This window comes from Impatiens glandulifera, chromosome 8 (genome assembly GCF_907164915.1).
Source record: "Impatiens glandulifera chromosome 8, dImpGla2.1, whole genome shotgun sequence".
NCBI classification, from domain to species: Eukaryota; Viridiplantae; Streptophyta; class Magnoliopsida; order Ericales; family Balsaminaceae; genus Impatiens; species Impatiens glandulifera.
In genome coordinates this window covers 1,646,170-1,787,797 of record NC_061869.1, presented here as the reverse complement: position 1 = coordinate 1,787,797, position 141,628 = coordinate 1,646,170, and the positions used below count along the sequence as shown (strand labels likewise).

Sequence of the window (141,628 nt, the reverse complement as noted above, 5' to 3'; positions counted from 1 at the left end):
ACAATTGACAATAATTTTCGATCGCGACAAATATAAATATAATTTATTTTGCCGAAAAGAAGGTTAAAAGAGACGAGTTTACATTCCTCCGACGATACTGTGCAGTCAACGAATAACTCATCCTCGTTCATGCACTTCCATTGCGCTAAAAGCCCCCAGCCATAATAAAACAATCCAGAAGGATCAATAAAATTGAAACCATCTTCGACAAAAGTGTATTGCTTTGTCCACGACTCCTTGACACCATATTCAGTCATTATCCACATATCCTGACAAAAGTCTCTATCACTATCACGATTTTCTGCAATCAAGGCTAGAGATCTCCCAAGAACAAATAGGTCATCTAAACACAAATGTTTAAAGTCCTGAAATGTAAATTCTGAAGGAAGTGGAAGGAGTCCAAACTTTTCTAATCTTGCATCTAATGTGACAACAGAATCGCCATCAACATACACGTAAAAAATTCCATTGAATAACAAGCACTTATCACAAAAGTATTGTTTTGGCCTGTTGAGAATTGTCTTGATTTCACTCCATCTACCCTCAGCAGAATCATATTTCTCAATCACATAAGTATTGCATTCAAAACCATGATTTAGATTAACAACTCCGAAAACTTTGTAATGTTTTATTGTTCCGGGCTGCTGATTGGACTCGAACCACATACCCAAAATAACATAATCATCATCATCTAGGTACGGATTCGATCGAAGGAAAGGTAACCTTTGAGATTCTCTAGTGTAAGGGTTATACAAAACGACACCAACGTAAGTTCCCAGACATATAATGCCATCATAAACATTTGCGAAGCTAATATGATCATCGCTAATTCCATCCTGGGTGGATAACAACTCCAATGATGACTTCAATGATGGTGAAGTGAGGATGTCAAAATTTTCCACTTTGTCAACTGTTGTGATTAGCTCATTGCCCATTTTCTTTAGGGTAAGAAACGATAGTAAGACATGAGCAGGGTCATCATATGAGTCATACTCTGAAGCATTTTCAACGTATTCAAGGACAATGAAAGAGGAAACACCATCCTTTGCTAATCTCTCTTGTCCACATGACTGGTGTTTATAATAGAATGAAAAGAAATCAGAACTTCGTAGCATAAAGTTCCATTTCTTGCAGACTGATCTCGATAGCAGAACATATTTGATTGGCAACCTCGATAGGATATTGCTAAGCAAATCTTCAGGAAATAAAGAAATGTCTGCCATTTGAAACCTAAACCAATCAAGAAGCAAACTTGAGTTAAAAGTAAAGTCATAATCATCTTCATCAAATCTAAAGTTAAACATAAAAGCATCTGCTGTTGCCTATATCTCATTCATTTTCTTCAGTAAATGTATTTTTCTCTTCTATTATCTGAATTAAGATCAACTAACAATTCATCTATAACCAACCATACACAAATCAATCAAGAATTAAGGTATGAATATTAAGAATAAGATGCATACCAATCTGGAGTCTTGATAAAGAATCAAAGACAGATATAATATATATTAGTTTAAGAAGTATCACTATAGAAATTCAAGCAAATCAGAAATAAAAGTAAATTAGTTTGAAACCTTGGATCATTCATATAGATAGATAGATAGATTAAGGAACATCATGATTTTAGTTTATTAACAGATTGGGGGAATGATTCTTCAAAACAAAAACTAAGTTTGACAGAATTCAGATCCCCTATGAAAGAAATCAGTTCAAATGTGGCGATCATAAACACAATCATAATTGTAAAATTGAAAACGCGTAATGGGTTCAGGGTTTACACTCCAGATAATAATCCGAATCAAAAGAAAGAGATGCTGTACAGGAAGGAAGTGATGAGAGTAATGGCCAAGCGGCCAGGATGATGATGAGAGAGAAAACTTGATTATTCTTACAGATTATTTTATATTTTTATAAGGATGTAGACACTAAAAAGGGAAATTCGAGTAAAGGGTTATTTCCAAACTTTACCATGACATAAATCATTTTTTTAAATTTAACTTTTTGCCTGGAAAAATAATATTTTGCCTTTAAATTAAAAAAAATAAAAAAAATTCAGTTTCTTCCCTCTCTCTCCTCTTCTCTTTTCATATTTCCAAACGCTCCCTTTTCAAACCGCCTCTTCATCTTCCCACAAAACCCCTCTCCCCCGACGACGATCCAAGCCCCGATGACTATACGGCCCCCGACGATGATCCAAGCCCCCGACGACGGAAAAAAACAGGCAAATATGTGAGTTTTTCCCGTTTTCTGTCGTTTACCTTCCATGCATTTTGAATCGTTTAAGTTTAGGAAGAATGAATTAGAGTTTTAGTGTTTAGAGTTTAGGTTTATGTTTAGGTTTATGGACTGACTGAATCGTTTTGGGTTTAAAATGCATCTGTCGAAGGCGTTGCAGGCGAATGCGCATTCGTCTGCGACAGATGCGCATTCGCCTGCAACGCTTTCGACAGATTAATTTTAAACCCAAAACGATTCAGTCAAAGTCATATCTCAATCACTAAACTTAGAACAAGTCTATATCTCTTACCTGAGACTAATATAGAATCAATTGAAAATAAAAATATGAAATTTACTAGTGAAGTGAAGATATTGCAAGTTGAACTTCATCTCTTGTTGGAACAGAAGCAAGAATTGAATCATCAAAATACCCACGTGCTCTTTCGTCTTCAATTCCATCAATATACTCCCAATCGAAGTCATCACTGTAAGTCGGAGAAGCAGGCCAGTTGGGTAAGGTGAAGTAGCAGAAATCGGGATAGTGAAGAAAGTAAGAGATGAAGAAGAACTGGGTGAGGTAAAAGAAAGGATGTTTGAAGCGGTGGTGGGTCTGTAAGTGGGTCTGTTAGCAGAAGTATTGGCTGGGCTCGGATAGTCGTCGGGGCTTGGATCGTCGTCGGGGAGAGGAGAAGAAGAAGAAGAGTGGGGTTTGGGGGAGAGTGAGGCTTGGCCGTTTAGGAAATATGAAAAGAGGAGAGGGAAAAGAAGCTAAAATTTTTTTATTTTTTTAATTTGAAGGCAAAAGAGTCTTTTTCTATGGACAAAAAGTTATATTTAAAAATATTATTTGACCTATGTTAAATTTGGACGAGGGTTATTTCGTCAAATTTCCCCACTAAAAATAGTAGCTAATGTTAAAATAATTAAATTATGAGCTATTCAAATAAAATATTAATAAAAATAGACAAATTAATTAAACCAAATCAAATAAATTAATTAAGATTTTTTTTTCTCTCCTATATTTGTCGCATACTTACTTAATAGTATTCCTGGCCTTATTTTTCAATTACTTTTAGTTACTCTATCATTTCTCTTAATCAAATGCCCACAGGTAATGGACCAATTTATTTAATTAATTAAATTCATATAGACGAAGTTCCAAGTCCAAGCCATGTCCAGGCCAAACCCAAGCTCAAGCCCAAACCCAAGCTCAAGCCCAAGCCCAAGTCACAAAACACGAAAGAAAAAAAGTCTGAACTCCCTGTCATTATTTTTTTTTTAAAGTCCATTCAATAAATGATCAAAAAGAATCCATAGATTGAAATTTTTTGAGATGACAACCGGACTCTGTTGGATACTGACCCATTCTTGACCCGACGGATATCCAGACTGGAATATTTTGTTTCGTTTCGTGAAAGATTTAGTACAATTTTAACTTTTATAGTTTTATTTAATTATATATATCTTCTGTCTTTTAAAGAAAATTGAGATGTAAATGAAAAAAAATTAGTTTGAGATTGGTTATTGTTTGAATAGGCTGGTTATTTTGTTCCAATAATGAGAATGAAGATAGCAATTGTGATCAAAATTATATATAATTGAGCAGTGATAAAAATTGTTGCACATTTATTTATAACCCAGCTAACCAAATGGGATAAACTATTTTTTGCCCTAGAAAAAAACAAAAACACAAAAATACAAAATAAATCTACAAGAATACAACACCTGAAAATAAAAATAAGTTGAATTGTTCGGATATGTTATAATAAGAAATAAAAATATTGAAATAAAGAGTTAAAATCATATAAATCATATAAATCACTTGAATGAAAAAAAGGACTCCATATAAGGTACAATCGACAATATCTTCTGATCGCGACGAATATTAATTTCAGTTAATTTGCCCGAAGGTTGAGGGAGATGAGTTTACTATCCCACTCCAAAAATATTTCAATGAATAACTCATCCTCATCCATGCACTTCCATTGCGTTAATACCCTCCATCCAAAAAACAACGATCTATAATCATCATACAAGTCGGGTAACTTGAAATCCTCTTCGAGAAAAGTGTATTGCTTTGTCCACGACTCTTTGACCCCATATTCAGTCATTATCCATATATCCTTATAAAAATCTCTATCACGATTTGCAAACAGGGCTACAGATCTCCCAAGAACAAATAAGTCCTTTAGACAGAAAAATTGAAAATCCCGAGCCGTAAATTCTGAAGGAAGTGGAAGGAGTCCAAACTTTTCTAATCTTGCATCCAACGTGACCACAGAATCGCCATCATCGTACAAGTGAAAAAATCCATTGAATAACAAGCACTTGTCAAAATTGTATTGATATTGCCTTTCGCGAATTGTCTTGATTTCACTCCAACAACCCTCAGCGAAATCATATTTCTCAATCACATACGTATGCACAAAATTTTAAATTAATTCTATAAATTCTATTAATACTCATCCTCATCCATTAATACCCTCTATCCAAAATAACGCGAATTAAAATGATCATACAAGTCAGGTAACTTGAAATCCTCTTCGAAAAGAGTGTATTGTTTTTGTCCACGACTCTTTGAGACCATATTCAGTCATCATCCATATATCCTTGGATTGTTCGGATCAATTAATAAGAAATAAAAATATTGAAATAAAGAGTTAAAATCATATAAATCACTTGAATGGAAAAAATGACTCCATATAAGTACAATTGATAGTTAATTTGCCCAAAGGAAGGTTAAGAGAAGGACAATTGACAGTTAATTTGCCCAAAGAAAGGTTGAGAGATGAGTTTACTATCTCACTCCGAAAATATATGAATGAATAACGCATCCTCATCCATACACTTCCATTGCATTAATACCTTACATTGCATTAATACCCTCCATCCAAAATAACGCGAATTAAAATGATCATACAAGTCAGGTAACTTGAAATCCTCTTCGAAAAGAGTATTGTTTTGTTCACGACTCTTTGAGACCATATTCAGTCATCATCCATATATCCTTATAAAATTTTCTATCACGATTTTCTACAAACAGGGCTACAGATCTCCCAAGAACAAATAAGCACTTAACTTCCATTTACAAAAAAAAACATACTTAAGCACATAACCTTTCACACAGTGACTTAAACATCCAAACAACATCTACTTATTTTTTTTTTTCATTCAAGATTTATATGTTTTAACATATAAATCACTTGAATGAAAAAAAAGACTCGACATAAGGTACAATTGACAATAAATTCCGATCGCGACAAATATAAATATCATTTATTTCACCCGAAAAAAGGTTAAAAGAGACGACTACAGATTCCTCCCGTGATACTTGGCAGTTAACGAATAACTCATCTTCGTCCATGCACTTCCATTGCGCTAAAAGCCCCCCCAGCCATAAAAACACGTTCCAGAAGGATCAAAAAAATTGAAACCATCTTCGAGAAAAGTGTATTGCTTTGTCCAAGACTCCTTGACACCATATTCAGTCATTATCCATATATCCTGACAAAAGTTTCTATCACTATCACGATTTTCTGCAATCAGGGCTAGAGATCTCCCAAGAACAAATAGGTCATCTAAACACAAATGTTTAAAGTCCTGAAATGTAAATTCTGAAATGTAAATTCTGAAGGAAGTGGAAGGAGTCCAAACTTTTCTAATCTTGCATCCAACGTGACCACAGAATCGCCATCATCGTACAAGTGAAACAATCCATTGAATAACAAGCACTTTTCACGAAAGTATTGTTTTGGCCTGTTGCGAATTGTCTTGATTTCACTCCAACTACCCTCAGCAGAATCATATTTCTCAATCACATAAGTATTGCATCCAAAACCATGATTTAGATTAACAAGTCCGAAAACTTTGTAATGATTTATGGTTCCTGGCTGGTGCTGATTGGACTCGAACCACATACCCAAAATAATATGATCAACATTATCTAGGTATGGAGTAGATCCTACTGGAAAAGGTAAGCTTTGAGATTCTCTAGTGTAAGGGTTATACAAAACGACACCAACATAAGTTCCCAGACATATAATGCCATCATAAACATTTGCGAAGCAAACATGATCACCGTGAATTCGATCCCGGGTGGATAACGACTCCAATGATGGTGAAGTGAGGATGTCAAATTTTTCCACTTTGTCAACTGTTGTTGTGATTAGCTCATTGCCCATTTTCTTTAGGGTAAGAAACGATAGTAAGACATGAGCAGGGTCATACTCTGAAGCATTTTTGACGTATTCAAGGACAATGAAAGAGGAAATACCATCCTTTGCTAATCTCTCTTGTATAGATGACTGGTGTTTATAATAGAAAGAAAAGAAATCAGGACTTCGTAGCATAGAGTTCCATTTCTTGCAGACTGATCTGGATCGCAGAACATATTTGATTGGCAACCTCGATAGGATATTGCTAAACAAATCTCCAGGAAATAAAGAAATGTCTGCCATTTGAAACCTAAACCAATCAATGAAGCAAGCTTTGAGTTAAAAGTAAAGTCATAATCATCTTCATCAAATCTAAAGTTAAACATAAAGCATCTGCTGTTGGCTATATCTCATTCATTTTCTTCCGTAAATGTATTTTTCTCTTCTATTATCTGAACTAACAATTCATCTATAACCAACCATACACAAATGAATCAAGAATTAAGGTATGAATTTTAAGAATAAGATGCATACCAATCTGGAGTCTTGATAAAGAATCAAAGACAGATATAATATAAGTTAGTTTAACAAGTATCACTATGGAAATTCAAGCAAATCAGAAATAAAAGTAAATTAGTCTGAAACCAGCTTGGATCATTCATATAGATAGATAGATCAAGGAACATCATGAATTCATATAGATAGATAGATCAAGGAACATCATGATTTTAGTTTATTAACAGATTGGGGGAATGATTCTTCAAAACAAAAACTAAGTTTGACAGGATCCAGATCCCCTATGAAAGAAATCCGTTCATATGTGGCGATCATAAACACAATAGTAATTGTAAAATTGAAAGCGACAATGATTATGATGATGAGAGAGAAAACTCGATTATTCTTTATATATATATATATTCTATTAATTAAATGCTCGCAAGTTTGGGCCAAATATTTAATTATTAAATCTATAAGTCCAATACCAAGCCCAAGGCAAGGAAGAAAAGAAATTGAACTCCCTATCATTATTTTTTTTTTTAAAGTACATTCAATAAATGATCAAAATGAGTCCATAGATTGAAATTTTTTGAGATGACAATCGGACTCCGTTGGATATTCAGACTGGAAAATAAAATTTTTATTTTGTTTCGTGAGAGACTCTTAGTACAATTTTTTTAACTTTTATAGTTTTATTTAAATATATATATATATATATATATATTTTGTCTTTTTAAAAAAATTGTTTGAATCAGTTAATAAGAAATAAAAATATTAAAATAAAGAGTTAAAATCATATAAAAAAGGACTCAATATAAGGTATAATTGACAATATCTTCCGATCGCGACGAATATTAAGGTTGAGGGAGATGAGTTTACTATCCCACTCCAAAAATATCTCAATGAATAACTCATCCTCGTCCATGCACTTCCATTGCGTTAATACCATCCATCCAAAAAACCAAGTTACTTTTATATCACTTAATTTTTAATTTATCATTATAATTTTTATTAATATTATATATAACTTATTATTATATAATATATTAAATATATTTTATTTAGTTTTAATATTATTACTATATTTAATTATTTTTAATATATATATTTTTAAATAGTTTAATATTTTAATTTAAAATATTTATTTATTTTTATAATGATAATTTTATTAATTATTAATTTATATATTTACTTATATTATAAATAATAATTTTATTTTATTATAATTATTAATAATATTTAAATTAAATAAACATAATTATCGTTTATATTATACTTAATTTTTTATATGTTAATAAAATTTACATTAATTATTAAATAATATTATAATAATTTATAATAATAAACAATATTATTTATAAAATATAAAATAATAATTAAAAAATTTAATTAATATTTATACAACTTATACTACATTCTTATACTATATACCAAACACAAAATTATAAACCATGTATAACTTATATAATTTCTTATAATTTATATTAAATATTAATAACCTATACAATTTATATTACCCTATATTATTTATATCTCGTTATAATTTATACATCTATACAATTTATACCCTATATAATTTGTAACACTTTTTTTTCTTTTTTTTATAAGACAACTCAACGTTCACTTCCATGTTAAAAATTAGGCCTCGTTTATTTGTTATATATAATTTTCCACTTTATTCCATCATTAATAATAAATTATATTTTAATATTCTATTTGAGCTCATTTGATATGAGTTTTTATTGGAATTATTTTTAAATTTTATCTAAATTTTTAATTTTTTTTATCACATTATTATCGTTTAACTATCAAATTATTTATTTTATCAATTAAAATATTAATGTTACGGTTAATACGTGAATAAAAAAAATTGTATTATAGTTAGTCGTTGCCGTATGTATTACGAGAAGGTTAAATCAGAAATTCACTTACTTTTTTATTGCCTTGACGAGGGTGACTAATATCTAAATTCTTGTAAAGTATCACTGAGATTCATTGGGTGATTTTTAAGTTTTTGGGTAGTAATTGTTATTGTATTTATAACAGGGCGATATCATTACAGACAAAATTCCTAATTATGATTTTTCTATCAGTATAATCTTTTGTTTCTTTTTCAGCCATATCGAATGTAGTTGATGAAGTGAAGTGATAATAACATTGACATATATGTTTGCCTCATTGTACAATTAAAAAAGAGACTATTTCGGTTTCAAGATCCTCACTAAATTTTCCTGATCTCCTCTTTCAATTATCTATGATTTTGATTGACTATTGTTAGGTATTGATTAAGGCTCGAATTTGAGTAATATTGACATAGAATGAGTAATTCTGATTATTTAAAAATAATTTATTATAAATTTTACAACATTTTAAAAATTGCAATTAATATGAATGGCCCATGAAGACTGAATGACGGACATAGCCAACTAATTATGCGGAATTGAAACTTTTTATTTTATTTAGAAGAGTAATTATATATATATATATATATATATTTATATATATATATATATATATATATATATTTATATATATATATGTATATATATTTTTATTTTTTCACAATTAACCTTGATATTTTAAACAATATATTTAAATTATTCTAATGACTTTAATTATATATGTATGTCTTATATAACGTGAAATACATATTTCAGTTAAAAAATTATTCAATTACAAGACTAGAAAAGTTTATATCATTTCATTAATTCATTTCTTTTTTAAAAATTACAGAAAATTTATTAAAAACAATTAAATACAAATTATATACTGTTTATCATAACTTATTAAAACAAAACATACTTAAACATCAAAAGAAATTATCCCAAGGCTATAAATGTAAACAAAAAAACATACTTAAAACACTTATCCTTTCACAATACTGTGACTTAAACACACAAAAATAACATTTACTTCTTTTTTTGGTTCAAGATTTATATGTTTTATATAATCTTACTTTCTATTTTATTATTTCAAAAAATAATAAAATAAAAGGTTAAGATCATATAAAAACATATAAATCACTTAAATGAAAAAAAGGACTCCATATAAGGTACAATTGTCAATATTCTCGGACTATGACAAGTATAAGTATCTAGTTAATTTGCCCGAAAGAAGGTTAAAAGAGACGACTTTACATTCGTTTAGCGATACTGTGCAGTCAATGAATCATTTCACTATGGCTTGATTCTAGGTTTTTCTCTGTAATGAAATGTGAGTAAAGAATTAATAAAGCAAAATAATATGTCGATATTATTGATCAAAGGGCATTAAATATAGCCATGACTTATTCAACATAGAAAATAACTAACTAATAATTAAAAACTTATCAAACAGGCGTTCCATCCGCTTCCCGGCTATCCTCTCTTCTCGCCGGCCACGGTAGAGCGGGAAATGCCCTTGCAGGCGACAAAGTCACCACCACCCCTGCAGGCGACAGAGCCACCACCACGGAGGATAGTGCAGGTGGTAGCATATTATTATTATTAATATATTTTCTTCTGAAATACTTATATTAGATCATTTTGATTGCAGATGCTAAGGATGAAAATAATCCAATTTTTTTGGAGGCCAAAAAAAGCTTGAAGTACTCATATGTGGTTCTGATAAATATTGTGCTCGGGCTATATTTCGTCTAGCATAAGAAGTTTAATAATTCCGAATTAAATATGTTTGATGTTGTTTTTGGCTGCACTAATTTATATTTTCTGATGTTGATATTTAGTTTATTTTTTAAAGGCATGTATTAAATAAATAAATAAATAAATAAATAGGGAAATCTGTTTGATGTTGATGTTGGGTAACACTTTTTAATAAAAAGTGTTAGCCACATCAAATAGAGTTTCCTATTTATTTATTTAATATATGTCTTTAAAAAATAAACTAAACATAAAAAAAATATAGATTAGTGCAGCCAAAAACAAGATTAAACATATCTAATTCAGAATTATTAAACTTCTTACGCTAGACGAAATATAGCTCGAGCAAAATCTTTATTAGAACTACATACGAGTACTTCAAGCTTTTTTTGGCCTACAATAAAATTGGATTATTTTCATCTTCAATAATCAAAATGATCCAACATAAATTTTTCAGAAGAAAATATATAAATAATAATAATATACTACCACCTGCACTATCCTCCGTAGTGGTGGCTCTATCGCCTGCAGGGGTGGTGGTGGCTCTGTCGCCTGCAGAGGCATTTCCCGTTTTGCCGTGGCCTGCGAGAATAGAGGATAGCCGGGAAGCAGATGTAACGAATGTTCAATAAGTCTTTAATTATTAGTTAGTTATTTTTTATGTTGAATAAGTCATGACTTTATTTAAAGACTTTGTCATTTAGATAATTCTTTTTTTATGAACTTAGTGTTGAGCATGACTGACCAAATCTTATTCCCTTAAATTTAGGATAGACTAACTAGATAGTTGATTAATTTTAGGCTTAGTTTGATTTATTTTTTAGGCTTAGTTTGATTTATTTTTGTTGAGTTGGGTATATTTAATGACTTTTGATCAATAATATCGACATATTATTTTGTTTTATTAATTCTTTACTCACATTTCATTCCAGAAGAGAAAAACCTAGAATCAAGTCATAGAGAAAATGAGTGAAGAAAGGAAAGATTTATCTAAGATTGATTCCAGCGTTCAACGGGGGGTCAGTACTATGAACACTGGAGTGAAATAATTCTAAGGTCAAAGGGATTGTGGAACCTGGTTGAAGAAGGTGTTGGACAAGCAGATGGAGCAGATGCTTTCGATCGACAACAACAGACAAGGTTAGAAGAAGCAAAAACAAAGGATTACAACCTGTTTTTGGCTTTAGATAGGGCAGGGCTACTTTTGAGCAGGTGTTGGACTGGACAGAAGCTCATCAAAGGCTATTTGGAAATCCCTTAAGATCACTCTTCAATACATTGAGAAATGAGTTAGAGATTCTGGAAATGAAAACTGGTGAAACCATTAAAAAGTATTTCTCTAAGGTCATGAGAATTGCTAATAAAATGTAAGAACGCTAACAGATAAATTCACCAGATAAATTCACCTAGAACAATTACAAAGCTCTCTACAAGTTCATGAACAGAAATTCCTAAAGAGAAGAAGAACAAGTTCTACGAGCAGATGTGAGCAGTAGAGGTATTTAAACACTTATCCTTTCTATTTCATTTACTTCCTTTTTTTGGTTCAAGATTTATATGTTTTATATAATCTTACTTTCTATTTCATTATTTCAAAAAATAATAAAATAAAAGGTTAAGATCATATAAAAACATATAAATCACTTAAATGAAAAAAAGGACTCCATATAAGGTACAATTGTCAATATTCTTGGACTGTGACAAGTATAAATATCAGTTAATTTGCCCGAAAGAAGGTTAAAAGAGACGACTTTACATTCGTCTAGCGATACTGTGCGGTCAATGAATAACTCGTCCTCGTCCATGCACTTCCATTGCGCTAAAAGCCTCCAGCCATTATATAACAGTCCAGACGGATCAAGAAAATTGAAACTGTATTGCTTTGTCCACGACTCCTTGACACCATATTCAGTCATCATCCATATATTGTTACAAAAGCTATTATCAGGATTTTCTAAAAACAAGGCTAGAGATCTCCCCAAAACAAATAGGCCCTTTAAACAGAGATGTTTAAATATAAATCCTGAAGGAAGTGGAAGGAGTCCTAACTTTTCTAATCTTGCATCCAATGTGACCACAGAATCACCATCAACATACAAGTGAATGATTCCATTGAATAACAAGCGCATGTAAGAACTGGATTGATATTGCCTTTTGCGAATTGTTATGATTTCACTCCAACAACCCTCAGCAGAATCATATTTCTCAATCACAGAAGTATTGCGCACATTAGGATCTTCATGTCGATTGAAATTGACAACTCTGAAAACTTTGTAATGATTTATGGTTCCGGGTTGCTGATTGGACTCGAACCACATACCCAAATGAAGATAATAATAATCATCATGTATGTACGGAGTAGATCGAGGAGTAGATCGAGGAGATCGAAGGAAAGGTAACCTTTGAGATTCTCTAGTGCAAGGGTTATACAAAACGACACCAACATAATTTCCCAGACATATAATGCCATCATAAACCTTTGCGAAGTTAATATGATCAGCGTGAATTCGATCCTGGGTGGATAACAACTCCAATGATGCTGAAGTGAGGATGTCAATTTTTTCCACTTTGTCAACTGTTGTGATTAGCTCATTGTCCATTTTCTTTACGGTAAGAAACGATAGTAAGACATGAGCAGGGTCATCATATGAGTCATACTCTGAAGCATTTTCAATGTATTCAAGGACAATGAAAGAGGAAACACCATCCTTTGCTAGTCTCTCTTGTTCACATGACTGGTGTTTATAATAGAGAGAAAAGAAATTAGGACTTCTTAGCATAAAGTTCCAATTCTTACAGACTGATCTCGATCGCATAACATATTTGACTGGCAACCTCGATAGGATATTGCTTAACAAGTCTTCAGGAAATAAAGAAATGTGTGCCATCTGAAACCTAAACCAATCAATGAAACAAACTTGAGTTAAAAGTAAAGTCATAATTATCTTTATCAACTCTAACTTAAATATAAAAGCATTTTCTGTTGCCTATATCTCATTCATTTTCTTCAGTAAAAGCAACATAAATGTATTTTTCTCTTCTATTATCTGAACTAACATCAACTATACACAAATAAAAAATTAAGGTATAAATTTTAAGAATGGAGTCTTGATAAAGAATCAAAGACAGATATAATATAAGTTAGCTTAAGAAGTTCAACAACAACAACGACAACAGAGCATACGGATTGACATTTCCTCTCCTACTGAAAAGCGACGGCACCAAATTCGGCAAATCAGAGGAGGGTGCAATATGGCTATCTCCATCCATGCTATCTCCATACAAATTCTATCAGCATTTCTACACCGTTCCTGATACAGACGTGATTAGATTCATGAAAACCTTAACATTCTTAAGCTTGGAGGAGATAGCAGAGATGGAGATTGAAATGGGTAAGACGGATTACTTAGTGAATTCGATCCAAAAGAGGCTAGCAGAGGAAGTGACTCGATTTGTTCATGGAGAAGAAGGATTGGAACAGGCAATGAAAGCAACTGAAGTGATGAGACCTGGTTCTGGTACTAAACTTGATTGGAAAACAATTGAACAGATTGCAGGGGATGTTCCTTCTTGTACACTTTGTCATGATAAGGTGATGAATCTGTCTTTAATGGAGCTTTCAGTGACGACTGGATTGATGGAAAGTAAATCTGCAGCTCGACGGCTGTTGAAACAAGGTGGGTTATATCTTAACAATTGTAGAATAGATGATGAGGGGAAGAAGATTGAGTTTGATGATATTGTTGATGGTAAAATTCTACTCCTTTCTGCTGGTAAGAAGAACAAAGTTCTTGTAAGAGTATCTTAAAAACTCATCTTATGAAATTGTTGTATGAACCCTAATTATCACTATAGAAGTTCAAGCAAATCAGAAATAAAAGTAAATTAGTCTGAAACCTTGGCATTGATAGATCTAAGCCAAGGATCATTCATATAGATAGATCAAGGAACATGATTTGGGTAATGGTTCTTCAAAAGAAAAACAATGTTTGAGAGAATCCAGACAACTACAAAGAATCAAAAACATACAAATTAACACACATGTATTACCTCAAAAGCTGTTTAGAATAACTACTACTACTAGTACACTGCATTTCTAAACTTACCAAGAGGAGACTATGATGAGAGAGAAAGTTTGTATGGAGGTGGAAGAAGAAAACCCTATATCATGCAATCTCTAATGGACACGCAAATTCCATTTTTCTGGATCCAATTCTTAAACGCAAAATGCGTGTTGTTTTACTACAAGCATATGTGCGTGGCATAACTTTAAATATTTATAATACAAATTGATTCTTCAACTTATTATTTTATTTTTAAAATAAAAAATTATAATATTTTTTAAATATATAATTAAATCATTAAATTTTATTATAGTTGAAATTTTATCTAATTTATTTTATAATTGTATTATACTTGAAGTGATATCTTCATATTTTTTTATTAATAATTTTTGTTTTAATATAATATGTTTGTTTATTTAAATGTATTATTGATTTATTTTTGTTGAGTATGAATTGTTGATATATAACTAATTTTATTAAATGAATAAGAAAAGATTGAATTTAAATATGTAAAGTTAATTTAAATATGAATATTTTAAAAATATATTTTTTAAATTAAAAATGAGTTTTTAAGTTAGAGATGAATTAGTGTTTAAGAGAGTTTATATATATTATCAAATTAATTACATTATAAGAATAAGATTTCTAAACTAGTACTAAACACTATTTTTAAGTTGAAAAATAAACAAGCTTTTCACTAACTAGTTGTTTCATTATTAATTGTTAAATTTAAGGAGTTGTCTCTACATTTGGATAAACTTCAAGGGCCTCTTTTCTGATTCTATTCTAAACTTAACAATTACATTTTCTAAGAAGGTTGGAAATAAGTTAATTCTGGAGCAGGATTTAAGTTTATTGGGACTTGATTTAAAGCTTAGAAAAATGAGATTTTGACTAAATAATTACTTATTTAAATATTTAAATAATATGGTTTAGTTTAGTTATTAGATTAAAATGATTTAAAGAGTGTTAATATTATTTTTATTTTTTTAGAAAAAAAATATTTTATTTAATAAATTGATTACTTTGATATGGAAGGATACATGAAATGATCCCGAATTATTTAAATAATCTTTATCAAACAAGACTTAAGAATTTTTTTTATTAACCAATAAAATAAATCTAAAATAAAATAAGGTTCAATTGATATTTAAGTATAAAACTTAAATCATTTATATCAAATGAGACTCAAACGTTGAATTATATTCATACGAGGCTTCATTTATCACAATTTTAATCATTTAAAACTTTTTACAAATAAGCACCCGTTTTCTTATTTTAATATTGTATTTTCCTTTTATGAATTAATTTACCATATTTGTAAATACAAAATAGCAATTCTCTTATTTTTGTTTTTTCAATTATTTCAAACGTTACATATTTTTTAATTTATTCAAACCGTATTCGACAATTTTGAATGTGTATATCTCGAAAAATATTCAATTTAAAACACAAGTACGTTCAAATTGGTAGACCATACACAAAATTATGTCGTTATAAAGTTATTTGAAAATAAACAAAAAAAAATAATATCTATTCAAATTTTCTCAAATCTTTCCTTACCTTACACATTTTTTTAGACACCAAAATCAATTTCGACAAATTAAAATACGTAAATATTAAAAATAATATCTAACTTTTAAAAATACGTCCCAAACGTTTCTAAATATCATTTCATTTAAAAGCGTGATAAATTAAATTAGATAAATAAAAATAATACGTTAAAATAATATGACAAAACATTTTGTCAAAAAAAGTTTTAAATGGTTAAAATTTTGATAGTTCGAATATCATACGACATAAATCAAAATTTGATGCTCATTTGGTGAAAACGATCAAATTTCGAGCTTCAAATCAAAATTGACATGTTGAACATAATTTTGATCACAAATTTATCAATTTTTTTTTATTAATATATAATAATATACATGTATTTAAAATTAATTATAGGATGATATATGGTGTAGGTACATAGAAGCACGCATTGATTATTGATAACAAGTCGATTTCATTGCAGACAAATTTCCTAATTCCCTTCTAATGTGCATTTTCACCCCACAAGAGGCCACACCTAATTAATTATGAAGTTAATTTGATGCCAATCTACTGCATGTTGCTAGTTAGCTGTTTCAAATGACCCCTAAACACATGTGGTTGATGGAGTAGTCCGACTCTTCTACTTCCTATTTCGGCTACGGGTTAAAAAAAAGATATATACGGAACCCAAATATAATTTCGGGTTCAGCCTGAAGCGCAAAGGAGTGAAACTTTCTTAGCTTCACTCCGTTTTGACATCACCAACCTGAGAAGCGCAACACAAATAAGTGAAGCGTGACTCCGTTTTAAACCACATTTACATAAGTCTTACAATGTAAAACGAAGTGAAGGAAGCGTTATTATGTTAACATTGATTCACTTTATTCCGTTTATAAATTTATTTGTGATATATTTAAATTAATTTGTATTAATTATTTTAAAATTTATATAATTATATAATAATTTATATTATAAATTTATTTGTGATATATTTACATATTTAAAAATTTATTTGTGAGATATTTAAATTAATTTATATTAATTATGTTTTAAATTAAATAGTAAAAGTGAAACAAGTGCTACTAAATGAAAATATATACATGTGATTTTCATATAAAATTAATAACACATTAATGTAATCTTATTGTAGAAGCATTTATACCTTTCATGTAAATTGTACTAAATAATACAAAATAAAATGTATTAATTATTTTAAATTATATAATTATATATAAATATATATGACAACATATTTATAAATTTATTTGTGATATATTTAAATTAATTTGTATAAATGATTTTATATAAATAAATAATTAACACGAGTGTGTAAAAACACGATATGACACACATGAAAACAGACATCAACATGATTGTGTCGCCACGATAACCAGATCTAGTCGAAATAACACGAAACATGAATTTAAAAATGAGTTAGCACGACACGAATAAACTCGTGTACACGAATAATACGACACGAAAGAGCCCGTTGACCATAATATTTTTAATGGTCAAAACACGATACGACACAAATAAGATTGAGACACGAAACGACACGATATGATTGATAGTCTAACACGACATGCCCGAGTTGAATACGAACGTTTATGCACGACGCTTAACAGGTGTTATTCCTATTTCCAGATGTTTTAATTTTTAATCTATTCCATAAATAATAACCTATTTATAGATGGATTAATTTTTACTCTATTCCATAAATAAAATCTTATTAATTGATATGCATAGTATTTGTCTTACAATGAAATTAATTATTTGAAAAAGGATGGACATATTTATTTGCTTCCAAAGTCAAGAAAAGTTTGGATTTATCATTATTTATGCGTTCACATTTCCACTTAAATAATGTGTAGTTTATTATAGTATTTATTTTTAATATAATGAAGTATTATTATATTAAAAGAGTCTGATGTAGAACAAAAATCGATACTCATCAAAAGGAAAAAGACCAAGAAAAAACAAAACAACATGATGAAAAAAAGAGAGAAAGCCCTCAAGTTGTTATCATAAGCTCCCATACCATGTAAAAAACTAAAAGAAAATTTTGTCACAATCACAATCCTAATGGTAAATCGACATAGTTAAAATTGAAAGTGATTTATTTTTCCTTTGTATAAGATCAAAGTCTAGAGTGTAGTAGCTTTTTGCTTTGTTTTGTATCAAATTAATTTTTATCATAATTTTTGTTAAACATAAAATATGTGGATTTTTCAGTCTTCATAATTCGGATCATGATAACAGATAAGCCCAATATCAGAAATATGTTAACGGACATAATATGTCATATTTATAGAATACCACAGGGTAATAACATCATAAGGTAAATCAGATATGATTATTCTCAGTCATATCACATTTTAATTATTCGAATACAAATATAATTTTATATCGAATATTTCAACAATGTGACTTTTTCCTAATTGTAGAAACGTTTCTGTTTACTCAATGTAGATAAGAATTCTTCCTCCAAGTGCAAAAGGGAGACTGATATTTTGAAAGTTCATGCCCGCATTGTAAGATGTCAAATTTGGTTGATTTATCTACTTATGCTAAAAACTTGCCGGGTATGTTATTATCTTCCTAATCGTACATAGTCTTTTGAAGTTCCATTTCTGTGTATCAACTCTTTTGCATGCTTCTATTTCTTTGAATCAGGCTGGTTCAGATCAAAATTGGCTCAACTTTTGCAAGAGGTTGCTCTAGTGGCTGTTAGGAAAAGGGACATAATGCCATTCTTCAATCCGATATGGATGATGTTGTTGACCGACTTACAATGGGACCCAGAAAAGTCAGAATTGAGCTAGGACATCAGGGACAATGTCGTAGAGCCACAACCGAAGTGGGAACTGCGTTGATCGCTCACTTGTTAAGGCAATTGGAGAATGCTAAAGTTGAAAGCTGTGACCGTATCTCAGTTAACCCTCGTGGCCAGGCATGTCCACACTTTGTTTTTGTCAAACATATGGGATGTGGATCCAAATGCCAAACTCAGTTAAAACATATTAAAAAATTGAGTGTTTGGTTCGGATCTAGATTTGAGCTTGTTACGGGTTATTTGTGTCTTTTCAGAAGAAAAAAAACCCATCAAATCACTTGACTAAAATACAAAAAGACACTTTAAGGATATTTTAGCAATTTAACCCAAATAGCAATTTAACCCAAATAAACCCCGAAAGCACTTTTTTCATCAAAAAAAAAAAAAAGTTTTTATTTCATAATCTTCCAATAACCCAAAAAAACCATCATTCACAAATGGTGTTTGTGGATGTGCAGACGCTATCCCAAGTTGTTTTCAGCAGACTAGACGATGAAGCTTATTTGATTGAGTGACAGCCACAATTGCTTCACCGCCTTCAGCTATGAACTTTTTTGTCTTTACGTGCTTGCGTTTTTTTTTATTCTCATATTGATTGCGTTTTCAACATTTGAAGATATTACTTTGTGGAAGAGAGGCTGAAGAAATAATTTTTGAACGTGATACATCAAGAGCATCGGTTGATTACCTTGCAGCTCGCACGTAAAATTAATAATGTAAGCCTTCAAAATTAGTTATTATAAAAAAATCTTATTAATCAGAATTGTAAGTTATAGCCCCATAAAAGCACCAAAAAGCCACTGAATTTTACCTTCATTTGTAGTTTCAAATTCTAATCCCCTGTTTCTCAAACAGATGGAATTTGGAGAATCCGATGGTGATACATGGAGAACCGACCAACCTGAGTCAACGTCCCTGCAAACATGCTAATAAGTCTTTCTTCGGGCATAACTACCATCGTTCTGTATTTTCACACGATATTTTAACTTTCTAAGCATTCTCCCAGTTTTTTCTGAGTATTTTCATTTGTTCATCAATGAACTTTTCGCATGCATTTCGCCGGAATCATACCTCTTATTGTCGCAAGCTGATCTTCATTGTGCATGCTTTAACTTCCTCCTCAGAACAGATATGCCCTGCAACCATTGGAATAGGGTTCTCCACCTGAACAATAATATTATCCAGGTTCGGTAGGCATGATCGGTAACTGTTTTCACAGTCATACAGTCACACATATTAACCGTGCAAATGTGTTCCTATGTGTAGTCCGAGTGGGCGGTACTCTCTATTATGCTCAGTGAATGCAGAATCCAAAGAGCAAAACCAATGGTGGAGTAGGTCTGGATTAAAAAATTATAATACAGAATCATAAAATCAATGAGAATTTGAAACCATATTTGAAAAATAAAAGTTATCTCAATCTATAGAAAATTGGTTATATTTTCATTTGGTTTAGACATGGTAGCATAGATGAAGAATTCCTTCCTACATGGGAAATCAATCAACCCTAATTTTAATTTCGCCTCAAGTGTCATTTTGATCTATCTATGCCAACTTAGATAATTTACACCTGTGAAAGATTTTGCATAAGGAACAGATCTTTGCATTTCTTTCTAATCTTGTCTTGATACTACTACTCCTGCTTGTCATGATGGCACAAACTAAGACCTAGTTTGATTTAGTGAACACGTTATGTGGCTGAATATAACGGTTTATCAAACTAAGCCTGATATCATGGTTGTGGGTTGTCCTGCTATCATTCTCTAGAAAATAAACCCTCTTAGCAGAAGAACAAAGAAAACTAAGCCTAATTATACCCCATTTTCAACCACATTATAAATTGTGGGGCATCTAATTATACCCCATTTTCAACCACATTATAATGCTGGTGAAGTTGGAAAGTGAGGTTGTGTTTTGGCTTATTCGTCGTGACAAAGAAAGGAAGGCACGACAATGATCGTTGAATGATACTAATGACTGCCTGCATATTAAGCAAAACTTAAATACATGAGAAATAACAATCCATTAAGGTCAGGGCAGAGCATCATCATCATCTAGTAGTTTGAACAGCAGGCAATTCTTGAAAGTCCAAACCATAGGGATCAGGAGATATCTAATAATACAAAATTCTAATATTTTATATCAACACTACTGCAAAGACAAGATCAACTAATCCTCAACTAGATTGACACTCTAATACCAAATCACCAGTTTTCTTAAGCAAGAAAGCTACAACCTTTTAATTCCAACATTTTCAAATTATTAGTCCCCATAAAAAAATCCATATTCTTTTGTATATATTGGGAGCCAGGGGTCACATGGATTGCTTAGCACTTATATTTGTTAACATATATATATGATATTGAGACTTCATCTCATACACTTTCTTCCATCACATAACGTAAAACTGTCACGAGTAATACAAGGATAATAGACTAGAAAGTTGTGGATGAAGCAATGTACCTGTCACACTGTTAGAAAACATATATATGGGATTTTAAGGCTACCAAAACAAACCAAGTAAACTGGCTGGGTATATACAACATATATTTTACTATGCACTTCAATTGTTATTTAAATAGCTAAAAAAAATCATATAATTGTAATTTTAAAAAATGAGTGACAGTAAATTTCAAGATATTTTGTTTGGAAGCATCAAAATAATATTTTACAAAACCAAATTCAAAACTCATTTGTCTAGAAACGGGATAAAAAAGAGTTAAAACATATATTCTAAGTTTTCAAGTGAAACTGGAAATTGAAAATTACAAAAGATTCCAGTTGGAATAGTAGCAAACATAAACCAATCCATCCACAAAAACTAACAAAAACATTCAAACTCCAGAAACACCAATCCACAAATACTAACAAAATATTCAATCCAAAAATACAGACCCTAAAACAGCGGCCGCGAAATTGTTTGTATAAAACCTTCTACGAAGAATGATAAGCCCAAGAAACATCTTGGCCATCACTTTGTACATCTAAATGGTCAAAAGACTTTGTACATTTAGTTTGCACATTCCATGAAAAATGGATCATCAAGGAGAATTTGGTCAATTGCGACACAACCCTAAAAATTTAATATTATTAATCAAGTTTATTAGTTATAAGAATAGAAAAATCACATTATAATATAAATTATAAAGTTTGTAAACATGAACCTTCAAATTATATCATTTTAATGGATTATTAAGATATTATATTTTTCTTAACATTTTAAAATATAAATAATATCGACATTTTAATAAAAAAAAAAAAAAAAAAGTTGTCAATTTAGAATTTAAGAAAAAAAAGAGTTAATGTTGCTTTGAAGTTGAAATGATTGATGTGCAATCTTAACTGAGAATTGGTCAATGAAATCCATAAACTGTCCAATGTTTCTCTTTGAGGAAGAAATGTACACAACTACTTGATAGGTAAAGTGTTTGTTTTATTACCAGTATAACAAAATTCATCCCTAGCTAGCTAATTTCATGGAGTGGGTCTTATTAATCAAGCTAGGAAATTCAATGTTCGTAGCGATTTTTGGTTAATAAACTTAGAAGAAAAAAAAAATCTTGACAGTTGATTGAAAAACGTTTATTAATTGAAAGAAATTAATCATAAAAGGATATATATTAGGCATAACTTAATTGTTTTAGATATAAGATTTACCAATTTCTGAGGTAAAAAAAAACTAGTATACATGCCATAATTAATTATAATTAAATAAACTTAAAAGACACTAATCTCTGTCTCAGAAATAATCTCACCCGCAACCACTCCAGCCATCTGCATAAAATTAACCAATAAACAAATAATTTTTATACGTTTTAATTATATACTTACAAAAGAGGAAAACATACTTGATAGAAGTCTAAAAGAGGAATGCTCGGGAAGAGTTCTTTAATAGGCTTCAAAATTTCAACCTGAGCTTCTATACATTTTTCAGTAAAGCTTTCTTCTTCTTATGTTCAAAATCATAGATACCAGTATTGTACTTGTTCTCCATGTAATGAACAATTGAAAGAAATTTTTTTTTTATGTTCTATACATTGTTCATTACAGATGGTATTGTACTTGTACTGGTATCTATGATTTTAAAATTCATTACCTTAGAAAAATACTCTTGCCTTTGATGAGTTTTAAAATTCAGTACAACACCTGCTTAAAACCATATATTAAATAAATAAATAGAGAAATCTGTTTGATGTTGATGTTGGGCTAACACTTTTTATTTGAAAAAAAATATTAGTCTAACATGAAACAGAGTTCCCTATTTATTTAATATATGCCTACTTTTGAGCAGGTATTGGAGACTAGACAGAAGCTCATCAAAAATTATTTAGGAATCCCTTAAGATCACTCTTCAATACTTTAAGAATCGAGTTAGAGATTCTGAAAATGAAAAATGGTGAAACAGTATTTCTCTAAAGTCATGAGTATTACTAATAGAATGTAAGAACGCTAACAGATAAATTCACCAGATAAATTTACCTAGAACAATTACAAGTTAATGAACAGAAATTTTTAAAGAGAAGAAGAACAAATCCTACGAGCAGATGTGGGCAGCAGAGGTAGAGGTCGACATATTATTTTGCTTTAGTAATTCTTTACTCACAACATACTTTTAATGATGGATCTGTCGCTTGCGGGGCACCACGGTCACCACCATATCTAGTACCAGCACCACCACTATACTTAGTAATTCGGTAAAATCGGCAAAGCTGACTGTTAAATGATAACATCATGTAGAGAAAGAGAAGAGGGAGAGAAATCGGGTGTTAAATGATCAATCAATCTTCTATCACAGTTTTCGGTAAAATCGGCAAAGTTACTGTAGCAGCTTATTACGCAGACGCCGAATCAAACGTGCCCCTAATTTAATGGCCTCTTCTATCACAGTTTTCGCTTTTTGCAACTAGTTATCCTTGCATAACGAGGTTACGCTTATATTGAGTGCTTTTGGTGTTGATAGTTCCTTAAAGACTTTCTAAACCTGAAAGTTATCATATCGTCTTATCAAAATATAACCTAAATTATAGACTATACATACTTCTCGTTAGATCAAGATATAACCTAAATTATAGACTATCTAAATTCTAATCTAGGGCTAGAACCTAGATTTCAGAAAGGAAAACATATAAGTATCTGGCGGTTGGGAGAGTGGGCGTTGACCGATCGTCGACGGACTTGACGCGTGGAGGGTGGAGGCTAGTTGTCTTCGTCTCTACTGGGATGGAAATTCATGAAAGTCGAGATATGAAGGGATAATTGAGATCTAGGGTATATACACGCACACCCCTCCAGTTCTCTAGATATGCAAGGATAGAAAAAATAATGGTTGTTTTATTGTTTAAATTTTAATAAAATTATTTAAATAGATCTCTTTATTTAATAAATTGTAAACGGAAAGTATGGCGGTTAAGAATAAAATAATAAATTATCATAATCTAATACAATCTTAACTATATATTAATGAAACTTTTTTTTTTTTCAATCAACATATTGTTTATTATCTAACCATCTTCTCCCTCTTTATCTTTATCGACTATTATCTAACCATCTTCTCCCTCTTTATCTTTATCGACCTCTATCAACTTTACTTCTGACCAACAACAAATTTGCATCGGTCGAATGAGATTAGAACCGCGATTCTTTATTTTTCATAATGTACACTTAACTATTACACCATTTAAAATTGTTAATTTTTTTTTTATATTTATGTGCAATAATAAAATATTATATATATAATTTAAAATATTATATAAGTTTAGTTTTTTTAAATGTTTGAAGTTGTATTGTCAAAAATATCATATGTTAATCAAATTTGTAGTTGAATTTAAAATATAAATTATTATTAGTCTAGTTTGTTAAAATGTTGAATTTATATTTTGAAAGTTGCAAGTTCGAAACTTTTCTATATTATATTTTTAATTTAATATTTCAAACTTATGAGCGGGCGGGTCAACTCACGAATCGACACTCAAATATCAATTAATCTAACATACATATCCAAATTAATCACAGTTCACGACATAACACCATCCCTCCACTGAGTTCATCCGAGTGGATGAAATTAAGTATCTAGAGTCTTTTGTGGATTATTACTAAGATTTATTAGGCGATGTCCGAGTCTTTGTATAGTTGAGAAATTTAGATTAATGCGACTAATTTGACAGACTCTACTTATATTTTGGTGGACTATCTAGTTTGAGAGAAATCGTCGAAACTTTCACTGCAAACGAGCAACCTCTCCCAATTGCATTTCCAAAACACTTTCATCCCATCCTCAGAGAGAGATTTTCTCTAGCTCTAGTTTCAGAGGGGAAGTTCAGATTTTTGAACATCCATTTAATATTAAGCAAACTATAATAGTAAATTGACCGTCGACTTCCATTCCATGTATATAACATTATTGAAACATATTAATTGCAATATTAAGCACAGAACCATTGAGATTGTAGAGTATTATAACCTTTAATAAAATAACCTAGGCGTGAAAGGCTCCTGTCCAGAGTCCTTTGTGCTAAAAAAAAGAGTAAAAATAAGATAAAGGGGTGGATCAATAAAAGGAGAAATCAAAATTGAAGTTGTCCAATAGATTGGTAAGCGTACCTCCAAAACTTCTTAGTAAGATCTCTATTTTTACCTGCATGCAAAGGAAGACGACGGGAGTTAGAGCAAATATTCAGTACAAAGATTAGATATCGAACGAAATATAGAGAAAGGTTTAGGGTTTAAAGTTTGAAGATGAACGAAATAAGAACATAAATCGGTTAGTAGGATGAACAATAAGATGAGCAAATGATATTAGAATAGATTTTAGTCGTCGATCTGTATATGTGTTCGTTTAGGGTTCCGCCGTCGCCGGTGACCGTCGAGAGAGAGAGAACGCGGAGTAGAGAGAGAAGAGAGAGAAAGAAAAATAACGAAATGAAAAAAAAAATAGAGTATTTATATAAAATCCTATTATCGCGAAGGGGATATTTTCGTCAAAAATAAAAAATAAAGTGACATGTTAAGGCAACAACTGTCATGTTATTTTTTATTTTTTACGAAAATATCCCTTCGCGAAACGTGATAATAGAATTTTATATAAATATTCTAATTTTTACAACTAAATAAAAATAAAAAGTTAAGTGACATGTTAAGGCAACAACTTGTGGTTACTATCTTTTTTTTCTACGTGAAATGTGAATGCAAACTTTTGTTAAATAAGACATTGCTTCCATTTTTGTTAGAACATGATGGTTCTAAAAAATATATAACGTCGTAAATATTTATAAAACAAATAAGGGATCTTTCAAAGTTTTCAATCCAAAAGAAAAAACTCTTGATAAGTATCTTTAATATTGAAATGTATGTAAAGTGAGATTGAGGGGTTTGGAGGATAACAAAATAGATTGTGTGAGTTTAAGTTTAAACTCTCACTATCACGTGCATTGTGAGACCACTGTAATATTGAAATGTATGTAAAGTGAGATTGAGGGGTTTGGAGGATAACAAAATAGATTGTGTGAGTTTAAGCTTAAACTCTCACTATCACGTGCATTGTGAGACCACTGTAATGCGAGTATTATTTCGGAAAGGTAATATTTGAAAACTCATACAAATTACAAGGTAGATGAATATAATCTTCACCTTCATTTGATCAACTTTATAGACCCAAAATAGATTTCAAATGCTAGTATCAAATGTTACATAAATGTAACTTCCTATTATGAATATTTATAATTTAACATATTGTGTGATACTTTTAGACTCTTTGTAGCACATGTGGTGTGAGATCAGTGTAGACCTGGACAACGGGTTTGTTAAATAAGACATTGCTTCCATTTTTGTTAGAACATGATGGTTCTGAAAAATATATAACGTCGTAAATATTTATAAAACAAATAAGGGATCTTTCAAAGTTTTCAATCCAAAAGAAAAAACTCTTGATAAGTATCTTTAATATTGAAATGTATGTAAAGTGAGATTGAGGGGTTTGGAGGATAACAAAATAGATTGTGTGAGTTTAAGCTTAAACTCTCACTATCACGTGCATTGTGAGACCACTGTAATGTGAGTATTATTCCGGAAAGGTAATATTTGAAAACTCATACAAATTACAAGGTAGATGAATATAATCTTCACCTTCATTTGATCAACTTTATAGACCCAAAATAGATTTCAAATGCTAGTATCAAATGTTACATAAATGTAACTTCCTATTATGAATATTTATAATTTAACATATTGTGTGATGCTTTTAGACTCTTTGTAGCACATGTGGTGTGAGATCAGTGTAGACCTGGACAACGGTTTGAGTCAACACGATATTACACAATATAAACACGAGTTAGTCCGGTCACGATACGAGCGAATTGACCACAAAAAAATGACTCTTTTGCTATCCCATACTTCATACCATCTTAAGAAGAAGAAGTTATAAGCTTAGGGGCTATCCTAAAACTTTGGTTAGAAAAACATTATTCTAGACTGTATTGAAGAGTAAGCTTCCATGAAAATGAGATCATTCTTGTTTTGATGATGAGTATAGGCTTGTTGTACTTGGGCCCTTTTGTGGGCTTCAATCGAAATAGGCCCGACTTTTTATTTGTAGGACTTTCTTTATGATGTGTAAGCTTGTGTAGGAAAGATCTAACTTCTAAGTATCTTTAATATTTATGAATTAAAATAAATAAAATAAGAGATTGTTGAGTACTTTTAATATTGAAATGTGTGAGATCCCGACAGTAATTCATACTAATATTCTATCATTAAATTATTTGGAAACTGCTTAGACTCTTGATAAATTAAACTTCATATTTATTACTTTAATAATAATAATAATATTATTATTATTATTGTAGTGCAATCATCATTTCTTCAAACATTGTACATATATATAACATTCCCTTAGTAACTTGGTAACTTCTTTTATAGAAAGAAACAAATAAAACTTAAAGAATTTAAATGTTATATATTTGTACTAGCGACTTAAATAATTAATCATGATAAACTTTATAGAAAGAAATGAGATTTCAAATACTAATATCAAATATTAACTAAGTGTAACTTTCTATTATAAATATTTATACTAGTCGATTAATTTTCTTATAAGTTTAACATATGGTGTGATGCTTAAACTTCTCGTAACACATGTGGCATGAGATCATTATAGAACTAGACAACAGATTAAGTAAATACGATTCAACACGAAAATCAGATCTCATTCGGGTCGTGAATTTGACACAACATAAACACGAGTAATCACAATAATAGTACAAGCGAGTTGACAATATTTGAGAGATTGTTGTGTCCCTTAAATATTTATAAATTTAAAAAAATAAATAAGAGATTTTAAGTACCTTTAATATTTATAAATTAAATAAGATATTATCTTTAATCTTGTAAGGTAAGAGAGACTCGGTAATAATTTATAAATAAAAATAAATAAATTATAAATTTATAAGTTTCGATAAATCTTTACATTTCAAAAATATATTTTTTTTTTTCAAAAATCACAAAGAATGGCACAATGTATAGTTGATAATAACAGTTTCTTTAAATCCATATTACTTACTTTATTGCGAAGGATTGAACTATTTTTTTAAAGATTTCCTTAATTTATGTATATATTTTAATTTTGTTAAAATTATGATTAATATCTATTTGTTAACTTGTGGGCTAGAATGTTTTTTTGAATGGGCCATAATATTTAGGGCCGGCCCTCCTTCTAAGTCCACGGTCTCTCCTCATTCTCTTTCTTTTATGTTTCTTTCATTCATTTTCTTTTTAGGCCTTAAGTTTTTCCCTTTGTTTAGGATATGCCTTCATCTTTTCCTTGGCTTGATTTTAACCATGAAGTCCAAAATCCTTGTTTGATTGTGAGCTGCAAAATAGAAATAGATAAAGGTTAGTTTGAAATTCAATTTTACTTTTTGGAATTGATATTTTAGAAAACATAATTTTAAACAATTTCATAGGACACCCATAATCAATTACTATTGTAATTATGTACCAATACTCCATATAAAAATATTTTAAAAATTAATTTATCAACCAGAGATTTGAGAAATCGTAAATTATGAGGTTAAATGAGTGTCTGTAACATCGAAATATTAATTAAGAATTTACTAAATATTAAACCATCTTCCGACTTAAATAATTAAAATTTTAGTTTGATCCATACAAATAAATGATGTCAAAATTGCTATTAAAATATGTTCAATATCACAACCGCTCAAACTCATTATATGAAATATGAATATTGAAATAATTCATATTAGTTTTGTTGGTTGAAAATTACTTCATATAGTTTGATTTAGAAAAATAAAAATAAAAATATGTCAATTAATATATTATTTTAATATTAATTTAAATATGACTGAATGTTATTTGACATGACTTAATTATATACATATTTATTCATTTAATGATGTGTTTAGTTCATATCTTATTCCAGCTTCAACATAGATTTTTTATTTTTTAATATTATTGAGTGTTATTCTCATCTACGTTTCTTATAAAATATCCAATTTCACTATACCTTAATAATAAAAGTCAAAACTAAATGATAATTTATTTCTTTTTCCTTTCTTCTTTTAAAAAAATGAGTTCAAATCAAATGATGATATAATTTATTACAAGTATACATATTACAACTAAAAAAACATTAAACTCAACCACAACAATAATTAAAATATATCACTTAATTAATCACTAAAAAAAATACTTTATATTTTTATTTTATTATTATTCAAATTTAATTTTATAATTTTTTTTTGAAAAAAAATCATATATATTAAAAATTATTTAAACACAACAACAAACCTCACATGTAAATAAAAATAAACATTAATTAATAAATTATCGAGTTAGTAAGTTCTCGAGAAGAACAATTAACTACTCGACGGACTGACTTTCTGAAACGAATAGCAGAAAACGTCATAATAATAACATTATAAATTATACTTATCAACAAAACCGACCATAGGATAAGACAATTAATGCGTATAGGGACCTTCAATCTTATGGCCCCAAAACAATTTAATATATATATATATATATATATATATACCAAATAAACTAAATTCTGATGTTAAATCTAATATAAAATTATTATTTTTTTAATATAAAAATAAACTGAAATAAAAATTAAGAGCCACTTTTTTTGCATAGGGCCTTCCAAACTTCGGAACTGTTCGGGCCAGTCCGAATAATCGGACGACTATTTTAATTGAAAGTTCGACGATTTCTCTCCTAAGTAAATAATTTAAAATATTTTTTTTAATAAAAAAAAAATAGAAACCCAATATAAAAAAAAAGACCACATTGAGAGTAGTTTTGTACCTACATTATATGACACAAATATATCAATAAAAATAACACATCACATGCACGCATACATCATAATAATATCATGTGACATTATTGTATGTTAATATATTTGTAATATTTTTTCACATTTTTTTTACACTAGAAGAATTCATTCCTTTAGTAATTATTTTTTTCATTTATTAATATAAAAATATATATTGTAAAAAAAATCTTACATATTTTAAAAACTCTAACATGTAAGAATTGGTAAGGCTACTAACTATATCATCTACTCTACTGTGACTATAACTGTATCATTTACGTACACTCATGAATAATTTCACTCAATTTCCCTACATATGTATAGCTATCCAAAGAAATTATTTGAAATTCCAAAAATAAAAATAAGGAACAATTCATTATATATATATATATATAAAGCTACAATAAATAAACATAAGGTAAAAATTAATCAAGCAAATTAGTAGCAGCAATTTAAGGTAAATTAATCTAGCTAGTCTTGTATTGTAAAAGAATCATTTTAAAAAAGGGTATACATAAATTATACAAGAAAAATTGGATACATTATTTAAACCTAAGGATGATTTAAATACTAATAATTGATATTTTAGTCAATATTGATTTTTTTTAGCAATGTGCAGGGATAGCACATAAAAACTAATTTAGAGTTGTGAAGTTCATTATAATAAAATTATATATACAGAAAATAGTACAACATTGAAATCTCGAATCATATGCAATAATTCAACCATACGATCGTATACATATTCTCTGAAATCTAACAAATATTTGAGAAAAACAAGAATAAACACAGCACATCATACGAGCTATTATTCACTTGGATCACCCTTTTGTCGCGATCACATACATCTTCTTTGAGTATTCTTTCGCATATTCTTAATTATTTAAACAACACGTATTGTGACGTTTTTAGGTATTCTTTCACATATTTTTAATTGTTCAAACAACGTTATCGTAATCTTACTCATTTCCGTAGCAACAATTGATTTTTGCATGCAAATATCATCAACGCCCGACAATCATGATTAGAATTTTCATCATTGCCAATTCCATTATTTTTTGGAACATCTATTGTATCAATTCTCCACATATTAGTATTTTCATGCACTCCTTTAGTAATTTCAACTGTTTACACTGTGAATTTGATCAATTCTAATTGACAAGATCAAATTTCTAATTGACAACTGTTTACACCGTGAATTCGATCAATTCTAACTGACAATGTCATTTATTTACCTTCGTGACTCTGGGTGGATTAGAGAAAAAAAAACATGGGTGATTCTCCCTTCCTCATTAGAGTTCAGAAATTTCCCAGAACCATGAGACAATAGTCTTCTTTCTTGCTACTCCGATAATAATTGGAGGAGTAAGTTTCCTATCTCAATCATATTAATTCACCTGTTGGGCTAATAGCACCTCTCGTCGACCGACAGAATCAATCATATTAATTCACCTGTTGGGCTAATAGCACCTCTCGTCGACCGACAGAATAAACAAGAGTTACTACTAAATGGCTGGTTAAGATCTTATTATTTTTGCGGGCACAGAATCACGTTACCTGCCTGATAATATCAACCTTGACTTCAAAAAGATCTTCGACTTCAATTGTCCATTTTTCGCCAAAAACTACCGTTGAGCGCGGGAATATGAATAGACATTATTATAGTGAGTTTAACAATTTGATTGTATGTTTTGGTATATAATTTCAGTGTAAATTTTTCATCTTAATTTATATTTTGAATTAATTAAACAATTTTTAAGATTTAATTAGTTGAATTTAAAAGTATCAAAATTTAGTATTAATTAAAAATGAACCAATAAAGAGTCTTCTAGTTTAAAAAGAAAAAGGAATTAACAGTATCCTCTAGCTAGTTTCAAAGCTCTATTAAAATACTTCAAAACACACATCAACATGCAATATACTACAAGTTCATCTCCTCAAAAGATCCATAATTAAGGCTATTTAAATGTTCAATATCTTATGTACATGATCTTTCTGCTAACCGAACTAAAATAGATCATATAAACAGTTTTGGGACCATCCGTCAACAAGTTTAAAACTTCTTTGTTAATTATAAAAACAAATAACTTGTTTAGGTTTCAAGATAATTCAGATATAAAAAATAGCAAACAATAAAAATAGTGATACATCCTAACAATTGTTTTTAATACAAGTCACAGCCATACAATATATGCATGTTCTTAGAAATGCTAGCGGGATTCTCCCTCGAGTCGGATCAAAGTTCGCAAAGTTAAGGGGGTTATGATGGCCCTCTACACGATTCTTTAAGTATGAATAATGAATGCTTATTCTTAAAAGGAATGACTTGAACATGTATGGAGAAGAATGATTACTCAAAATAATTAGTATATATATATGCTGACTTAGTGAGAATGAGATCGACAATGTGTTAATAGAATTTGAGAAAATTATGAGAGCTGGAGTTGTGAGAAGATCATTAGACAAAAAAAAGTACAAATTCAAAACTAAAAAAAGCTAACTCTTAATGAGGGATATGAATCTGATGTGACTAATAATAAGAATAAGTGAAAACCCTAAACAAAATAAAACACATAGAGTAAAAATTTTATTATGTTGTGAAACGATAGATTATAATATTATAAAGAAAAAAAATAACGGTTAAACTTTATCAAACAATTGGGCCTAGCAATCTCAAATAATATTGATTTTTTTTTATCGCACTACAAACTTACTTACATGTTGTTGCAAGTTAATTTAATAACCAAAAATAACTCAAAACTAAGTGTTTTTTTTAAAAGATAAAACTCATTTAAATGAAATTCTAAAAAAAAAAATTAATATGAGTCAACAACAACATTAAATCACCAATTTCGTGATCATCAAAATAAAATAAACAAACCAAAACACAAAACAATTACTATTTTTTCTTACAATTGTTTCAAAACCAAGTTTATTAACATTCTAATGAACACTTCATAATAATTCAAAGTAGATAGTAGAACTAAAATCCAAAAATTGAGTTATATTTGAAAATGTAAATGTTGGTTGATATGAAAAAAAATCAAAGAAAACAAAAAAAAAATGTAAAAATATATTAGTTGCATTGGGAAAGGAAACTTTCTTTATTAGGATGATGAATAGAAAGCCTAATAAAGGATAGGTCTTCTCCAATATCCTTCATAATAGAGATTTCAATAAACAGGGTTGGTTTATTCTATTCTTTCTACCTTACTGTTAGTGCCTCAATCCAATGATATTATCCTTCATTTGGGTTATTAATTTGGTGGATTTATCATAAACTTGATGAAGAAAGAGAGAGTGAGAGCAAGTTTGCATGAAATATTTATCAATTCCATTTGATGCAAGATCGGATGTTTGGCTAACTAAAATCCAATATGGTGGACCAAATTACTTAACCAACAAAGCAGTGCTCAGTAGTACACAGTGCAGAGAGAAGAGAAAATGGTGCACTCTAGAAAAGATATTATGCTCTTACAGATCTCCTTCATCCCCCTCCCTCCTCTCCCATTCATTATACACATATTCTCTCTCATTCCATCATGACCTTTCTCTGTAACCTTATCTTTTTCTTCTCTATGGACAACATTACTTCATATCAAACTCTAGTCTCAGTCATATTAAGATAAAGATAAACTACAATCTAGTTAGTTTTTAATACATGATTCACAGATTCAAATGCTTGAAAATGCTTAAAAACTTAAATGCAGTTGCATCAATTAGATCAGTTAAACATGATTATGCGTACCTGTTAATTACCTTAAGATATCAAAGTCTAGTCACCGATTTCATTATCATTTCGTCTTAAGATAAAGATAAACTACAATCTAGTTAATTAGTTTTAATAAACGATTCACAGATTCAACTGCTTGAAAATGCTTCAAAAGTTAAATGCAGTTATTAACTATGAAACATGATTAAGCGTACCTGTTAATTACCGTGCATCTCCATTACGCTATCAAAACAACGAGTTCAAGCCTGAAATTCTAAGTAAATCTGGAAAATAAATAAACAATATACACCACAATTTTCAGATTCACACAATCATGAGAAGGAAAATAAAGGATTCATTCCAGTTCAAGCGAATTATATCACTTACAGTATGAAATGCGTCTGAATTCTGAACAATTAGTATGAAATCGAGCATAATTGAGTAAAACTCATCAGTTTCGTGAATCGTAACCGTCGAAAAAGTCCAGAATTGCCATATCTTCCCACAGCTTTCTTGAACTTCGATCTATGGAATGCGAGAAAAGGAGATCGAAGAAATGAAGTTCAAGAAAGCTGTGGAAAAGCATGGCAGGACTTTGAAAAGGTGTTTTGCTCGGAGGATCGTCTTCTTCTTCTTCATCTTCTTCTCCGATCTATCGTAAAGTACAGGTAGAGAGGAGAGTGAGAAAAGGAGTGCCATACGAATACAGGTTTTGCCATGGACCACTCTATCTTATATAATATCGCGAGAAGCAGTTTTAGAGAGAGAGAGGGAGAATGTGAGATCTAGAGAGAGAAATAAAGAGATCTAGAGAGAGAAAGGGTCCATTGGTGGGGTTAGGGTTCAGTTCACTCACACCAGGCGCATTTTACCCTCCTTGCCTGCTTTTTACTTGTCAAGTGCGCAGTGGGTGGGGGTAACAAATTATGTGCCACGTCGGATTTATAATACCTTATTGTTTTTTTTTAATCAAATCAATTATTTTTTCTTATTTCTTTTTATATCAATTAATATATAAAATTTAATAATTAATAATTCTTAATGTACTTTTGATCCATGTCTATCTAGAAAAAGTTGCTTATATTTTTTTTTTATAATTAACATGATCATTAAATTTTGCTCATTTAGTGGGAAAGAAATCGAAATAATGTATTACTTTCAAAATAAAATTTGATAATATATAAAAAAAAATGTGTACTTCATATTATTCGCTCTATTTTTTTATATTTGTTTATTTTCACACTTTAAAACATTGTGTCATATATAATTCGAGTTATGGTGAGTTTAGAAAAAAAAATTTAAATAAAAAATGAAAATTATAGATAAAACGAGTGTTTTGTATATTTTTTTGAATTATATAAGTAAATAATGAATTAAATTGAAAAAAAATTATAAAATTATAAAGGACATGTCACATTTTTACAATAATAATACATATATGTCTTTTTATTTTTTCTAAATTGGTTTAAAGTCCACCTAAACCTTAATATATAAGCATCTAAGATACATTTCTTTTATTTTTCCTTATAATGAAGCTTAATCATACATTCTTCAACAAATACACTTATATATACAATCATGCATGTTTAAACTAGAAAAAATAGATATTGATTTAAATAATTAGTATTTGTTCTATTAAGATAGCTTTTCACACACCTCAATATTTGATACTATTAGAGGTTAACATAACAATTTATTGAATTAGTTTGGTGTTTTAAATAGAATCAAATATAAAATAAAAATAACAAGTTTCTTAATTCAAATATTAAGTCAATGAGGTCATGAACTGTGATAAAAAAAAATTATCTTAAACTCAATTCAAATGGAGAGGTCGTGAACATTTTATAATAAGTATCAAGTCAAACATTTTTTTTAACTTGGTTCGATGTTAATAAAATCATCTTAGTGAAATAAAAACCTTCGTTACATAGAAAATAAGAATTAAGATTATTATAAATGAGAGGTCTCGTTAAACTTTTATTAGTTTTCGACATTTAATCAAATTCATGAATCGAGATTTATCTACTGTTTGTGTTTCACCGGATTTTATTGATAATTTTGTTTAAAAATAGTAATTTTTTTATTCAAACATAATCAAATAATTAACATGCCTTATAATGTATTGAATAAAATATGTTTCAGAAATCTTTACAATAATTCAATTTGTGTTATGAGTGATGAGCTGTATAAATGACCCCAAATTATATGTATTAAAAAAATGAAAATCTGAAATAATACTAAAAATTCAATATTAATTTGTTTGTCACATAGGAAGGACAAATAAAATGTATGTCACTATTGCCATATTTAAATGCTAAATTCTCAAAATATCATTTTCCTTTTTTTTTAGTAACCAGGATTTATTCACGAGTTTCACAATTATAATATTTTTAAATCAGAGCCTTTTTTTATTGCTAATTAAACCTGAAATATTTGAATCAAAATTATCCAAAATAACTAATAAATTCAATTACAGATTGTAAAGAGGAAATTATAGAAAGAACCCATTCCCATAACATGTGAGCATGTGAAGATGGTCTCTATACATATACTTTGATCATATATAATCTTCATATATATATATATATATAATCTGAGTATGGGGTTATTTCATGGTCCCCCAATTCCTATGTTCTATTATTTGCACCTAATTATATATTAACTAACACTATATATAACAAATTTCATATTTGCAATGCATGTGAAAATTTATAAATTAAATAAAAAGAACCACAATTAAATCATAACAAAATGACATATGAAGTTAAGTAAATGTCTCACTTCAATTCAAAAACTCAAATAAATACTTATTTAATTTTGCTCATGTATACTTTCTTAAAATAAAACTTCACCATTATTAAAATAACCCAGTCTATAGAAATCAATGATATTTATATAATTTGATATGAATCCATATTTACATGAAAATAAGATGGTAATTAATAAATAATATTTTTTTATCCATTTAAAATATTTCCAAGACGACAAAACAATTAGATCTCGTTATAGATTATAATAGACTTATTTAAAAATTGTCGATTTGTATAGTATCTTGCTCAGATCGACATCGAATCAAATTTGTTTCATACATAACGTGACAATCATTGTTAAAGAAAATTAAAATTATTATTAATGTGTTTCAAATTATTGAAATTGAAGAAGAACAAAAGAAATATGGACAAAAAATGGGTTGGCTTCTTGGATTGGTGTGATAAGGTGTAACCAAAAATTTAGATAACAAAAGATATGATGATGATGAAAAAGGGAGACATGGCATGGGCAATCTTCATACAACTATATATACTCAATTTATTATAAAAAGCACACTAAAAATTAGATTTAACCCATATTCTTTTTAATTTATTTATTTTAATATTTATGGGTCCATCTGTTTTTGAGGGTTCCACCTTTGAAATTAACTGGGCTTTATTAAAAGCCCATATATTCTCAATAATTAAGCCTTTTTTAAAACCAATAATGGTAATAACCATCATCATAAATTACTTGAAAATGATTTTATTTTTATTGGATAAGAAAGAGATTTAAATAAAACAATTTTAGTTGAAAAGCATATGATAAATATTAATTTTTAAAATTTTTAAAAAATATTTTCATAATTCTTTTACCAAATATTTTTCCTTTTACAAAATTAAAAAAAAATATTGTACCAAATTAAAAATTTACACATATCTCCATTTTCTTTCATAATTTATGAATTTAAGAATTTTTGTTGAGAACGTTAGGTTTTAATTCTCATTCGGGGTGCAATTAATTCATGTGAGTTAAGTACATAATATATAATATATAAACACATTCAATCAATTTAATCAGGCGAGTGGAACTACAAATCTAACAAGCTCGAACTTGGAGATATCAATTTTTTTCATGGATTTAAAGCACTAATAGTATTGACCTATAATATTTGAAGGTAAGAGGAAATCAAACTTAGAGTTATTTTTTATAATCATAATAATAAATCGTTTAATTTTAAAAAATATTATTTATATATATAATTAAGTATTTTATCCTTAATTAATTTAAAAAATTTATATATTTAAATATAAAATTAATTAAATTATAATAATAAATAAATAACACTATAAAAAATATATTTTCAAAATTAATTATATTAATTTATTTATTTAAATAAATAATAACTTCTTTATATTTATAAATATAATAATTATTATTATAAAATAATATTAAATTGTAAAATCGAAATTATTTATAAACTCATAAAATTTTAATATCATAAATCGTAAGTGTTTATTTATTTAAAAGTTTACTTAAAATCAAATTAGTTAACTCTCTAAAATAGTAAGATTTTAAGAATAACTCTTTAACATATATGTAAACTCAACAGAATTCAGATGATTAAACCATCCCAATTTAAAATATGTAAGTTTCTTTTTCTTGTAGGGCGGATACTAATATAATTCATACATTTCAATTTAAAACTTTCTTACTAAGAATTGAATCTAACATTTGATCAAACTTTTTCAGTAAAGTTTGTGTTATTTATTTAATTTCATTAATTTTTAAATTGTTGGTTTTATTGATAAATAGAGCAACAAGAAGGGATGTGCATTGCCCATAATATGAAATGATGATATTATATGAGAATCTGAAAAACCAATCAAGTGACTCATAATGATTTTTTGTTTTATTTAAATATAAAGAATTTAAAAACAATATATATGTTTATATATATGTTCATTCTGTTGGAGTGGAAATTAGAATATAACTGTAAAAAAGGGCACAATCAAACTATATAGCAAAAGGGACCACTAAAGCAGCAGCCATTCACCATTACACGTTATCTTTTGTTTGCTGCATTTTCCACTACCCGAATTGGATTTGTTTTGTCGCCTTTTTACTCTATCGAGAACTCGATTAGTTCGATTTGGATTTCAAATTAAAAAATCAAAACAATCGCTCTTGTTATTGTACAAGTAGTGGAACACTAAGTACATGACTAGTGAATGAGCTATGGAAAACGACACCGTTTCATTGCATAATGCACGCGTGTGGCAGATGGTAGAGTAAAGCGTGCGAACGTGCGTGCATTAAAGTGTTTGTTTATTATTGGGAGGAATGAATGTTTTATAGCTATTATCTTATTTTCTATTATTATTATTATTATAAATTATTTTTTTGAAAAACTAATTAATTCATTGTGGAGGGCCCATTTTTTTTCTGACCCAATCACACGTGAGTCTTCCCTAAATAGCAGGTGGGCCTCCAATAACATTAACACCCATCCCCATAAATATATCTTTTCTGTTATTATTCAAATAATTACCATTTTTTAATCAAGAAATCAAAATTCTAAATTTTATTAGAAAGGACTATCCTATTCTTACCGTAACTTGGCATTAATCTTATCACTATTAATATGAGTAGTAGCTATATGTGTTACAGTGAGATAGATACATGTTTTCATCTGTTTTGTTTTCATCTGTTTTTACTTTATCAAATTGTCGCAAATTTATAAAATTTTATTTTGGAATTTGACCGAAACTCTGAAAGCCTATGAGAGAAAGAATTGTGAGGGCCGCTGGTTCTATTATCGGATGTCAAGAAGAAAAGAAAGTCGGTTTATGCTTTAGGGTTTAGGATTTGGAGACATGAATCAGTACGGCTAAAAAACGAGACTTATAAGATGAATATTTGTCCTTATAATATTTTAGTGCACTATCTGATTGGAAAAAAATTAAAGAATATTTAACTAAATTAGGCCATTAATGATTATTTCACAATGTTATTCTGGCAAGATATTATATATTAAATCCAAAAAAAAATTGTATTTATGTGAGACTTAATTGCTCTTTTAAAGACAGAAAAACTTTGAGTATTTGTGTGAAGACTTATTTGTTCTCTTGAATTTTTTTTTTATCAAATTAATTGTATTTTTTTTAAACTTATTTTCTCATCATGTTATATATATATATATATATATATATATATATATATATATATATATATATATATATATATATATATATATATATATATATATTTTAAACAATATTTTTATTAAATTGATCATTTAAAAAATATATATAATAAACTTATGAGTCATAACTATTTTTTAATTCATTAAATATTAGTTCCCTGTCATATTTAAAGTATAGGAGGGTGAGATGACTTTTGCGGTCATAAATAAACATTGTTTTCAAAATAAAAATGATGATTTAATAATTATAATAATAATAGTAATAATTGTTTACAATATTTTAAAATGAAATTACCACCGGGCTATTTCTATATAGTTGGATTAGGATTGTTATTTAATTTTGGATGGATCACTCTCTTCCAATATTTTTTAATTTATAATTCTTCTTCATAGAATTTTTTTTCATCTTTTAAACAAAATTCTTTACATTTAAATTATGAGTTAAAGTTTTGAGTCAAATTGAATGAATGTTGTGAATTTGACCTTTTATGTGACACTATATATACTATATTTCTAAACTTGAATGAAAAAAAAGTTTGAAAGTGTTACAAAATAATAATACAACAAGAAGGACCCTAGTGAACTGATATGAAATTTGTAAGCTAGCGCTTGGGATGGACGGCCAAAACTTACTTTATTACCTTTTCCAAAATAGGATGCAGAAGGAGGACGGGAATGGGTCCGGTGACAGCCGTTGGATCTTTGCACGAATGAACGAACTATGCATCAAATGGCATGGGGTCAGATGACAACCCCGTTGGTTGGATCTTTGCACAAATGAACGGACTTAATTTGCGTCAAATGGCATGGGGTCCGATGACAACACCCGTTGGTTGGATCTTTCTTTCATTCTTTGCACGAATGAACGGACTTAATTTGCATCAAATGGCATGGGGTCCAATGACAACACGTTGGTTGGATCTTTGCACGAATGAACGGACTTTGCCTCAAATGGCATGGGTCCGGTGACAGCCCGTTGGTTGGAATTTTGCACGAATGAACGGACTTTGCATCAAATGGTCCCCAATTCAACATCTAACCTTAGCCTTAGCATTAACCTTGTTATATATATATCAATTCAATTCAATTATGTGTCCACACAAATAAGAAATTAATACAAAAAATACTCTGAAATTGGATGTAAAATCAATAATAAAGAGGAACTCTATCGAATGTGTGCAGCAGCAACTAATCAATTCATTAGAAACTACACTTACATCAACTTTGTTTAAGAAACAATTACACACTTAACCCACTTTTTAAATTCCTACTTTATAAGCTAGACCTAACCCAATTAACCTTTTAACTCAATTCTCTAATCTAATCAACCCTAAATCCTCATTCCCAAAACACTAAATTCTAAATCAGAAACTCAACATTGAGAATTTGTTTTTGGGAAAAGACATTGACAACTTTCTGCCAAACAAGAAATGAGTATAAATAAAAACATAATCAAATTGTCTAATAAATAAAAACACTTAAATCAACTTTATTTAAGAAACATTACAATTATACACTTCAACAATCACTTCAACAATCACACACTTAACCCATTTAACCTTATAACTCAATTCTCTAATATAATAAACCCTAATTAATTAATTACTAAATATTCGAAACTAAACAATGAGAACTTTCTTCCAAACAAGAAGAGAGTATAAATAAAATAAAATAAAATAAAAACCTTCCAAGACTTAAATCATCACTAGCACACTTAAAAACTTAAATAAACACTTTAACATTTAAATCAACACTTAAGCACTTCAACACTTTCAACATTTAAATAGGCAAGTTGCGAAATATGGCACCTACTTAAAGCTGGTCCGATCTCCACCATTGTCGCCGACTTTGCAACATCGTTGTAAGCGACGTTGGACTATAGAAAACTAATTAACAATCTAGCTAAAACTGCGTCAAGGTTAACATATATTTATATTAGTTATTTTCTATTATGAAAACATTGAATTGCAAATCATTGCTAGAGTTGATTGAGTCACATATTCGTTGAGTCATATAATAAAACATTCGAGGATAAACCACTTGATCTTAAAGTAAACAACGTTTTCACTGGAGATATATTTTAGTAAACAAAACATTCTAGAAAATTTCTAGAGGAGAAGATGAGCCTGTTCTTAATCATTTATGGTATAGATAACAAGCAGAGTTCACATGGATAAGAGGAAAGACGGATAGGGCCGGGCTGTACTATACTTGGCTCAAGTCCACCCAAAAAAAAATTGTCAAATTTATCTATAATTTTTAATTTTTTTCGATCAAAAATTTACTTAATTTTTCTCTTTTTTCCATCCTATTTTTTTTTTTTTCCAAAACTAGATCCGTCCCTGGATACAAGACTATAAATCCGTAATAATTCGAATTCATCGATTATTCATTTGCAACTCTCAAAAGAGGAAACATCACTAGTGTAGGGTGATCAAGGGAAAGTGCATCTAACCTTTAGAAATAATGAATGTTATGAAGTTGACATGTGAATAATTTGACAAAATCTTACGCTAATAAAATTTCATTTATGAAATGTACTTCACACCAATACTTAGTTAAAACAGTTTTGTGGTTCCAATGCTGAATTTTGTTTTTAAAATAATTAAGACGGAAGAAGTATTAAAAGTGCGCTCAAATGATTCAATATCAATAAATCTAGAAAGAATTTACACATACCTGATATTGATATAGTTTGAGAAAGTACCATATATTTTAATAAAGAACTTTAAATAATTCATATGAGAAGTTTTCAAATTTAATCTAGTTATTATGTCTACTACCAAATAACACTTATAACATAGCTCATTTGATCTTTGATTATTGGGATAAAATTAAATTTTTATCCTAAAATTTAATAATTATATTAACTATCTAATCAATATATTTATTTATTAAAATATTAAAATTATTTCTTACATTTTTTAATTTAAATTAATTATTAAATAAAAATATAGAGATAAAGGATAATTTGGTAAAAATGAAATAAAAACCATTTTTTTATATTCAAACAAAATAATTTTTTTAGAAAAAGTCAAACAAAACCCAAAAAAACCCACTTCCTTTCTTATTGTGAATATCATTTTAAAAGTGAGAAGAAGTTATGGATGAAATCTTTTTTCATACATATTTTATTTATTTTAGGAGAATCCAATGTACTTGTCCAAAAATTAAGAAGTTATAGGTAAAGATGACAATTTAGTACAGTTTCGATTTAATCGATTCGATTGGCATAGATTTTCCTGCTTTGATCGGGGATAAAAAAAAACTCGAAATATATTTACCGGGGTTCGGGGCGGGATGATATTTACATATCCCGTATCCAAAAACGTTTAAATATTATATTTTTTCTTTCTCACTAAAAAAATTCATTATCTTCCGACAACTACATTATTTCTTTTTTTCTACATCTTCCTATTTTTCGATCCTCAAACGATACAGTTTAAAATAATTGTGATGCGAAAGTCTTACTTTCTTAATAATCATAGGCCATAATGTTTGTTTACTTCTTTTGTATCTAGATTTGTCTCATAATTCCTCTCTATACAATCAAATTAAATAAATAAAAGATAAAAGTATAGTTAAGAATTGAAAGTAACAATATAAATAATTAATTAATTTGAAGAGAAGTTATTGTTGCGTGTTAAATAACCTCATGGTGGAGTTCATGTTCAAAATGGAATAAGATGATTATAAGATTCCTTATATTATATTGAGATGGCATCAATTCATTAGAGTAGACCAAAAAGACCATAAATTTAATATATATATATATATATATATATATATATATATATATATATATATTTAAATAAAAAGTTTAGCTTTGTTTGATTCCATCTTTAAATGTTTAGCTGTCGTATTCATTTGTTGTAAATGTCAGACTCAAATTAGCTAGGTCAAATTAGTAATTGCAGGCATGTTATGGATATCTGTCAACATTTCATCACCTCTGGCCACTTGTATATTTTTTATATGTTAGAAGAAACAAAAGGAAATCAGAAAATTAAGAAAGAAAACACTCTATGACAGTGAGATTTGATCTCTTATATTAAAATAAATTTTAATTTAATCAATAGAGATGTCACACAAACATTCTACCACACATTCAAAAACATTTAAACTAGATAATTGATTGAAAATATTTACAAAAACAACAAATTGGGTTTGAAAGCAGCTCAATATTATCCACAATTAAATAATTGTATTACTTCTTTTAAACTAAATAATTTATTAAATTAGTTCAACCTCAATAGTCTTATTTAAGAAATAATATTTTTTTCTAGAATTTTATTCTCACTAACAACTTCTTAAATTAAAGTATTGAATATTGCACTCTCTATTTTTTTATAAATAATATATCAAAACATCATTATATTAAACTCACCAATATAGCTAAGTAGAAAGAGTCGGCTTAATAAACCAAAAGGTGACAAGTTCGATTCCAACTGAAAATGTTTTGAGTTGAAGCGGGAGATCGTGTCTCTGTGGTGTCATATTAGTTCTAATTAATTCAAAAAAAAAAACATCATTATATTATTGAACTTGTTTGGATGAGATTATTTAAATAATTAAACATAATTAAATATCATTTCATTTCATTTCCTTCTACATTTATCCCATCACTAAATTTATTAATCAAAATATTAAAATAACATTTGTTTTCATTTATTATTTTATCATTATATAAGAATACAATTTTTTTTAAATTTTTTTATAAAAAAACTTAATTTCTTCAAAATTATAATAATCATTACTTTTAAATAAATCTCGCTATAAACCAAACCTAATTTCAAACCAGCCAAATTCGAACCCGCCCTTAACAGAGTCGACCCTTAATTATATTTACCAATTTTTATAATGTAAAATGACTTAGCACATGAAAATTTAAAAAAATATTCAAATCTCAGAAAAAAAGAATAACAATTTTTTAAAAAGCCGCAACAAAAATATTAATATTTGTCGAGTTAGCCCCTATGAAGACCAATAATTCATATTTTTTTAACAAAAATTTTTAGATCAAGTCAACTCATATTCTTCTAATGTAAATTTGAATTATTAAATATATTTAAATAATCTAACTATTTTATTTAAAGTTTAATATCTTATACATATAAATTTATTACGTAATCACTTATTTAACCCAATAAATAAAGCACTTATTAAAAAAAGTGAGTAATTAATCCACAAGTGGACGATTTATTTCTTTTTTTTCAGTTATAATAAAGTCCACGCGTTTTCTCGTCATTAAAAACTAACCACTAAAACTCTGCTACCGCTACCGCGTTCTTTTCACAACAAAACTCAAACGCTATAATTCAATCACAGCGATTCAAAGAAGAAGAATCAAACATGGGTTTCATTTTAATAGCTTTTCTCTTCATAGCAGGCTTAATCATCACACTTCTCACTTCACCCACCAAGAAATTTCTCAAATCTAAGCCAAAGGATCAGAACAAGCCGAAGAATCTAGAAGTTTCCAACTCCAACTCCAATGATCAAGAACTTAAAGGGGTGTTTTCAACATTCGACAAGGACAGTGACGGATTCATAACAAAGGAAGAACTTATATCATCGCTTGAGAGTGTTGGATTTGGAATGACAGAGAAAGATGTAACAGAGGTGATGAAACAGGTTGATTCTAATGGAGATGGGTTGATTGATTTGGATGAATTTTGTGGGATTTTTGAATCGGTTAAAGAGAAAGATGATCAAGAGGTGAAGAACAACATAAGTGATGATTTGAAGAATGCGTTTGAGGTTTTTGATGAAAATGGAGATGGGTTGATTACTGTTGAAGAATTGAGTTTAGTACTTTCTTCTCTTGGAATGAAAGAAGGGATGATGTTGGAAAGATGTAAAGAGATGATTGAGAAAGTTGATATGGATGGAGATGGGAAAGTTAATTTTGATGAGTTTACTAAGATGATGAAATCTGGTTCAGGAAGAGTTCTCAATGTTTCTTAAATCAGGTTAGTTTCATTCTTTACTGATTTAGGGTTTGTAAATTATATTTTGATGAATGTTTTCACATCTTAGTAGTTTAATTAGTAGTTTTATGTAAAACCCTGATTTTAATTTCTGTTTATTTATTTACTTATTGTAGCTGTTTTTGAAAGTATTAAGTTAGTTAAGAAATCATGTATAAAGTTTTCATATGGTTAGGATAACATCTATTTTAACTTTTACTACTTGTTTTGATGTGATTTATAATATATTTTTGTTGGGTAATGTTTATATTGTTTATTTGCAAAGTTTTTTTTGTTAAACATTATGTCACAACTTTGATTAATGTGTTGGTTTGGCTCACCTAAACTTCTTGACTCTTGAGCCATGATTTAGTGATAAAAATTTAATTCTGTTCTTATTTTAAAATATTCAATTATAACATTATAAGTATCTATTAACCTTAAAAAAACAAATTTTATAGAAAACATAAAAGCTGTTTGATGTGGATTTTTTAGATTTTTGTTTGTTTGTTGTATTCTACTTAGATTTTTTTTTTTTAGAAATTATCCTATTATATCACTAGTCTTATCAAATAAAATTCTCTTAATTTATTTTTATTAAATTTAAATTTTAAATATAAAAAGACATTTAAATAATTAAATCAATTCAAAATTCAAATAATTTATTTTTTATTAAACAATATTTTTTTTGGACAACATCCTCAATAAGGTCAAACAAGCTCCCTTAAGGTTGTGTATTTGAGAAAATTAAATAGTTAAATGGGTTGAGTATGCTTCTCTTAATCATGTCAAATTCGTCCTATTTTCTTTTCAAATAGCTATATTGCATTTATTCATATATAATTTTCTGCATGTGGAATGGTTGTGGAATAGTTTTCTTAGTTATAATCAATGACGTGTTATAATACAAGGCTAAGTTTTTGATTAGTTGTATTTAGAAATAGATGTGAAACCTAATGTTTAAAAATAAAAAAAATAAAATAAAAAAAACTCTAAAAGAGGGTTTTAAAAAGCAATACTATAATCAACTTTTGTTGTATACATTTGAGTAATAGTAGAGAGCAGAAATTTGATATCATTTAGTTGTCGGAAATGATGTAATAACATACTAGTGCATTTGAAAAATAAAATTTCTCTCCTTTTAAATTCATTCTTGTACATGTTGTCATATCATTTCCGACATCATTGATATCAAATTTCTAATATTTATCATTACTCTATACATTAATATATTTTAAGTTTTTTTATAAAAAAAAATACCACTTTAAAATCATCCCAATCAACATTAATTAACTAAACTCCAAACTAACAAGCTTCAAACCACAATATTTGAAATAATTCATTAATATTCAAATAAATTAAGATCAAACAGGGCTTAGGCCTAAATAAGACATGATAGTAATCGGCTAACTAGAAAATAATAATGATAATAGCAAATCCACACAGTAAAAACAATAATTAAGAGTAATAATTACTGCAGTTATGATTTAAACATGTAACCACCAAATGGGGGGAATGAGCATAATAAATCATTGTTTGATCTAGAATTATATGAATAAACTTAACTTCTTCCTTTTTTTTTTTTTTTTTAACTAACAGAAAAAAAACTAACGAGAACACGTTCCACCGTAATGACCCATTCAAAAGCGGTTTTGGTGGGATCGAATAGGTCGATAAATAATAAGATCATCGGCAAAATCAAATCAATTAATTCTGATGATGTCAAAAACGAAAACCCAAAAGAGGACAAAAATCCACTCCCGAATTCTCATGAACGACTCTCACGTCTAATAAACAACCACGAGTCATCAGTGAACCAGAACAAACCGGCTAGAAACACAAAAAAAAAATAAAATTCTAGAACAAATCGTCATAAAAGAAAGAGGCAAACGAGAATAATCTCAAAATTTTACTTTCTTCCAATCTCATCAAAGCGATCCGCGTTGCATCGAGCAGAACCGACAATGTTGCCCATCTTGATTTCCGAGAGAGTAATCAAAATAAAAATTTAAGAATTCTCGTTATCCTCTAATTTATTTCCAACCATAGCCATTGATTCACCCACCTAGACCAAAAATAATTGACGGTCCCTTCCATAATCTATAAATAAACCTAACTTATCATTTTCAAATAAACCAAATTAGCCCATATTAACAGTTGATCTTTCACTTCCGTTTCTGTTCCACCACCACTACCAACCATAGATGACATGACTGAGCAGAAAGAGGGAGAGAGAGAGAGAAACCATCGGCATTCCCCACAGAAAAGCAAGTGGGAAAAAAGTTCTTTTTGTGAAAACCGCGATGATGATGCCTGCAATCTACCACAGTAACAACAACAAACAATTCCAAATCATTCTTTATATCTTCTCTCCTCGCCGAACCTAAAATTACAGTCCTAAAAACGCAGCGCCATGGGAAAGACCTCCGATTGTTGGGCATTTCTGCGCCGCGGCGATCCTAAAAACGCACCCATCTCTTCTATCCCTAGAACTGGTCTCGTCTGTGATGCAGGTTTTTTCAATTTGTTACTCCATTTTCTCATCGATTCCAAAACTTATACTTACATTTGCAGCTGCAGCTGCAGAAACCCTCGATTTCAATGGTACCCATGAAGCTCGGAATTCTTCTTCTGATAATTCCAAGCCATTGCAGACTGTAGTGAGTAAAAAGCATCCATGCCAGCTTCTTCAGTTTACATTTCAGGAACTGAAATCTGCCACTGGAAGCTTTAGACCTGACAGCATTATTGGGGAAGGAGGATTTGGGTTTGTTTTCAAAGGTTGGATAGAGGAAAATGGAACCTCTCCAGCCAAACCAGGATCAGGGATCACTGTTGCAGTCAAGAATTTAAAGCCAGATGGTGCTCAGGGTCATAGAGAATGGGTGGTTAGTCAAATTTCAAGAAAATTTTCAGCATTTAGTAAAATGAAAGATCATCATTATTCATTACCATCTTTAATGCAGGCTGAGGTTGATTTCCTTGGGCAACTTCACCATCCTAATCTTGTTAAACTCATTGGGTATTGTATAGAAGATGATCAACGTCTTCTTGTTTATGAATTTATGGCTCGTGGAAGCCTTGAAAATCATCTATTTAGAAGTAAAGCCTTTGTTCTTGATCGAATCGATTGATTTAGTTTAGTTTCGATTGATTCATTTGCGCTAATTGTTTGTTGATACTTGTTGAAGGAACCGTTCCACTACCTTGGGCTAACAGGATCAAAACAGCACTTGATGCTGCAAAAGGCTTGGCTTTTCTCCATGGAGGCCCTGAACCTGTCATTTATAGAGATTTCAAAACATCCAACATTTTACTTGATTTAGTAAGTTGTTCATACTCAAATATTATTTGTTATTTCTCAATTTGAGGATCATAAAATCTTTTGAGATAATTGTGTGATCTATATTTCTCTTTATGACTAACATCCATCATTTTGTATGATGAAGAGATATTTGAATTTAATCCAAATAAACACCTTATCCCATCATCAATCATTGTATCAATCAAATCATCTACAAAATATCAAATTTTTAAATATTAAACAAAGTTTTTCCCAAACAATCCAAGATAGTGTATTTATTTTCCTTATGGATCAATTTGAGAGAGTTGTGTGATCTAACTTTGGCTGATTTCCAACATGGTAATTTCCTTTTTAGGCATACAATGCCAAGCTTTCGGACTTTGGCTTGGCAAAGGCGGGGCCTCGTGGAGACAAAACTCATGTGTCTACACGGGTTGTGGGAACATATGGCTACGCGGCTCCTGAATATGTAATGACAGGTATTATATACATTTATTATGAATTATGAAAGCTTGATCAACCAAGATTGATTGATTGATTTTGTGTTTTTGTGTTTTTGTTTTGAAGGACATTTAACTTCAAAGAGCGATGTGTATAGCTTTGGTGTTGTGCTACTCGAGATCCTATCAGGCAGGCGATCTTTGGACAAGAAACGACCAAGTGGTGAACGCAATCTTGTTACTTGGGCTAGACCATATCTAGCCGTCAAGAGAAAGGTTTACCATCTAGTGGACCCTCGACTAGAACTAAATTACTCTATTAAAGGAGCACAGACCATTGGACAACTTGCTTACAACTGTCTCAACCGAGATCCAAAATGTCGCCCTTCAATGGACGAAATTGTAAAAGACCTTATCCCTTTACAAGATCTCAATGACTCCGCCTTATTGTTTTATCAATCGCGTGTGTCTCATCAAACAAGTCTTAGAAAGAAAACCGATGGAACTCGAGCTCAGCAATTGGCCTATAACCGATCGATGAGCATTCCAAAATGAATGATTTTAGTATTGTTATTATTCCTCTTTTTTTCTTTTTGGGTGCTTGCTTGAAGTTTGACAGAGAGCTATCAATGTATAGGTTTGTTCAATTAGTAGTTCTTTTAGCAGAAGATCTAACCGTTGATCATGATGGTTTTCTGTAACTCTTGATTAATGATATCTTTCTGATTTATATAATTAAGGACAGCCCTTTAATTAGATAGAAAAACAGTTTTTATAGTTATTTTCAAACAAATTAAATATTATTATAGAAAATAAAGCTATCTAGCTAGCATACATATTTTGAGCATTATAATAAGAATCAGAACAATATATACTCTGCTTTTAATGGTGAATCAATTCTTGGAAAAATAAGACACTGTTTGGAATCCACTTTTAGTAAGCATTTGCACTTTATTATATTATAATATTTTCAAAATTCTGATTTTTTATTCTAAAAGAATTCACAATATTTTGAAGATAGAAAACTAGCATGACCATTTTTTAAGTGAAAATTAAATACGATATTTAGTTCGTTTAGAATTATTCTTGCTATTTGAACTACCTTAGCACCATTTGATCTTACAGTATGACATCACTCCAACTTAAGAAATTTTAAATAAAAGTTGAACTCCAAACATTTATTATCTTAGACAAAACTTTAAGCAATTGAGATACTCTAATGGGTACTATTTTATTTATTTATTTATTTTTGTTACAAAACACAATTATACAAAATAGTTTTACACATTGAAGCTATTTTTTTTACTGAATAAAGAAAAAAAAAAGTCCCAAAAGTTTAGGAATATTGGAAAGTGACAGGGACAACATCTATCAACAACTTTAGTCGGGGCAGGTTTGTTCTCTTATGATTGAGCTTCCTCCAAAATAAGCATTAATCCACTTCACTTTAGTGAAAGAGCATCTTTTCATGAACAAAACAAGACAAAATTAGGTAGCCTTACATTATGTGCAAATTAAAAAACAAATTGATGTTTGTGTAAAAATTATGCAAAACAACTAATGTTTTTCTCATGTAAGTATATATTTTCTAATTATTCAACAGCCAAAAAAACTCGAATTAACCATGGCAATACAAGTTAATAATTCTAGTGATTACAAACATGATAGCATAATGAGAATTCAAAGAACAATCAAATTTCGGCTATGAAACAAAATATCACAAAATCTGAATATTTGTAAATTTCTTCCATATCTCACATGCATATCTTGAGTAACAAAATTTCAATTACATGTTAGTGTCACTAAAAATCAATAGTAATAAAATCACATCAAATGTAGAAGAGATGAGTTAGTTAAGGGCAAGAGGGCACCATAGAAAGAAAAGAAAAAAACATAATTCTGAACATGTAATTAAGTCATTCTAAACTCTCCACAATTCTCAATGGGAAGAAAATTATCAAAATTCTAAATAAAACATATATTCAGAAGTTATTCCGAGATCAAAACACATATTACCATCAAATTTTTGTTTATAAAAAAAGTTCATGCAATCTAATATAAATGAAATTGTTTCATCAAATATTAATGCAACTTTTAAAGTGGATGAACTATAATTAATGAGAACTATCATTCAATGTACAACGAAATCTAAATGATCTTTGTCTTGGTTACCTATACTTTTCATCCTTCTACCCCATGCATGATGCCAAAACCACTCTGGAGCATCGTTAGACCTCGTCAACTCTTTCAACTATCATTGTCTAGAGATAACAATTGAAATCAATCGAGTGAAATTTCATTATTTGATGGTAAAAAAGAGAATCCAACAAATACTCAAGACTTGCCTCATAGATTGTAGATGACCAATTGTTAGTTATTTATCTTGTCCATAAGTACCACAAAACCATTTGAAACTTCCTCTATAATAGTACTTGGATCAAAGGTGTTAATAGACTCAATTTTTGACCTAAATACGTGCACAAGCATGGACTCTAAAATGTATATTTAAACTAAGAAAAGTTGAGTTCTAATTACTTACCTTGAGATCAAGCTCCTGATTGAATTAATAGTCATGACTTGTATTTTCATGTTTATGAAGTCATGAGTTTGATCGATCAATATAAACTCAAGCTAGGAGTTAGTAATCCATCGCGTGCATCCTAATCAGAAAAGTGATATTGGCGCGGCTCAATCTAAGATCGTCGTTTACATATAAAAAGTAGTGAATTTGATCTTCTTCGACTTGTAAATCCGTCATCAGATTGAACCTCACCAACATCGCCTTTCTTCTGTCTAGAGTAATTCCTCCTATATTTGAAACAATACATGCATGTACATATATTCATATCATATCAATTCACAGATAGAACGAAGTCGAAAGAGACTTGAGATTGATGTTATATATATATAATATTAGTAGAGAGATTACTTATATATATAATGGAAGATGATCAAGATTGAAGATGAATATAATGATGCATGGTGAGAGGAATGATGAAACTCACTTTTAGGGTTTGCCATGCTTTGTTTTGTTTTCTTTTGTTTGTGCTCAAATAAAATCAATCACTCTTCGCATGCTAGTCAAATATTCTCTATCTTAAATTAAGCTATCTACTTGTACCTTATTTTCCATATTTTAAGGGTTTCTTTTATTTTAAATATTAATCCAAACTCAAAGTCTTTGTTATAATTTAGAACAACACCTTAAAATAATATTATTATATATGTCAATGTCTCTCTCCCTCTAAAAAATTTGAAAAAAAAAAGTAAAATCTCACTCATTATTCTAATATTATTAACATGTGGGGTTATGATAAAAAAAACAAAAACCCATATATGAATTGGTAATATAAGTTATTGGAAACATAAATGCAGAATGTGAGTGAATTAGAAGATAAATTTGTGAAATAAGAGCTTTAGAAGAAGGTGTGAATATTTTGGGAGTTTATCCTTGAATCCTGATCTGGGTTTGAAGAAAGAAAGACAAAGCGGGGACAACGGCGGTAAAGAAGCCCTTCATTGGGTCTTCAATGGGAGACACAAATCATATCTTGGTTCTTGGATTGATGCTATTAATACTCTTCATTCTTCATTCTTACTTCCCCAACACACTCACTCCATTAATATCACCAAATACCCCCTTTTTCCTTACCAACTTTCTTTCTTTTGGGAACCCCCAAAAAAGCTACCTTTTTTCTTTCTTCAATATCTCATATTCATGACTTGGTGTAATAAGTTGGCATGCCATTACCCAAACACAAATTTTACCATTCATTACTAGATCCAAAGTCTAAAGTCCATTTCTTTGAGTCTTTTAATAAATATAACCAATTAATTAATCATATTAATGAGATATGAGAGTTAATTTGCCCATTTGAGGAATATAATTTCTAAGATATTTCACATATATACTAGGTCCTACTAAGTAATTAATAAAATGTTATTAGATAAAAGATCAATAAAATTTTGTATAAAAAATATATTTTTTCTACTTTGTAATTATATGATCTGTTCTGACATGAGATCCATATATGTTATTCAACTTACTATATCGTGAAGTGTTTGTCGAAGGAGGACGGATTACGATAGGATTACACTTATTTTGTATGACCATGCACCGTGCTTAGTGATGACAACAGATGCCCTACTTGTCGAGTAGTGAAGTAATAATTCTCGAACTCAATTTTTATTTTACTACCCGACTCTGAACCCGACATGTAACTCTATTTGTATTCTCATTCACGATTCGATTGGTACCCGATCCCTGACGGGTTAACCCTTATCCGAATAAATATATATAAAATTGTAGAGGTTTGAAAATAAGAAATATAATTTTATTAAATCATTAATAAATTTAAAATTAACTGTATATAAAAAAAATTAAAAACATTACTTACTATATATATTTATGTTGTAGTGGTTGAAAAGTATAATAACTTTGTTTTTTATTATAATTGAAAAACAAGATAAGAGTAATATATATTGAAGATGAATAATGAGGAGAGAAATATAATATTTTGTTATTAAAAAATGTGAAAATAAATAATCATTCAAAATAAATATTTTTGTTATTAAAATAAATGTTATTAATGTAAGTATAGATAATAGACTAATAGTACAATAAATAATATTTATTTTTTAATGATGGTAAATCAGTGAAATGTGAAAAGTATCTTAAATATTATTAGAAAAACATATATAATTTTTTAATATTAAATAGTCTATATTTGGTTTAGCTTTTGCCCCTCCTTATTCTCGAACCCAATCAAGTAACTTTATCTTCTCGTCCCGAACTCTCATTCCCGACCTTGATTTAAAATACCCGACTTCAACTATTAAATGTTCACTTGTATTAGATATACGAATATTCATTGTCATCTTTAACCATGTATCACCCAAAAAAATCTAATGTAATTGATATGCCCCATTCCATATGCTATTCTTTCACGCCGAAAACTAAAGACAATGTACACTTTCCTTAAGTTGGATCCATCTCGTGCAGAAGAGACTTAATATTGAGATACAAGATTTTGATAATCCTAAGTTAAAAGTCTTTTGTATAGAGGATAATGTAATGTAAGGGCCAAAAACACTAACATAATTGAGAGTCTTGAATATGAAAAATACACAGTTTTAAGATATGATTAAAGTTTTTAATTATTTCATAATCGTCTCAACAATGAAACTATCTATATATAATTTTAAAAGGCCGAAATAACAAATTAGGGCTTTTTATTGGGGGCTAATTACAATTTAAGACCTCTTTTTTTGAACTTCACACTTTGGGGCTCATTATTAGAGTCAATTGTAATTTGGGACCTCTTCTTTCGAACCTCACAATTTGGGGCTCCTTATTGAGACCAATTACAATTTTGGACCTCTTCTTTCGAACCTCGCAAATTAGGGCTCCACATTGTCAGGTTTGTACAAAATGAGATTTTGTCTTAACGGATATGAATGTCCATAAAAAATGTATTACGTGACTTTTATGATTAAAAAATTAAACAGTGACATTTAATTCTAAATAATACTAACGTGGCCACGTAATATTTTTTTGACGAATGCCCATGTCCTTTAGGGCAAAACCCCATTTTGTATAAATTTAATAATGTGGAGTCTCAAATTGTGAAGCTCGAAATAAGAGGTCCCAAATTGAAATTGGCCTCAATAAGGAGCTCTAATTTGTGAGGTTTAAAGAGGTCCCAAATTAGGATTGATTTCCAATAAAAAGCCTTAAATTGCGAGGTTAAAAAGAAGATGTCCCAAATTGTAATTAGCCCCTAACAAGAAGCCCCAATTTATTATTTCAGACAATTTTAAAATTTAACATCATTATATGTCATAAAATAAATCTATAAACACCTATATTGCTAGGTAAAGCCTAATAAGTTCCTGGGCTTCTTCTTTTCAGGCAGCCCAAACTCTAAACCCAACACAAATTAAAACTTCAATTAACTTTAAAAAAAAAAGGCTGGATTTATTTTTTATTTTTATTACTAATTTTTAAATATTTAATTAAACTTCTCTGATTTTTTTGGCTTAGGACATCCCACAACAAAGGCAAGTTTGAAAAAAAAAAAAAGCTAGGTAGTTATGTTTTTAAATTGGTCTTATTATTTAAAAATAAATATCTTTATGTTCATCTATAACAAAAATACAATTTTATATTTATCTCATTTTTATAGCATATCATTTTATTTTATAAGAGGTTCATTTGTAATTAATTATAAGAAAAATATTTGTAAGAAAATGCTATTTTATTTGTAACTAAAGAAATAAGGTAATGCTTGTTTATTATGATAATAATATCATAATGAAGAGAAAATTGTCCTGTTTAGCTGAGTTTAGATAAAAAAAATAAATTAAATTTATTTAAAAACTAATTTTGTTTAATATCTTATTAATTTCGATGAAATAATGTTCTATTTTTTTAATTAGGTATATATTAACAAATTTAATAACATTTATTCATTTATTTCAATTTTCATTAATATTTTATTATTGTTTTTTTATAAGAAATTAATTTTAATTAAATTCAAATAAGAGTAATATAAAAAAATTAATTAATAAATAATACAAAATAATAGTTTATAAAATTAAAATCAATAATTAATAATCTAGAATCTAGATATTAAATTACATAAACCATTTACAGCAAGAAAACTCTCATCAGAAATAATTGATTATGCGATTTGTCGAGGAATCCAACAAATACGAACTCATTTGAGTTCATATCGATAACTATTATAGTAAAGCAAATCAAACAAACCAATAAAACAGTGCAATTAAAATAAAATTCATCCTATGTCAAATTTTCAATTAAAAATGGACTATATAAGTATATTGCTTAACTGATTATAGAAGTCAAATTAACTTTGTTTTTTTCAAGTTCAGATATTGCTATTTGTTTTTATATATATATAAATTTATGAAAAGGTTCATATTTAAAAAAGGCAAATAAGAAATAAACAAATATAAAACCATTAAAATAGATAATATAAAAAAATTAATCATTCACGCAACTTCCATTTCCCGTTCCACGCGGCTCTAGGATCTTCCTTCGCCTTCAGTCTCTCTTTTCAGTTTTCTTGATATCGAAGGAATCGATTTTTGTTCTTCAATCCTATTTTGATTTCCACTCTCCTGAATCACCATTGATTTCGTAAATTTTCTTTCAATAACTTCTCCGTTTTACCGCCAATGGAAGAAACCGATTTACACGATTTGTCCGATGACGCTGATTACGCTGCCTCTCAACAACACGTAAGCTATCATTCTCATATATCATAATCATGTATTCTCTCTCATTTATGTATGCACGTTCTATTCGTATTATCCTGATTTTGAACAAGTTTGTGTAATTCAACTGTTGCTCTGAGTTCTCTTTAGAAGATTGTCTTCTTGAACGTGTTATTAATCCTCGTCGTCATCGGTACAAACAAATTGTTCAAAAAATTTCAACGACGGCATTCTATTCTCTATTCCGTTTGTTGTTTATGCTAGAAAACCTATGCAATCATCTTTTGTCAATTAGTAATCTCGTGGAAAGTGCTCTAAAGAAATCTGGAAGTTCAATTTGTTGAACGTTTTCGTGTTATCCTGAATTTGAACAACCAAATTCTTATGGCGGTTGATATTGTTTAATTCAATTTGGATTTCTTAATAGGAAATTTAGTGTGATTGATTGATATGGTTATTGAATGACAGTTGACTGTAGGTGTTGTTTATGCAATATATTTTAGGTTACTGTGAATTTGTTGCGGAGCGTTAGCTCTAAGAGGAGCTCATCGAGTGAGTTAGATGGTGCTGAAGTTGTATATTTGAAGGATAACGTGACAATTCACCCAATACAATATGACACAGAAAGAATAAGTGGACGTTTGAAGTTAATTTTGCAAGGATCTTCGTTATTCTTGGTAAGTAATTCTACTCGAGTTAAAAATTGTATGTATACACGTACATATATGTGTGATCTAAGATGCTCTGGTTGATATTACTACCGAGCATATAAATGTACTCTGTTGACACTTGTAATTTATGACATTAAAATTTGATGATAGACATGGATTCCATACAAAGAGCTGACCCCAAATCAAAGGTTGAACGAAATTGGTATGAGTTATCTTCAATTTAATGTTTTTATTTGGGATTATAAGAGAACTATATCTGGATAATGAATTTTGCTAATATTACGCAGATAGGAATCTTTACACCATTCGTGAGGTTCCTTTCACAGATATCCGGTCAATACGTCGACACACTCCTACACTTGGGTGGCAATATGTAATTGTGGTTCTTTCAGCAGGTATTCTCTTAAATGCCGGTCACGTAGATTCAGTCCTTTTGACTCTCCTCATGTGCTGTTTCGTTTATATTTACAGTTAGAAAGTATGTTTTTGTATTATGTCCTTGTCATATGATATAATTCTTATGATTTATGTAAGAAAATGCATTTAAAGCACTTTCTAGTTTCTCCTTATATAATTTTTTGGAAAAACATATTAATAATGTCTTGAACACACGATCTTAATGTCTTGAACATTGTTCATTGAACAACCAATCTATCAGACAATGTTGAATTGGTTTGTGTGATTATAAAATCTATACTGACCATCTGCACAAATTTTTGCATGTTATGCTGATAAGATAGTTTTCACCTAAGCAATTCTAATAAGATTGTTTGCTTCTTATCAATGATTTTATTATGATGTAAACAGATCATTGATGATGAGATAATGTGAATTTTTCTGCTGTTATATGAAGTAATTGGGTTGTTTTAAGCTTGTGCAAATGAGATATAACATCAAAGAAGTTCCATGTTCTCTTATTTTAACGTGTTCATGTTACTACTGTAAAACTTCTACAGGATTAGCATATCCACCTCTCTATTTCTACAGTGGTGGAGTTAAAGAGTTCCTTGCTACCATTAAACAACATGTTTTCCTTGTGAGGTTAGTTATATGCTGATATCTTTTGCTTTGGGTAGTTTTCTTAGTGTGTTAAGGGCGAACTAAGTCCAAGAAAATAAACTTCTCTTGCTTTGAAGTTAATTTGAAGTGACTATTATGTTATAAATATTTCTTAAATCTGGGTGCTTGATCCTTGCGATCCTGAAAACATCTTAATTTACTCACAAGTAGTTGATTTTTGCTGATCATGTTCATTTGATTACTTTTGTTGGATAACCTTTTTGTCTCAATATCTTCCATATAATTATAACAGCTTGTTTAGTGATCTGCTTGAGTATATATTTTCACCTGATGACTGAATCAACACAGATTCTAACCATCTTCCAATCTGTGGTGTTGAGATATACTAGTTTGCAATGCCAGGAAGTCAATCAACCACACATTTTTTTAAAAGTTAGTAGGAATTAATTAGGGAATGTGCTATCTAGATTTATGCTTCTTTTTGCTAATTTGGTAGGACTCAACTATAGAAGATAATATTTTTCTTCGTGATACTGATATTGGGGCAGACCATGATAATGTTTACTTAACTTAAGTGATCATGAAGTATCTGCAAAGAGGAACAAACAGTAGCTAGGCAATTTAAGGTTCTTCGTGACACTAATGATTTTGATAGTTCGGCCAATTTCCATTTCCATCCGTATTTTATTTGCAGGAAAATAAATAAGTCTTGTCTGGAGAAATCCTCCAGGAGGAGATGTAAATAGTTTATGACCATATCAAGTAGTTTTTTTTGAGATAGCTAGACACAAAAAAATTACTTTATCTTTCATAATTCCAAGCTTTGCTTGATATTATGTTTGTCCCATTTCACTTTGTTTGGAGGGTTATCAATTATAACATCCATATGGAGACAATCTATTTTACATGTGTTAGTAGATCAGTCCTTCGATAGAATTTAACTATGAGAAACTGTCTTTTAGGTCTGCAGAAGATGCAAATGTTTTCGTTGTGAATGATCTTCGACATCCTTTACAGGTATACTCATAAAGCTTTTCGCGTGCCTTTTGGAATATGTTGCTATTATATTTTCTCTAATAATTGAGGTATATATATAATATTTTCTACCATGCTTGTATTTCTACTGCCTCTCCATTTCAAATATTACCAAGAAATTACTTATTGATTGATATTTTCCCTAGTTCATGGTATTGATATCTTCTTGACAGAGGACTATTTCTAAATTGGAATTGCCGGGGCCTGTTTCTATTGCTAACGGGCTTTCTTCACCTCGCTCAATTGGTGGGCCATACTCCAATGAAAATCAAGAGACCTTTGATGGAATTGCTAGGCAGAGACACAAGAGTCAGGATCCTGCTCGTGATATTTCAATAAATGTGTTGGAGAAATTCTCTATGGTTACCAAATTTGCTAGGGATACCACTACACATCTGTTCCGAGAATATAACGGAGATGGAATTGGTGCTAGAGAAAGGAGGAACCATAGTTCATCTTTTGATGATTTCCCCAATCCTGAAACATCCATTGATACGCATAAGGTTCCTCAAGAAACTCCTGAATCCTCCGATCCTCAGGAGGTAATTACCATTGTTTTTTGCTTCAATTTTCTTTTAGCATAAACTTTCATTCAGAGTTTTACTTGATACCGGCTCACAATATTTTCACAAAAATCTCCTTGTTTTGATTAGACTCTTCACTAGAATATTAAAATAAATCAGAAAATGGCATGAACTAAATAATATTATATAAATTCAAGGGATGATACTAGGTTAAATATCATAGCAATACTATATATATGGATTTTTCTTATTTATGGGTAAATATTAGCCTCTTATGGGTCAATTTTCTAATCTTTTATTGGAAATTTGCAGCACAATAAATGGACATTAATCTCGGGACAACCACGTCAGCCTCCTATGGGATCTGAAGAGGTTAGAATGCAATATCTTAGGCCTTGTTTGATGAACAAATAAATCATTTAAATCATTCAAATCATCAACCACTTCATCTCAAAAATCAACTAAATACTAAAATATCCTTACTTTATTTTTACTACATTTTAAAATATTAAATACAGAGTATATTTTCCAGAAAAAATGGTTTTATTTTCTTCCAAAATATCATTTAAAAAAAAAAAAGAAACTACATCAAATATGGGATGTTCTTATTTCCATAATTTAATCCTGGAATCTTACATATTGACATCAATAACTACTTTTTCCATATTTCATTGCAACTTTATCCGCCAATTTGTTTGTTCATGGCTTACAACTCATTCAATTCATAGACAGTTCAACTAGATTGCCTTTTGCTTTTTGTTGAAGAAATTTTGCTAGTAACTATAACTTCCAGAATGCAAAGATATAGAAGCATATGTGCTGTATCTTCTAGACGAACAACGATAAGTACATTTTTTCATCATTCTATACATGACCGCTATTTGCAGTGGTCTAGTTTCTTGGACTCTGAAGGTAGGATTGTGGATCCCGAAGCTTTAAGGAAGAGGATATTCTACGGAGGTGTTGACTCTAAATTAAGGAAGGAGGTTTGTATACTTCAAATGAGAAGACTAAATGAAAATGTGGTCTTTTAATATATAGTTAACTTCTATGATAACAATTCCAGGTCTGGCCATTCTTACTGGGATATCACGTGTTTGATTCAACTTACGCTGAGAGAGAATATCTTGTTTCAATGAAGAAATCCCAATATGAAACTATCAAAAACCAATGGCAGGTTTGTTTATGGATCAATTATCTTTGTCCACATTATAACTAGTTGTTTTGCATGCGTGAAGGGTTAATTTTTTTTTATGTATCTCTTCAGAGTATATCTTCTGAACAAGCAAAAAGATTTACAAAGTTTAGGGAGAGGAAAGGTCTAATTGAAAAAGATGTGGTATGCTGAAAGTTCCCTTTTATGTTTTAATTAAAAGGCGATGTTGTTGTAATGAATTGCTTCTTATGAAAACTGTTAATGGTAGGTAAGGACTGACAGAGCACTCACGTTCTATGACGGGGATGACAATCCGAATGTCAATAGTTTAAGTGACATTTTGCTGACTTACTCATTCTACAACTTTGACCTTGGTTATTGTCAGGTACACATGCTTCTCTTATGGTTTGTTCCAAGTAAATGAATTTTAATATTTGTTTAATCCTATTGCTCAATGATTTTCCCAAAACGTAAGGGTGTGGAATTAAACCCCTTAATTTCAATTCCTCTGTTTGTTAGACCATTTAAAATTAATACTTAGAATTGGAATTCTTCGGTATTCAAATCAATGTGATTTTATCATTCTCAATTTAACCCTTCCTAGGTCGGAATTGCAATTCCGATATTTATTTTTTTCTAACTTTTTCAAACAAAACATCTTAATTAATTTATCATTTAGAATAATGTTAACGTGACATGTATTTTTAGTGGGAATCAAACTCTAGACAAGACTCTGGTTAATTGAGCTACCCTAGCAGGCTGTGTCAAATTGATATCTTAATAACATGAATAATATTTATTCAAACATAGTATTGTAATTATTGAATTACAATTCTATAGTTTTCCAAACAAGAATTGAATTGTAATTCCAATTCTCGTCATTGAAACATATCCTAAGTGTATTTGTTGTACAAAATACTAAGAATATGATATTGGCCTCATCTAGCTAAAGATTATGTTGAGTTTGACCTGAAAATTTCTTTGGTAGCAATAAGTGAATCATCCTGTATACTTGCCATTATTGCTAATAACCGTGTTTGATGAAAAAAATGAATTTTTGGGGTTATAAAAAATAAATAAATGTTTTTAGTTGATGATTTTTTTATTGATAAAATGATTGATGAGATTATTTTGCCTAAATTTTCTAAAATAGTTGACATTTTAATGTCTATGTGCAGTAGACTTTTGTTAATCTTGATGTGAATATACTTGTTTTGCAGGGCATGAGTGATCTGCTTTCCCCTATATTGATGATAATGCAAGATGACTCTGAATCATTTTGGTGTTTTGTTGCACTAATGGAACGTCTTGGACCAAATTTTAACCGCGACCAAAATGGAATGCACTCTCAACTTTTTGCTTTATCAAAGGTAAACAAATATTTGAGAAAGTTTCTCTATTTTGTTTTCGTGTTAAAAATCTTGATTTATATTCCTCATGGTTGGTTTTAGGTGGTGGAGTTGTTAGACGGTCCATTACATAATTACTTCGCGCAGAAGGATTGCTTAAACTATTTCTTCTGCTTTCGCTGGCTCCTCATACAGTTTAAAAGGCAAGTATTATATATAATAACCCCATTCGGAAACATAATCTCTCGTAAACTGGGGTTTTATTTTATTCTCGACTGGTGCAGGGAATTTGAATTTGAAACTACGATGCTGCTTTGGGAGGTACTGTGGACACATTACTTGTCGGAACATTTTCATCTGTATGTTTGTGTTGCGGTCTTGAAGAAACACAGAGAGAAGATAATGTATGAAGAGAAGATGGATTTCGATACGCTGCTAAAGTTCATAAATGAATTGAGCGGAAACATTGACCTCGATTCAACACTAAAGGATGCAGAAGCTCTTTGCATTTGTGCTGGGGAAGATGGAGCCGCACTTATTCCTCCGGGCACTCCGCCTTCACTTCCAATTAAAGACGTTTCATTTTACGACCAAGATGAAGTATTGTAAACTTTAACAAATTACTGATAAAAATTCTGTATAGGGTTCAAATGGATACAGAACGTCGTTACAAAAGAATTATAATAAATAATGATAAGATCCCGCATATTTTGTAACCCCAATTAAAAATGTTTTTTTTAAATCCCAATGTTAACATAACACAATATACAAAACATAAATTAATAAATGATATATATATATTTGAAATAAAAAAATATTTTTGGGGAAACATACAAGAAAGAAGAGAGGTCAGTCAGAAAATGGGTGGGAATCCATGCATAGATGGATGAGTTTCCTTTGGTACTGACCAAAGTATTCTCCAACAGCAACAACTTCTTCCTTTTCAGGATCCAAACCTGGCAAAATGAATGATGAGGCTGTTGCGTTTTCTTCTGTCGGAGCTAAATTTGATACAAAGTCGGAATAGATTTCACGGCAAGCAAGTATGAACATAGCTGCCGTGTCTGGTTGCTGAGCATCACGAAGTGCGGATAACACATCTGCCAATGCACCAGCTTCAACATACAAGATCAATGCCCTGTATATTATATGTAGTGAATAATTAGGTTAGGTTTAGTAGATATGGCACAAATTATTAAATTAAATCTTGAAATTTGGAAACACTTTGCATCTGGACTAGATTGGGATGTAGACGAGAAAATGTGGATAAATTTCCTTTCTAAAATATTTTATCCGACTATTAATTTAGATGAAATAATGTTTCTTAAATACACGTATTCGCTGATTTTTTCTCGTTCAAACCCATATTCAACTCTAACTTCAGAAAGTGTTTTCAAATTGTCTCGTTCATTAGGGTAAAAACAACTTTATTTAAAGAGAGTAAAGAAATAAAAAGTATTTTGGTTGATAATTTGAATAGTAATCTCAACAAGGCCTAAGAGTAAGAGTGTAATATAAGGAACCTTTAAATTCATTCTAATTTTTTGCGGGGATTGGGAGATAGGAAAGGGGGAGAAGCCATACCGCCATATGTTATGCTCTGCGTGAAGTACATGAGCAGCCCATCTCTGAATCACCCTGCACAATCACAATGAATGCAAATTGAGTTACAAAGGTTCAATTATCGGAAAAAGATACACATGTATATACCTTATATAATCAGTTCCCGTCAAATATGTTGCAGCTAAGGTTGCAGCATCATCCCAGTACCCAGCATCTTGTAACTAGGAAATTAAGAAGGCATTTCAGTATTAACAGAAAATAAAGGTAGTTCATTAATTATAGCCACACGATAGTAACATTGTTTATTATTTAGGGCCAAGAGTATAGTGAGTTTTGAACTGTATAAAAATACAAATAACAGTAAACACGAGTAATCTACATCATAAAGTACATTAAGTTTGAAAAGGAAATTAAATGACAGTAATGTCACATTTACACATTAAAAAAAGAAGAAGCTATCAAATATTCTTCTAAATATGTACAATAATATCCTTTCCTTACTGATAAAAAATATTTTTCATTCAAAAGCTGATGTAACTAGTTAACTAATAGTCAAAATTATTCATGAAAATATAAGTTGTGTTATATTTTGATTTCAAATTTATAAAAAAATTACAAACTATTAATACTCGATAAGTAACACCAATATAATAAAAATATTATAATTATACTTGCTTACATATAGGCTAATGAACTATACCTGAGAACATGCTTCCTGGTACCTTCCAACAGCGCACAGAAGATGTGTTCCAGACATTGACCTGTCTGATCCGACCATATTGGCTGCAACAACCTAGTAATTGCAAGAATCGAAAATTGGTAGAACATCCAAATTCACTTGCAACAATAAATAGATAAACCCGCTTCAAACTAGTATTCACCTTAACTGCCAGTTCAAGCAGAGATCGAGACACTGCAGCTGAGAGAGCAACTGCACGTAGAGCATTTGGATAAAAATAAGAGCTCTCTGGATGAGTAGAAAGCAATAAACTGACTGCCATCTCAAAGTTCCCAACTGAAACAAGCCTGATCATAAAATACACGAGGTTTGAGTATTGCCCAATCAAACATAGGGAAATGAAGCAAGGTCTGAAGTAAATAGTGACTTCCCTTAATTATTTGGAAAATACGAGTCTATCTCGAAACAAATACTTTGTTACAATCACAATCTCGGAGGCAATCGACGACATAATATAACATGAAGTATTTGAGAAAAGGGGAGTGATTGCGGAATAATTTATTTTTATCATTTTTGATAGGGTGAACACCCATATCTGATAACTTGTAAGACTGACTAACTTAGATTATTATTTCCCACAGATTTTAATGCAATTTTCATTTAAAATAAAATAAACACCTAGAGGCAACAAGATAGTGTTAATAGAGGAACTAACTCGTGGACACGGTTTTGAATAGCTTCATCATCGGCCAATTTATCATGCCAAGATATACGTTCGTTAGCTCTTCCCAACAAGTCCTCCCGTCCAAAAGCCATCAAAGCTAGTTGGCCATCATTCTGATGACAAAACATTAGAGTCCATAAAAGTAAGAAAAATACAGGTTTAACTAAAAATTTCCCCAACATAGGAAATAAGATGCTTAAGAAAGATAATAATAGGTAAAATCCAAACAGTTGAAAAGGAATTTCTTACACATGGATCCCTCTTCCTTGTGAATGATGCAGATTTTCCCTTTAAGGTAATCAAATTAAGAAGAGATGTATCATCGAGTTCAGGTGTTGGAGCTGGTACTGATGATGCCTTTTGTGAAGACTTCTTAGCCAACTTATTCATCAAATGGTTAAGAGCATCATGTAGCTTAAACCAAAAAAGTGCTTCAGCACTATCTCCAAAAGTTGCAGCTGCAAAAGCAAATCTTGCGGTGCAGCCTTTTTCCACTATAGAAGAATAAATTCTTGCCTTCTCATCATCAAATAAACATCCTTTGCACATGTTAAATAACCAAATAAACATTAACTGCATACTTATGCTTAAAGTACATAGAAGTTAAGGAAATTCAAAATACCAACCTTCCTTCCTGTAAGGTTCAAGTACCTTCAGGAGCATTTCTGGAGCTGCGGAGTCGCCGATAGGAGATTGGTCAATCATGTAATCTCGAAGATCTGATATGGGAGGCATATCAGGAATCTGACTATGGCTACTGTGTAAGCCAGTACTAATAGTGTTGAACCAAGCTGGCTTGACACCCAATTGCAATATCATACGCAAAGCCTGAAATATGTAACACCAAAGAATCACCCTCTAGAGATATCATGGTCTAGACTTACATAAGGAAGATGGTCTCTCTCCATCTTTATTTCTTTTCTTTCTTTTTGAGTGCGCATTTGTGTAGGTGGGATTGATCAGTGAGTGAGTCCACTCCCCAAGGTTAGACGTCACAGTCCCATACAAATGTCAGTTTTCCCAGTTTATTGGTTGCTTTCTAACTTCCTATGAGATTTGGAACGGGTATTCAACATGTCAAAAGTGATACTTTTAGATGATTTTTTTGTAAATCTTACTCCTTCTCATGAGATTAAGGATCTCAAGAGTCCAGAAAAATGAAATGTATCTAGTACTGATTCGACTCAAAACAGGAAGATAGAGTTTACCAATGCATGTGGTGTCGGAAGCAATACAGGACAACACAAGGGGGTCGGACGGTATCTCTCCTTCAAAGATTTTGATTGGGTTCCACCACCAGGCCTATTCTCAGTTCTGCATGGTAGGAAAATTCACAAAAATAAAGTAGGTTGCTGAAAAGAATACCCATATCAAACATTTAATGCAATTATGATTTCAATGTGGTAAAAAAATTATATATTTGTCTTCACAAATACTTTCATGATTTTATCCTCCTTTTAAAGGTGATACTACCTCTTGTACTCTTCAAGTACAGAAGGGAACCATCAAATCTCATAGGTTTTACTAACAGAGGAAAACTGGCCATTACATCAAAATGAGAGTACCAACAAAGTCTAATATATAGTAAAACCCTACATGTTGGAACCTAAAACAGTGAGGTCAAAAATGTGAGGATGAAACTGCCAAAAGGTCAAGAGAAAGAGATAAATTCCAAGTCTACGACCCGTTCCTTAGAATTTGTATATTAGAACCAACAAAGACCCTATAAAATTTGAGACAACATTCACTCAAAAGGTTTGATGACTGCTTCCTACCAGTAGCAATTTCGTAATTTTAAGGAAAATATCTTTTTTTTTTAATTTAGGAAGCTAGCACGACCCCTCACACTCATGACCCCCACTTCAACTTAAAGCGTTCTTAGTGGGAATTGAACTCGTGACATTTGATCTCTTAGGCACAACTCTTACCACTTGAACTACCCTAATGGGTTAATGTTAAAGAAAATATGTTAAGACTGGAGAAATAGAAGTGTGAAAAACGGGCATTTCTACAAAGTCAATTATGTTTCAAATTGCTTGAATTTTTTTTTCAATCAAGGAGAAAGACAGGATGTGATATGTACCAAACAAACAGAGTCGTGCATTTAGTATTTGCAAATACAAAGAAAATGGAAATTAAAGCTAGTTAAAGTGCATACATATTAATCTCGAACATGCGAAAGCTGCTGTCAGCTCCAGCAATACATAAAACAAGGGGATCGTTCTTGTCCATTCGTAAGGGCAACCAGTCAAGTTCCAGCACAAGGGTTCCTGGAAATTGAGGTTGCAAAAGGGAATTTGACAAGGGATCGGGTGAATCCTGCATTCAGTTAGATATTGAGAGTTTAAACTTAAATTAAGGACCTCCATATAATCTGTGCAAATTCAAACTAGGTTTATAGATAATTTTAAATTATATTATTGAATTATATGCTTTTATCTTCTTAGATAAGCCCTTTTATTTCAATAACTATCTTTAGGATTTAGGTGATATATCATATCCCTAACAGGAGCTTGTATATATGGGACAATACACAATAATAATATCAATCTCTTTGCTAACATTTGGATTACTCGAAAAGGAACGTTTCTTTATTTTTCCTAAACATGTCAAGTAACTATTTCCTATTCATGGTGGTAAGTAATCCAATTATTTATGGGCCCTACCCTTAAGTGTAATCAACAATTAACTGGGAAAAAGAGCAACTTATATTACATTGAGTAAAACATGCAATGATAACATAAATAAACAACATAAATTTTGAAGACTGGTGATAAAGCTTGCTCACAAGATCAAAAACGGAAAATGTATTGTCATAAAAGAGCACAGCAATGCGGCCGCGACTACGATCTCCAGGGACAACGGGTGAGAATTTGATTCTCCTAATTCCATCTCTATGAGTATTGAATGATGAAGATTGTCCAGTAGTCACATCCCACCATCGTATGCTTCCTGCTCTGTCTCCCATAACCTACAATACAAAGATGTCACCAACAAATATAAAGAATTCCTAAAGTTTCCTCATGATTTGGCAGACAAGATACATACTACATGAGGGATACGGTATGCCATGGCGGTAATCAATCCCTCTGTTGTAACAAATGAAGAAGCAGGCCATTTTGGTCTGCAAACACACATTAAAGAATTTCAGGTACTTGTACAATTTATAATAAATCGTGAATTCCCCAGAAAGAAAAGCAAAGACTTTAATGCACATTGACAAGTGAATAAAGATGTACCCAGAAAGAAAAGCAAAGACTTTAATGCACATTGACAAGTGAATAAAGATGTATTCAACTAAATTGGATACAAATGAGTAGTAATTCATCAGTAACACACATATCCATGATATATCCACTTGTTTCAAACTTCCACATTTATATCTTTGTTTACTTAACTTGCAAACAGACGCACTTATGAATGGTCAAACCAGCTTAATAATGTCAAATAGTATAAGAAGAAAAAACACAAAAATCTAAGTACAACATTAAATAATTAGAGAGGCATAGCTAGCTTTGGTTGGCTGAACTTAAAATAATGGCTCCAAGAAGTGCCTAAATGTATTTCTTCCCGTTCTATTATATTTTTTTCCGTAGAAAAAATACAGTTCTCACTAACTTTCCAATTAAATCAGTAATTTTTCCATCAAATAATCTGAAGGACAACTTTTCTGGAAATTTACAGAGTAACAGACCTAGGCCTAGCTTTCTTTTTAATTTTGTTAAGTTCCTGGAAAGTATCTTTTAGTGGTGAAAGCTTAAGCTTCTTCTTACAAATTAAAGGCAAATACATGGATCAATGCAGTCTACAGGAACTAGGACAAATCTGTTGCCATTATATTTATAAACTACACTCGATCTGTTTTCATGACCATAATCATTACAACATTGACCGTGGTACATGTATAATAGAAGCATAACATGCAACAATTGAAGGTAATTATTAATATTCCTGCATGAAAGATAAAAATACACACCAAATCTTTTGCATGTTTCAACTAAATATCTCAGCAGCAAACAAGCAATCATATTAGTAATCATTATATTACTTCAGCAAGAGATACTAAACTCTTTGATATGTAATGAAGAGTGCCGATATTAACACCTTATCACAGTTCGATACCTGAAATCTCGTATCTTTCGACCCTGGACCTCAAATACTCCAAGTGCACCGTTTACTAAAGCAAATGCAAAAGTCTCTGAAAATGTTTCCTGGGCTCCATCTGAACTCAAATCATCTAAAAGATATAAACATCGAGCCATTTAAGGGACTATTCATGAAAAGCTCCAAAGTGCATGAAAGTTAAGTAGAACTGAATTAATGAGCCACAATACTAAAATTCCATGAAGTACACGCATAACTTACTAGAACCAGTGGAAGAAGCTTCCTTTGGGGAAGACACTTCAGTTGGAGCTGCTACTGTTTGATTTGTGGATTTTAATGGCCATTGCCTGGTTGGTCCGCTTTGAGTTGGACGGGGAACTGTTGGCAAAGTCCACTCTAATACAGTGAAAGGAAGAGCTAATGATCTAAGCTACAAGCAACAATGAGAGACAATGAACAACTATGTGAAACTGTAATGGAAAAGAACTGGGAAGCATAAATTCACAAAAGTTAATCCGTAAAAGAATCAATTGACTTCTTGAAATGGTTATAAAAAATATATATATTAGAAACATATTGTCCTACTACATTAGCCAAAAAAGAAACTAACATCCTAAAAAAATCAGAAAAAACATCTTCCAGGGAGAATGTCATATATACCACTTTAACAACTCCATAGCTGCACAGATAAATTAGTTAAAGATATTTATTTTGTATCAGAAAGTTATCTCAAATATCTAGATGCTATTTTGAAAGGAAGATCTTCAAAAGAACATAAAAACAGCAAAACCAACTATATTATTTTGAGTAGTAAGAGGGGCGCAAATCAAATCATGCTGTTAACATTAAAGCCAATAGTTATATTTTTCACTCGGACATTATTTTATCTATGGAAAAAAAAGAAATCTTGGGCCAAGCAGGGGAGGTTTCATTAAATTGAAACAGTTGTGTGTTTGTAGAGTAGGACATATAACTTTTTGTTTGAAGTACAACTGTAATTGCTGTGACCAAAATTGGACCTCACATGCAGTTCTGTAGGCCCCACCCACCACCATCACAAAAGGAAAAAAGAAGCCAAAATCCCATGTCTCGCAGATTATTGGCAACTAATAGTTACTGCAGCACCATACAGTTAACTGGATAGGAAAAGCCTCATTGTATGTTGCAGAGAGGCATGTAAAAGCTTGTGAAAGTTTTGGAAACAAAGGCCGTGAAGAACAAGGATGAACCTCATACATAGTTCTGCTACAACCCCCACATTTCAAGCCAGAAGAAAAGATCTAAAATTCCCATGAGTATATCACATAACAAGCAGAGGCCAAACCCTAAATGCTAAGCTTGTGAATATATGGGATAAAGAGTCATTGTAGATGGGACTATGACCGCTGTAACCTTCTTTAAGTGCCATGGAAGGGAGACTCAAAGTGTCGTATCTATTTCAGATTGGATATGACAGAGCTACAGGGAAGAGGGAGTGAGAGAATATTAGATTTACCCATCCTACATGTATGATCAATAATATTCCATTATCTTTCTGATTGCTTCTAATCCAATCATCTCAGAGGAAAACACATCCTTGGTGGATAGTGGAATAATATTCCATTATCTTTCTGATTGCTTCTAATCCAATCATCTCAGAGGAAAACACATCCTTGGTGGATAGTAAAGAAGGAAAATACAAGTACTGTAGAGTGAAAAAACTCATCTACAAACTTCACTAGTTCCATATAAACGTGATATTCACGTTTACAGTGGATCAATGAAAAGAGACTCACTTTCAAAAATAAAATGAGAAATAATTCCTTTCATTCATGAATAATATTGGCATCTGAAAATCGGTAAAGCAACAGCATAAAAACCTAGAAATATTCATATTTCAAGTCCCAAAACAATGAAAAGGTCTGTCCAACATAAAAGTTTCTGATCTAAGCTACCAAAAGGAAGCAATTGATGCCATCAACAGGATTATAAATTGAAAAATAGAAAGTTATCATGTCTGTATTTACCTTTACAAGGAGATTTAAGATGGTAATTCTATTTTATCAAATGAAGCAGCATTTACATAGAAAAGTATGTGACAATAATCCAAACTGATCAATGATAGAGAGATGAGAACATTCATGTGTTGGAAGAGTAAGTAGAATAGCCAACTTACCATTACAGGAGTCTTTGTCATAATCCAGACTTCTACAGGTGCATCACGGAACAGAATAAGAAGGTACCTACAGATTTAATTAAAAATAAATTAGTTCTATTGCATTCTGCCAACAAAACAAATAGATATATCTCCTGAAAGCATAAACAATATAAAGATATTTCAATTTCTTGCAAAGTCGAGCACTATTACAACAAATTGCATTTATAATGTTTTTGACAAAGCAACAACTAAAGCCTCGTCCCAAATATAGAGCTGTTTGAAAAATACAACTGCTCTTACACATGATATTAAAGAAAGGAGTTTAGCAAGTGTTACTGGGTACAATTTCATAAAGGAAACAACTCCACTCATTCAACAGTCTTTCTATAACCACTTTGTACTGCAATGAAGGGTCTTAGGATGACATCAACTTAACAAAGATCATTAAGAACCCACTACATTGCATATACTTAACTACATATATGAAAGTGGTACCAAGCTCCTTTAGACTATCATACCCTTACATTACCTACAATATACTTATGAGTATTTGTTTCTATTGCTAATTCCAAAGCATAAAATGAAAAGGCAGGTAAATTTTCCTCCTTGATCTTGGAAAACTTTCTAGAATGTCAACCCTGAACCGCTCTCATTTCTCAGATCTCCCTTCTGAGGATTCATTTATTGTGGTTCTTGAGTTGCAAATCATAATGTACATATTATAGTAAATGCTTAGGATGAAAGTTCAAATCACCCATTGAATTTGTACCAGAAGCTCAAATCGCACAATAATCATTTATTGGTGCCAATTCATCCATCAAAATTGAATAATAAGCTCATGTAGGCCATTCCGTGAAATTAAAGTCAACATGATAAAGGGAATTTAAAGCCATTAGCATACTCCTCTCCAGTTAATGCCAGAAGCACATTAATGGCATTGGGTGTCCCTTCACACCATTGAAATCTCATGTAGTATCTTTCATTTTCAGTCAAATTCACTAAGCAAATTAAAGCGGATGTATAGCACGTGAGCCTTGGTGCAAGTTCAATGGCTATTCCAACTTTTGTTCAGATAAATGTGCAAAATGATAATTAATCTCAGAGGTTTATGACATTTCATTTAGTCTCAGATATCTAATTTTTTCCATAGAAACTGGTTCTAGAAGATGCCTCCTCCAGTATATAACTAATCAACTACAGAAACATAAGAGATGTGAGTGCAAGTGCAGAACCTTCCAGATGATGAAGTTCTTAAAGCTCTAATTGGTGTTCGTTCTGGCTTCTGGAAAACACGAAACGGTTTATTGATGCCACTTCGAAGACAGGTCACAACAAGCTTATTTGTAAAGCCACCTGTTCTTTCATTCCCCTGAATCAAAGAGTTGAAACTTTAGGTGGCTAAAAAGAATAAAAATGAAGAGCAATCAACAGTTCATAATCAGAAGAACATTGTCCAGGGAAAGCTTTTCACTATTATCAACAGAGTAGGATCGTTTGTTGGGAGTGAAAAAATAGTATAATACAAACAACTTAAGCTGATGAAGTTATTTACCTCAATGTACGAGAATGAAACTAGTTTAGAATTCCCAAGCCATCTTAATCCCCTAACAGTTGTACTATGAACTGCAAAGCTTGCGGCAACAGCATTAGCAGAGACATCAATCACATCAATAACACCGCTTTGAGTTCCCAGGGCAACTAGAGGAACCGCAACAGCAGGATCATTGCCACCACCTTCATGTAAATATCTCATTCGTTATTAATAGACCAAAAAGACTTTAATAGTTCAAAAATACCAAATATATTGGCACATCATCTTACGGCCCAAAGTAGCAGTTAGAGATGGAGATGGTACAGCTAGTATAGTCACTGTGGATGAAAGAAGGCTGAGCTGTCCAGATAAGCTAATCTGCACCAATTAATATTTGCCTTATTAAGCAAGACAACTAAGAGAATTCTGTAGGCAATCTACCATATAATGTACAATCTCAAAAACAATTGCCAACTTGGAAGCAGGCTCAACAATGATCATCGAAGACCAACTATGATCATTTGATACCAGTTATGACATAAAAAGTTGGTCCAGACTGAGGACCATTTATTCCTTAGACATCCTTCCAATACTAAACCAGTTTTTGTTATTCTCTTAAGAAGCTTCCTTCTAACCTAGCCTTGTTCAGATGCAAGGTTTTCAGTTTGATTCCCTTCAGAGATCTACAACACAATGCAATTGAAGAAACAATTACTATTTTCTTGGGCAAACATTCCCTAAAATCAATTTATATCATTTGCCAAAGGGAATTGTTTACTACATTTTGTGCTAAATTATGATATACCATTCTCCAAAGGCTTCGAGTCAAATCACTGGAAAAAAATATAAAATTTCCACCCTGATTTCTCAATGCAGATTGATTGCTACTATAGGACACTGAACTCACTCAACAAAGTCCTTCCAAAAGTCTTCCTATTAAACATTTTTTTATGGTGGATCATCTTGACATAGACTACAACTGTTAATCAGATACCTTAACATTACATCTTACCTTATGTTCAGACACTCTCTCTAGCAATATTTTAGAGTTTAGCTAATGTCCCAACACTTCCATAACTGTTACAAGTTTGAGTTATAAGGAACACCAGCAAAAGGAGAATTCCATGAAGTAACAATTACACAGATTTTGCCAAACTACCTTGAATGACATTTCTTCTAGTCTGACAGTGAAGCTCTGTGAGGCGGTGGAAATAGGATTCAGATTATTTTGTGACTTAGACGTATCTATTGCAAGTTGATCACCAGACAAAACAATACTGTTCAGTTTTTTCTCTAGGACTGGCACTACATCGCTATCATCATCAGCAGCTGAAGATGTATTCTTCTTAGCATCATAAGGTCCTTGGGCAGTCAGAATCCAGTTCCATATTTTTCCATCGTCCGTTATGCATAGCAATCGTGTCTTAGAAGTGAGGAGAGATTCATCATCGAAGTTGAGAGGAGAGTCAAAATCCCCATCGACGGAACCAAGAAAATAATCAGAGTTTAGTTTCACAATATTATGGAAGGTAGAATCTATTTGAGAGAGTGCCACCACAAGAATAGATGGAGAAGGGACGGGTGTTCCAATTGACGGCACCAGTTCTTCCATTGTACACATTATCTGCACCTGTCCATCTCTGTTATTGCAATCAAGGTTATTAGTCAGGCCCCTTTTCTTTTCAGCTTAACGGTGTGTTTGACACCAAAAAGCATTCTGAGTTAGCTACTACCATTAATGCAAAAACAAACTTATCCATTGCATGCAAAAAAAAGGAAACAAGCATTAATTTGTGTAGAATGACAAAGAATATAAAACTTAAAGTTGTGATGGATAGGCTGACCACAAATACAATGGTGTTTTTTCATATATATATTTATTTTCATCGATCCGATGAAATGCAGAAATCGTGGACACATATTTCTGTGAGCATCATCCTCTAAGAACTTCAATGGTGTTTTTCAATCAATATTTTTATTTCCATCGATCAGATGAAATGCAGAAACCTGTACATATATTTCTGTGAGCATCATTCTGTTGGAACTTGAAAACTGGAACTTCCTATTCTTATCAGCATAAGTAATATCGGGTATAGAACTCGTAAATATTATTGTGTTTGGAGCTGAAATTTGTTAGGAAGGTAGCCTAAGAGCCTATCCTAAGTGATATCGATTTTTATCAGTTCTTAAAAACTGTATTCAGTAGATTGACAAGAACTTCATTTTATGGCATTTAGGGTTGTTTGTCATAGCAAGACAATAAAAATTTCAATTCAGCTATTATCGTTGCTTACTCTTTTCTTCTCCAAGTACTAAGTTTCCCATCAAGATGTACACAATAGAGCAATTCAAGATTCGGATCTGGGACAACGTCGAGGAATTTCGCAAAGCTTCGTGGCAGTGATGCCACAGCTAATGCCGTCTGATACTGCAAATCAAACACCACCAGCTCCCTTGGAAAAGTTATGAAGAGAATGTTCCGCCAATGCGGCGAAAATGCAAACCTCACAAGATAGGTAGGTAATACAGCAAGAGCCGGAGACGTTGAAATTGATATTCCATTACCACTAACAGCTGCAGCTTCAAGCTTCTGCAATTCCGAATAATCTGTATTCACTTTAATTTCCTTAAGTACAACATCATTCTCTGTCTGGCCTAGAACCACAATTGACAATAAGAATCCCTTGAGACCTAAAGCGCAGAAATGGCGGGAATCAAATGGATCTAATCGAATGCATGAGAATAATTCCGGCGATGCGTCATACTTGAAGAAGCATCGACCGGTTGAGACGTCATAGAGAGAAAGAAATGAAGGACCAGATAAGGCAGCGATAATCCATGAGTCATGTCTATCCTGTATCCAACAGATGTCCTGGATTCCCGCCTTAGAATTTTCAGATTCGAGGAAGAGTATAGGAGTTCTCTTACGGAGATCCAATAGTGCAATGCGTCCTTGCCGATCGCCTGCGGCGAGGATGAGATGAGAAGTAGATGATGGATCATGAGAAAGAATGTCTCGACGGAGAGATTGAGGAGACCAGCGGACGGAGGTTACGTAGGGGGAAAGAGATGAAGATGAAGATGACGAACTGCTGCTGCTACTGGTACTGGTACTGTTGATGCCAGATGGAGGAGGAAGAGGAAGGACGGAAACTAGTTGCATTGATCGGGAATCTACGACGGCAACGCTGCAGCCGGTGGCGTAAGCGAGTAGACCGGAGAAACTGAGATCGGCTGCTCCGCCGTTGGATCGCGACGGTGGACCAGGGAGCATTCCATCCCAGGTTTCTTTAGGCGATCTCTCCATTGAAGTAACTGTGTATGAATTGAATTGTATGTGATTCAAAGGAAGTCAAAATTGATTCATTGATACGTGAAGGGAGACAGGTATAGTCGGTTTCATCATTTTGCTGGGAAGAGTTCTTCTAGTAGTCTACTTTGAGTCTATGCTTTAGACAAGGCCGAAGAAGAAGGATGTAAGGACTCGGGTCAATTTCTTCTCTTCTAAATTTTGGACTGAATTTTAGGATAAGTGATTTGCTCAATGGGCTTGACTTGGGCTTTATTCAGTTATGGCCCCTCAACCAATATATAATACATAAAATATAAAATTTTATTTTCCATTATGTATCACCTCAAAAATAATGAAGAGAGAAGAAAAAACCTACATGTTTTTGTGAGTGTGGTACAAAGTGAAACATAAATTTTGAAACAAAAAAATCTCATTTATATTTATTTATAGTTTATCTAAACTTGACATAATTGACGGACTCAACTTGATTTAATTAATATTGCATCTCTTTATTTTAGATTAAAATAATATTAATACAAAATAACAATTAAGTTAAATACAAATTCGATTAAAAAAGTTTACAAAAGAAAACGAGTGAGTAGATAAGAAATGACAAACACGAAACTCTAAAAAAAATATCGCAAGTTACAATTTGAGTCATTTCAGGTTTACTCAATTTTGACTAATTTGTTAATTAAGTTTAAATGGATCCATCTAATTTCGATCCAAAGAAAACAAAATAAATGACAGTAATCAGATTTTTTTGTCGGATCGTATTTTCGTGTCATCGACCCTAATTTAAAATATTAGTATTGAATATGATTTGAACTAAATTTTTTTGAAAATACTTTTTTATAATAATATTTTAATGTATACCTTAATTATATATATATATATATATATATATATATATATATATATATATATATATATATATATATATATATATATATATATTACTGATAGGGGAAGAGGGAATATTAAAGAAATAACATGTAACCACGTCATTATGTAGAAAATGATAAAATGTGAGGAGAGAGAGAAAATTTATTATTTTTTTAGCGTAAATTGTGCCACGACCTCATTTCTTCTCAAATTTTTCTCTCAAATTCTCTCTCCTAATTAATATTAGATAGTCAAGTTAATATTAAATTTAGATAAAATTTAGATATTTTGTTGTTAAAAAGAATAATGTATATTAAAAATAAAAATAAAATCATATAAGTATAAAGACAAAGTATGACATGAAAATAATAAATAAATAAAAACAATACTTAATAAAATGAAAAAAAGATTAATGTATATTAAAAATAAAAATAAAATCATATAAGTATAAAGACAAAGTATGACATGAAAATAATAAATAAGAAAAAACAATACTTAATAAAATGAAATTCTCGAGAAGAACGATTAACTCTCCGACAGACAATGAATATCAGAAAACATCATAATAATAGTATTATGAATTATACGCATTTGACGATTACAATCATTGAAAGTTCGACAATTTCTCTTCAACCAGATAGTTCACCAAAAAATAATTTGGATGGTAACCCTAATATGTAGGTCTGTCATATTAGCCGCATTAATCTAAACTTCTTAGTAACTATTTAAATACTTTGACATCACTCAATGAATCTCAGTAATACTCTACAAATGACTTTAAATAATAGTCACTCATCGACGATGCAAAAATAAGTGAGTTGCCGATTCTACTTCTTTTTGACACATACGACAATGACTAGCCATAATACAATATTTTCTCATGCATATATCATTTGTTAGAATTACACCATGAATAACGTTATATTCAAAGAACGAGATCTTTGATGAAATCTTTGACTCTCAAAGTTTTTCCTAATAAAAACAACATGTAGCAATGCCCCACATGGAAACTATTCATATCTTATTAACGCATAATGTCTTGTTCAGATGATGACACTTGTTTGCGTTCAATCAAAAGTAAACTCTATTATGGAACGAAGTTTTCATTATGTTTAATCTCCTTCTATATATAATCATGTCCGGCCCGGGTAAGGCAACCTATGCAGTTGCATAGGCCCCCCACTTTTATAGGCCATATTTTTTAATATTTAATAGTATTGTATGATTAATCTTTTTTTTCTCCTTTAATATTAAATATATATTATACAATATATATAAATATTTTTTTTTATCTCCTTTTTAATCTCTTATTATATTAATTATTTATATATAATTTTATATTATTAAAATTAATTAATTTATTTTTATTATTTTAGGGGTCAAAAAATTTAAATTTATATTGGGCCTCAAATTCTCAGGACCGGCCCCGTATATAATTCGGTTAGCGAAACCACTCTATCAAAAATCAAACATGATCTTTACTGCATATAGTAATGAAAACAAACTCAGAATATGCAATAGCTCTACTTAATATTATTTAGATATTATGAAGAAAGAAGAATAAGTATGGTTTAATAAATATTCTTATTAAATTATTCATTTATTTTTCACATGTAAATAATTTAATATTTTTCATTTTAATATTTAATTTTAAGTTTTATAAAATAAATTAGTTAATTTTTGTCACAAAACAATTCATCCTTTTGTTGAATTTTAACTAAATATACAAAAAAAAAAAAAAAATCTTAATACAATATTAAAAGCTCAATAGTTTCTTAGTTAATCAAATATTATTTTATTAATTTTCTCATTAATTCAATTATTCAATTTATTAACAAAAATATAATTTATTTAAAAAATATATTATTTTATATTAAATACCCTTTAAAATTTCTCAAAATCACCCCAGTCAATCTTTTTTAAATAATTTAATATTTATTTAAAATAAACAGACAATTTAGTAATTTATTAGTGTAATTAAATAGTTATTAACATTTTAGGAAAGTATATATGTTTAAAAATGATTATATTTATTTATTTTCTATGATAAAAAAAAATATATAGAAAGAGATGAAAAAGAATTGAGGAGAAACTAGATAGAGACTAAAGAGAGGAGAAGATAGGGTCCATTTGCACACAAAAAGAGCGGTCTATGTGGAGACAGTTTTTCGAAATGCGATTGTGACTTGTGAGGGTAGGGTTTCTTGCACTAGGGAGTGGCCAGCAAATTCTTATTTTTTTAAATAATAACTTAATACTTTTTTATTCAAATTAATATACCCTCTCTATTCACATTCATTTGTTTTATTGTGGACATCACAATAATAATTAATTTATACTATTTTGTAGTCATCTCTATTCTATTTTAAGTCAAAATATTGGAAATAAAGTTTTTTTTATTGTATTTTCCTTTTTGGTGTAAAGTAATTTTTCAGCATAATAGAATGATTTCTTAATATATTAAGTAAAAAATATTATAAAATAAATATATCATCCAATAACTATAATATAATCAGGAGAAATGATTGAGAGATAAAATTTGAAAAGAATTTGAAAAAATAATAAATTTTCTCTCTTTTTTCTCTCCTCGTATTTTATCCATTTTCCAACCAGTGATATGGTAACACGTCTATCACAAATTCCTCCCATATTCCTCCTTAGATAATCAGGTCTCTCTAAATTTGAGGTTCTTATTTTTTTATATTTAAACATGATATATTAAAAATATAATAGGTCTATATTTAGATTAACAAAATTAATTAATATGGTTAGTTAAATGTTATAAAAATATTATTAAGAGTACTAAGACTCTTTTTTCTTTGGAAAAAAACTGTAGAAAAGTTGAAAATGCATCATTTTCATGTTCCCTTATAATAACAATGGAGGGTGTTTTTACTAACGATAACAAAATGGAGTGTGTTTTTTTTTCAACATTCAGGTTTGAGTTAGTGTTGTGTTTTTGTTGATATGACATATTATTTAAGTAGAATCGGATTGTTCGTCTTGAATTGTTATAATCCGTATAATATTTTTAATCTTTGGTGGGTCATATATTGCTTATATTTTTCGATAATGTTGGTGATCATTTATTAAGTTTGTGTTCATCTCCTCCTTTGTAGCAAAAGATATGGGTGTTTGAAATGAAATTATCTTTGATAGAAACTCACTTATCGAACTCATTTGTGAAAAAAATTGGTTGATTTGTCAAAGATTAATCATTGCATATGAGAAAGTCACTCTTATTTCTGATTTCAAGGTGCTCTAATCTTTATTGTTTGTGTCATTCACTTTTGTTTTTATTCTGGTTATTTTTTCTATTTTTATCTTGTTGGTTCATTCATTTTTTTGGTAAATACATGTTCGTTTAAATCATGAACTCTTGTAATCGTTTATATTTTTCAGGTCTTTTTTATTTAATGACACTATGTCATTTTAAAAAAAAATATGGTGTTATCGGATTGAGTTATTTTTTAGTTTTCTAACAAAAAGAGTTTTTACATCTAGATGTTCTTTTATATGTATTCTCTAATATTTTATTTTATGAGTGTCTCGTTATTTTATTCATATTTATAGATATTATTTATCATTTGACATATTTTTTCAGGGTCGCTGAATTGATTTATTCGACTTACTCCCTATCTGATTTATCGAGAACTACTTAGTCCCAACTCCTTAGTCCCAACTAGGGATGGCAATTTGAAACCGCCCCGCGAAAACCGAACCGAATTGCCCCGTTTGAGATGGTTTTTCCCCGAAACCGAATGGGAATGGAGCGGGGATGGTATTTGTGTCCCCCGCCCCGACCCGCCCCGATTTCATCCCGAATCTACCCCGAATCTGCCCCGAACACCATAAACATAATTAAATATATTAAATTATCAATATATTTATTTATTCACTATATTTTATAAGAGTAGTAATGTTATTTCTTTATAATAATATAAATTTTAATATATTATAATATATATTATATTAAAAAACTTGTTTATATAATTTTATTGTATAATTTTTATTTTATTTTAAATAAAAATAATTATTAACGGTGCCTCGCGGGATTCTCTGAAACCGAAAAAAACCGAACGGGGCGGGGATGGTATTAAAAAATTCCCCGAAATTAAAACGGTGCGGGGACGATAAATGCATTCCCCGCCCCGAACCGTCCTATTGCCATCCCTAGTCCCAACTCCTAGAGAAGTCTTAGAGAGCTCACATCCAATATAATATATATTTTTAAAAATAATTATAATTATAAAAACTACAAATTTCTAATTTGATTTGAAAAGGATGATTAGAAAAGAGTGTATGTTGATATAAAATAGATTAATATTGTGATACAAAAAAGGACCGATCATCTCCACCCCGGTCGGTCTCCCGAGTTCTCATCCCTCTTCATCTTCTTCTTCTCTTTTTCCGTCTCTCTCTAAAAAGTTCGATTGTGACTGCGGATAGAAAAGTGGTGAAAAAAGGGCCCTGCAACTTCTCTCTATTAACTCCATATTTATGTACCCTCTTCCTCCTCCTCCTTCCGCATTGTTCTAAACACGATTTCTCTCTCACCATCTCTCTTCTTATACATGTACCTCAGACCTTGCAGTCGGCGGCAGGTCGGGAGATATGCCACGGCCAGGACCCAGACCTTACGAGTGCGTAAGAAGAGCTTGGCACAGTGATACCCACCAACCAATCAGAGGTTCAATCATCCAACAAGTTCTAAGGTACTTCTATCTATCAATCTAGCTAACAATATATGGCGATTCGCTTGTTTTCTTTGTATAAAGCTTCCATTTTTATGATATTAGGGTTGTTCATGAGAGTCACAGTTCTTCCACAAAACAGAACAGAGAATGGCAAGAGAAATTACCTGTTGTTGTATTGAAAGTTGAAGAGATCATTTATTCCAAAGCCAATTCTGAGGTTTCTTCATTTTATCTAGATATTGATTGATTGATTGATTGATTTCAAGATGCTTCATTTGTTGTTTAGACAGAGTATATAGATGCTGAAACACTTTGGGAACGGGTTAATGATGCCATTGATACGATCATAAGAAGAGATGAAACCACAGAGACTGGAGACCTACTGCCTCCATGTGTGGAAGGTGTTTGTTTCATTAGTCCATATTTTTGCAAAAACCCTAAATTTACTGTTGATTTGTGCATTCAATCATAGTTCATCCCACCATGAATTTTGTGTGCAACCCTAAACTCGTTTTGCTTTTTTCGTTTTTGGGATGTGCAGCTGCTCTTAATTTGGGGTGTGTTCCAATAAGAACATCCAGAAGTGAACGGAATGCCCAACAAAGAAATTATCTATACACAGGAGGAGTTGTTCATGATGAAGCTGTTGATAGAATGAATCAATTTACCATTATAAGACCTGCAGTTGCGAACCAAACTCTCCCTAATAGGTCCTCATCTACTTCATTCTATTTGCCTACAATACGCGAGGAAGAAGCTCCTTCTTCGAGCAATAATCAGTTTGCCATAAACTCTCTGGGTTCAGTTTATCCTCCTCATTACTATGGCCAAACATTCTGTAGACAGACTCTTTTGTCAAAACCAGAGTGTGCTAAAATGGGCTGCTTACAGAATCTTTTCCCCCATGAAGAAATTGACGACAAAGGAGTAGTTCTGACAAACAAGAACAAACACAATGAGACGCCTGATGAAATGACATGCGATTTATCCTTGCGATTGGGGTTCTTTTCCGGGAAATGAATCTGATGGTGGTTATTTTAATAACCTTACACGATTAAATTTGGTGCTTATCAGGACAATGATTTCACTCTATTTGATGAAAGACTGAGAAAACACACAATGGTCATAATTCAGATTCGAGCTTTAGGAAAGTGCTAAGATTCTTCATTGGACATTGATGAAGAAGATGATGATGATCTATAGATGATATGATTTGTACAAAGAGTGAGTTATTTATTACAATAACTCTCTCTATTTGCTAGTTTTTGTTTCTTGTAAGTTAGTTTTTATTTCAGTGAATATCGCGAACAAAACTAATTGTTTGAACAAATAGGTGTTTCTTGATGCTTCTTAATGGAAAAAAAATAGTTTAATTCTTTGTTTTGGTCTCATTTGGATTCGGTTTTATGACTATTTCAAGTTTAATGCAAAGGAAGAGAGATTGAACTGCTGAAAGACATCAACTTTATTCATCTAATTTCACTACAATACATACACACAATCAAATAACCTCAAATTTATTATTACAGAATGGCCTGCCCAGTTTCCATATTATACACAATATATGTATACCACCTCTTTCAAATTTTAGATTACAGAGTCAATCCCATGACAAAGGCCAACAAAGTGCAGACATATCCAAAAACGGCCAAGCTTCTCGGTGGTGCGGAACTAGGTGGCGGTGGCGGAATCGCGTTAGTAGGAGGAGTTGGGGTCGTAGGCGGGGGAGATGTGGGGATTTCAGGGGAACCTGGTGTTGGGGGAGGCGACGACGTGTCTGGAGAAGGTGGTGGCGATGGCGTGGCGGGTGCAGGGGGCGGTGAAGGCGTGGATGGAGCAGGGGAAGGAGATGGCGTGGCTGGAGCAGGTGGTGGCGACGGGGTGGCGGGTGCAGGGGTCGGTGAAGGCGTGGATGGAGCAGGTGGTGGCGAAGGCGTGGCCGGAGGAGTGGTGGAGGCGGTGGTAACATTGATGGATAGTTTCTGACCGTTGAGACAATGTCTGCCAAAGGTGCAAATAAAGTTGAACTCGCCAGTGGCGTTTAGAGTAACGTTTGCCGGACCGACGGTTTGCAGGGTAATCGGACCATTGGTATTGCATAAATCAAAATTGACCTTTGTAACGCTAGCCACATCATGTGATCCGGTCCCAAAGTTGAACACTGTTCAATAAAAAAAAACATTTTAGTGTCTTAAATCGACTATTTTTAGTGTCTTAAAAACTTACTACTATTAATACACAAATATTATAAGGTAACTGAATTACCTAAAATGTCGCCAACACGGAAAGTAATTGTAGAAGCCCAAGTGGCATAATCGGTGGCTCCGCCCCCGGGTACACCCCAACCCAAGTTATCACGGACGGTGTATGTGGCGCCAGTGGCGCTCTGCACGACGAGAGCCACCACGGCTAGGGCGACGATTAGGAATTTTCCGGCCATTAATTGTGTGTTCTCTTCTAAACAGGTCGCCCTTGTTCTATAATGCATTATTTTGTATGGGGGGCTTTTGCTTTATATAATGTGTTATAGGTTACAAATTATTTTAATTTGTTTGATTAGTTCAACAAGAATTTATCTGGGGATCTGATGGATAGATGACACGTGGATGTAACTTGTAATTGATTGTAGTTTGAGACATGGATTAATCAACATTGCCGGCTTGAAGTGATCAAATTAATGATGACTTTAGAAGGTTAAATGCCATAAAAAACTAGACTAGTTCTAGACTTTATTGTTTTTTTGTTTTCATACTTAATTATACTTAATTAGTTATCTATTTAAATCAAACTTTATCAATTTTGATTTGATATTGTAAAATGGTCTAAATAAAACATTAAAGAGATTGAATTATGTTTATAATAGAACTCAAAATCAAATAAGTACTTTAATAATTTGTATATTCTTTTTCAAGTTTCAAGATGTCAAACTACCCATCTAACTCATGGCTAATAATATATAAATTTTTTGAAAGCTTATAGTTGAGGTTAAATACATCATTTTCATTTCAAGACTTTTGAAGTGATGACTAATTGATATTTAATAAGAGTACTTTGATTAAGTCATTTTGATCATAAAATATGAGATAGATACGAAAAAGTAAAACATTGATATATATTAATTAGAATATTTAAAATTTAATAATATATTGAGTGACGTTTCTTTATTTTTCATGTCATATTTTTGTCGTTATGTTTAAAAAAATTTCATAATATTAAATCATTTTTAATATTATGAGCCTTTTTTAAAATAAAAAAATACTTAAAATTGTTATGATTCAATGATTTTTATATTACATGAATTATTTTAAAAAAAGAAAGACTTAATTGATGTGGAGGTTCATTAGTTTGGGTCATGATCGTTTTATATATTAAAAAAAATCTTAAGATATATTTTTAGTTGGTTTAAAAATATTCAATTTTTTTATTAACATATTTTATTTTAAATTTATCCATTTCTTCAGTGGTAAATATTGGGTCTATTTGAAAATATTTAGAACTTATTTTGAATAAACAAATATGAATGAATTAGTTAATATATAGATAATTAAAGTATACCTTTCAAAATATTATTTTATTTAAATTAATATCCCAAATATTTTTAAAATAATAGTTTTTAAACAAATATTTTTTTACCCAGCTCTGATCTAGAAGTTTCAAAACAGTGGGAATGTTAATTTATTGTATTTTGTTTGTGTGTTAATGTAAGTGATTCTTTTTCACAATCAAATTCATATATTTATAATATCACTGTATTTAGATATTCTTAATATTTGACGAGAGTTTATTTATAATATAATATAAACTGTGTAATAACAAAGAATCCTAAAAAACAAAAATGGTAAAATTACATCATCCTATAAGATTTTTCATTTTTGAACTTCTTTACTATTTCTCATTGCTTAATATTTAAAGTTATCATTGAGTATGAATTTTTCCTATTCTATTTGTTTATTTACATTTTTTTATAGCTTCAATCTAATAGTTGGTGAAATAAAACTTCAAGAATGTATAGTATGAAGTCATTTAAAAAATAAAATATTTATTAAATAAATCACTATATTTCAAAATATAAAATAAGGTTAAATGAATAAACTATTACCCCCATTTAGTTAGTAAAGAAATTGTCAAGAAAGGACCATGGTTTGGTTAGCCAAAGAATAGGTCAAGTATCCTTTAAAGGACTACCAAAAAACATATAAAATTAAGTTCACAAAACAACCAAATTCTTTAGAAAAGCCACAATTCAATATGATCTCGACTTTATCGAGAATGAGGTAAGAAAGCATGCATAATCGAAGAGACAGAAGATAAAATCGACATGAAAACAACACCAAGATTCGAGATTCATACGATTTAATCAGCATGTAACTGATACATAATAAAATTACATATAGATAGATAGATTATATTATCTCCAAACTCAATACACATTGATTATTTTGCTGACTTAACTAAAAATTGTATCAGCAATACTAGTTAATCTTTAACACAATATCATCCATCACCTAGATTACCTTTGATGCAGAAGATTTTAGCCCATGAAATCCAACATCATACGAAATACTCCCATCGGCTTTAAATAGTCCAAAGTTCCTCTCCGATCCCGGACCAGGCTTCGAATTCTCATTAAACAACGCAAAAACATAAGCCTTCAATACCCTTTTCGGTCTCAAAGGAGTTCCTTTTCTTTTCGCTAATCTCTTCCTCAGATTATAATTAAACGTCCTAGCATTCTTTACTGTCGCAGCAGCTTCATTCGAATCTCCATGAGAAGCCCAACCGGTTTCAGTAACTATAACTTCCATCTTTCCAAATCCAGCATCTTGAAGAGCAGCATATGCAGCATCAGTTATAGCATCCAACATGTTATCATAATGCAGCCCTGTTTTTTCGTCGTAAATACCATCATTGGGCTGGAAAAGTGCATAGTTTATATTGATATCATTTGGATTATACATGTAAGCCAAGAACGGGTATGCGTTGAGACAGAAAGGTGATCCTGTTTTCGTGAAGAATTCCATAAGTGGCTTCATATAATGAGCGATATTCTCTCGAAATATGCAGGAAGAAGGAGGATATGATCTGTCGAAAACTGCTGTTGAGTGGGCAGTTGAAATCTGAACTTTATCATCGATTTGAAGGCGTTTGGTGGCGTTGTAAATGTTTCTAACAGCACCAAACAAGACTTCCCATAGTGACTGATCATTTCCTCCCAACACTTCATTTCCAACTGCTATTCCTAGGATGTTTGTGTCGGGGAGGAAAGCTTTTACATTGTCTTTAACCCATGTAAGTGCGTGATCTGGATTTGAACTAACATCTTTCAAATTCTCGTTTGGAAGTCCAACTACTAATTCAAGACCTGTCTTACTGAAAGCTTGAAGAACACTATGGTCAGCATCATAAATTCTAACGTTCTTTATTTTCGCAGCTTTTAAAAGCAAAACAACTTCATCTGGCGACGGTATATTATTAGCTATTCTACCATAATTTATCCCATAAGTTCCTGTAAATCCTTCAACTGCAAATTGACATCATCATGTGAAAAAACATGCAAAAACGAGATTCAATCGGTGAACTGAGGTTGGAAATTAGAATGAGATCTTGCTTATAGTTGATTACCTTTAGCAGAGACGAATATGAAGATCAAAAGCAGGAAATGTTCAAATAAATCAGTAATCTTGATCATGTCGATGAATTTGGTTAGAATCTCCTCTTCTCTCCCCTGTTTATAGACTGGAATCTGATTCTTCCGAATAACATTTGATGGATTATTTGAAAATGGTGAAAATTTGGAAACTTTGTTTTCTGGGTTGCTTTGACTGATCCCGGAGTGGACAATGATGAAACTAGTAGACTGATGACACGGTGAGAGCTCATAAAGTAAGAAAGTTGATTACATAAAGTCATGATATGATAAAAAAATAATAAAAAACAGTCCCCCATTATCGATCTCCATTTTATTCTCAACTATTCGAATTCACATTTCCTTTATTGTTGTCAGAAAATGACCTAAAGCTAGCACCTTTAATTCCACAATTCACAGCATCAGGATCTTCGAATGAAAGCCCATTTGAGGCCCAATAATATTTGATGGATTATTTGAAAATGGTGATTTTTCAAATAAGTTTGTGGGTAACATTGATTGATGACTTGGATAAGCTACAACCTTACATTCACATGAAGAAATCTTAAAACAGAGAGAATAGAAGAGAAATGAAAGAATTCAAGAAATGATGGCAACTGCTTTCCTCTCATCATCTGCGAAAACCATCTTCCCTTCTTCATCTTCTCAGAAATCAAATGGAAGGCCACAATTCACTGTTCTCTGCAAATCATCATTTTCAGAACCAAAAACCCAATCTTTAAATTTGAGCAAAAGGGGTCTTACAATCTCTTTAGCTGCTTCATTCATTCTTTCTTTGTCAAATGGAGCAAACTCCATAGCCAATGCAGCAATACTGGAAGCAGATGATGATCTTGAGCTTCTTGAAAAAGTGAAAAATGACAGAAAGAAAAGGCTGGAGAGACAAGGATTCATTAGTTCTTACGACAAGGAAAGAGGTTAATGAATTAAGCATTCCTATTTGTTATTTCTATTACTGATTAATGAATGAATGAATTAATTGCAGCATATCTTCAAGAAGTTGTTTATAAGTTTAGTAAAGTGGGACAAGCATTAGAAAAGAATGATCTTTCTGCTGTAAGTTCTGTTCTTGGTAAGAACACTGATACAGAATGGTTGAAGAAAACAACTGCAGCTTTCAACAAGGTTTAAATTTAGTTCTGAATTCTGATGATGATTTATTGAATGGATAAATAAACATATGGGTTTTGTTTTGTTATGTTGATTATACAGTTGAGTTCTAGTCCTGAGGAGAAAACAGAAGTGGACACATTCAATTCTTCATTATCTAATCTCATTTCATCTGGTGAGGTTTTTTTAACTATAGAAATATCATGTCACGTGTTTGATTCTCCCTTAAAACGCTTTAAATAAAGTTCGTTTGTATTTTGTTTGTATTTTGTAGTGGGGAAAAATGATGTTGAGAGTTCGAAGATAGCGTTTTATACATCAGCAAGTGCGTTTGAGAAATGGACGGAATTGGTTGGTTTAACTGGTGAGCTTAAAGGACTTTGATTATTCTTTCTACTTCTTGCTTGTTGTGTTTATTGTCTGCAATTTATTATACTACTTACATTATTATTATTCTTAGTTGAGATGAAATATGTAATCTTTGCAGCATCAATTTAATCAACTTTATTGAATGTTTTTTTGAAGTTATAGAGTTCTTAGAAATAAGAGAAATTGTTGTAAAAGTATGATAAATGGATCATGAAAGGAATTGTTTTTGGGAAGTATGAATGTTTTTACTATAATGCTTAACCAATCTCTGTTTTCTTTATGCATTTTTCTTCTCAAAGTTCATTCATTTGTAAATCTATGTTACAAAATATCAGATTTACATGACATTTTAGACGAAATCAAATGAATAGAATTTTGTGGAATAGATTCATTAAGATCGTCGTTAATTGAAGCGAAAACACTCCTCGTGTTGGCCTAAAATTAAAAGAAAAAACATAAAATTACATATAACAATGTATAAAATTTCATTGTTCTTTGTTAATACTTATTACACCTTATATTGGAAAAATTAATTTTAAAGAATTTTTTTAATTTAAGAAAATAGTACATTATATAGTCATGTTCTTTTATTTCAATATAACACATTTTTTAATTGAAAAATAAATTTGAGACATTACTCTTTTTATTTGAACTATCTTAATAAAATTAAAAATAATTAATTTTCATAATTTCGTAAAAATTTGGAATGGAGACTCGTCCCATATTTTGATGAGATGGTTGCTTCATCGTACTCTTCTCATTTTATTTGTTTTTCATTTTTTCAATTATTTCATTGTATTGTATTTAACTATTTTTTATGTAATAATTTAAAACACGACGATGAATGTGAATTTTATTGATATATAAGATCGGATATTCAAACAATTACTCTAAAAGCAATGCTTAATCCGCTAGGGTTTCCAAAGACTAAAAAACGTAGGATATAAAGTGGGGAGCGTTCTATTTCGTATGGATAAAAGATAAAAATATAGTGTACAATTTTTTTCCTTTTCTATTAAATTACTATATGACAATTAAAACGAATAAAAAATATTTTTAAACGAACTAAATATAGATTCTAATTTTCAATACAGTGTATTTAGTACTTTCTCACATTTTCACATGTATTTATGAAAATATATATAGTGTATATGAGGTATCAAAGTGGTTAAATATAAATAAAATAATATGGTATATGTCGTGGTATAAAGTGGTTAAATATAAATAAAATAATAATTAAATTTAAATTTATAAAAAAAAATAAAAATAAAAACTCAAAACCGAATATCACTCTATAATGTGGTCATAATTAGTTAATAAAATTCCTTTTTTTTATTTTTAATTGAATTTTCATTCTATTATTATTATTTTTTTTCTTTTACCCCAAACTTAACAAAGCCCTTTTTGAGTTTTTTTTTTCTTCCACCTGACCAGCCATAGTTTTCTTTTTATATTTTATTTATTTATAAATATATTTAATTAATCACATGTTCACTTAACATTATAATCCAAAACAACTTTATCATATAAAAAAAAGGAGAAAGAAGACAACTATATCTGCAACTTTTAGACCTCATAAAAAGAATGAACCTTAATGTAACTTTATTGTACACATAAAGACCATAAATATTTATTTAATTATTTTATTTCTCATTTAGATACAAATAAAATGATCAATAATATAAAGTTGTATAAAAATTATTATATTTAAAAAAAAATTGGCTAACTGGATTCAGTTATGATCAGGTCTATCCCTTGCGGCAGTAATAGACCTTTCATTGGGATGGGTGCACATTAGTTAACAACAGGGGTCTTGGCCCTTGGGCCTTATTATTTGTTTTAATATTCATCTATTATATATATATATATATATATATATATATATATATATATATATATATATATATATATATATATATATATATATATATATATATATTTTTTTTTTTTCTTTCTATTTTTTCAACCATTTAAAAGATAAATTCTATAATCCTATTTTGATCATTTTATTCTAACATTAATCTTTCAAATTATCATATACTTCACCAAATATTTTTACTATTTTTTTTTATAAAAATATCAGTGTATCATAAATATTATAAATGATTCAATTAAAAATTGAAACACAACAAGTTACCTACCAATTAAAAAATGGTTCAAAAGTGTTCAAAAAGAATAAAAATAAATTATCACCCTAAACACTAAATTATCTACTCAGGAGATTTACATCATAAGAACTAGATTATCAATCGTGACGATTTAACATACCAAAATAATCTCCTAAAATTATTATTGTTAAATATCTTGTGATTCTTATCTATCATAACCTAATTTAGGTTATTTGAGTTTTATGTAAGACAAATTATTAAAAAAATAATTATTTAAAAAATTTAATTTAGTAAAAGTAAAAAAAAAAAGTATTTTAGAATTTGATTTGATCGTTAGATTCATATAATAGAGAGATAATTTAAAAATAATTAATAAAAAAAATAACTTGTTTGATAATGTGATATGTTGGGTTTTATCAAAGTTGTCCAAAAAAAACATGTTTAATCATTAGGAAAACAGTTTTTGAGTGTTTAAAAAAAATAAAATATTTTATTTTTAATTATGAAGAATTAAAATGACACTATGTGATAGTATAGTTTCGTTTTCATTCAAAACTTTTTGATTAACCTTTATTTTTTCTCTCTCTATTGAATGTTAAACTAATTTTAAATGATTAAATAATTACAATTTTAGTATTTCTATGGATAAAAAGAGTGTTTAAATCAATAAAGTGATGAGTGAAGAAATAGTTAGATTTTAGGTAAAAATTCATTAAAAAACCCTAAAGATCAAACAAGACCCAAGAGAACTACACAAACTCCAAATTCTAACAACCAACCAAACATTGTCCAATTTGTTTAGAAACACCTAAATGAGTTATCTAAAATTCAGAAAAATATTTTCAAACAAACTAAGAACATGAATTTTATTTTTAAAAAAGATTCATACAATATAATATAACATTGAGCAAATAAAAAAAAATATAAAAAAAATGAAAAGAAGAGTTTTGGATCTGCCCCACTGGCAACTGGTGGTCTACAGGGATAGAGTATGCGGACGGCCGACGGCCAGCTCCACTTTTTCAATCTCTGCCATTCAACCATTTTTCTATTTTATTATTTTTAATATTTCAAATATTATACTAAGTACTAATTAAAAATATCAAAATGTTTGGTTTCTATTTAGGTTTATTTGGGTAAAATTATAAATGAAAATAACCTTATAATTATAATTGATTCTTTGTTTCATAATATTCTTAACTTTGTTCACATTCTCCAAATCCTCCATTGGAGATATTGCAACAACTTTTATCACCAAGTTTAATTTAGAACCAATTCCATGTGAGTCGAAAAATGAACACAAATCCAAATGCGTGGGAAATAACAAAAGGCAACCGCAAGTTCGATAAATTAAAAAGTTAACCGTGGATTCCAATTTTGAGTATCGCGATACATCTCGAATATGATCGTTCAAAGTCGTAAGAACACCCAAACACACGACCAAGGAAATTTGATTTATAAATTGTTTTTTTTGTAAACATAATTAAAATCATTAACTAATTGATCATGTTAAAATAAATAAAAATAGAATCATTGATCAAAATATAAGGATCGATTCTTTGTCGGATAAACCAAGCTGGATGATTGATGTGCTAAATACGTACGAAAATAAAAAAAAAAAAAAAAAAGAAGATTGTAGAACCAAATTAAGGGTTGTTTATGCCTATTTAGCTTCTGTCTCTTTCCATGTTTTTGCTTTATTTATTTTTTTATAAATAATAAATAAATAATTATTCAGCATTTTATAATTTTTATTTGGTATAATGGTAAGACACTTTGAAAACGATCTTACTCAAATTAATCAGGGCCATTGATTATATCTCTTTACTATTATCATCTCTCATGTCCCCCTCCCCATTGACACCATCTTTTATGGTGAAATAGAAGAAATATAAAAATGAATAAAAATTAGGTTATTAATTAAGTTTGCATTGATTAAGTTTATAAATAAGATAATTAATCAATTAAAATAATTTATTTTTGCTTATTTTACAGTAAAATACTATATATATTATATTTTTGTAAAACAAAAATAAAAAACAAAAGTTGCATAAATTCTCAATACTCCCCATCATTAATAGTACTGTTCTCAACGAACATTTGTTATAAAAAAAAATTATTTTTGAAAATGTTATATTAATTAACGCTTTTGTGAATATTTCAAAATATCCATGGACATAAAACCTACAAAACCGAAACTTATTAAAAATGAAAAAACATACAAAGACGACATATCATTAAAAGGTTTAAAAAAACTCGAATCTAAATTAAAACTCCAGCTCGTCATCAGGTTTAGAGAGAAAACCTCAGGCGGTCAACATACGATTAGGTCCCAACTTAAACCTTAATAAAACTTAAATAAAACGAATAATATTAGTTAAAAACAAATTCAGAATGGATAATTTGAATGTTTTCGCAATGCAATAGTGAATGAGGTAGACTTAAGCTGGATTTTTCATGAACTGATATTTTTTAAAGAAATTATGTCCACAAACATTCAAAAATCCATTGATGTGGTGATGGTAATTAGTGAACTTTAATAACTGCACATTCATTCATCGAATGTCACACAAACTTTTATTTTTTATAATGTCATGTTACACTCTATTCTAATCGGTAAAATAAAATTATTTCATGATATTTACTAAGAACATATATAATTGTCAATTCTTTTTCATAGTTGTCAGTTTTAACTGCACAATTACAACCCTTGTCTCCATTTGTTTGCAGGGACATCACATAACTTTGAATTAATGAAATGATTTTAACTTTCATCTATTCTAAAAAAATTAAAAAAAAAAAAGAAGAAGTAAGAAACACACTTTTTGAGTAGAAAACTTCTCCAAAATCCCAACTATAATGGTTAACGTCAAATAACACTGTTTAACATAGGAAAAACTTTTAACTCATGATTAGGATAAATGAAATAACAAATTAAAGTACGCGTTTAAAAATTTAAATCACATTCTCAATTCTTACTTAGAATTTCGTAAATGTGCGAAGACTATTATTGTAAGCGGTAAAGTGATCTTAATTATGTCTAGTAAAAAAATAAATTAAGTTGAATAAAATAATATTCTTAACCAATCTGGAATATCATATGATCCATTTAATCTAGATAACCTAACAAATAAGAATTGTCAAAATGCTAATATTGACATGATCCATTTATAAGTGTCCAAAACATTCCATAGGAACCCTAAATTTTCATTTAGGGATCACAGTTTCTTCCATTGGTTGACACATAATTAAGAACATTGTTTTAGTGGTAATTATGTATCCATTTCCTCTTCATTGTTAGAATACATTAATTTGTGTAACTAACTCCATCCAATGACAACTATATAGAATACACATAATATCATATTTAATAATACAAATATCTAGGGCTAGAAATATATATATTATATACAATGATCATTGTATGGCCCAGCTTGCAGATAATGTAATCAAAAGCTTAATCTTTCCTCAAGAAATTACAAACCCTAACTAGACCTAGTTCCATTATATCCGGTTTTCTAGTTAAGAGAAGTTATAGACCGTCCCGGTTCAACATTAACATCTATGGTTTCTTCAACCCCCTCAAGAAAAGGGCTACCCTTCTGGCTTCTGGCTTCTGGTTTCTGCCACTGGACAAGCACTACTTCTGAAACCATTTTATTTCAGAATTAGGTTCTGATAATTGACACTTTCTTTTTCTTTCATCCAATCTCTCTCTATCTCTATCTCTCTTCTTTCAGCTCCATTTTTCTCTCACACACACTCACACATAATCAATCATCTTCGTCCATTCCTCTATTTATACTTGCATAAGCTTAAGCATCTGATTTATCACACCTCTAACAATTATTATACATAGAGAGAGAGAGAGAGTGTGTGTGTGTGTTTTGTTCTAATCAATCAATCCTTAAAGTCAGCAAAAAAACTTGTTCAAACTTCATGGATGTTTCAGCTGAGCAATTATGCTATGTCCCTTGCAATTGCTGCAATATTGTGCTTGCGGTATCTCTCTATCTCACACACACAAAGTTTATTTCACCATTTTCAATTGAAATCTAGTTTGGTTATGCTCAAATGAAGTTTTGATTAACAACTTTATAATTTTGTTTCTTAAGTAAGGTGTTGATCTATCTAGTCCACATACATGATGAAGATCATACATTAACGATTCAAAACAAGATTAAATTCACAAATTTACAGTTTTTTTTTTTATCATATACAGTCTTTAAAGATTGGTCGGATCCTTCCCATATTTCTTGATATATTATCCCACACAATTTTTCTCTAGGGTTTCTGCAAAACCTAACCCGCAAAGAATAAGAGAGATATCACAAATAAGAATAAGAATAAGAAACTTTGAGTCATGATATGGATTAGTGTTTAGATCTCTTTGATGTTAGGTTTTTAATTGATTTCGAAAGAATAAAACAAATTTCATTAATTGATCATGGATCTATTAAATTTGTAAGAATTTATTTATAATTTTTGTTTGTTCACTTGTAGGTGAGTGTCCCATGCAGCAGCCTGTTTGACATAGTAACCGTCCGATGCGGGCACTGCACTAATGTGTGGTCCGTTAACATGGCAGCTGCATTTCAGGTCTCTTTCTCTCTCTCTCTCTATATATATATATATATCTTACTTTATAAATTTATAAGCCCTAAATAGTATAGATCTAGGTTGGGCGGAGTTGTTCTAGGGTTTTGTGTTTCTTCCTTTTGGGAGACATAACACAAATATTCCTGCATAGCTAGATCGATCGGATATAGAACTAGAAAGAAAGACAGGGCCTTTCGTTCTTGATATTTACATAAAATTTTGTCTGAGAAACCTTTTAAAGTAATTAGTTTGTTGGGTTTGATTTGATTTGATTGATGGCTTCTAACGATTTGATTCGTTTGCCGTCCTATGATTTCTTTTCATCAGATTTTTTTTCTCTCTACTATTCATCTGCAAAGAAATAAAACATAAAATTACCCTAAAAAATAACGAGTTGAATATTATGAAAAGTATCCTAAAATATATGTGAGTTTTTGTCACTTTATGTGGTGTTATTTGAAATTTTGAAGAAGAAAATAGTGATTATAAATTTTATTATTGTTTGATGAAAGAAAAATGTATTATTTGAGTTAAATTATTAATTTTTATATTTAAATTTTGTTATAATATAATAAGAGTGGTTAATGATTAATTATTTGATTAATGAAGTGAGATAAATTGTTTTTTCTTAAATAATCTAACATCAATTTAACAAGCTCTTATTCTAAAGAATTTATTTAAAATTAATCTATGGTTATGACCCAAATAACCAAATATATAGCCCTAGGTAGGATTGAAAGAATCTTGCAATAGTGAGAAGATCATACACCATGAATCACGTGAAGCTATTTATCCTATTTATTTTGTAAGAAAAAAAGAGAGTATTTAAATATTTGTAATCAAGTTCATTTTCTTTTATATAAAATAAAACTTGTAACGAGTTGATGACACGATATTATATCAGGCTTCGAACGTGGTTGTTGCTTCAGCCCCGGACTACAGGAAGATGGACTTTCAGGTGGGAAGTTCTTCTTCGAAAGGAGGCAATAATAGATCATTGCGTCCCCAAGTCAAGACCAATACAAAAATTGATCACAAGCCTCTTATCAACCATCGTGAGTTTCCAAACTTTTAAACAAATATTTTAACAATACTGCATTCCATATCGCCTTTTTACTTTTATTTTCAGCTCCCGAGAAAAGACAACGAGTTCCTTCTGCGTATAACCAGTTCATAAAGTAAAGTTTTTTTTCTTAATATGTTTCTTAATTATTCATTTGGTGTTGATAAGAAATGGTATTAATATACTGGTATAATAATATAGGGAAGAAATCCAAAGGATAAAAGCTAATAATCCAGATATCAATCACAGGGAGGCATTCAGTACTGCTGCCAAAAATGTAACTAAAGATCATATTAATTTATTTATTTTGTTACATTTTCAATTGCATGCAATTTATATATTAATTAATTTTGACCAATTTTTTATAGTGGGCACATTTCCCTCGCATTCATTTTGGACTAATGTTGGAGAATAACAACAATCAAGCCAAACTGGATCAGGTGTGACTCGAATCAAAGATCATATTTATCTATTTTTCTTAATAATTATAAATCTTTTAGATAAATGAGATTGAAAACGATTTATTATTTCTCTCATTTGATAATTTGATGATCTTGTCAGGATATTGCCGCAAAACGCATAGCACAAAGGGCTGCCCTGATGAATAATTAAGTAAACGAGATCGATCAATGCAAGGGTGCGTCGTGATTTATTTATTACTTTGATTTACACTATTATATGTTGTAAAAGAAGCGCTCTAGCTACATTATTATTATTATTATTAATAACGTGGATCATAAATGATAATGTACTACTATATGTATTTGTATTACATTCAAGCTTGAGTGTACTTGCTTAAGTGATATTATGATTTCATAGTATGTGGTTTATAATTTCAAGTGTTCTTTATTTCAATTTTTTATGCGGAATAATGAATAGAACATTGACTCAAATGAGTGACAAATTAACAAAACAAAAACATTAAACATCTTCTAGTACCGGTGATGCGGTATACATGGAATAATTTAGGTTTAACGAGGTTCCACATTGCAGCTAGCTAGCTGCTTGGATCATCGTGAATCTTTAAATTTGGAGGCAACACCATTAATATATATATTCATCCCATATGACAAAATTTGGGAAATTAATAAATATTTGGCCATATTGATCATTTGTTTATGTATTATATACTTGTTCAAAAAAACAACCTGCATCGCCATGTTTGTAGGTCAGTTCGATTCGATCGGGTTTTCAAACAAAAACATGTATTTACAAAAAAAAAAAAAAAAAGGTTGGGTTATACTAAATTCAATATACATAAGTAGCATAACTTTAAATTAAATCGCATGATTCAAATATCAATTTCAGTAGACATTTTTGTATACGACAATCATTTTTTTTTAACTCTGGTTCTGCTTCTCTTTCGGAGTGCGACTTAATTCTCACGGGTTAAACACATATCACACAAACTCACTTAACTAAATAATCAGGAGAGCGGAACTTGTCGTCTGACGGGCTCAAACTCAGGACCTCCAAGGAGGTTGAAGATATCCATCTATTTTTATCGTTAGGCTTGAAAAGAGATCTAACAATAAATTTAGTAACATTTGCTAGAGTTTTTGTTATTTTTAAGCATATAAAATAACTAAATATATTTCATCTGAAAGCGATTTAAGTATTCTTTAATTCACATCAAATAAAAAAAACAAAAAAAAACTAAATATAATGTTATAGATAATTGTAAAAATTATGTAAATGTACTCTCTTTTTCTTTTTTGAGAGACAAAATATGAGAATGTGTTTTAACTTTTTCTACTATTCTCTCCCATATATGTAGATTTGAATAATTAGTTAGAGTGAAAAGGATTTGAATATATATATATATATATATATATATATATATATATATATATATATATATATATATATATATATATATATATATCGGACCTTAATAAAAACAAAGGAATTAATGTTTTTAAGAAAAAATATGTGTTTCACATGTTGTTGGCCATAAAGATAAAGAAGCGGTGGTGGAAGCAAATCTAGCTGTCATCCAAACAATAATAGTACTATTAATTATAACCTAGAATAATTGTCACCAAACCATGTGGCCTTGTTTGTTTGTTTCTTTCTTTCATCTTAGTGCTGCTTTAGAATAATCCATTAAGAATAAGTTCAATCAAACAAACCTTATCAAAAACATACCTAAATAATTAACCCTTAAACATCAAACTTCTATTCCTTTTATAGACTTTTTTTTAATAATCTATAAATCATTAATAAATAATGATATTTTAATCCAAATAAACCATGGTAATCAATTTTATTTTATGTTTTATAAAAAGCACATTATTTCCAAGTTCCTTGTGTATTGATTAAAGTAGGGAATATTCTCAATAAAAAAAAAACAGTAAAATCAAATAAGTCTATCTAGCTAGTTTAAAAAAAAACAGGATTCAAATTCATAAGAATGGAGAAAGATCATGACTATCATCTCAATTCTATGTCACAAAAAAAAACAAAATTAACAAAAAAGATTCTGTGTTGTTCCCTTTTTAACTAGAAGAGCAAATGGAGTCCTTTCCAAAGGAACTGAAAGATATCCTGTTTTTCTTGTCGGATCCAAAGTTGTAGTTAATACCCGAATTCTCATCTTGTGTCGAGCTGCTGCTGATTGTCGATGGAAAGGAGAAAACTAGGGCTGGGGAAGAAGACCTCTTCTTTGTACCAAAACTATAAGAAGGAGATGATGATGATGATGCCGCCTTGTTGTTTACCTGAGGAAGAATGGTTGATGGCAAGACTGTAGGTGTTGGTGGCTCTGGACAAGTCTGGGAAGAGGAGGAGCAAACTGGGAACGTGAATCCAGAGCTGTTATTTTGGAAACCGGGGGTCTTGTTAACTGAAATAGATGATAAAGACGGTTTTGTCCCCAACAATTGGAATGTGTTCCTCGTAGGAGGTGGTGGCGGCTTTGAGACATTTCCAATTTCCCGACCATTGTTGTTTTGTTGGTCTCGGACATTCCATGATTTATTTGTTCCGTTTAGCGAGTTGTTGGGGAACTGCAGTTGAAGACAAAAACGTAAGCATGAGTTCATTTTGCATATAAGTTTGGAACATATTCTGAAATTTATTGACATTTTGAAACCAGAGTTTTTCAAAATGGCTCTAATGGCCCTAGTCCTTTTTGAATCAATTTATGTATCTAAGAACTATATCTAAATACGTTGGAAACTGAACCTAGACCTTGTTTGATGATCAAGGGTTATTTGGATTCTCTACTAATTCGTAAGCATGAGTTCATTTCTTGTTTGTTATAAGAAGATAGATGAAATACCTCGTACTTTCCCTTATGCTGAGAAGCTTCTGCTTCCTTGCCCAAAAAATCAGCAGTTGCATTAAAGCGCCTTTCCTCAGGTGCTGCTACTGCTGTAATCTCAATACTCTTTCCTTTATCTTCATTTCTCTGAACCGAAGATCCTTTGTCCGCTAAAGGATTTGTACCATTCCTATTAAAATCCAGAATATTTGAAGGCGTTGTTCTGTCGTTCTCTTTTAACAAGTCACTGGCTTCCTTGGTGGGAGTATTTCTCCACCCCATAGAGATTTTCATCTCGGTTGACTTCTCAGCGAGAGTGGGAGTTGTTCTGTCCAGATGCTCTAATATTGTTCTAACCGCGTTAGATGTTTCTCTAAGAGTTGAATTATGACCAGCCTTGGATCTATCAACATCTTCTGTTGAACGAAAGCTGCTACTGCTGCTTGATGCTCCAACTTCCAAGTTCTTCTTCTTTAAAACAGGCACTGAGTACTTCGAAGAAAAACTCGAATCGCCTCCCTGTGGTAAACCAAATCGGGAAGCATTTGGCAGAAATCCTCTGGAAGGTGTTTCTAAGATAGACTTCTGGCGTGAGCGACGAATAGGCCCCGCCGATCCGTTCATATTCATCGGTGCATTCTCAATTGGCTTCACATGGAGGAGAATGAAAAGCAATAATGTTTAAGTCAGAATATTAATTGCAACAGTTAACAGAAGTTTACTGGTACAAAATGAAAAATAAATGAAACAGAAAATGGGTTTAAAACACCCAAATCATAATATGTTTAAATACAAGTTAGGAAAACAAGAGAAAAGAAAGGACATTAAAAGACCTCATATCTACATTTGTTATGTTTGCCAAAAACCACAATGATTTAAAAAATAACATGATCATGATGGGAGAACAAAGATTACATTATTGTTTGGATCATCATCAAGAAAATAATTTGTTTCCCAAATAACAACAAAAATTAAACTATAATTTGGAACATTATCCAAACAATCATTTGATCATGATCCCAAAATAAATCACTTTCAATTGTAACTTTACCATTTTTCAATAAGATCATGGTTGTGACATAGACTGAAAAAAATACTAGTTTGCATCATCATCAGAAACTTACCTGTCCAGAAAGACGGGTTTCATGTGTCACCAAGGAATTTGGCACAAATTTTGAGGATGACTTCTTTTCAGATTGTAACTGAATTGACACAACATGAGAAAATAGAATCAGGTCAAGAAAAAGAAAAGAGAAAGGAAAAAGAGAGGATCTGTTCTACATACAGTGGACCTCTGGGAATATGCAGTCCTAGCATAAGGTGAATTCCTAGTATAAGGTGATCTTGGAGAATATAGATGGCCGTATCTGCCACTAGCACTTTGTGGGGTAGGATAACTATGATTTTCTCGTGGCATTGAACCAGGCCAACAAACTAATGACTTGTTTGAAGGAGAATTGGAAGGAAATGGTTTTGACACAAATTCACTTGTTTTCCCCATTGGGAATGGGGTTACATCACCGCTTAACAAAGCTCCTTCCTCTCCTCCAAGCATATTTACGTTTCTAGAATCACGGCCTCGCGAAACTCGACTTCCCATATAAGCTTTTGCAATATCGACGGGAGAAGCACCAACATCAACCACCTGACAAATTTACCATTTAGCTAATTTGACCAAATTACCTTGCAACAATGAATAATACACTTATAGTTACTCACATTTATCGGAATGCGAGAAGGTGATGCCTCCAATGCAGCTCTATTAATGTAATCCGGCTTTTCTTCAAAGTGCACTTTCAAATTTTCATGTCCTTCAGCTTTATTAAGATACATTCTTGGTGTGTTTGTTTCAGGTTCCACATCATCAACCCTAGATTTCAATAATTCAGACAAACGCTGAATTTCATCCCTGCATTGCAAATTAAACTTTCAAGATCTAGAAAACAGTAAAGAAAGTATAATCATAACCAAGTAAAATCTAATTATAGACATATACAAAGAAAGACACTGCCTCCCCACAGATATGTGCCATATAAAAGATGATTTGATATACCTCCTCTTAAAATTAAGATACATAATTCCACCTATGAACAATACGACAAAAAGGGAAAACTACAAAAGAATCATCTTGAAGATTGTTCCACTTTGTACCTTGAGAAAACTTTCCCCTTGAACAACTGTTCAATTTTGGTAAACTCAGTCTCAGTCTTAATCTCATTGTTTAAGTTGCTTGTTCCTGGTGCAAGCTGGTCGGAAGACACATCACTCTCACCTTCGTAACCACTTTCATGAAGACTTGCCCCATCAGTAGTTGGTAATATGTCAAGCTGCAGAGAGCATACGTTAACACATTTCAAATAATCTGCATCATTTCAATAAAATGATGCAATATTAAGGAAAAGAACAAACAAAATTTTCTACTCATAAGAATCCTTTCTCCTTCACAACAAAGCCAAAATGATGAACCTAAGACATTTAAATGAGAGAAAGATCTCATTAAAACATCTTGAAAAATCAATCAAGCAATGATCTTTTTAAAAGTGAGGCTCAGGTCGGGTGGATGCTAAAAAAATGTTACAAGTTACAACTTCATAAAGCAAAATAAATTGCAACACTACTACAATAAAAGTGCAACATTAAATTGGATAAAGTGGAATTTCATCTACAATTTGTACTCAAAAAAAATGTCAAATGCAAAATATCCTAAGTACCCATGAAGGCAAAGAAGTATAGGAGATATCGTATGTACTCACATTCAAGCTATTTTCTTGATTGTCAATGCTTGCAGTTTGGTTGTTATCTGTGGCCCACTCAACTGTTCCTACAAGAGATTGATTAAAAGAATCAGTTTATGCAACCTAACCATATAGAGTCAGTACCAAGCTGAAAATATGAGTTCATCCATGGTATCAAGTGATCAAATAAGTTGTAGTCTGCTTAAGCACAAATATTAAGTATGTTCAAACACATATGTTTACAAACTGAAATCTGTAAAACAAGGGTGAATGTGGAACTTGGGATATTGACGCAAATAAATATGGACGAGGGCCATACTCTTCTATAAACAGTGGCTTGTGAGAAGGAGACAAGTGTAAATACAGAAGAATGCAAGTCCAATGTCACCAAAAAACAGAATTTCAATAATTAAAGACTTTAAATTGAAAAGAAGGTGTTACAGGTTAGGGTTTGATAGAGTCCTGATTTATATGGTTTTATGGATTTAGGGCAGCGGAAGCAGGGTTTTCAAGAAGATGAGATCTGTCAATTGATTAACAGCCAATAATTCAAGGAAGAAGGGGGGTAAGGGTACATATCAACCTTAAGTTTTTCCATTTCCATTGATAAAGAGGTTTGGGGATTTTATCTTACCCAAACCCTAATGGTTACATAAATTCCATAACTACCCACTACACATAACTGCCCATACAACATTACTAAGCATATCATAAACACAGCACACAGCACTGCCCATACGACAATACTGAGATTTCTGAAATTACTAGCTGTAATTTTAGCTACTGTAACAAAGGCCTTCTCAGCCATAATCTAGTTGAACTGTCTGGTATTTGTTCAAACCATAGTGGCATAATGAAATTAGAAACCTAACATTTGCATACATCAGATTCAAAAATAGGTCTTCAGCATGACACGCTTGAAATACATCTTACATCCCAAACATGCTGTTTAAAGTTGACCAACAAATATATTTAAACAGTTTATACATTTACCAGGATCTCAGAGATCCTTCATCCATACATTTACCAGGATCAACTTTATTTCTCACATTAATAAAGAATCATAACTTACAGTAGGAATGCATCTCACTATATTACACAAACAAGTAAATAGTTCTCAAATTACAATCCAAGTATTAAGATCCAATTTTTAGTCTTAATTTGCAAACCCCCATATATCTCCCCTCACTCAGAGAACAATACACCCACATCATAAGGTATGTGAACAAATTAAAACTACTTCAAATAAGATTTAGGTTTTCAAGAATGAAGTTTGGAGTTCACAACAATAAGTAGACTTGGCACCCATAAAAACTTAAATAAAACCCTATCGATTATGCATACTCACCGTGATCTTCAATCGTAGGAGCAGGAAGCGTCACAAGCAAAGGGCTTTTCGTGAAAAACGAAGGAAGTATTTTGTTGGCTCCACCGGCTAAAAGGCGATAAGCCGGATCGACGAGTTTTGACAACCAACCACTGCTATTATCACGAGGCTTAGCAAGGGGGATCTCCGATTTAGTGATCTTTGGACGATCGTATGGTGTGGATGGAGGTTTCCGTGCTGATTGCCTCTTCAACTTCCCGCCGGCGCCTCTGCTTCCTTCGTAGAGTCTCGACGGAGTCTCGAGCTCGTTATTCTCCATCGCAATCTGGCGATTTACGCAAGTTCTATCTATATAATTGAGATGGAAAAGATGAATTCTGTTTTGTTTCCAAGTAAAGTGGTGGTGATTGAGTGATCTCTCTCTCTCGACTCCTCCAAGTCCAGAATCCAGATCGATGATTGTTATTTGTAAGACTGTGGTGGATCGTCGTCGTCGTCTTATTTGTCGGCTGGAAAAACAATATGCCCTATATATTTCTTATTTCTTATTTCTTCAACTTAACCTAACAATTATATATACTTACTAAATATTCCTATATCTATTTTAAATTTCTAAATAATATATATATATATATAATAAAATAAAATAACACAATAATAACATTAAATAATTATATATTTTAAGGTGGGTTAAAAAAATAAAATTAGTTAATTGTATTTTAGGAAGACAAAATCAAACTTATTCTAAAATCTAAATTTTTGTATTTTTTCAAATAATACTTGTCATCTTCGTAATTAAATTTTGGAAGAAAAATATTTCAAACGTAGTAGTCTGATTATTCGTATTATTCAAAAATCGGGTGTAATTTAAGTGTAACTCATACAGAAAAAAGTATATCCACTAATTTTTTAATTTAATTTATTATTTATTTATTTAATTCTTAAAAAATAATAAAATATATTCTTTTTAAGTCCATTACAATTTTTTTTAAAATTTATCCCATTTTAAATTTTTGGATTCATATATGATTATTACGAAGTTTTCTCATATTCGCAAACCGAACCGATGAATTAATCGTTCTTTTAATAAATTTACGAAACTTTATAACTTAATCATGGTTTTCTTTTTATCGACCTCTTTCAAATATATATTTAATGTTATTATTGTGTTATTCAGAATATTTTTATGTACTTTTTCTTAATATATTATGGTTATTGTTATTATTAAATAAAATTTTCAAAACAACGGTAATATATGTATATTCTGAAATCAATTATGATAATAAATAATTCTTTGAACATTTTTATTGAATGATAGAATGAGCATTACTAATACTTTATGATTTTACTTGGAATTGTTTGACTTCATGGATCATTTATGACTGCTTATTTTGGGTTTATTTTTGTAATTGTAGTTGAAACAATTTTTATATGGCTGTTATTATTATTATTTAAATATATGTATTTTCATGATTTACTTAATATACATATGAGTAATAAATATGATCATTTAACTTTTTTATTTTATTTATTTTGGAAGCATATTTTTTTTATCAACTACAACAAGAGGATTTTATTAGAAAATTGAAAAGAAAAAAGGAAAGTGGGCTTGAGTTAAAATTTATTTGTTATTGGATCTTCAAAGCCCATTAAATAACTTTCATAAGGGCCTTATATTCGGTTAAAAACCAAACAATTCCTAGCTTATTGTTGATTTCCCAAATACTCAACAATTGTCATTTAAAACCTACATTTTTTAAATTTTATTATTTTAAAAGAAAATTTAATCTAATTTAATTTTTTATGATTTTATGAGTCTAAAAGTTTATAAATTATTTCAAATTTTAACTATTTGAGAATGAATTTGTATTAACAAATTCAAAATAAGTTATTATTTATTAAAACAAAAAAAAATCAATTAATCAGTAGGGTTCATTTTTATTGATTTTCCCAATTATAATGGGCTCGTTAATCTATTATTTATTATAATACTTAATTATTGATTATGGAGTAGTGTATTTTTAATTTTCAGTGATGGGTAAGAGTTAATCAAGAATTATTTTGTTTTGAAAAAAACTCAGCAGAATATATCCATTAATATATCAATACACATATTTATAAATTTAAATAGTCTAATTGTTTAAATTTTCATACAAATATATGCACATAAGTTTTGATATACTTATTTTCTTTAAGTTAGTTAAAAATATTAATAGAATGATATAAATAATATGTTATACTAATTTATATTAACAAATTTAATAACATTGGTTCGTTCAACTCTAATTTAAAATATGTGTTTCCAAACATTATTTTGACTGATGTGGACGACAAATTGTCCCAATGACAACTTAACTTATCTAAACTTTTTTTTTTTTTTGACCGAAAATCAGGATTAAGGGAAAAATTTAAAAGGTATTGCTCAATTGACCCAGAATAGTAATTAGTTAAACCGCTCCCAAATATGTTAATTATAAATGCGACTATAATATATTGGACTATTTGTATTAAGTTTACTTTCCGAAATTAAATTACAATTTCATGCATCTTCTTCTTCAAACTTTTTCATTTCTTTATTTTTTCGAGATTTATATTTTGAATCAATATTACTTTAATTCTAAAGATAATCAGGTTAAGTCAATTTCGAAAAGTTAGCCTATGTATGCAATACTATTGTAAAAATTGTGACTATTGCAATCAATAAATTATCCATATACATATTAAGGTTGTGCAAAATCCATTATAAACACAATAAAATTAGAAATAAAGTACACATATATAGTGATTGATTATGTACTTTTATGCATATATAGTGAATGATTAAACCAGTTCTCAACCAAATAAAGCTAAATCCCAAAAGCACTTTAGAAAATGAAGCTAAAAATAAGTGTCACACTACTCAGCTTTACTGCAAAATAAAGAAGAAGAAATCCACTTTCGGTTTAGACTTTAGGGTAATTAGATATATGTCCCCTCCTACATAATTTGACATTAAAATTGGTCACTTATTAGGTTTGAAAATCATTTACATGACTTAAAACATTACCATAAATGAGAACAAACATAAGAACTAGAGACTATGATTTAGAGGTTTTGGGGTCACCTTACTCCGTTGTTTAGTCTAACCCGAAAAAAGGAAAAAAAAAATTATAGTAAAAATGTGACATAACCCCCTTTTCATAATTTTTTTCAATCTTAGTAAAACCTATGTTTATTCACTCATTTTATTCATTTTTTTAAATATTTTTTTATGTTTATCCCAAAATTTTTACAAGACCACTATAACTCAAGTTTCTGAATTCGTCCTTGTTTACCATGAGAATCAAACAGTACATCTTTGTCCGAGTCACTTCATAGATCTTTTTGAATTATACACCGAAATGATTGAAGAAAAAAAGAGAAAGGAATAAAGAAGACAGTTAAGAAATCACTAAGACCAGTACAAGACTAGAAATAGCCATATTTTTAGGTAAAAATGCTTAAAGATAGGTGTTCTTATAATGGAAGTATTCCTAAATCAACCTAGACCATATATGGCCTGTCTGTCTCTGTCTGTCATAGGAAAAAGAAGATTGAATGAATGAATGAAGTTTATACAACTTATGTTGTATTATCAACCGCCCAACCTGCTGACAGATAGAGTATCATCAAACAATGGAATTTTTGTGTTTTCAAAAAAAACAAATATGATAGAAATTATCCCTGCCATTAGAGGAAGGAATCAAGTTCCTCAATAATCTTCATCATCTTCTTCTTCATCAACCACTTTATGTCTTCTCTTCGTATAAACTCAAGATTGAATCATATACTAAACTAAAACAACAGCCATCCAATGTTGTGTCCCACACAGCACTTATATTCTATTTCTTTTTGTTTCATTTCAAATTAAAATCAAACCCATCAATCAGATTCATGACCCATAACCAATTTAAGTGGAGTCATGAGCAGCAGCAGCAGAGAAGAACATAACTCAAAATTCCATTTCAGTCAAGCAAATCATTCATTTACCATTAAATTTCTTCATGTCCAATCCAAACATCATTTTCAGCTAAACCACTTTTTGCCACTTAAAATCAAACTCAACCAGTTGAGGAAAGAAGAAGAAGAAGATTAATGAAATGGAAATTGCTAAAGAGGGTAATACTAGTAGAGATCATCAAACAGAGCCTAGAGACACTTACAAAATAGCTTATACATTCCATTTCTTGTTTGGTGCTGGAAATTTACTTCCATGGAATGCTTTAATCACTGCAGTTGATTACTTCAACCAACTCTATCCATCATCCAATCATATCGAGCGAGTTTTTTCAGTTTGTTACATGACTTCTTCTCTGTTAGTTCTCTCAATTCTCATGAATTGGACCCATAATAATAATAAGAAGAAACCTGGTAGTTTCAGGCTGAGGATGAACTTGGGTTTTTCCATGTTAATCCTCACCATGATCCTAATTCCTTTACTCGATTGGACCAGCCACTGTTCGAGACCAAACATAGCAGCATATTATGTAACAATTGCATCCGTCGTCGTATGTGGCCTAGCCGATGGCTTGATTGGTGGAAGCTTAATTGGATCTGCAGGAAATCTTCCTAAACAGTACATGCAAGCCATTTTCGCAGGAACAGCTTCTTCAGGTATATTTGTCAGTACAGGGGATTTCTTCTTCATCTTCTTATTTTAATGCTTTTTCAAATAATACAGGTATTCTAGTATCAATGCTGAGGATAATAACGAAAGCATCGCTTCCTCAAACTCCCAAAGGTCTACAAACGAGTGCACATTTGTATTTCATCATAACAACTGTTATTTTGTTGATCTGCATCGTCTGTTGCAACCTGTTGTACAAGTTACCTGTCATGCAAGAGCATTATAAGCTTCTATCTGACAACGATAGTCTGTTGTCGAATTCTCGACCGAAATTTTGGGAGGTTGCGAGAAAAATACGGTGGCCTGCGTTTGGAGTTATGTTTATATACGCTGTGACTCTTTCCATCTTTCCTGGATTCATATCTGATAACAATTTGAAGTCTACCAGTGTTAAGAAGGATTGGTACCCTGTTCTGTTGATTACGGTTTATAACTTTTCAGATTTAGTTGGGAAATGTTTACCTGCAGTTTATGTACCAAAAGGAGTCGGGAAGGCTACGTGGGGTTGTATTATGCGGGTTTTGTTCTATCCTATGTTTACGGTTTGTCTACATGGTCCTAAGTGGATGAAAACAGAAGTACCCATCGCAATTCTGACAATGGCTCTTGGAGTGAGTAATGGGTATTTGACAAGTGTCATAATGATGATTGTTCCTAAATCTGTGCCGACTTCGGAAGCTGAAGTGGGTGCGGTTGTGATGGCAGTTTCATTGGGAATTGGTCTGGTTGCTGGTTCGGTTCTTGGTTGGTTTTGGGTCATTTGATAAATGTCTGTTACTGTTTTCATTTACATGTTTCAGTTGAAGTCTCTAAATCTATGTTTCCTTTGTTTAATAAGAGGACGAAGTCAAAAGTTCGAAACAAACACACCAAGAACCAAAGAAAAAGGTTATATTTTACAAACAATGATGACAAACAAGTGTACACTTATATCTTACAGGAAACCCGATATTTCATGTCAAAAGCTAAATCGGGCTAATATAATCGAATAAACCCGTAAACTATAGTGACATCATGTCATTAAAGGTAACAATTATGGATATATTTACAAGTTAGAAGATATGACTATTTATGGTTTATCAGCATAATTTTTCATTCATATAAACATTCCTCCTCCCATACATCTTCCAGGAATTCTACCATTTCCTGCCATTAATTGAATCAATTAACCTTCAAGAGATACATAAAATAGGGAAAACTAATGCATAGAAAAAAAGATGATATTTTGACTCACAGATAAGGGAATGCTCCTGGCGAAGCGTTTATTACTACCAAGCAAGGTATCATAGGTTGCGTTCCAACTGCAATGTATGAAAATCGGTTCAGAAACACAAAAACTTATCAATGTTATGCATAGCCTAACTTGATAATGTAACAAAAGTAAATCAAAATACAAATATAACCCTGAAAATTAGATAGTTTCATTTGGTTTTCAGAAGAATTAATTATAGCTTAGATTACAGGAATTAGAAAGAAACCTTATTGTGGGATTACGGTTCTTTTCACGATTTTCCGACTTTTTAGATCCGACCCACTGAAGCCTTGTTTGATTCCACAGAAGGAGGCCTGGAGGAACCAACCATATGTCAAGTACATATTTGCATAATACCATTAATGATAAAAAGGTTAGAACAGGAATGAAAATGACTTGCCATGATTTACAAATTCAGAAGGTTCGTTCAGGTTTGGTAAGATGAGGAATGACATGCTTCTTTGAGATAAAAGTCCATTATTATCGAGATCATAATTGCTCGTGCTCCAAAACCCCTCAGAAGCACTAGGTTTACGTACCAGAATTCCATCTCCATTAGGATGAGTTGTGGATTCCCAGCATCCAAGACAACCTCTGTTCTGTTACAATTCAGGTTATCCATGAAAACATTAAAGGATTTGTAATGTTCCAAATTAATCAAGAATTAGCCTTTATTAAACAGAAATCCATCATGGGTAGCAAGCAATAAAGGAAAGGCAGCAAGGAAATACTTTACCCCATCAAAGACAGAAGCTTTGTTAACCAAGTTACAGATGAGCCTCGCTCCTCTTTCGCTGCAGCGAAGCTCATCAAAAGCATTGAAAACCCAGAAACTTGGAAGGCGGGATGATGAAAACAAAATATAAATAAATGGGTAATCCAACAGGATCACGTGATATCAGATCGATTAGAGGGAAAGAAAAGGAATTGCGGCTCAGGTACCTAGGGCTTCTGTCGCCCTAGTGAGTCAGGAGTTTAGCGAGAATTCTGGGTTACAAGTGGAATGAGGCAATAATAAAAGATCTAGATTTGCCTTGCTTTGACTTGACCCACCACTATCCAAGAATTCTGTAAAAACCAAACCTAAAAATTAATCAACTTTTTTTAACCATATTGTAAAATTAAACAAAGTAACATAAAATTGACAACTTTAATGGCTGCTTTTGATGATATGGAAGAGCCTTATTGGAAGAGGAGGCGGCTATAAGTTCAACACCCACCCCACCTCCCTCCTATGACTTCTCAAAACAGCCAAGAGACGTGGCTAACATGATCAGATCAAAAAATATCTTATTTAGAAAAACACAAAAATTAGGCACTTTGAAAGAGCAATAATTGACTGGATATTCATTCTTTAGAAATACCCAAAAGGTGTGAAGTGTAGCAGACAAAGAAAGCCCAGTCCCCACACATTTCCATTGATTGGAATTTGGATGGATAGAATAGGTTGACATTTCATTATCATCCTTAAATGCACTAATAATACATCTTCCTCATATGATGGATAATTGGTCATAAATACAACCCTTTCAAATACCAAATCCAATACAATCTAGCTTGTGTTTGTTTATCCATTAAAACCATTAAGATTTAAGCCCATATAGCCATTTGTAGAATTTTTCGAATAATCTTAACCATTAGGAAAAGAATTGAAAAACAGACCTTCACCTTTAAACATATTCCATGTTGCTTTCTGAGCCTTTCTCAACTTCTGTTTCTTTGCTGTTCTTTTCATCAGCTGCTGCTGATGCTTTCAATATAAAACAGTTGAATCATTTGTAAAAATATTGTCATCATTTGTAAAACAGTTAGTAGTTCCCTCAATTCGCAGAAATTTCATTTCGGATCCCAAATATTTAGCCATAACATAAATGTCATCGGATCGAGGATGCAGCTTATCATCAGACGAAAACCCATGTAACTGCAAAGAATCGTCAAGATCAACATCAACCCAACTAAAACCAATCTCCTTCTTCACATTCCCATCCCTCATTCTTCTCCTAATCTTCGCCACTTTTTCCCATTCCCCTTTCTCAGCATACAAATTCGACATCAAAACATAAGAACCAGACTCCTTCGGTTCCATCTCCATCAAAGCATCACCCACCCTCTTCCCCATCTCCACATTCCCATGAACCCTACAAGCCCCGAGCAAACACTGAAGCGTCGAAATCCCAATCTTACCCGGAATCAAACTCGCAAATTCCTCAGCTTCCTTCAATCTTCCAGCTCTTCCCAACATATCCACCATACAAGCATAATGCTCTTCCAACGGCTCAACTGTCATTGAATTAAAAACCTCGAGCCCTTTATCAACCATTCCATTTCGTCCGCATGCTGTCAGAATCGAAAGGAACGTTATAGGGTCAGGCTTCACCCCAGCTGTCGTAATCATCTCGTTAAACAACGTTAAAACTGATTTGTAATCTCCGTGTCTTGAATTTGCCGATATTATAGCCGTCCAAGCGACCTGACTTCTATCGATCATCTCATTAAACACTTTACGTGACTCGTGAATACTTCCCCGTTTCGCGTACATATCGAGAAGAGCACCAGACACGATCGAGTTACTATCGAATCCAACCTTAAATAAATACGAATGACAACGTTGTCCATGTCTTAACGAAACAGCCTCTGCTGCTGCGATAGCGTTTAGAACGCTTCCGAGTGTGTATTCGTTTGGGTTTACGTACAGTTTGGCAGATAAAAACGTCTCGACCGCTTCCTTTGATTGGTTGTTCTGGGCGTACGCTGAAATTAGAGCGTTCCACGAAACGATCCCTTTGAGGAGAAGCTCGTCGAAAATCTTTCTCGAGTCGTCTGTCGTTTTGAATTTGGCGTACATTGTGATCAAGCAGTTGGCAACGTTCGGTTCATTGAAGAAATTGGTTTTTGTTGTAAGACAATGGACTGTTCTACCTTGTTCCACAGAATTATGATTTGTTATCGCATGGATTAACGCAACGAAAGTAACATTATTGGGATAAACTCCGTCCAATCTCATCTGATTAAACAGAATCATCGCGTGTTCTTCGTCTATAGAAATCATTGTAGTCCACGAGATAACATTTCGGTAAATCGTATCTGCGAATGCCAGTTTCACATCTCCAAATTGGTCACATTTTGAATACATTGACAACAACACATTACAGACGGAAATATGTCTACAATACCCTTTCTTAATAATCAAGTTGTGTACTTGTGTTCCTAGTTGGAGATTCTTTTCGATTCCGCAAGCTGAAACTACACTAGTGAATGAGACATGATCAAGATGCATACCTTGTTTGAGCATCTTGTTGAATATCAATATTGCTTCAACTCCATATACTCCTTCTTGAGCATAGCCTGAGAGTACAGCATTCCAAGAGACTAAATCCTTTTGTGGCATTTCATCAAACACTTTCTCTGCTTCAATTATTTTCCCTTCTTTAGAATACATAGTTATTAGAGCATTACCAATAAACACTTCAGAAAACAACCCAGATTTAAACACAGCAGAATGCAATTGGATTCCAAAGTGGAAGAAGAACTCTCCATGATCAGCACAAAGAGCAAGAACAGTAGAGTAAGTGACAGCATCAAAAACAACTCCAGATTTATGCATTTCACAAGCAAAATCAATACCATCTTGGTTTTTAAAACCTGAAAGCATGGCGTTCCAAGAGACAACATCAGGATTCTGCAAATTGTGAAAAAGATATAAGGATTGATCAAATCTTCCCCCTTTGTTATACATGCTTATCAAAGAATTTGATACACTCAGCCAAGATGAAAACCCAGAAGTTGTAACGTAACCGTGTATTTGAGAACCAAGGATTTGGTCTCCCTGACATGATTTAAGTGCCATGGAGAGAATAGCTTCATCGACGTTCCCAGTAGAACTGCACACAGCGCATTCTTTAAAAATCGTGAGAGCTTCCCGATACCGATTTTCGCGAAGACAAGTGATCATAGATTGGCGTAAGTAGAAGATGTTTGGGGTCAGCATTTTATCAAACAGGTGGTGTTCGTAATGAAACGAATTGAAATGCCGTATACTACGGCATTGTTGTTTGATGAGGTTTAGGAATGATTTCCATGTTCTTCGTTGAGTGATCATGAGAATAAAACAACCTAAATAGATAGATAGATAGATTTGATACTCCAATACCAATACAGGTGAGGATTGAGGAATGATGAAGAGAGATTAGCAGCTTCTGGTTTCTCGTAAATAACACTTGTTCTTCAGCAATATTAGAAACTAGGATGATCAAACCCTAGTTAGAGAGATCTAACCCTTCGCTACCGCCGCTCCCTGTTCTTCCACCTTCCAGCGGCTGGCCTCTTTTGAGTGAAATTAGCGGGAATGGGGATTAAATTGATTTATTTGTGTTTTCTTTTTTTAGCTAAGAATAAAGAAATGATTAACTCCATTCATTCCTCGATCGATTATCGAGTTTTCGGAACAAATCTTAGAAAGTATCGTAAAATCGAATAACTATAACTATAAAATAATTGGAATAATTGGGATAATAATTCAAATATGTATGTTATATTTAAATCCTAGTTATTTTCGATAATACAAAATATTTCTACTTTCTCGTGACACATATAAAAACGACTTATTATAATAAAACATTCATATATAATTAGTAAGAATTCTAAAATGAATAGCATTTAATCTAAAAACAAAATCTGATATGAAATTGATTACTATCAAAATTTATCTCAACAAAAATCATATGAATCATATGGGAAATTTGACGAAATAACCTTAAGTTATTTCCAAATTTAGCATAAACCAAATAATTTTTTTAAATTTAACCTTTTGTCTATGGAAAAAGACCTTTTTGCCCTCAAAATAATTATAAAAAAAACAGTTTTTTCCGGTCCCTTTCTCTTCCCTTCAGTTTTCTCTCTCTCCTCTTTTCATATTTCCAAACCGCCTCCTCCCCTCCCCGACGACGACGACCGATCCAAGCCCACGACCCACCTCTCCCCGACGACGATCCAAGCCACGAAACTCCACCTCTTCCCCGACCTCCGACGACTGTCCGCCTCTTCCCCTCCCCGACAACGACGATCCAAGCAGAAGGAACGACTATCCAACATTCGTCTGCGACAGATGCACATTCGTCTACGACAGATGCATTTTTCGCCTGCGACCTTTTGGTTACTTGGTTGTTTGTACAAACAATGTTAGTTTATTTTCTAACATTGTGATTTACTTATCAGATAACTCAGCACAAGTGGGCATGACCCTTTATGCAGTATGTTGATATTGAAGGTCTTGGGGTTGGATGACTACTATGAGTTAAGGAATTTTTTTCTTTTCTGGTTTACATTTCTATTGATTTTAATGTTGGAAAGTGTGTATAGGTTATTAACAGACCTATGTACTTCAGTACTATAAAGAATCAAATGAAGGCCAAAGATGGAACTGGTTATAAGAATGTCCGTGACATTTTTGCTGATATGAGGCTAGTGTTCAACAATGCAATGCAGTATAACGATGAAAAGAGCGATGTTCATTTGATGGCGAAGACTTTGTCAGAAAAACAAATACATTTTTACAATTGTTTAGAACATTCAAATTAAGTGTCTTACAATAAATGATACATGGTGATAATTTAAATAATGATGAGAATGATTAAATCTTAGTACCTAGCTCTAATTGATTGTTTTCAAATAACACTCATTTTATGTAAAAACATCAATAATATAAATATTTTGATTAATAATTATTAGATTGGACAATAAATTATTAATTATGAATATCATGACATGTCTGATTGGTTTAAATGAAACTTAATTTCTCAACACATATATCAACAATTAAACATCATTTCTAGTAATCTGATGTCAATAGAAATGGTTATGACAAAAAAAAAACTGCAACAACAAACACCACCACTCAGTGATGAAAATAAAACCCTTCTAATTCACAAACATACCAATCAATCAAAATCTAATTCTTTGGATTCAAATTTAGAATTGTTCTCTTTTACCTAGCATTTAAATCAAACTCACCCTTCATCACGTCAATCGTTTTGCCCATTATTAGTCTCCTCATCGTTCAGAAAATCCTCTGAAGGTTCTCTCTGATCATCCCTTTGTGCATTCACCTCTCCACACACATTGTTATTATTACCCATTTCATTTGGGCTCACTCCATCATCAACGCCCATTCTGTGTGCACCAAAAACATTCATACGTATAAGCTAGTGAAGTGATGCTCATTCATGAATTATAGACATCAAAATAGCACATGCATAGACCAGTAAACAAAACACAAAATGGAGATTGAGAGATACATATCGCAATCGTCGCAGGCGAATATGCATCTATCGCAGGCAATATATGAATCTATATCAGACGAATATGCATCTGTCGCAGACGAATATGCATCTGTTGCACAGTCGCCTGCGACAGATGCACAGTCGCCTGCGATAGCCTTCGACAGATGCATTTTAAACCCAAAACGATTCAGTCAGTCAATAAACCTAAACATAAACAATAAACACTAAAACCCTAAATCATTCTTCCATTTCAGCATGCGTGGAAGGTAAACGAAAGAAAACGGGAAAAATTAACCTTCAATGTTGGATAGTCATTCGTTCTGCTTGGATCGTCGTCGTCGGGGAGGGGGAGAAGGCGGACAGTCGTCGGGGGTCGGGGGAGAGGTGGGGTTTCGTGGCTTGGATCGTCGTCGGGGAGAGGGGGGTCGTGGGCTTGGATCGGTCGTCGTCGGTGAGGGGAGGAGGCGGTTTGAAAATATGAAAAGAGGAGATGGAGGGAAAACTGAATGGAAGAAAGTGATCGGGGAAAACTGTTTTTTTTTTAATATGAGGGCAATAAGGTCTTTTTCTATAGGCAAAAAGTTAAATTTGAAAAAATTATCTGGCCTATGCTAAATTTGGAAATAACCCTTATGAGGGTTATTTCGTCAAATTTCCTAATCATATTAATGAACAAATTATAACAATTTTTTCATATAAATTATCAATGTATTGTCAAAGCATAATTTTTTTTTTTTTTGGTTTAAATAAGCACTTTATTTTGTTTTATCAAAATAAAACTCTATTATCGTGATTTTTTTTTAATTTCATTTAAATTATTTTAGTGGTATATTTTAATAATTCTTAATAAAGGATGCCAACAAATCTAATTAAAATAAACTTGTTCAAATTTTTATGATTAAAAGAATAAAATTTTACAATTGTATGACTTTATAAATAATTTTAATTTTATTATGAAAAACTTAATTTATATTTATAAATTATAAAGAATAATATTATTTATTTAAAAGATTGAACTAATGTAATTAATTTTCTAAATGTAATTTCTTTATATATTTTATTTGGAAATGATAATAATAATAATATATAATTAATATTACCATTTTAAATAAATTTTAAATTTTACCAATTTAAAATTAATTAACTATTTAAATAAATTCAATTTTTTTACTATTGCTTTTATCAGTTACAGTTGTCATCACATCACCCACTAATTACAAGTGTGTATATAGAGTTTAGACTAGTTAAGCAAAATTGATGGTATTGTTAGGTATGTTTTATAATTGAAGTATAGTAACCAAAGTGTTGTTTAAGAATATTGAAATATAAATGACCTAAATAAAAGAAAATGAAATTTTGAGGGCAAATATAAAAAAATTGAAATACTTTATAGATGTGGATGCTCTTTATGGTCCTTTTGGTTGTGGTCAGTGGTCAAGGTGGGGTTACTCTAACTAACAAGTAACCTAACAAATTAAACCAATTAATATTATTAATAGATATACTTATATTTAATTATACCTTTATAGAATACGATCACAATAATAAAATGTTAGCAATACACAATTCCAAAAGCCAGGTCAACAAACATCAGCACACTAGAAGAGAGTAAAGGGTCAATTAATTAAATCAAGTGCTCCACCCATCACAAACTTAGTAACCAAAATAACTAAAACCCTTTCATTTTTCTTTAATTCATTGTATCCTTGAATTGAAGATTTGTTAAAAAAACTTATAGGTTTATGTAGGTTCTTATTGATTTTAACGATTCGGTTGCTTCATAATTATATGATCATTTACCGTTTGAACTTACATTTTTATATGATCCAATGAATTTTATGTTTGAAACATCAAACGACGAATGTCATCTTCGATGTCTCCCATTTATCGTCAACATAATCCTCCGGGCTAGTGAGGAAGGGTGGCAACTTGTGTTCAACACACACCCAAAGGAGGTTGGATATGAGTCTCCATTTGGATAACAATATCCTCAATCATGGGTCTCATGAATCTCTTCGATCCAACTCATCTTTCTAGAGTTGGGGTACCCCACGTGGGGACCCAAACCTATGATATCATCCTCAAAGCCTTTCAGGGGGGTCGATCATTGTTTTGGTCTTAATTAACAAAGTTAAATTTATACTAATAATGATTCTTAACAAAGACAATTGATGCAATGTGAGACATGTCTGATGTTCTTCTTAAACCTAATTATACTTCCCTTTTATTATTGATTAAATAAATAAATTAAAAATTTAGAAGATTTTGTTGTAAGGTTATGAACCAGTTGTCTATTGCCCATACTTTTGCCCCCTACCACATGTTGTTGCCAACCACTTCTTGACATGTGGGCACCCACTTCATTGGTGCATTTTCAGGGGACGACATGTTCATTTAACCGTCAATTTGTTTTCTAATATTTTTTTTTTTTTGTTTGTGTTCGTTAGTTAAGAGGTATAAATAAATATAAGTTATATAAATTATGTTTTTATTTGTTTTTTCGAGAGGACTAGCATCACCTATGGTCATGACATTCACATCAACGAAATACGTTTTAAGTGAGAATCGAACTCGTGATATTTGTTTTCTTATAAATAAAAAATTATTATAAGTAGGTAGTATATATAAAAATAAGATTTTTATTAAATATTTTGTTCTTTTATATATTTTCATTGTTTAAATAAAATTTTAATTATTTAAAATAAATTGTTTTGAGGTTTATTTTGAGAAAGTATTATTTTTTAATAAATAGATTTAAAATGTATTAATCTATTACGATAATAGAAGTAATAAACTAATAAAATAATAATAAAATAAATAAAAATATTTTTAATAATATAATTGAATAATGTGATTGATTAAAGAATAAATAAAATAATATTTGATTAATAAGAATAAAATTATGTTTATAATATAAATGAATAACGTTATTGATTAGAGAATAAATGAAATGATATTTGATTAATAAAAATAAAATGATTTTTATAATATAAATTTTGTTTAATTTAAATATTTTATTAATTATAATTCTTTTTTTTTATTTCATTTCATTTGTATAAGATTAGTTTTTCAGATCATGAAATTTTAAAATGAATTTTTATTTATTTATATAAAAGTAATTATTTATTCAAATGGTTTTATCCTTTCAAAGTATTACAAATAACAAATGTATTTTTTATCTTCCAAAAGAAAAAGTTCGGAAAAGAAAAGGATATAAAACTCTTACGAAGGGTCAGCGTCAATAATATTTCATAGTATCTTTTGAATATAAATAATAATTCATATAAATAAATTGATTGATTGAAAGATAGAACAATACATCATCACATGCGGCAGAGACATCTCCATTTATTTAATATTTTTAATCATGTCAATTAAATGACGTAATTTTATCCCTTAATTAATTTGTCATTAATTAGGGGAGACTATTCCACGCCACTAACCATTGCCTTCATCAATTTTCCCTATACATTCATTTGTCCCTTCTTTAGCCAATGAGCCTATTTGAATTTCTTTAAAAAAAATTAAAAAATTGGTGGATCTTATCTTATGTCATAACAAATTAAATAATTATTTAAAATAATATAATTCACCAATTTAAAATAACTATTAACTTGATTCTACTCTCATTCAATATGAATTATTTTAATACGAATGTTAAGTTATTTAATCTATTTTAACTTTGAAACTTGGAAAGCTTTATTTTTAGGAATTTCTTTATAACTAAAAGCTCGTTAGTGTTTTTTAATCCCAAAACTCAAACATTTTATTAATCATTAAATTAAATAATTTTATTATTTAAATACCAAAATTACCTTCTACTTTTATCATCTCTCTAAACCAGTATTCTCTCATAAGAGTAAATTAGTCTTTAAAATTTAAAAACCAATTTTTTCCTTGTTTTTACCAAATAAGTGTTTTTATGATAAAATCCGTATAAAACTCAAAGAACTCTTTCCTCGAACACGCCCTAAGGATGATGAATTTATTTTTACTATTATCTCTTTGTCCCCTTCGGTACAAGGATTCTGTTATAACATATTTATAATATAAATAAATAATTATAAAAATTAATTTTTTAATACTATATATATTCATAATATATTGAAAAATTATATTATTATAAAAAAATAAATTTAACTCTTATAAAATATGAAAATATATAAATATATTTGTGTTTAACAGAATTGACAGCCCAAACACAAAAATGTCCCTAAAATAATTCAAATAGAAAATCGCAGGAACTGATTTAAATCGTGATCCTATTAAATAAAAAGTAATTATAACTAATAGAAATTAACTTGATATAAAAGATAAAATTATAAGTAAAAAAACCATTATATCCGAAATCCGAATAAATTGGATTTTTGTAAAGAAAGTGACAAAAAGAAGGTTAATAGATTGTGAAATCCCATTACAATCTAAAGAGAAGAGAAAAAGGGTAAACTAGGGCTTTCACAATCTATACAATTAGTAAATATGTAATATACAAAAGATGATACAAAATCGTCAATATGAAGCCAACCGATGATGAACCAAACGGTCCCTAAGAATCCCATTATACAGAGCAACCCGATTCGCCGGCATTCCTCTATTCTCTTCCCGACCCTCTTTCGAAAACGTCGCCGGAGAATTCTCAACGGTCCTATTCCGATGTCGTCGATACTCTTCACCGTTTCCGGTCGGTTCCACCATATCATGAGCAAAGTGAACTCTTTTCTTCTTATTCTTTCTATTTTTCTCTCGCCCACTTCCATCTACACCTTAAATTAAACAAAAACATCAAGATCAAGAAACCCATTAAAAAAAATCAAGAATTTATTTGAAAAAATCAAGAAAGTGTAATTACGGTATGAGATGCAGGGGCGAGGGTGGAGATGGAAAGTGGATCGTTGGAGACGGAGAGCTAAGAGGATGACGGTGCCGGAGACGGCCATGGCGGCGAGGGCGACTCCCGGTGATGAAGTCAACATTGAAGAAGAGAGAGAAGATGGAGAACTGTAGTGAGAGAATGAGGAGAAACAGGGGCGGTGGTTACTATATGAATCAGTTTTTTAAGATTATTTTAATGTTGGGGAGAGAAGAGTTGGTTATTATTGGTTGAAATAATTTATTTGAGAATTTATTAAATTGTTTATTTGAAATATAATATGTATTGATTTTTATTCCTAAATGGTTAATTAATTTTTCAATATATTAGGAAAAATAAGTACTGTAATACATTCAAGTGTTTCCCGCCTACTTTTTTTTTTCTTTTCGATTATAAATTAAAGTTTGTATTTAATTTTTTGATTTTTTGAATTTTATCCCTACTCAAATTAAATAATATATATGGTTAATGAATTTTGTATTAATTTCGTTTGAAAATTTTGAAAAAATTGTTTGTTTTGTCAAACTAAAATTAATATAATTTTCTCTATTTTAAAACACGTTTTAATGATATGACTGATTTGAAAACACATGAATTTAAGTTTAGCTAACAAATGTTATTTAATTTATTAAAATATACATAATTAACAAACATATTATTTATTTATTATTATTATTATTATTATTATTTGAATTTTAAAAAAATTAACATGACACTCTCACCCCTCATGACTTCAACCGGATTTTTATAAAATTAACATAACATTATTTCATCTAAATTACACTTAATAAGATATTGTAAAAAAAAATACAACTTTTTTTTAATTAAAAAATATATTTTTAAATAATTTTTTTTTTCCCAAACCGAAATGAAGTGTGTTTCAAAAAGAGTCCAACATTTCTAAAAAAAAAAAAAATTATTTGGTATTAATTGAAATTTGAATATGATATGCCTTCATTTTTATTCCTATTTGGGTTAATTTGTAATTGTATTCAACTATTCATCTTTAGAAAAAAAATAAAAAATATTGCAATAGATTAAGTGTTTCTGTCTATTTTTTTTTCTTTTGATTATCTTGAAAATGATAAACTAAAATTTGTATGTAGTTGGTAAGTTCTTGAGTCATTACAAGTCAAATAGAAAAATATTGCAAATAATTGTTAATAATTGTTTTTTCTATTTAATATTTTTAACATGTTGAAATAAATGTTTGTTTTGGTCAAAGGAAATAATTATTTTGATATTTGAATATTGTATTTTAAAAAAATGAGACATAAGATATCTATCATATTTTTTTATGCATCCAAATATTTAAATATTAAAAATAAATATGGTAATACAAACCCAATAAATAAATAGTTTGTTTTATAAATTGACTAAATATTGACATTTAAACCCATCATTAACTCTTCATTGTACATCAATAACAAATAATAAAAAATAAAACTAGAATTGAATAGTTGTTAAATAAATTTTCTTGAATGTCATTTTTACTACTAAAATTGATCTTAGTAATTTTAGAAAGAATAAAATAAAATGTACACTTATCATCATCAGTTGAACAAAATAAATAATATTTAGAAATGCTTAATAAGAAATGTTCATGTGTAGACAAGTCAACTATAAAGATAGCTGACTAATTAGATCAGTCTGAAATATTTTGTAAATAATAATATTTTGTAAAACGTGATTATCATGAAAAGTGGATAATGACTTCTCAATTTCTTCATATCTCTATGAGCATTTTCTCTAATCAATTATGTGTAAATAATATTATTTTATATTAAGTTTGACCAATTCTTCATAATATTTTTATTGTTAAAAATAAATAAACCACTAAACATAATTGCTCAATTCTTTGAAAATCCCATAACCTGCAAATATTATTTTGTTTATTTATTTAAAAAATATATATTTTATTTGAATGATGATTTCCATGTGATTCCATATAAACTCAATATTTTTTTTAACTAGATATACAAATAAGCCCAATTAATTATAGGCCTTATTTTAAATTATTACATTTGGTAATATTTGAAACCCAAACAATTGTGGGCCGTCAGCCCTTCGTATTTGAACGAATCAGACTACTTTAAATTATTAAATTATTGTATTATCTGGACTTATTTGAAGCCCAAACAATAATAGGCCTTCGACCCTTCATATTTGAAGGGATCAATTTACTTTAGTTTTAAAATGGTCCATTAATTTTATTTGAAAACATTTCATTCCAATGTAATTTAAATAAAATAATTCTCTACAACATAATTTAATTTGACACAAAATTATAAATTGGAGGGCTGAGTTGGGCTCCGAATATAAATAATTTTCTTTTTCCTTACATTAAAATTTGACATGACCATCTAATTAATTTTATAAATTTAGTTCACTATCTATTTTTTAACTCTGAAAAATAGAAAAAATAACTAAGATTAATTAATCTGCTAGTTTAATTTATAATTTTTTAAAAATATTTTCAATCAAATTCATTTTTTTAATGCCCACCACAACTTTTAAAACCCGAATCCAGCAATGCAATCAAACCCTTATGAGAAAGTATAGCTATATGACCGTTATAGAAATCTTCTTGTTTGTTTTCACGAGTTTAAATAAAAGATTTAATTGAAAACAAATAAACCAGATTTATTGGAAAAGGGAATAATTGTTTTAAAAGAAGTTAGGCATCACATGTGAATACGTGTGAGAGATCAAGGAAGAAACGTGACATGTTCGTCAATATTAATTAATTATGAGTATTCTAATTAATTACATAACTAGATCTGAAACTAAGGAATAAAAGTCCAACTAAATTAATATTATTATTTTTTTCAATTTGCTCCCTAAATTAAAAATAAATAAAATAAACGGTTAACTCATATAATCAAAATTAAAATATATACTTTTTTACTATAATACTTTTATAATTTATATTTTTAAGAATTTTTATTTCATAAAGAATATAAAAAATAAAATATAAGATCCCAACAAAATATACGACGGGTGTTTGATAAAATTGGAAATTAAAATATGAATACTGAAAAATGAATTATAATTACTTAATTAAATAGGTAGAGATTAAAAATTGAATTAACAAATGACACAGTTAACATTTAAGTATTCCATATTTAAATTGGTTTGATAATATTTAAAATAAATATCTGTAAAAATAATTATTATGCCCTTATATATTAATTATATTAGTTAATAAATTGAATATACTTAAGTATTTAATTGAATATATTAAAAAAATTAAATATTAATATATATTTTTAATATATTAAATTGTAATTTGTTAATGTAATATATTATTAATCTATTAATTTTTTATATAATGTTTGAAATTAATCTTATAAAAGAATTTTTTTTATTATTATAATGGTAATGTGAACAAAAATTTGAAAATTATAATAAACTTTATATATATAGGAATGATTTTATTAAATTTAGAAGGATAAAATGGTCATAAAATGATTATTTTTAAGAATTTTTTAGTATTTTTTTTTTGTATTTTAAAATAAGCTTGATATTTTCTCTTATTATTCTTAATTATTTAGATAGATAGAAATAAGTGATTATAAATATGAATTATTAAATATAACTAGCATGTATTTCGTGCATTTGCACGAGTAATAATATAAAAAATTGTGAAAAAAATATTACGGTAAAATTTTTATTGGCGGGTCAACCCATAATCCGACTTAAGTATCCATTTACTCTCACATATATCCAAATTAACCATAACTCTAGACCCGGCAATCCCGGACACTTAAAAATTAAGCATCATTATATATATATATATATTAGTTAGTTAAAAAGTTGAACTTATATTGTTAAAATGTCACGCGTTTATCAAATTTTGGGTTGAATTTAAAATATAAAGTGTTATTAGCCTAGTTGGTTAAAAGGTTGTACTTGTTTTGCTAGGTTGCAAATTTGAACCATACCTATAGCATTTTTAATTTTATTTTTAACCGTTTTAAGTTTATGGGCGAGTCAACCCACAATCCGATCCAAGTATCCATTTATTCTCACATATATCCAAATTAACCACAGCTCTCGACCCGGCAATCCGGACACTTTAAAAATTAAGCATTATTATATATATATATAGATTATATTAAATAAAATTTTAATATATTAAATTAAGTGATAAATTAATTTATCAAACATTAGATATTCTTTCACTAAAGAATGATAGTTGGAAACAAATGGTTAGAGTGAAAACCAAATTAACAACACCTCACAAGAATGAATAAATGATAATCAAGTGCCAAAGCGTCAATCAAAGAATCTATATATATATAATAATGCTTAATTTTTAAAGTGTCTGGATTGTCGGATCGAGAGCTGTGGTTAATTTGGATATATGTGAGAGTAAATGAATACTTGGGTCGGATTGTGGGTTGACCCGCCCATAAATTTAAAACGGTTAAAAATAAAATTAAAAATGTTATAGATATGGTTCGAACTTGCAACCTAACGAAACAAATAAAACCTTTTAACCAACTAAGCTATTAACACTTTATATTTTAAATTCAACCCAAAATTTGATAAACGCGTGACATTTTAACAATATAAGTTTAACTTTTTAACTAACTAATCTATATATATAATGATGCTTAATTTTTAAAGTGTCCGGATTGCCGGGTCGAGAGCTGTGGTTAATTTGGATATATGTGAGAGTAAATGGATATTTGAGTCGGATTGTGGGTTGTGACCCGTCCATAAAAATTTTATCGTAATATTTTTTTTACAGTTTTTTATATTATTACTCGTACAAATATAATATAGACAAGAGAAACTGAATCGAATTGTCATATTCAATACAGACTAGAGAAACCGAATCGAGTCACAATTCTAAATAACACAAACTTGATAAGTGAATCACCATTAACGCCAAAAAAAAAAAAAAACTAAACAAAAAAGGGATGACCGACTCATGTTCATGACCGACTTCAAGCCATATCAATTACAATTAGTACAAAACCCGACTAGAAACCAAAACAACAACTATAAGTCAAAATGGACTACCAATTGCAACCTCAAAACCTTATTTTCTTCTGTAATTTTTTTTTTATTGGCAAGTGGCAACTAAGTTATAATAATAAACAAGAAAACTTAAATCTCAAAAAAAAAAAATTTAAAAAATTGGTGATTTAAAATGAAAAGTCAACTATTAGGGATGGAAAATGGTAAGTTATGGGCTGGGGTGGCTTAATTATTTAAAGTAGAGACAAGGCCCAGCCCAACAACACCGTTCACATTACTCTGTTTCTTCTTCTTCTTCGTCTTCTACTTCTAGCTAGAGAGAGAGAAACAGAGCTCTTCATCTTCTCTTTCTATATCTATCTGTATCTCTCTCTATACCCAACAATTGAAAAGTCTTCACAAACAAAGTCCACTCTTGTTTCATATACATTATACAAAGTTTGAATTTTGATTGGGACTAGATCTAGGGTTTCTTCATCTCCTTCGTCTTCACCGTCCGGTGACAATGGGCAAGGGAGGAGCACTCAGCGAAGGTGTGTTGAAAAAGATCGTCCTTTCCTACACATATGTCGCTATTTGGATCTTCCTCAGCTTCACGGTCATCGTCTACAATAAGTACATCCTCGATCGCAAGATGTTCAATTGGCCATTCCCCATCTCCCTAACCATGATTCACATGTCATTCTGTTCTTCAATCGCTTATCTTCTCGTTCGTGTCTTCAAGATGGTCGAACCTGTTTCAATGTCACGAGACCTCTACATAAGATCTGTCGTTCCAATCGGCGCGCTTTATTCTCTAAGTCTCTGGTTCTCAAATTCAGCTTATATTTACTTATCCGTCTCTTTCATCCAGATGCTTAAGGCACTTATGCCTGTCGCTGTTTACTCAATCAGCGTGCTTTTGAAAAAAGAAGGGTTCAAGTCTAACACGATGGCGAATATGCTCTCGATCTCGATTGGTGTAGCGATTGCTGCTTACGGTGAAGCTAGGTTTGATTCGTGGGGTGTGTTTTTACAGCTTGGAGCTGTTGCATTTGAAGCTACTAGATTGGTTATGATCCAGATCTTGCTTACATCAAAGGGTATATCTTTGAATCCAATTACTTCTCTTTATTACGTTGCACCATGTTGTTTGGTGTTTCTATCAATTCCTTGGATCATAGTTGAGTTACCTAAGCTGAAAGCGACGTCAAGTTTCCAATTTGATTACTTGATTTTTGGAACCAATTCTCTATGTGCATTTGCTTTGAATCTTGCTGTGTTTCTCTTGGTGGGTAAGACTTCTGCTTTGACGATGAATGTTGCTGGGGTTGTTAAGGATTGGCTGTTGATTGCCTTCTCGTGGTCGGTGATCAAGGATACAGTTACTCCGGTGAATTTGATTGGATATGGAGTTGCGTTTCTTGGTGTTGCGTACTATAATCATATAAAGTTGCAGGCACTTAAGGCTAAGGATGCACAGAAGAAGGCGGTTCAGCCTGATGAGGAAAGTGGGAGATTGTTGGAAGAAAGAGATGGTGATAACAATGGTGGGAAGAAGAATGAGTCACATGACTGATTCACACTAGGATGATGATCAATGTTCTGGTTCTAGTAAATTTTATTCATACTTGTGGAAGGAAGAAGATGAAGAAGGAGGAGTATCTTTTCTAAGTTATATATTTTGTCTTTTCTTGTTTATGTTACTTCTTACTACTACTACTATTGCTACTACTGAATTGCATTTTACTGGAGAAATCGATTTAGACAGTATCTTTGCTCTTTGTTCTTTGTTCTTTGGTCTTTCTTATTGAAAAGAAGATTACAGGTTGTACCACTTTCTTCTACTAATGAGAGTATTTATTCTCCATCCAAGCTCCTTTAATAGCTTTTTTTGTCTTAAAGGAAACAACTTTACACTAATAGATCATACTGTGTTTTGCTTAGTTAACATCCATCATTGATGATTTGAACAACAAGATGGCTATCTGGGTTCTTATGATTTCATTTGGGTTATTCTCTACTAGATTAAGGAACACTATGAATCAAACTAATCCTAGATTTATTTGAATTTGTGCAAAAGCTTGACATATGGGTTGGAGACAAAAAAGAGTTCAACCAAATTGGCTGGACTCAAGAAGAAGTCCAGATTGACAGCTAATAAGAGTGGTTTAGTTGTAGTTTTCTAATGGTTTCTTCTTCTTCATTGGATATTATAGAAAAATATGTCAATTTGGTGCGGATATTCTGCTTTCATGTTCAAATAATCAACTAATAATGGCGGAATTTGGGACCCACTTTTTACTGTTCAAATACAAGCAATTGATTTGATAATTGCTTCATTACATAATTTGACTCATAAATTTATACCAAATTTACAAGAGAAAGTGTCAAATGAGGCAGGTTGCAAAGTAAAGTAACATAGAACTTGTCTATTCTTCAAAACAATCAAATAAGGACCAAGTAAAATAGACTAATAATAATCAAATCAATTATGAATTGGGTTTACTTTAACAACCAAACAAGTATTAAATGACAAATCAATATGGTCCAAGAAAAACAGCCTAAAGTTATATAATCAGATTAATTGCTTATTGGGTTTACTTCAACATAATTGAAAAAAATAACATACTTTATTATACTAGTTGTGCAAAAATTCAACACAAAAAACAATCTGTGCCAAACCTACATCAAAGTCTTCCAGCCATCATTAATCTTGGCCCCAGTTAGAAGTCATCTTAGTTTTATTAAACATAAAAGATTTTGTTTTAAATCCAGGTTGTATCTAAATCATAAAAGACATGAATGAATGATGAACTCAACTAAAGTAAGAAAAGAAAAGACAAAAGTATATGATAATAAACTCAATTGATGTAAATAAGTAGTGATTCCACCACAGATGTCATTAGGAACAAAACATAACAAGCATTGTCTGCATTAATAAGCTTAAAAAAAAGACAATTAACATTCTTAGTATAAGTAGACATTATCACAACATCCTCTGCTCAGTCCAAGCCTCTATATGAAGATATGTTTAACAGAGATTGTTGAAAGAGGCCCATCATACCGAAAATGCTATAATATTCAATTCTTCATATCAAAAGTTTCTCAATTGCATCCTGCATAACCAAAAATGATACTTAATTAGTACCCAGAATCAAATTTTCAGCTAAGGAAACTTGAAAGGTAAGATGTTACCTTAAGCTGTTGAATTTGAGGCTTAAGTTGACTTCCTTCATTGCTAGTTACAGAACATGCAATTACAGGTCTAGTCACTCCACAGGCTCGGCCCAAAGCTTGCTTTGAAGGAACAAACACGTATGGAACATTCTGCAAGTTCATCAAAATTGAGTTTCTAAAACTATATTTGCTACCCTTTTGGCTTTCAAATAAGATTTACAATCAACCATTCTTCTGAAATCATAGTAACAGTAGATCTTAACTCAACATGAGTGGAACAAAAAACGAAGATCTAGGTCCTATCAGATATCAAATTATCAAAACTACATCTAGAAATGAATACTTAATGAACATACAATGATTTCATTTCAGGGTTTGTATGAATTAGGTCATACCTTATCTTCTGAAAGAAGAGGAAGATGAAGAAGAATCTCAAGTGGCTCAGTATCAGCAGCCATCACAACAAACTCTGAAATACCTCTGTTAAGGGTCTTTGTTGCTGAGATTCAAAACACGAAATTTATCAGATAAAGGGTAACCAAATAAACGAAGGAAAGAAACAAAGATGTCAAAACCCACCTTCATTTGCTCCTTTCTTGAGCTGCTTATAGTTAGCAGCCTGTTGAACAAGGTCCATTATAGTTATAGTCAACTGGGCATCGGCCAAAGGATAAGCTTTAGGGTTGATAGCTTCGCCAGTCTGAAGATACAAAGCATAAATGAATCAGATAAAGATAATCTAGAATGAAATAATAGAGAACAGAGAGATAACTTACCATTGTTTGTAGTTTTGGAGGAACAAGCTGAGACGGCTGAAACTAGGGTTTTGCGAAGAAGAAGAAGAAGATGGATGGAGAAAGAAAGCCTGAATAGTCCTTGATTTATATATATTATTGAAAGGACGCCGCTTTTCAAATCGCTTCATTACAGAAACCCTAAAAATTTTACTTTAATCAAATTATTTTATTCTACCTTCAAATTTAAATTATGTTATTTTACTTACTCCTCATTTTTTATAATTAGTATTTTATCTCAAAATTTAATTTAATACAAAACTTTGTTTCAATATATTTATACTAATTTAAAGAAATTTATTTTTATAATTAAATCAAGTTATGACTTGAAAACAGTGTTTTTATGCAATATTATGAGTGATTAATTCTAATTTCAATCAAATGTTTTAGTTAAAATGAATGATTATTTTTTAGTATTTTAAAAGTAATACATAATATATTTTTATATAAGAAACTAACAACGTTTCTCCTTCTGGGATATTCTTAACCCGCCCTCTTCTTGAATATTCATAGTCTCCCTATAATTTTTGGTTCGAACTCGTTAAATGGCAAATTTTGTTCGTCCAATTAAATTGGTTTAATGTGTTTACGAGTTATATACTTAACCCATATGGATTAGTTGCACTCCGAAAGAAAAACATAACTAAATGTTATCAAAATAAATAAATAAAAGTAAAACTAGAGTGTTTTAAATAAAACTTCCATTAGTGAATAACTCAACCATGTTGGAGAATCTTTACAAAATGGGCAAAGATTAAATTATCTAGTTTGTGACACCAATTAAAATTATAAAAATTTAGATTCAATAACATTTAACATAATTAGGAAGCATAAAAGTAAAAATAGACATCAAATGCATATGGGCTTTTGATTGGACCACATCTTCTTTTTTGTGTGCAAGGACCACAATATGATGAATTCATTCAAGATGCTCCCCACTTTAAGGGGGGTTTCCAAAACAATTAACCTTTTCTCTGCTGGAATACTCCAAAATGAAGATAAAGATGGTTGAACAATAAAAAACCAAATGGGGTAAAATAATTTTTTTATAAGTTTTATGTAAAGTTATAAACCCTAGTATAAATGAAAATTTCATGTAAAGAATCTTATGTTATAAAAAAAAAGGTAATAAGATAAGGACAAGGGTGTACCTATCTAGTGGTTGCATCAAATATAGACAAAAACTGAAATAAAAAATTTAAAGACATCTCAAAGGTTGAAAACTTAAGTTCAAACATACCACGTTTGATTCGTGCGGGCGATCATCTCTCGAGTCTGCGTTTTCTCCCCCTGTATGTACTTTCCCAACATCGTTTGTTTCTCATATTGCAGAAATAAGACATATATATGATAAGAAGTAAGCAACCAAATCAACTACATTGTTAGCCCTTTCCTTCTAATTGTATTTGAACTGTCATTCATGGCTTATAACAATAATAATAATACTAAATTCAAATAGCATAATCAAAAACTCCGTCCATAGATCATATATATATGTTATGCTTCACTATATATATATATTCATCCAGTAAGTCAGTCAAGTCAGTCCCATCCAGTAGCAACAATTGATCCGTGATCAAAACCGTAATGTTCGCGGGAACACGAAGAAGGAGTTGTTGAATAATCTCCACCATCAGTTTCTGGGTACTGATAATTAGGCATAGAGCTGGATGCATCAGAAGAAACATTGTTATTAGGAGGGTAGTTGGGAACTTGATCATCAGAATAATAGTTAGAGCCATAACGAGCAAATCCCCTGTTTTGATTATGATAATTTCCGCTGCTGCTGTAAATAGAAGTGTCGGCTGCGTAGTTAGTGAGCCACTGTGGAACTTCTTGTTTCGATTCCTTTATGAGTTCTGCCAGTGCAGGAGCAAGCCCTATGTTTTTCTTGCTGAAAAACGCTGTTGCTATTCCAGATTTTCCAGCTCTTCCCGTTCTTCCTATCCTGTGCACGTAATCGTCAATTGACTTTGGCAAATCGAAATTGATGACATGTGCCACGTTTGGAACGTCGAGACCTCTTGCAGCTACGTCTGTTGCCACCAGAACTGGGGTCACGCCGTTTCTGAATGATTTCAGCGCTCGTTCCCTCTCCTTCAAATCAAATCCAGTCAAATCCAATCAAATCGGAAATGAAAAGACACAAAGAATGAAAGATTGTGTTGTACCATTTGAATTTTGTCCCCGTGAATGGAAGAGGCTGGGAAACCTTTCCTTGTTAGCCAGCTCTCTAATGCATCTGCACCCTTTTTCGTCTCGACAAAGATTAATGTCAAAGCACACTGCACCATTCAAAAACAAAGATTACTATACATACATCTTGACCTTTAAAAGAAACCAAATGGTTATACCTTGTTGTAGTTTCCATATACATCTTGACCCTTAAGAAGACCCAACAAACACTGTCTTTTCTCTTCATCCTGAACCAATTCGACTCTCTGATCAATAAGCTCAGCGCTGGACCCGACTTTCCCCACCGATAGAAATATGTAGTTTGAAAGGAAATCTGAAGCTAATTTCTGCAACAAAATATAACAATCAATCATCTCTTCTGTTCAGACTTCAGACAAAAGAAATAAACAACATACTTGAATCTCGGTTGGAAATGTTGCGCTGAAAAGCAAAGTCTGCCTCGAACCAGGCTGAGGCATCTCACTCTCTTGAATAATCCTTCGTATCTGCTGCTCAAAACCCATATCCAACATTCGATCCGCTTCATCAAGAGCCAAATACTTAATCATAGCTAGAGAAACTCTTTCCCTATCAATCATATCAACTAATCTCCCTGGAGTAGCTACTAGAATATCAACACCCTTTTGTAGATTATGTAACTGCATTACATATCCATATAGTATCAAACATCATAATTTCATTTCACATTAATCAAGCATTTCAATCATTTCATACTGCATTACCTGCTTGAAAATCGGTGCGCCACCGTAAGCAATAGCAACCTTAACACCAGTATGAGAACAGAACTTCATCGCCTCGACTTGTATCTGCGAATGAAGATAATTCGTTTTAAGCATAATAATAATGAAGAAATTAATCGATTGAAAATGGATACAACTCAACCTGACAAGCTAACTCTCTGGTTGGTGTTAGTATAAGAGCAAGTGGAAACGCGACTTCGCCTCTCCTAGGCGACGACGACGATCGGCTTTTAAGAATTCCACTTATAATAGGAAGACAAAACGCGGCCGTCTTCCCCGATCCAGTCTGAGCACAAGCCATTAAATCTCTACCAGCCATTACAATCGGAATCGAGTTCCTCTGAATCGGCGTCGGTTTAACATATTTACATCTCCTGATGTTTTCATAAATAGATTCTTCTAAATCAATTTCATCAAACGAATTCACCGGCGGAGGAACATCTGCGCCACTTGTCTCCACCGGAACGTCTTCATACGCATCGAAGTTTATAGCAACATCAACATCACCAGACGACGACTCTTCAAACACCGGAAGATCGTCACATTTCTCTAATACTTTCTTATTGAGAGAATAGAGAGAATAGTTAGGTTCTTCTTGATAAACTCGCGGTTGATGATGAATCTGCGATCTACCTCTGCCTCCTTCACGACCACGGCCACGTCCTCTACCGCGGTAACCGCCTCCTCCGTTGATAGATCCTACCTGAACGGATCCGTTTCGCGGATAATGCTGTTCTGTGACCGATTCTTGATGATGAAATGTGGAGTTTGGATTGAGATCGAGTCCGTATGGATTGACATTGGCATTGTAGTTTACCTGGTCACGGAGATGAGGAGGAATGTAAGCAGGACGAGTTAACCGAGTCGATTTCCTTCTTGAAGAATCGGTATTCGACATTGTTGATTGAAACATGAAACCCTAGAGGCCAGATTGAAGATCAAAAAGTGAAACCCTACGTAAAAAGTTGGCGCCAGAAGAAGAACACACACACTAAATAGTGAAAATACACACAGTATTTTTCACTCTTTTTCTTTCTGAGTAAAAAGTAAAGTCCAGTACTGACAGTAGGAAGGAAGCTGAAATGGGTTAAGGGTAAAAGAGTAAATTTCTATGGAGCGGGAGTTGGAAATAGAGCATTTTGATTGGATGGCTTTGCAGATGGCCGTACGAGATCCTTTTCTTCTTCGTTTAGTCAGGGTATAATTGTAAATCTACTCTTTTGCGTAGAAAGCGGTGCCGTGCATGGATGATCTATTGCATTGCCCATACATTTCGTAACTAAATTTAATTAATTGTTTTTAGTTATATTTTATGTTCTGTTATTGAATTTTTAGAAAAAAGTTAAAATAGTTTGAAAATATTGTTTAACTAATAAATTTATTAAATAAAGATCATATCGAAGAATAATTTTTTCTCGAGAATTTACGAATTCGGTAAAGTTTTGTCGTTGTGCTTAAATTATGTAATATTTAGTGTATGGTTGTAAACGAGTCGAATCGAGTTCAAGCCAACTTAAGCTCGAACTCGACTTGATTATGTATTTTTTAGTTCGACTCGAACGAGTTTATAAATTTGAATTCGAGCTCGACTCGACTATTATTTACAAGCTCGGTTCAATTTGAAATTTGAACTAAAATTAAATTTTTTATTTTTTATGAGGATAAAATATTTTTTTTAAATTTTAATTTGTAGCTCGACTCAAAAACGTTTTAATATTAAAATAGAAATATATTTTTTATTATTAAGCTCGAAAATGCTCGATTTTATATGAGTTCGAGTTTGACTCGAGTATTAATTAAACGAGTCGATTTGAGCTCGACTCGAACTTGGTTAAAGTCAAACTCAAGTCGAGTTTTTGACCGAGCGGTTCACGAGAAACTTGACTTATCTGCCGCCCTAATTTAGTGTCTAATCGATATTACTAACAATACAATCTAGTATTAATCGATATCAAAATTTTAAAAAAAAAATTGGTGTCAACACTTTTATAATTTTGTTTTCAAGTTTATAGTTTACCATTTTCACATTTGAGAAATTAAAAAGAAATTACAAAAATTGTGTCAAATGAGGTTGGGTGGCCATTGCAATCACTTAGTTAGACACCTTGGCCCTAATAATTGTACAAATAATCTGATTATGATTTTTTAATAATTATAATGTTAGAAGTTATAATAATCTTCTTTTCAATTTAAGTTTTTATTTATTTATTTATTTATTTGAGATATATGAAAATTTTATAAATATAGTTTCTTAATATTATTTAATAATAAGTTTAAAATTTTATTATGATTGTGATTTTGTTTAATAAATTATTTTAAATTAATTTACAAATGTGAATTAATCAAATATAAAGAGTGGCCCTATTAGATTACATACTTGGCATCACCTATAGTTGCCCTAATAACTGTATCCAACTAATTTGAATTGAAAAATATCTTATTTTCTTCTCATATAAAGTTTTGAGTATATATATATATATATATATATATATATATATATATATATATATATATATATATATATATATATATATATATATATATATATATTTGAGTAGAAATATAAGATATTAAAACAATACAATTCACTAGTTATGATATATGAAAATTTTAAAAATATAATTTTTCATCTTTGTTTAATAACAATTATTTTAAATTTTGTATTATGTTTGTAAATTAATCAATACAAAGAGTTTGAATATTTAATTTTTTTTTATCAATCCAACCAAATGTATAACAGAGTGAATTATATTTAAATTTATCAAATCCTAAACAATATATATATATATATATATAGAGAGAGAGAGAGAGAGTAGATTTTAGATAAATTAAACTATCAACCTATAGTAATATATAGGCCTAGTTCAGATTGAGTTTTTTTTTTAAAATTTGATTAAAAAATTAATTTTGTTTGGTTTCTTAAAAAAAAAAAAAAAAAAAAAAACCATAGTTATCTTCTCTCATTTAGTATGATTGGATTCATAATTTTCTTTTTTCTTAATATATAAAAATGTGATATAAATGATAGTAGAGAAATTCATGAATCGAAACACAAAACATCACGAGTGTTCAAACTTGTAGCCAAACATTCTCTAAATAACCATTTTGGAGCAAAAATAAAAACATAAAAAAATTCTCAAAATTTATAATTGGCTAAAAAAACCATTTAATTCCAACATGCTATATCATATGTTACATTTAAATCCCAAAATGAGACTTCACTAACTAACTGAGATCTGTGATTGAATTCATGGAATTGTTAACTGTCTTTTTTTAGAATGAAAAGAAGTTGAACATATAAGAAGTCATAATTGAGGCATACCATTAGTTTGATAATTTTGTCTAGTAAGGTTGTCACAACTAAACCTAACCAACAAGATATAACATATGATAATTCAAGAACTTATTACTTAATTGATCTTTGACCTAAGTAATTTACATGATTAGCAATCAAATTTATCTTATGCAATGCAATAAACAACAAAAGTGTATAAACATGATTTGTGTATTACCATGTGAAATTTCCTGATCCAAATACTAATCAAACTACAATAAAAAAAAGTAGACCAAAAACCGAACATTATGCAACTTTTTTGATCAAAAACAACACAATGGGCAGGCTAGCTAACCTGTTCAAGCTTGAAGAACTTGACAGTGAACAATATGACTCTTAGGCCGGTTCCTTCCAGCAAGACTAGACAATATATTATTAACCAACGTTTTAAACTGCCCTTCTTTCCCCGCAATCGTCTCCCACAAGCACTCGATCGCGACCGAATTCTTCACATCCTCAAATCTCGAAACATCAACCAAAGAAACACTCATGTTATTTCGAACTATACAAAGCTTCCCATTCAATGGAACCAAAGCAGCAGCCTCTAAAGCCTTGGAATTCCCAATATGCATCTTACTATCAACATGCTTCTTCCAACAATCCCCATCTTTATCGTAAACCCTAAGTTTACACCCGTCAACGCAATCCAAACCGTACAAATTCCCATTCAACGAACAACAAGGATTCCTCCACCCCGCAATCATACCGTCGTAAACAGCTTGCCACCTGTCGGTCTCAGGTTCGTAAACCTCGCTCAATATTTGTCTATGACCGCCCAATCCCTTCAAGAACCACTTCCCTCCAAACACAACCCCAATAAACGGAACCATCCCGGTCCCCATTTCCGAAACAAACGACCATCGATTCTTGTTAGGGTCGTAAACCTCGGCTGATCTCAAAGAACGGTGATTCCCTTCGTTTTCCCCACCCGCGACGTACAAACAATTGTTTATAACGCAGGATCCGAAGAAATGACGTCTCCGAAGCATGTCGGGGGCTCGGTGCCATTTATTGGTTCGCGCGCTGTAGAACACAACGCGTCTCATCGAACCCTTGATCGGGTCTTTTCCACCTAATAAATACAAATGGCAACCGCTTAGAACGACGCATCCGAACCCTAGAGCTTGGGAGTATTCGTTTGGAACAGGGGGCAGAGGATGCCAAAGGTGGTGAGTTGGGTCGAAAGCATGCCATGTGATTCGACCCTCTTTATCTCGTTTCAATACGTATACCCATTCTTCCGATATTCCTTGGTTCTTTCTTAAGGAATAGAAGAAATTTCCTGATAAAAGCCTATACCATCGTTTACAAACCAACCGGAGTTTACAGTGTTCAACTCTCGGCACTCGGATTAAGCAAGCTATGGCAAGATCATCAGGTAATCCCGGGATTAGAGGCGCTTGATTCCTACTCCTTTCGCCCCGATTTGTCGATTGTTTCTCCTTCGATGGATGAACAGATCGTTTAATATCGGGTTGAAGACAGAGTTTTGATCCAGGGACAAATCTCCTTGCCCCTCCATCTACTCTGCATAAACAAGCTGTTGTATCAACCTGTAAACAAACACAGACTCTTATCATAAAACATTTACTTTACCAAACAGAAAAAATGAAAAGAAAAGATCAATCTGATTCAAGATCTTGCCAGAGGTGGATGAATCATGCGGGATTTCGACATTTTGATTCAAGATCCTCCAAACCTGGTGAAATCTGATACAAATCTAGTTCATACATAGACCATAACTGCAAAGAATCACATCAGTTCATTGGAATGTAAACCTTTAAAGGATCGATTGAACACAAATAAAGCAAATCTACACACCTGTAAATAATCACATTAATTAAGAAATCCATGAAAAATCTGAATAATACGAATTAACTACCATCAGTTCACAGGCATGTAAACCCACAAAAGGGTTCGATTGAACAGTCAAAATAGACATAAATCTCTGTACTTTAACAGAAATAAAGCAAAACCCTAAATTTGATATAGTCAAAGAAGCTTACTTTAGGTGGGTGATTGACGAATTAGAAGTCTTCCGAAGAAAACAGATTCATTATCTCCGAACGAACGAACCCTAGGCCAGAATCCTTTAAACCCATAAACAAAAGATTGAAGTGATGATGAAGAACAGTGAAGAAGAGAAGGTGGGATAGGAAAACCTAAACCATTAAAGCGAGAAGTGGTAAGAATGATGACATTTTGGTTGAAGATTAATATTAAGAAATTGAATCAAAGACTCATATTTTTGGAAGATAGCTTCTCCCTCTACTTCCAAGCCACGTTCTATACATTTCAGTAATCATCATTTACATTAAATATATTTTTAATAAATAATTTTGAAATAATTAAATATTAAAACACAACACTATAACTATTAAAAAATTACATAAAGTAAGTTTATAAATAATAATAAAAAATAATAATTGTTTAAAATAAGATTTATTGATTAAATAAATAAAGATAAATATTAACTTAAAAATAAAGTTTTTGAGTTGAATAAAATAATTAAATAATTTAATAAATATAACATTTTTCTTTTATATAATAATAAAAAATTAATATTTAAGAAGTTAAATGTAAAAAATATTAATTAAAATTAAAATTTATAAAATTTAATATTTTAAATTGATACATTTGTAAAGAGTATTTCACATCATAAAATTAATTAATATATTTTGGATGTGAATTATATTTAATATAGTTATTTTATCAAATAATATATCAAATACTAATAAATTAGTTATCAATTAATCATGTGTTTTTCAATAATTATTAGAATATTATAACAAAATGTGGATTCAATTGTATACCATTTGTTTTAATTTAACATTCTAGAAATTATTAAGATTGAGAAATAAACATAGTGAGTGGGTCATACAATTTCATCAAATTCTACCTAATGCTTCAAATAAATAGGAGCTTCTTAAATGATGAGATCATAAAAATATCAATCTTGCCAACTCCACAAAGGGGCAAATTGGCCATTTTTTAAAAAGAAATTAAAGTCCACACATATGGTCATGAGTAGTTACAAAATTTTGAATATGGTTAAATAACCATTAATTATTCTAACTTACTTTAATGTTCGGATATGATTTTTTATTTTATTTTGAGAAGGTGACGATTATTTTTTGGTAAAAGAACTTAAAGGGTATTGATATATAAATAAAATAAAAAATAATAATTTAAAATAAATTGTATTTTAGTATTTTGTTTAATGAATTGAACGATGTAATGAATGAGAAAAATAGTGAAATAATGTGTGATTTTATTTGGGTTATTAAAATAACCCGAATCGAACAAGACTAAAGCTTTATGAAAATGAAATGAATGTGATTGGACAATTCATATAGCTAATTGCAATTAGATGAAATCAATGTGATTGAGCAATGATAAATTGATCATCATTCATCCATCACATCTATATTGCTAATTGATTGTTGGTGGCCTAAATCATAATAATGGTGGGGATACCTTCAAAGGAGACTTCTAAAAGAGGGAATTATCACATGTGTGTATCAATAACATGATCAAGATTTCCCACTGTTGATTTTGTTGACATTAAACTATAATGAAGATGAATTTTTATTGTCAAATGTAAGGGGAAACCCCATCATCATACCAAATATAAAATATGTTGAATCAAATTGTATTTTCAGTGAGAAATTTTCAGATCAAAGGCTTGATTGAAGATTTGATGGGTAAAAATGAGAATTCACTGTCATTGTTAATGGACCCTAAATTGTGAATTTTTAATTGTTATATATTCATGGAACATGGCATCTAGATCTAGTAAGGTCAGAAAAGGACTTTCAGATGCTTTTTTGGTTGATAACTTTTGGAACGAATATTTTGTATAAATTTAATTGAAATTATGGTTTAATCAACAATGATGTGATATAAATTTAATTAATTATAAAACTAATGTGAGTTTGTATGTTAAGTAGTTCACTTTTCTTTATTGATTGGGTTGTGAGTCCATGCAAATAATAAAGGCCTTCTTTTATCATAGTCCACTAAAATTCTTAAAAGGTTCAAAATTACTACTTTTTCTTTTACCCCACAAATAATTCTAGGTCTTCATCATAGCCCAAAGCAATTCTTTGGCTTGCCTTCTTCTTGATATAAAAAGAAGTGAAGCTCTTAAACTAGACCCACATACACAAGGAAAGAAAAAGGCAAAGGGATAAGGTAGGGTGAGTAGAAAAACCTATTCTCCAACTGAACATCGCATCTCTTATTCTCGAACTTCCTCACTCCGGTTTCCGACATCCCAATGATAACCTTTCGCGATTAAGAGCCACAACTTTTAATCGGGACTCGGGAGGCTTTTGTTTAAAGATATTTTTAAGTTTTTGTTTAATAAAAAAGTTAGTTCGAAGAATCGTCGTATTTTTGGTGATGGTATTCGGCCGATGCTTACATATGACAATATCTGAATTTCGTTTTGAAAAGTCCATAAAATGGTTCATAAAAACTCTCACCCTTTATGAAGACCTTCCGTGAACATGAATATTTTTGGTGTCCTAAACTTATTTTCTTTGTTTTTATCTAATTAGTGTCTTTTATATAATATTTTTTTATGGGATGTTTTTTTAGTTGTACTTAAATGAAACCATTCTTTAAATATGTCATTGACTTTTTTTTAAAAAAAAAATGTTTGAAATTGTTATTATATTCATATTTTTATATTTTGTTTTGTTTATTAATTATTTTAAGATTAATTTAAAATATGCCAGACATTAAGGATTGAATATATATATCTAAACAATTATCAAATCGGATATATGGACTAATTAATGTAAGGCATAGATTGAAAATAACAACAATATGACCCGAATTTAAATTTGTTCAAAATTTCAACCCAACTCAATATGCGGTCATTT

The 141,628-nt window shown here is 30.7% G+C and overlaps 22 protein-coding genes across 27 annotated transcripts in view; 10 read left to right on the top strand and 12 right to left on the bottom strand.

The window, feature by feature from the left end:
* The window catches only part of LOC124911660 (F-box/kelch-repeat protein At3g06240-like), a 1,336-nt gene extending 113 nt beyond the window's left edge, over positions 1-1,223 (bottom strand). Inside the window, exon 1 of the mRNA XM_047452169.1 lies at positions 83-1,223. Coding sequence (XP_047308125.1) covers positions 83-1,223 — 1,141 coding nt within the window. The remainder of the gene's footprint in view (positions 1-82) is intronic.
* A 10,924-nt stretch (positions 1,224-12,147) lies between these two features.
* On the bottom strand, positions 12,148-13,395 carry LOC124911658 (F-box/kelch-repeat protein At3g06240-like). Its single transcript, XM_047452161.1, has one exon. The coding sequence runs from the start codon at positions 13,393-13,395 to the stop codon at positions 12,148-12,150; it is 1,248 nt and encodes a 415-aa protein (XP_047308117.1).
* A 273-nt stretch (positions 13,396-13,668) lies between these two features.
* LOC124911816 (tyrosine--tRNA ligase, chloroplastic/mitochondrial-like) lies at positions 13,669-14,348 on the top strand. Its single transcript, XM_047452338.1, has one exon. It carries the CDS (start codon positions 13,776-13,778, stop codon positions 14,313-14,315), a length of 540 nt encoding a protein of 179 aa, XP_047308294.1. The 5' UTR covers positions 13,669-13,775; the 3' UTR covers positions 14,316-14,348.
* A 4,523-nt stretch (positions 14,349-18,871) lies between these two features.
* LOC124912450 (probable inactive ATP-dependent zinc metalloprotease FTSHI 1, chloroplastic) lies at positions 18,872-19,486 on the top strand. The gene is made up of 2 exons (XM_047453070.1): positions 18,872-19,057; positions 19,399-19,486. The coding sequence occupies exons 1-2, from the start codon at positions 18,872-18,874 to the stop codon at positions 19,453-19,455; spliced, it is 243 nt and encodes an 80-aa protein (XP_047309026.1). The 3' UTR covers positions 19,456-19,486.
* Positions 19,487-45,227: 25,741 nt separating this feature from the next.
* Positions 45,228-46,146, top strand: LOC124911152 (calmodulin-like protein 7). The gene has a single exon (XM_047451598.1). The coding sequence runs from the start codon at positions 45,293-45,295 to the stop codon at positions 45,905-45,907; it is 615 nt and encodes a 204-aa protein (XP_047307554.1). The 5' UTR covers positions 45,228-45,292; the 3' UTR covers positions 45,908-46,146.
* Positions 46,147-48,293: 2,147 nt separating this feature from the next.
* On the top strand, positions 48,294-50,384 carry LOC124911151 (serine/threonine-protein kinase PBL34-like). Its single transcript, XM_047451597.1, has 6 exons — positions 48,294-48,422; positions 48,484-48,797; positions 48,876-49,011; positions 49,101-49,234; positions 49,569-49,692; positions 49,781-50,384. The coding sequence occupies exons 1-6, from the start codon at positions 48,323-48,325 to the stop codon at positions 50,206-50,208; spliced, it is 1,236 nt and encodes a 411-aa protein (XP_047307553.1). The 5' UTR covers positions 48,294-48,322; the 3' UTR covers positions 50,209-50,384.
* A 6,291-nt stretch (positions 50,385-56,675) lies between these two features.
* Positions 56,676-63,375, top strand: LOC124911150 (TBC1 domain family member 15-like). The gene is made up of 15 exons (XM_047451595.1): positions 56,676-56,916; positions 57,396-57,569; positions 57,714-57,765; positions 57,851-57,958; positions 58,520-58,604; positions 59,546-59,600; positions 59,792-60,160; positions 60,455-60,514; positions 61,030-61,128; positions 61,209-61,319; positions 61,410-61,481; positions 61,567-61,683; positions 62,519-62,668; positions 62,750-62,850; positions 62,932-63,375. The coding sequence occupies exons 1-15, from the start codon at positions 56,854-56,856 to the stop codon at positions 63,254-63,256; spliced, it is 1,941 nt and encodes a 646-aa protein (XP_047307551.1). The 5' UTR covers positions 56,676-56,853; the 3' UTR covers positions 63,257-63,375.
* Positions 63,354-76,831, bottom strand: LOC124911149 (WD repeat-containing protein 11-like). 3 transcript variants are annotated; one of them, XM_047451592.1, is made up of 20 exons: positions 75,680-76,831; positions 74,545-75,025; positions 73,676-73,763; positions 73,407-73,588; positions 73,087-73,223; positions 71,873-71,939; positions 69,979-70,147; positions 69,736-69,850; positions 68,662-68,737; positions 68,402-68,584; positions 67,772-67,932; positions 66,822-66,927; positions 66,240-66,441; positions 65,863-66,152; positions 65,605-65,726; positions 65,092-65,236; positions 64,911-65,003; positions 64,358-64,431; positions 64,232-64,285; positions 63,354-63,785 (listed from the first exon to the last, which is right to left on the bottom strand). In XM_047451592.1, exons 1-20 carry the CDS (start codon positions 76,690-76,692, stop codon positions 63,497-63,499), a joined length of 4,047 nt encoding a protein of 1,348 aa, XP_047307548.1. In that variant the 5' UTR covers positions 76,693-76,831; the 3' UTR covers positions 63,354-63,496. The 3 variants fall into 3 exon arrangements, with proteins under 3 accessions (XP_047307548.1, XP_047307549.1, XP_047307550.1); XM_047451593.1 differs by having other exon boundaries at positions 69,736-69,835; XM_047451594.1 differs by lacking the exon at positions 71,873-71,939 and having other exon boundaries at positions 69,979-70,142.
* A 5,105-nt stretch (positions 76,832-81,936) lies between these two features.
* Positions 81,937-83,716, top strand: LOC124911327. Its single transcript, XM_047451796.1, has 5 exons — positions 81,937-82,064; positions 82,148-82,277; positions 82,362-82,476; positions 82,546-82,660; positions 82,801-83,716. Exons 2-5 carry the CDS (start codon positions 82,177-82,179, stop codon positions 83,277-83,279), a joined length of 810 nt encoding a protein of 269 aa, XP_047307752.1. The 5' UTR covers positions 81,937-82,064; positions 82,148-82,176; the 3' UTR covers positions 83,280-83,716.
* LOC124911328 (cucumber peeling cupredoxin-like) lies at positions 83,701-84,725 on the bottom strand. The gene is made up of 2 exons (XM_047451797.1): positions 84,525-84,725; positions 83,701-84,420 (listed from the first exon to the last, which is right to left on the bottom strand). The coding sequence occupies exons 1-2, from the start codon at positions 84,697-84,699 to the stop codon at positions 83,852-83,854; spliced, it is 744 nt and encodes a 247-aa protein (XP_047307753.1). The 5' UTR covers positions 84,700-84,725; the 3' UTR covers positions 83,701-83,851.
* Positions 84,726-86,575: 1,850 nt separating this feature from the next.
* On the bottom strand, positions 86,576-88,286 carry LOC124911326 (glucan endo-1,3-beta-glucosidase 11-like). Its single transcript, XM_047451795.1, has 2 exons — positions 87,882-88,286; positions 86,576-87,780 (listed from the first exon to the last, which is right to left on the bottom strand). Exons 1-2 carry the CDS (start codon positions 87,946-87,948, stop codon positions 86,765-86,767), a joined length of 1,083 nt encoding a protein of 360 aa, XP_047307751.1. The 5' UTR covers positions 87,949-88,286; the 3' UTR covers positions 86,576-86,764.
* A 174-nt stretch (positions 88,287-88,460) lies between these two features.
* On the top strand, positions 88,461-89,618 carry LOC124911329 (thylakoid lumenal 16.5 kDa protein, chloroplastic). The gene is made up of 4 exons (XM_047451798.1): positions 88,461-88,823; positions 88,892-89,031; positions 89,119-89,191; positions 89,291-89,618. Exons 1-4 carry the CDS (start codon positions 88,493-88,495, stop codon positions 89,398-89,400), a joined length of 654 nt encoding a protein of 217 aa, XP_047307754.1. The 5' UTR covers positions 88,461-88,492; the 3' UTR covers positions 89,401-89,618.
* A 5,591-nt stretch (positions 89,619-95,209) lies between these two features.
* Positions 95,210-98,004, top strand: LOC124912323 (axial regulator YABBY 5-like). Its single transcript, XM_047452925.1, has 7 exons — positions 95,210-95,495; positions 95,997-96,092; positions 96,997-97,147; positions 97,222-97,270; positions 97,357-97,432; positions 97,524-97,595; positions 97,717-98,004. Exons 1-7 carry the CDS (start codon positions 95,433-95,435, stop codon positions 97,765-97,767), a joined length of 558 nt encoding a protein of 185 aa, XP_047308881.1. The 5' UTR covers positions 95,210-95,432; the 3' UTR covers positions 97,768-98,004.
* Positions 98,005-99,499: 1,495 nt separating this feature from the next.
* Positions 99,500-104,988, bottom strand: LOC124913333 (nuclear pore complex protein NUP1). Of its 2 annotated transcripts, none has more exons than XM_047453926.1 (8): positions 104,504-104,988; positions 103,174-103,235; positions 102,572-102,747; positions 102,140-102,329; positions 101,706-102,065; positions 101,545-101,622; positions 100,439-101,068; positions 99,500-100,163 (listed from the first exon to the last, which is right to left on the bottom strand). In XM_047453926.1, the coding sequence occupies exons 1-8, from the start codon at positions 104,799-104,801 to the stop codon at positions 99,654-99,656; spliced, it is 2,304 nt and encodes a 767-aa protein (XP_047309882.1). In that variant the 5' UTR covers positions 104,802-104,988; the 3' UTR covers positions 99,500-99,653. The 2 variants fall into 2 exon arrangements, with proteins under 2 accessions (XP_047309882.1, XP_047309881.1); XM_047453925.1 differs by having other exon boundaries at positions 103,174-103,241; positions 104,504-104,987.
* A 3,481-nt stretch (positions 104,989-108,469) lies between these two features.
* LOC124913334 (equilibrative nucleotide transporter 8) lies at positions 108,470-109,948 on the top strand. The gene is made up of 2 exons (XM_047453927.1): positions 108,470-109,114; positions 109,182-109,948. The coding sequence occupies exons 1-2, from the start codon at positions 108,601-108,603 to the stop codon at positions 109,889-109,891; spliced, it is 1,224 nt and encodes a 407-aa protein (XP_047309883.1). The 5' UTR covers positions 108,470-108,600; the 3' UTR covers positions 109,892-109,948.
* Positions 109,949-110,004: 56 nt separating this feature from the next.
* LOC124913335 lies at positions 110,005-111,252 on the bottom strand. The gene is made up of 5 exons (XM_047453928.1): positions 111,116-111,252; positions 110,780-110,973; positions 110,606-110,693; positions 110,362-110,428; positions 110,005-110,273 (listed from the first exon to the last, which is right to left on the bottom strand). The coding sequence occupies exons 1-5, from the start codon at positions 111,196-111,198 to the stop codon at positions 110,220-110,222; spliced, it is 486 nt and encodes a 161-aa protein (XP_047309884.1). The 5' UTR covers positions 111,199-111,252; the 3' UTR covers positions 110,005-110,219.
* A 75-nt stretch (positions 111,253-111,327) lies between these two features.
* Positions 111,328-114,679, bottom strand: LOC124913332 (pentatricopeptide repeat-containing protein At4g32430, mitochondrial). Of its 2 annotated transcripts, none has more exons than XM_047453924.1 (2): positions 112,048-114,679; positions 111,328-111,447 (listed from the first exon to the last, which is right to left on the bottom strand). In XM_047453924.1, exon 1 carries the CDS (start codon positions 114,476-114,478, stop codon positions 112,133-112,135), a length of 2,346 nt encoding a protein of 781 aa, XP_047309880.1. In that variant the 5' UTR covers positions 114,479-114,679; the 3' UTR covers positions 111,328-111,447; positions 112,048-112,132. The 2 variants fall into 2 exon arrangements, with proteins under 2 accessions (XP_047309880.1, XP_047309879.1); XM_047453923.1 differs by having other exon boundaries at positions 111,333-111,447; positions 112,042-114,679.
* A 6,410-nt stretch (positions 114,680-121,089) lies between these two features.
* Positions 121,090-121,688, bottom strand: LOC124912674. Of its 2 annotated transcripts, none has more exons than XM_047453323.1 (2): positions 121,507-121,688; positions 121,090-121,420 (listed from the first exon to the last, which is right to left on the bottom strand). In XM_047453323.1, the coding sequence occupies exons 1-2, from the start codon at positions 121,628-121,630 to the stop codon at positions 121,167-121,169; spliced, it is 378 nt and encodes a 125-aa protein (XP_047309279.1). In that variant the 5' UTR covers positions 121,631-121,688; the 3' UTR covers positions 121,090-121,166. The 2 variants fall into 2 exon arrangements, with proteins under 2 accessions (XP_047309279.1, XP_047309280.1); XM_047453324.1 differs by having other exon boundaries at positions 121,090-121,414; positions 121,507-121,687.
* A 5,143-nt stretch (positions 121,689-126,831) lies between these two features.
* On the top strand, positions 126,832-128,279 carry LOC124912100 (probable sugar phosphate/phosphate translocator At5g25400). Its single transcript, XM_047452658.1, has one exon. The coding sequence runs from the start codon at positions 127,022-127,024 to the stop codon at positions 128,072-128,074; it is 1,053 nt and encodes a 350-aa protein (XP_047308614.1). The 5' UTR covers positions 126,832-127,021; the 3' UTR covers positions 128,075-128,279.
* A 1,067-nt stretch (positions 128,280-129,346) lies between these two features.
* LOC124911956 (NHP2-like protein 1) lies at positions 129,347-130,551 on the bottom strand. Its single transcript, XM_047452500.1, has 5 exons — positions 130,452-130,551; positions 130,255-130,375; positions 130,071-130,174; positions 129,694-129,825; positions 129,347-129,614 (listed from the first exon to the last, which is right to left on the bottom strand). The coding sequence occupies exons 1-5, from the start codon at positions 130,452-130,454 to the stop codon at positions 129,588-129,590; spliced, it is 387 nt and encodes a 128-aa protein (XP_047308456.1). The 5' UTR covers positions 130,455-130,551; the 3' UTR covers positions 129,347-129,587.
* Positions 130,552-131,880: 1,329 nt separating this feature from the next.
* Positions 131,881-134,450, bottom strand: LOC124911991 (DEAD-box ATP-dependent RNA helicase 52B-like). Its single transcript, XM_047452540.1, has 6 exons — positions 133,548-134,450; positions 133,388-133,471; positions 133,061-133,303; positions 132,824-132,991; positions 132,641-132,754; positions 131,881-132,566 (listed from the first exon to the last, which is right to left on the bottom strand). Exons 1-6 carry the CDS (start codon positions 134,316-134,318, stop codon positions 132,012-132,014), a joined length of 1,935 nt encoding a protein of 644 aa, XP_047308496.1. The 5' UTR covers positions 134,319-134,450; the 3' UTR covers positions 131,881-132,011.
* Positions 134,451-136,793: 2,343 nt separating this feature from the next.
* On the bottom strand, positions 136,794-139,024 carry LOC124912187 (F-box/kelch-repeat protein At1g55270-like). Its single transcript, XM_047452751.1, has 4 exons — positions 138,746-139,024; positions 138,561-138,599; positions 138,384-138,481; positions 136,794-138,292 (listed from the first exon to the last, which is right to left on the bottom strand). The coding sequence occupies exons 3-4, from the start codon at positions 138,414-138,416 to the stop codon at positions 137,039-137,041; spliced, it is 1,287 nt and encodes a 428-aa protein (XP_047308707.1). The 5' UTR covers positions 138,417-138,481; positions 138,561-138,599; positions 138,746-139,024; the 3' UTR covers positions 136,794-137,038.
* Positions 139,025-141,628: the final 2,604 nt, after the last annotated feature.

Excerpts from the sequence above, each read along its gene's own strand:
- LOC124911658 (XM_047452161.1), bottom strand. The coding sequence starts at position 13,395 with ATGGCACACATTTCTTTATTTCCTGAAGACTTGTTAAGCAATATCCTA.
- LOC124911816 (XM_047452338.1), top strand. The coding sequence starts at position 13,776 with ATGCTATCTCCATACAAATTCTATCAGCATTTCTACACCGTTCCTGAT.
- LOC124912450 (XM_047453070.1), top strand. The coding sequence starts at position 18,872 with ATGGATGATGTTGTTGACCGACTTACAATGGGACCCAGAAAAGTCAGA. Across the intron at positions 19,058-19,398 it reads CAGTTAACCCTCGTGGCCAG|ACGCTATCCCAAGTTGTTTT; the intron begins GCATGTCCACAC and ends GTGGATGTGCAG.
- LOC124911152 (XM_047451598.1), top strand. The coding sequence starts at position 45,293 with ATGGGTTTCATTTTAATAGCTTTTCTCTTCATAGCAGGCTTAATCATC.
- LOC124911151 (XM_047451597.1), top strand. The coding sequence starts at position 48,323 with ATGGGAAAGACCTCCGATTGTTGGGCATTTCTGCGCCGCGGCGATCCT. Across the intron at positions 48,798-48,875 it reads AGGGTCATAGAGAATGGGTG|GCTGAGGTTGATTTCCTTGG; the intron begins GTTAGTCAAATT and ends TCTTTAATGCAG. Across the intron at positions 49,693-49,780 it reads TCCTGAATATGTAATGACAG|GACATTTAACTTCAAAGAGC; the intron begins GTATTATATACA and ends TTTGTTTTGAAG.
- LOC124911150 (XM_047451595.1), top strand. The coding sequence starts at position 56,854 with ATGGAAGAAACCGATTTACACGATTTGTCCGATGACGCTGATTACGCT. Across the intron at positions 56,917-57,395 it reads ACGCTGCCTCTCAACAACAC|GTTACTGTGAATTTGTTGCG; the intron begins GTAAGCTATCAT and ends AATATATTTTAG. Across the intron at positions 57,766-57,850 it reads TCAAAGGTTGAACGAAATTG|ATAGGAATCTTTACACCATT; the intron begins GTATGAGTTATC and ends AATATTACGCAG.
- LOC124911149 (XM_047451592.1), bottom strand. The coding sequence starts at position 76,692 with ATGGAGAGATCGCCTAAAGAAACCTGGGATGGAATGCTCCCTGGTCCA. Across the intron at positions 75,026-75,679 it reads AGTACTTGGAGAAGAAAAGA|AGATGGACAGGTGCAGATAA; the intron begins GTAAGCAACGAT and ends TTGCAATAACAG. Across the intron at positions 63,786-64,231 it reads GCAGAGCATAACATATGGCG|GGCATTGATCTTGTATGTTG; the intron begins GTATGGCTTCTC and ends TATAATATACAG.
- LOC124911327 (XM_047451796.1), top strand. The coding sequence starts at position 82,177 with ATGCCACGGCCAGGACCCAGACCTTACGAGTGCGTAAGAAGAGCTTGG. Across the intron at positions 82,477-82,545 it reads ATTCCAAAGCCAATTCTGAG|ACAGAGTATATAGATGCTGA; the intron begins GTTTCTTCATTT and ends TTTGTTGTTTAG. Across the intron at positions 82,661-82,800 it reads ACTGCCTCCATGTGTGGAAG|CTGCTCTTAATTTGGGGTGT; the intron begins GTGTTTGTTTCA and ends TGGGATGTGCAG.
- LOC124911328 (XM_047451797.1), bottom strand. The coding sequence starts at position 84,699 with ATGGCCGGAAAATTCCTAATCGTCGCCCTAGCCGTGGTGGCTCTCGTC. Across the intron at positions 84,421-84,524 it reads CCGTGTTGGCGACATTTTAG|TGTTCAACTTTGGGACCGGA; the intron begins GTAATTCAGTTA and ends TTTATTGAACAG.
- LOC124911326 (XM_047451795.1), bottom strand. The coding sequence starts at position 87,948 with ATGATCAAGATTACTGATTTATTTGAACATTTCCTGCTTTTGATCTTC. Across the intron at positions 87,781-87,881 it reads CATATTCGTCTCTGCTAAAG|TTGAAGGATTTACAGGAACT; the intron begins GTAATCAACTAT and ends GTCAATTTGCAG.
- LOC124911329 (XM_047451798.1), top strand. The coding sequence starts at position 88,493 with ATGATGGCAACTGCTTTCCTCTCATCATCTGCGAAAACCATCTTCCCT. Across the intron at positions 88,824-88,891 it reads TTCTTACGACAAGGAAAGAG|CATATCTTCAAGAAGTTGTT; the intron begins GTTAATGAATTA and ends AATTAATTGCAG. Across the intron at positions 89,032-89,118 it reads CAACTGCAGCTTTCAACAAG|TTGAGTTCTAGTCCTGAGGA; the intron begins GTTTAAATTTAG and ends TTGATTATACAG.
- LOC124912323 (XM_047452925.1), top strand. The coding sequence starts at position 95,433 with ATGGATGTTTCAGCTGAGCAATTATGCTATGTCCCTTGCAATTGCTGC. Across the intron at positions 96,093-96,996 it reads ACATGGCAGCTGCATTTCAG|GCTTCGAACGTGGTTGTTGC; the intron begins GTCTCTTTCTCT and ends ATATTATATCAG. Across the intron at positions 97,148-97,221 it reads CAAGCCTCTTATCAACCATC|CTCCCGAGAAAAGACAACGA; the intron begins GTGAGTTTCCAA and ends TTTTATTTTCAG.
- LOC124913333 (XM_047453925.1), bottom strand. The coding sequence starts at position 104,801 with ATGGAGAATAACGAGCTCGAGACTCCGTCGAGACTCTACGAAGGAAGC. Across the intron at positions 101,069-101,544 it reads AAACCCGTCTTTCTGGACAG|CCAATTGAGAATGCACCGAT; the intron begins GTAAGTTTCTGA and ends CTCCATGTGAAG. Across the intron at positions 100,164-100,438 it reads AGCATAAGGGAAAGTACGAG|TTCCCCAACAACTCGCTAAA; the intron begins GTATTTCATCTA and ends CTTCAACTGCAG.
- LOC124913334 (XM_047453927.1), top strand. The coding sequence starts at position 108,601 with ATGGAAATTGCTAAAGAGGGTAATACTAGTAGAGATCATCAAACAGAG. Across the intron at positions 109,115-109,181 it reads CGCAGGAACAGCTTCTTCAG|GTATTCTAGTATCAATGCTG; the intron begins GTATATTTGTCA and ends CAAATAATACAG.
- LOC124913335 (XM_047453928.1), bottom strand. The coding sequence starts at position 111,198 with ATGCTTTTGATGAGCTTCGCTGCAGCGAAAGAGGAGCGAGGCTCATCT. Across the intron at positions 110,974-111,115 it reads AAGCTTCTGTCTTTGATGGG|AGGTTGTCTTGGATGCTGGG; the intron begins GTAAAGTATTTC and ends GTAACAGAACAG. Across the intron at positions 110,429-110,605 it reads AACCGTAATCCCACAATAAG|TTGGAACGCAACCTATGATA; the intron begins GTTTCTTTCTAA and ends CATACATTGCAG.
- LOC124913332 (XM_047453924.1), bottom strand. The coding sequence starts at position 114,478 with ATGATCACTCAACGAAGAACATGGAAATCATTCCTAAACCTCATCAAA.
- LOC124912674 (XM_047453323.1), bottom strand. The coding sequence starts at position 121,630 with ATGTTGACTTCATCACCGGGAGTCGCCCTCGCCGCCATGGCCGTCTCC. Across the intron at positions 121,421-121,506 it reads TCGCCCCTGCATCTCATACC|GTGTAGATGGAAGTGGGCGA; the intron begins GTAATTACACTT and ends GTTTAATTTAAG.
- LOC124912100 (XM_047452658.1), top strand. The coding sequence starts at position 127,022 with ATGGGCAAGGGAGGAGCACTCAGCGAAGGTGTGTTGAAAAAGATCGTC.
- LOC124911956 (XM_047452500.1), bottom strand. Across the intron at positions 129,826-130,070 it reads CTCTTCTTTCAGAAGATAAG|AATGTTCCATACGTGTTTGT; the intron begins GTATGACCTAAT and ends ATGAACTTGCAG. Across the intron at positions 129,615-129,693 it reads CTCAAATTCAACAGCTTAAG|GATGCAATTGAGAAACTTTT; the intron begins GTAACATCTTAC and ends TTGGTTATGCAG.
- LOC124911991 (XM_047452540.1), bottom strand. The coding sequence starts at position 134,318 with ATGTTTCAATCAACAATGTCGAATACCGATTCTTCAAGAAGGAAATCG. Across the intron at positions 133,304-133,387 it reads GCGCACCGATTTTCAAGCAG|TTACATAATCTACAAAAGGG; the intron begins GTAATGCAGTAT and ends TATGTAATGCAG. Across the intron at positions 132,755-132,823 it reads TATATGGAAACTACAACAAG|TGTGCTTTGACATTAATCTT; the intron begins GTATAACCATTT and ends TGAATGGTGCAG.
- LOC124912187 (XM_047452751.1), bottom strand. The coding sequence starts at position 138,416 with ATGTCGAAATCCCGCATGATTCATCCACCTCTG. Across the intron at positions 138,293-138,383 it reads GCATGATTCATCCACCTCTG|GTTGATACAACAGCTTGTTT; the intron begins GCAAGATCTTGA and ends GTTTGTTTACAG.